Raw genomic sequence first — 134,260 nt, 5'->3', positions numbered from 1 at the left:
TTGTCTAAGCTCAGAGGTGATCCCAGCTCTCTGTGTAGGTATCCCTCCAGTGCACAGAGCAGGAAACCTGGCAGTGAAGGGAAGATTTCCAGATTTCTGGGGCAAAGAAGTGAAATATTCCACTTACGGCTACAGTGACATTTGTACTGGCCGTAGAGGAAGGTGGTGGGGAGCCACCTTCTACCCAGGGGGAATTTGCTTCCTCAGTGTCTGCTCTGTCCACTGGAAAATCTCATTTCCAGAAATTGAAGCAACAAGTTTTTCCTAGAGCGGTTTTCTCTCTGCAAAGAAGCTGTAACCAAATAAGATATGGTTTTATATGCCTGCTCCCCTGGGCAGGGGCCAGCCCGGCAGCAAGGCCTGGGGTGAGGCAGGGAGAAGTCCATGGCAGTCAGCGTGAAACCTCCGTGTCTTTTCCAAACGACATTTGAAGCCAGATGAGCAAGTGGTTCATTTCCTGGCCTCTGGCCTTGCCCAGCGAGCTGGATGCTGCATGGAGCTCTCCTATACCAACCCCCGGGCACTTCTCCAGCACTTGCTTCTTCAGAGACAGCCTAATTTTTCATGTGTTGGGGGTAGAAATACCTTTTATTAGTCACCTTTCGGTTGCTGCTGAGTCTGTGGAACTCGGGGCAGAATTTCCCTCTCCAGTTGAAGTACTCGGCATCTTCGTGGCTGCCAGTTATGGGACAGTGACCCTACCTGAGTCTTGGTAGCATCTCATGTGTCTTGCTGCTGCTTCTTTGGGCTGATTCCTATTTGTCTCCTCGGCAGGAGTGACTAACGGCTTCGCGAAGCACGCAGAAAGTGGCTCTGACTCCGAGCGCAGCTCTGGCCTGGGTGGTGGACTGGTGTTTGAAGCCTGCAGGTAAGTGCCCTGTGCAAAACTGTTCCCCAGAGAACCTGCTCTCTGGATTAATCTGCCTGGTTTTATCATTCAACTTCTTTGTTTAAAACCCAGCCCAAATTGTTACTTATTTTGTGTGTTGACCCCAAAGTCAAAAAGCTTCTCAGGTTCCATCCTGTCCTCTTAATCTCTAGGTCCCAAAAGCAATGCGTATCTGTTACACTTCTGCTTCTCAATACATACATGTCCTCTCTGCTGATGCATACCTTCTTGCAATTCTTGAGCGCCAAAGCTAGAAAAACCTTGAACTCAAATGTCCAGCCCAGCACTGCAGGTGAATCTGAACTTCTACCACCTACTAAATTGCTGCTTTCTTCCTTTCAGAGGCTTAAAAGCAGATCTGGGCTCTTCAGACAGGACTGATCAGACTTAAAGCAAACATCTGTCATCGTTTGGTCAGATGCAGTAGGCACACATGGGTACCCTATCCATTTTCTGGTCTTATCTACCTATCCAGCCCTCCTAACACTGACTCAAGTCATTTCACAGCCCTTTCACTGCATGGTAAAACCAGTGTTATGCCAGAATCATGTTTGTGTGTGTTGTGAGTGGCAGGCTGAGAACATTTGATCTTGAGTTGTAAGATCATCCAGGAGAGGCAGAAGCAAGTCTTTCTTAGTTGATATTCTTAGTGATATTTTCAGTGCTATGAACATGTCATTGCCCTCTGCTTGTCTTTGATGACCGTGAGGGTGACAACCCATCACTAGAGAAATATGTTCCAACGTTTTATGCTTCCTCCCAATGCGTGTGCTCAGTTAGCCCTGTAAGACCTCAAGCTTGCAATGTCAGTTGGGCACTTAAAATCGTAAAGCTCCCCATGCAAACCCATCCTCAGGACCGAAGCTACAGTTTAAAACTGTTAGCTGCGTAACAAATTATTCAGCAGCAGGGTTGAATCCCAGGAGCATTTTTCAAATGAAAACATCACTCCGCTATGCAGAGTGATCCTAAATGTTAGCTGTCAAAAGAGGTGTATAATTCTGCAGTTGCAGCTAAGGTTTGATTGGTGTTTCCGTTATAAATCTGTTTGCAAAGGCTTTCATGCCCATGACAAGGGGCAAGGCCCTGGGTTCAGGGGACCAGTTTTGGCTTTTCCCTGCGGCAGAGTGATCCCACCTCCACAGTCAGGTTCTGGGCAGCCCGAGGGAAGCATGTGGCGCTCCAGTAAATTATCTCTCTTAGCACATGCCGAGTCCCTTGGAGGCCTAGGTCCTCCAGCTCTTCTCTGAGATGGGGCACGCATCCACCTCTTCATCTTTCTCCTCTTCTCTGGGCTGTGGGCCCAGATTTTCAGCTCAGCCATTGCCTCTTCTGTAAGCTGGATACTACCATGACCCCCGTGCAGATCTCAAGGAGAGACCTGGATTCATGCATAGTTGTAGTGTCATTTAAATGAGGTCCCTTGAGTCATGCAGAAATTCTTCCTGGGGTGAGGATGCTGTCAGAACAGGATGAGGAGCCAGAAACTCGCCTTCGAACTCTGTCTTGGCCTTATGGCTGCACCATATTTGCCTCTGTTTCTCCATCTGTAAGTGAGGGAGACAAATCTGAATTCAGAGGGGAGCGTGGGGACTGCTTAGTTGATGTTTGTATAGTACTTTGAAGATGAAAAGTGTGATGTAAGTGCTTATTACAATAATTGCAAGCAATTCACATAGCAAAAATTGCATTAGAGCTATGTGACACCCACAAAACAAGGAATTAAAAACAAGCTGATGTCTCATGGATAACTTGTACAATTATTCTATTTAGGAACAGCTCTGTTTACTGCTTTTTCTCCACTCTTTCTTTTTAAGCACCAAATTCACTCAGAATGGGTTGGTTATTAGAAAATTGTAAAAGAAAAAACAAGAATTACAATAAGTGAAAAAATATGATTGCTTGATGGGGAGATAGTTCATTTTCTGAAATGTTTGTAGTAATGAAGTGGAAGGATGTTCAGGACATGGGCTGATAAGAGTCCAACTGCATATATATCGGAGTCGTATCAGAGTGCTGCTCTGTTGTCTCTGAAGTCTACGCACAACTGGGTGAGCTCATGCAAGCTCTAAGCATCACTGCATCAGCTCTCCAGCATTAAGACTTTTCTGGGTTTCTTCCTCATGTTCATAGCTTGGTTTCTATTAGGCCTCTTTCATTGCTCATGGCAAAGCTGGGATGATGTCCAGCATACTTGCACCAGAAGAGATGTATTGATGACATTTTGTTGAAGTATTCAGTGTTCTTTTCATGTCGATGATGCAGTAATTTTCCAATACTTTAAACAGAGCTGAGGAATCCATTTACTTGGCTTTGTTTCAAGGATAATCTGTTTCCTCCTAATGCCCTGCTTTTCCATATCTTTCTAACAGCGGTTTGATGCCTCCCAAGCGAAGTCGAGGGAAGCCAGCTCTTTCTCGGGTGCCCTTCTTGGAAGGCGTGAATGGAGACTCCGATTACAGCAGCTCAGGTGAGAACGGCTGCAGAGCAGCCCCGCTTTGGGGAATGCCCCGCTTTGGGGAACGCCCCGCTCCGGTCCCACCGTACTGTAGGGCTGACATCCATCTGAAGCAGGGGGAGCAGGTCTCAGTGCCGCCAGGAACCAGTCCTGCATGAACTATCCGGATTGTAAAATCAGACTGCTGACCTGCCTATGCATTATCACCTGCTTTGTTACGAATTTAGGTTATTGTATAAGAGGATTTCCTCCTTGCCTGTGCCCTGTGTTCTCCTCGGATGGGTGCTTTCTGTAGGTCTGGTGTGTGTAATGTCCCTGGCACTGTCTTCTCCTGATTTGGGACTAGTTCTCTTTAATGATGCTGAAGTACAAACGGTAAATCATAATTATAAGAGGGGTCTCTCTGGAGATGACTTCATAGCTGTTCCCTGTTGTATTGGTATCATTGCTTTCAAGGTCTTTGTTACAAAGTCGTCTTTGTCAGACTGTGCCATACATTAGTAAAATTAAGTCACACTCCTCTAATACTACCCAAGGCATTACCCCAATCTTCCAGCACTCACACGACCAGATTCTTGTCTTTCTTACTGTGTCAGTGCTAAGAGTTATTGCAGGTTTATGCTGAAATCAGAATTCAGCTTTGACTCCCTGGTACGCCTGTGCCCTTCTGCTCCTGTCTCCCTGGGAACTGTTATCCTGGACTCCGCACGCTCAGCAATCTGCTCCGGAGATAAGCTTAGAGAGCGGGGCTGGTACTGGGAGAATTAGAATCAGTGGGACAATTCTGTGTTTTAGAACATCATTTCATTAATTGAAGAACACATCTGGAATGCAATAGTGGAGAAGGACATCAGATCCGTCTTGGCAGGGTGCTCATTTGGGTTGTATTCAGCCTTTTCTAGATTCAGTTTGACTTCTGGTAAAGCCAGTGTTTGACTGTTCCCCCCTCCAGAGCAATCACTACTTGCCGTAAAATTCACATTAATGAAGATTACTCCTTTTCCAGGGCCAGGAGCTGGCAGATTAGTTATTCATGTCTTGAATGGATCTTTTGCAAGGCTTCTAACTTAAGTTTGAAAAAAATTGATGGCTAATAGACTTACGTCAACTAGAACCAGGCATTTCCTGCAGAGATCAAATAGCCCCAAAGTATATGGCATCAGAATAGTCTAGATATTTGTATTTAGAAGGAATAAAAAGGAGGTCTCTGAACAGGGGTCCAAATTAGTCTCAGATACAGCTTCATTAGTTCCACTGAGGATGCGTTTGGCTTGGTGGAGCCTAATGGACCAAATTCATCTCTTGTATACCCGTTTGATTTCAGTGATATAGCAGTTATTCACTCCAGAACTGAATTTGATGAATATTTCCATATTAAAGAGTTCATCTGAAGCTACATGCATGCATAGACTGAAACTCATGATTTAGGAGACTGTGGTTTTATTTTAATGTGGAACATGACTGCACTGATGGAGCATAAAGAAGGCTGGACATTGACCGTGGCCAGGCTAGATCTCATTGCACATTACATTTTATCATAAACTTACTGCAGATGAGATGTGTGTCTTACCACCTCTGGTTTGGATACCCAGTGCATATAGGTACAAACAGTAAGTGACTTTCCATTTTGCTCTAGATCCTGTTTAAGAGAAATGGTCTGGAATTATGCACATGTGTGCACAGTAATGATTGAATGTATGGTCTTGTGTAACGAATAGCTGGACGATAGGTTTGTTCTGAAAAAAGGTGAAATTCCAGCTTTCTGCTTGCTGCAGAAGCAAATAGGTTAAAAAATTAAACGAGAAATGTTGTCAGTATGTTTTAAGTACAACAGTAGTTCATCTGTTTTAGCTGATTGCTACTGAGACAATGCAGGCCATCGTGCCTGGGTTAGATGACGGTGTGGTTTCTTGTGTTATCATAACCCCCTTGCTAGGACTCGCCCTCCTAAGCCTTGTCTCCTTCTGTCCCTTAGGCAGGACTCTCCTGATGTCCTTTGAGAGTCAGGCTGAGCTGGAGCCCTTGGAGCTTGTGTGGGCCAAGTGCCGTGGCTATCCCTCCTACCCTGCCTTGGTGAGTACCCCGTCGCTCTCTCGCAGCCTGTACCCGCAGCGCAGGTAGCCCAGAACACAGTGCTAGTGTGCAGTGTAACCAGACAGAAAAGGAAGACTTCCCAAAATCATGCAGTATGTGCTTCCCCCGCCCCTCCTTTGCACAGTTAATTTTCCCTGTGCTCATTGTTTCAGAGCACTGCAGAGGATTCATAAAACATTGTTCTCTTGGTGCCAGGGATAGGAGGAGACCTTTCCTCTCCTCTCCTGTTCACTCGGCAGGTATGGGGAAAGTAACCAGTACTGTTGGCATGACAAGACCTAAATTTTATAAAGGCAGGCACCAGGTTCCACTGGTGTTTAACTGCTTGCACATTTTCCTATACAGTGAGTACAACTCCATATGTAGGTGCCCAACTGGCCTTGTGATGTATATATCCTCTTGCAATAACCATATGTTTGATTTAAATATGAGAATATATCCATTGAGACGTGACTCTTCCTGCCATCTCTGCTCCGTGTAATTTCTGCATGGCTGCAGCCATCCCCTTAAGTACCTTTGTGGTTGGGATCGCTACAGCAGACGGCGCTTGTGACTGCGGAGAAATTGTAGGGGGTGAACGCAAGTGTAGTCATCACGGAAATTACACAGGTCTCTACATCCAAGCAGCAGAGCTGTGAAACCATCCGTAAGCTGACACAGCGTGTATGCCTGGCTGTGGCTGAGCACAGTTCTGGGGCCGTCAAAAAGGGCAGATTCTGCTAAAAGACTGACCCTCATCCATGCTCCTAATCTAAGTGGGAGCCCAGAGGAGAGAACAGCTACGGATCTGCTAGCCATGTTGGCTAGCCAAAGCCTTTTTAGATATTCATGTGGCTACAGCCAAAGTTAAATTGTGCTTTAGTGTGGCTTTAAATGGTGAGATTATCCCCAGAAAAGGCGTTTTTTTTATAGCAGTCTGTTGCAGTGGTAAAGTGTCTTAATAAATTCCTACAACTGGCCATTGTCAAAGTCAAACTGCTTTTTCAAGCTCTTAAGAGGCGAGATGAGGAGGCAGAGAGGAGTAGACCGAGTATTACATCCACCCTTTGCCATTTTGTTCTCCTCCTGTGATTACATAGCACATGTTGGACACTGACATTTCTGCTTTGTATGGGGACAATCGATGCATCTGTTGTTATTTCTCTCCAAAATGACTACAGTCTGTGTTCCTCTAGCCTGACAAAGCTGGCACTGCTTGTCGACTCTCTCCAAATATTGGGCCTGATTCTGGTCTAATAACAGTATAAATGTGAGCAATGCTGCTGAAGTCAATTGAATTGCACCAGAATGGAGCTGTTGTGAAATCACATTATGCCTGCTGATACAGCAATGGTGTTACATTTATTGTACGAGTTGGGAGCGAAGGAGGGAAATCCTTTGCTGAACACAACAATACTGAGTTCGTACTAAATTACCAATTAGTGTAAATGCATCTACAGCCACACAGAACCACATATTTGTGTCCTTTCCCTTTTTTAAGATCAGGTGCTTGGCCTTTGGACTGACTGGCTTCCATTCCACAGGGGAAGCCTTGAGGACAGGAAAAGACTTCAAAAAGAGCCACTGAGACAGAACAAGCAATTTTGCTTACCCATCCTAAGTAGATTTTAATTGTCTAGCTTGGATAGACTGAAAGAACAGAAAAAAAAAAAATGCATTCTCTGCAGTACCTGAAGGGTTTTGTGCTTAAATATCCTTTCCCTGTGTCACTAGATAATCGATCCCAAGATGCCGCGTGAGGGTTTGCTCCACAATGGAGTCCCCATCCCAGTCCCACCCATGGATGTGTTGAAGTTGGGGGAGCAGAGGCAGACAGAGGCAGGAGAAAAGCTCTTCCTTGTCCTTTTCTTTGACAACAAGAGAACCTGGTGAGTGTGTGCAGACAGGCGGGGGCCTGTGATGTGTGCTATGGCAGAGAGGGAAGATTTAACAATCTTTGGTATATGGGAGCATACAGGGATGATGATGATTTTACATGTAAATTGGAGAATTTAAACATGCTGCAGTCAAGAAGAGTCTAAATGAGGAGGCCTGCTTTTCCCTGGCCCAAAAGCTCGACATCTGACTGCTCCACTTCCATGGTGAACAGCACAGCATCCTTCACCCAGGGGTCACATCACCACAAAAATACTGAGGTACATGAAGAGCCAGTTTAGTAGTCAAAATCTGCAGCGAATTAGAGAAAGCATTTGACTTCAAAACACCAGCAGACTGAGCAGCCGGTTCCACTTCTGCACAAAAGATTCACCAAAAATCTCCAGGGTAACATTTTCAAAATGCTGAGTTTATTCCATATTTAGACTTGCCTGATTTTTCAGAGGTGCTGAGTACCTGCAGTTTTCAAATCAAGATACTTGTTTAAGATGGAAAATGTAGGTGTAAGTACCTGGTTCAGGGCAAGTGAAATATCTCAAGTCGTTTTACCATTCTGTCTCAGACAGACTGAATCTGATTTTAATATCAGTGGCTGACCAGGCTCACATGTTAACAATAACCCAGCCAGATATAATAAGCCACAAACCAGTTAAGTGCCTTAAAAATGAGCAATAAGGCTTTGAAATCCGTGTGTGAAAAAATGGGAAACTTGTAAAATTGGAGCATTATGCTGGAAGAGGTGAGTGCCTGTAATAAGGCAGGCAGCCGCACGCTGAACCCACTGGATTATTTAACCAGCAAATGCCATGTGGGAACAAGCAAATAAATTGTGACCCTGTGTGCAGCTGGGATCACAGATCCAGAGAGTTTATACTGCGGAAAAAGCGGGTGCTGGGCAGTTGGGGTGCACTTGGGAACAGAGGAGAGAACGGGCTTGCCTCTTCTGCTGCTGCCTCTATAAAATAAGATACCAAGAGCTTAAAAAGGAGCTTCGTGGTACCTTGAGAGCCCTTCTTCTCCTTATTGTCCTGGGGAAGGTCTTTGCCGGTGTCCCTGGAAGGGGCGTGAGTGAGGTTGCAGCCAGGCAGCCCTGGCAGAGGGAGCATCTCCCATAAGAGCGGGGAAGGGCGAGGGGCTGGAGGAAGGGGACAAACGTTGCCCGAAGGCTGTGTCGTGGCTGGAGGGAAGGTACCTCATGGGGAGAGAGCAGAGCCAAACACACAGTGGGCTAAAGCAGCAAGGGGGAGTGTTTCCCCCTACATTTTGGAGCTGCTGCAGTGTTTTACGCAGTTTAAAGAGATGGGGGCAAGGTGCAACACAGGCACAGGAAAAGCATGTGCCATCTTCTTGGGAAGCTGAGAAGGGGGCCACATTTGCATCACTCGATGAGTATGTTTGTGTCCTCTGGGGAAAGGAGGTGCCAAGAGACACACTCCCGAGTTTTTTTCACTAGTATACCGCATTGTTTCACTGTCCCTGATTACCAGAACCACTTGATACAGGGCATGGTCTTCAAAGAGGTAGTAATGATTTTTAGCTGAAAATCAATGGCAATGCCATGCTTCCTGCTGCTGTAGTCGTCAGTTTTGAAAAATCTAAATCCAAACTTGTCACTGAAACTAACTTTCCAATAAACATCAGCATTTCCTTGGCTTTGCCCTGCTCTTGTTGAAGACAAGCTCTGGTGGATGTTTACACTTTTAAGTGGCCACTTAGATCCTTGTTTGCAATTTGTGAGAAGACAGGGAGGTCCTAAAAACGCCTCTTAGTGCCAGATCCAACTTCTGCTCACTTCAGTGATGCTGCAGGAGGGTCACAAAGACTGAGATTGGTCCCTCGTCTTCGTGGTGAAGATAAACTGAGCTGCCCTGGGTTGTCTGTGTTGGCTGGCTGGGAGATGCATTGAACTGTGGCTAGCAGTGGCTGAGGTTTAACTCCTAGGGGCTGGACTTCGTTAGGAAGGATGACGTGTTTCTGAGTGTGCTAGTTAACCTGGGCTAACGACTGCGCAACAAAACCTTGCTATAGAAAGGGCACTTGCAATTTAAGTCATCAGTTGGTTGGGGTCAGCTTGGGCTTGGACCGTGTCTACTGGAAGCTGCCTGTTTCTGGATGATACTCAGATAGTTGTAGTCACCCAAACCCTGATGCTTACAGCCTCTTGGAACAAGGCAGAACTTTCTCGGGGATAAAAACTTAATTTCCACCATGGAAGTCCCTGTATTTGCTCCTCTGTGGAACACAGGAGCTTCCAAGTTTCCCCTGGAGCTCCGACGAGTATCGAAAGCCTTGAGTAAGGGCTCCAAGGAGAGAGAAATCTGTGCTCATGCAGGAAGGCATTTCATCTACATGTCATTATTCCACGTCAAATGCAGGCATTTAAACATTTGTAGCATCATTGTGGGGTGTTAATTACAAACAAATAGATCACACAAACGTAGCAGTCCCTGGGGAGATGACACTACTGAGTAATCACTGCTGAGACATGCGGGGAATGCTTGAGGAGCTGGATTACTTGGCCATGTCTTGGAAACTCTTGGGACAAACTCGTCAGCCTGTTGCAGCAGGGATGAGAGCCAGGCACATCGGAGCAGTCAGCCTCCTGCAGAGAGCTCAGGCATAGTGTTGCAAGGGCAAGAGGCCTCCAGGCGTTTGCTCTTCTTTCCCCGTTTCCCTTCTTGATGCCCTGGGTGATTGGGCTTTGCGCTCTCCTTTCTATTGCAGGCAGTGGCTTCCGCGTGACAAAGTCTATCCCCTCGGCGTGGATGACACAGTGGACAAGTTAAAGATGATGGAAGGACGGAAAACCAGCATCCGCAAGTCTGTGCAGGTGGCATACGACCGAGCCATGATTCACATGAGCCGCGTGCAGGGAGATCATCCCTTCGTTACGTCTAATTATCTGTAAGGGGTCAGGGTGGCCGGTCCTCCTTTTCCTCCAGACCCTGCGCTCGCTGCATCGGCAGAGTGGACCGCCTCGTGCACTGACCGGCCGGGGGACGCCGTTCCTGGCAGCTGTCAGTACTCCTCGAAGTACCCTGAAATGTGCCAAAAAGCCTGTCCAGCTTCTTTCTGAATGTGTCTCGCTGAAGAGCTGGCAGGAGATGAAATGTATAGTCTACAGGGCCAGGAGTGAGGTAGTTAGGAAAAGCTGCTGGGTGACAGGAGCCAAGGTGAGCTGATGCAGTGAGCAGAGCACAGCACTCGGACGTTTGGACCTCGTGCACCCTCCCTCGCCCCTGCCTCCCCCGAGCTGCCGGGGTTTTAAAGTTGTCAGCCAGGCCCGAGTAATTCCCGGGAACCCGTCACCACTGTAACCGAACCAGGATCCTTTATGGAAATCCCAACTGGACTTTCTTGTGCCAAATTTACCCTAACCATCATTGGCCTTTTCATTTTTTTAAATGACATTGATTGTCCCATCACATTAAAAAAAATCATAGCTAGGAGTTCACGTTACGATTTTCCTGCCTACGTACATAGTGTTTTCATGTCAGATTTCTCTCATTGCATTTAGAAAAGCTTGAGATATTTTGGTAACCTTCCCCTCTGTTGCACACACTTACATGCACAGATGCACAGAGCTTTAAATACGCAAAGCAAATCACCTGGGTTTTTTGTGTGTGTGTGTGTATTTCCTAGAAATTTATTTGGTAGTTTCACATTTAAATTCTGACTTCTGTGACTGTGCTTGTTCCAGTAACATTTCATATCATGGTTTAGTGCAGTGCTGAGTCTAAGCAAAGATGACTTCCTTTTTTTTAAGAAGCAAAACTAATTTTGGAGGTGTCTGATGAGCTGGAGCAGCTTTGCAGGCACTGAGGTTGATCAGGGTTGGAGGGAGATACATCTTTTGTGTTGGTTTATGCACATTTGGTGTAAGGCTCCTCTTCCTTTCTTCCCTTTTTTCTGTCTCTCTAACGTTTTCCTCTGGCTCGGTTTGGGTTGAAACCAAACGCTAACTAGAGCACATGACCATTTTGCCTTTCGCCTTTTCCCACACACGCGTATCCTTTCCCTGGTGTGTGGGTCTCCAGCGTTGTCATCCATTAAAACCTGAGTAAACCCAGCTCTGCAGACAATCCCTGGTTTTTGGGTTTGCATTGCAAAAACGGGGACAACTGATGTTTGGCAACTTGACGACAAAACCTTTTCTATTAGCCAAGGACTTTATGATTTCTCTGATCTCTTCTGTTGTGTATCCCTTTTTGCTTTCTCATTTTAAGAACCAAAGGTGCAGAGCAAGATTGTAGATTGAATATCATCATTTCACTTTTTAACTCAATATTTTTTTATTATTTTAACTTTTTCATACTGAAGAGAATGTGGGGTCAAAATAATAATAATTGATAATAATAATAATAATAATGAATAGTGGGGAGTAATCACTGCCATTTCTACTTGGTCTACTTTTTTAAAATACCACTTCTTATACATTGGGACATGGAACCACACTTTAAGGAAGATTCCTGTAACATATAGAGATGGGGCATAGGATTTTGTAAAAATAATAATAATAATGATGCCTATGGAGTGTGGCTAGGGAAGGGTGTTGTGTATATAGTTGTAAAGTATTGTTCTAAATTATTTAGACCTATTGTCACCATTCTTGAAGTCCTCAGTTGTGTTGCTGGGTCTTTTATATGCACAGTGTAATTTATTTAAAGGAACATACACTTTTCCAGGTGGTAGCTCAGCTGTGGACTTGTGACCTGTGTATATGTTTTAAGATCTTGGGATTTGGGTTTTTTTGGTTTTGTTTTTGGTTTGGTTTTTTAAATGACATTCTAGAATTTGAAATGGCTAATATCCTGCTGTTGCTACGGGACCTAAACGTTACTGTCAGTCTGCTGTAAAGCACAGATCGCTCTATTTATTGTAGAAAGTGAGTTTATTTGCTTTCTAGAATTGTTTATATCAGATGGTATAAGAGAGGTAATAAGAAAATCTATGCTTGTAAAGAAAAAAAAAAAAAGCTAATTTTACCTACTATAATCTGACTGTCTGAGACTATATTTTCTCTCTGAGAAATAAATGTTCTAATGTATAAAAAAAATAAGAGTCCTTCCTTGCTAGTGTTGTCCTCAGGTCCAGGACAACACTTACTGTGATGGTTTTTTATTCATCCCAGTCGTCCCAGATGCGGGCGTAAAGCGGTTGCAAAGGGCAGTGATAGGGAAGGGACACGCGAAGGGATTTCTTGTCCTGCCTTGAACATCTCCCGGAGGTGAGTTTGTTCCCTGTGCAATGGGTAACAGGGTTGGGTGCTGCAGGATGGGATCCCACCTGGCACCATGCACGGCAGCCCTCTGGCCAGGGGGTAGCTGAGAACCCCAAAGGGTTGGGAATTGGGAATTTGGGGCTTGAATCCCATCTAGTGATGCTCATGGCGGGCCGGGGGCTCCTGCAGTGCCGGGCCATGGGCAGTGGGATTTCCCAGCAGACGGAGACGGCAGTCGAGCCGTGTGGATGCGGCAGGGCTGGACTCTGCACCCGGGCTGGTCCCTGGCTCCTGGCTGGGAGGGTTTCTCACCTTAGCAGGGCTCTTGTGTTGTCTCTCTTCCCTAAGAGGCATTTTCCCTCCCTGCACAGGTTCGTCTTGCTGCAGGCGGTGGTGCAGCGTCAGGACCCCTTTGCTGCCCGGCCCCTCTCCGCAGACCCCGGGTTTCGCTGGAGGCTGATGCTCTCTGAGGATGCAGGTATCGTTCCCATGCACCACAAGCACAAAGCCTTTCCAGGGCCAGAGCCACAGACCCACCACCGTGATACAAAACCCAGCAGGAGCCAGGGGACACTTTTCCCTTCCTTTCTCCCATCCCGTTGTCAGCCTGAGTGCCCCAAATTCTGCAGGGGACAGATCCAGTCACCTGCTTCGAAGCCTCATCCTGGCTCTCACCTTCCTGCCGAGCCTCTCTGCCTGCTTTGCCGGCACATCCTCTGCCTCCTGGGCTCAGACAACTGTCAGCCTGATCCACAAAAAGCCCCAGTTTCCGATAATCTCCCATCCTCAGTGGCCGCCGTGCTGTCACGGTCCCTGACCCTCATCTCCAACTGATACTGAAATACCGAGTAATTAAATTCCTGTTTTCTCCCTAATAGGTTTGTCCTTTTGGATCCTTCTGCCTTTAATGTGAAGGCAAGGCTGCGGGTCTCTCCAGCACCAGTTTGCCGCGCTGGGTTTGCCCTGCCTTGATCCAGCCCCGGCAGCAGCATCTACGGGAGCTACTGGGGATCTGCCGTCCCTCCGGAGCTGGTGCAACAGCATCTCCTGGGGCTGCTGCCGACGGCACCTTTGCCTGACACCACTAATTAATTTGCAGCGTTGGGAGCAAAACTTTTTGACAGAGAAGTTTAATTTCCCCTTGATTACATGGGGCATGTTGTTTGGTGTTGTCAAGTGCTTCAGGTGCAGCCACCAGCCTTGCCCCGTCCATTTCTCCCTGTTTCTTTTCGGAGTCGCAAAAAAAGAAGAAACAAAATCAAAGAAAACAAGAAGGTCCCCTGGCTCAGCACGCTGGCTGGGTAAGGACACGGCTCTTTATCTGGTGTTGGGGCGATGCTGAAGATTTTAATCAAGGGGAGGGGAAGTTTGTTGGATTTCTGCAACCACTCCTAATTTTCTGAATTTTGTTTTTCTGTCGAGGTGCCGGATGCGGGGATGGTGCTGCCCCACCGTAATGGCCGAGGACGAGTCACGTCCCAGACCCAGAGAAGGGTCTTGTTTGTGGACATGCCCTTCAAAAACCTCCCGGAGACCGAAGTGCAGGAGCAGGGTGGTCCGTGCCCCTCCGGCCGCTGCAGCGCTGGCTCGGGGGGTGCCGCGGGGGTGCAGGGGCCATGCCCAGCGCTGGGCACCCACACGTTGGTGCTCACATGTGTGCATTTATTTGTGGGACAGGTCTGCTTAGGGCACGTGCTGCTTCCATGCCCACAGAGGATGAGTTTTTCTGATCACAAATACTGACTACGCACCCACAGCCACATGTACATCCAGGGGACGGTGCTCCCTGCGTGCTCATTGTAATTGTCCCTAAGTATAATTAGCACTTTCTGTATAGAGACATAGCATAAATACGCAATGCAAATATGCTCCAGGAGAAAAAGAGGGCAGCTTTCTCCTCTGTGGGTGAGTCAGCCAGACCCTCGGGGAGGGGTCCAAGCCCCCTTCGGTGAGGACAGGGGAGTTTATGGGTGCTGTGCGTGGGTTTGGCCTCAGACTTTTCTGCCTGAGAAAAAGCGAAGGGAGAGAAGGAGCAGTGCGGAGCCGGCTCCTTAGAGGCAGATGGATAGCAGGTGACAAAACGCCGTGCTGAGGATTAATCTTCTCCTGCTCCAGCTTCCCAAAATAGCCCTGGCTCGCTGGGCTGTGCGTTGCAGGATGTGTCCGGGATCGGCAGCCCCTGGAGCCGGGGTCCCCACGCTGCCCCGGGCGAGGGCCACCGTGGTGGGGAGCGGGGACTTGGGGCGGCGATGGGGAGGAGAGGGAGGGTAGCGGGTGGGTAATACATTTAACGTGCTTCAGTGCTCAGAGGGCTGGAGCTTGGGCAGCAGCTGGGAGGAAAACCATGAACCATGTATTCTTATTTTTCTTCCTTGCAGCAGCAGATGTGGGCAGCCCGTGTCCTCGGAGCAAGCCAGGGCCGCTTTGAGGCTCAGGATGGGAGTCCGATCCTGGGAAGGATGGAGATGGGGAAGAAAGGCAGCCTGGATGGACGGGATGGGCAGATAAAGGTGAGGATGAGGAGGGAGGGGCAGGCGAGGGAGACCAGGCTCTCCTTCCAGCGTGTGATTAGCTTTTCTTTAGTGTTGCTCAGCGTTTGATGGATGATGCTCCGCTGTGAAACGCGCTGTAATTACTCAGCGGGACAGCAGGGATTCATCAGCCGGTGATCAATATTCACAGCATCCATCACGGGCAGCCTGACCCACTGCGCACACAGGGTCTGGCACAGACCCACAACCCGAAATGCCGTGTGTCCCTCCGCACACCCCCAAGCCCATCCTGACCCTTGGGTGCTATTTGGGGCAAAGCCGTGCAGACCCACTGCAGTCCGGGACCGTGCACAGGGCGTGCAAAAAAGCACCTAATGACGGTGCAAATACTTCTGGCACGCGTTGTCGTGCGGGCAGGCGCACACAGGTACATGAAAAAGGGAAACATTAAAACTTCCAGCACTCTCCTCTTTCACAGCTCGGATCCCTTTTTCTCCCAACACTTCACAGCTCCTCTCCGGAGCTTGCTCCCAAGCCCAGGGGCTGGGAATGGGCATCTCTTGGCACTTCCCTTGGGAAAAGCGCCCTGCAACAGCTGCGTCGGCAGCTCCCGAACGGCATGGGCTGTGTGGGAAGTCGGCACAGAGCCAGCTCCAAAACGCAGTTACTTGCTTTTCCCAAGTGTAGTTTTAGTGCCCTCGAGGCCGCAGTCCCCCTGAGTGAGGGATGCGCTGATGTAATGCTGATGTTAAACTGACACTGTCCGGTAATTAAAGTCCTGCATTTATTGCAGCCTGGTTTAGGAAAGAGAAAAGGGATTTTTGTTCTGCGCACGCCTGGAATTTTTATTCACCCTTATTTATTTACTACCTTCTCTGGAAATGGTTGTAAGTAATTTTTTTTTTTTTTAGTGTAGATATTTTGCAGCATTTGCAGATCGGGAGCACTTCAGTGATGCCGAGTGGGAGGTGAAGCTGATGGCAAACATGGAGCTTGGGCCTCGCTCCCTGCCGAGGGAAATGCAAAAGGAGCGCGTGGCTGGGCCGGGGCCGGGATTTGGGAACAAACTCCGCAACCAGCAGGTGTTTTCTTTAAAGAAAAGCCCAGATTTTGCTCCTCTCAGAGCCCTTTTGATAATGGAGATAACTGTACTGTTTGGCATCCTTGCTGCAAGGTAATGCCGGGATGAGCCGGGGCGATGCTGGGGTGAATCCGTTGGGATTTGGCTGCGTCTCAGTTCTGCTCCCAGCAGGAAACCTCCCTTCGACTGCAGTCCTGACCCAGCGAGGAAAAGCCGAGGCTGTAAAAGGTGTATTGGAGTTCAGTGGGGTTTTCAGCGACGCACCAGAGGTACGGGGGTAACCAAACTGGGGGGATGGACAGACAGACAAAGGGAGGAAGGATGGACGGGCAGTGCTAGAAAGCGATGCCTCTCGCAGCGCTCGCATGGACGGGGAAACTGGATTTTCTCTCCAGTTTATTGACTTCGTTCCTGGCACCGTCCTGATCGACTCCTCTCTTCCCACCCATAGGCATTTTTTTAAAAGAATTCCTCCTGTAAAAAAAATACAGAAAATAAAAAAACCCACCCAGCTCATTCTAAAAAGCACAATATTAAATTTTAGATCCTATTTTTCAGCTAATCGTGTCTCTGGCTGGCTGGAGCAATCAACCAGCCTGTTGTACAAGACAACAAAAAGCGGCACTTCAATAACAGAGCAGCGAGCAGCTGCGGTTCTCCCCCCGCTGCCATCCATCAGCGAGTGCTTGGTGGAAAAGAAATAAAGGAACCAGAATAAGACATCGTCGATGGATCGATAGCACTGGAAATAAATATTGGAGCTTTGCCTGGGGATTTATGGAGACCGTTGGCCAGAGACGTGGTCTGAGTCCATTGGGGCAGGCGGCGATGCATCCTGGGAGCGGTGCACGGCAAATCTTTTGCTCCGGTTCTTATTTCCGCTGAGCTTTCCTGCCCATCAGCCAGCTTTGATCAACCCCTGTTAGAGCAGAGTTAATATCCCTGCACACGGTACGGGTCGAATGAAGTCGGGCTCTGCTTTGCAAGGCGATGGAGCCGCCGGAGCCCCACGAGCTGCAGCGCTGTGACCCCGGTGCTGAGCCGTGGAGCCCTGCAAGCCGGGGAAACCCGGCTCACCGCACACCCCTGCGGCTACAGCACCCACTGGGCACTTCCACGGGCACCGAGAGCTCCCGACGTCAGGGAAACGCCGGGATGGCTGCAAGCAACACCGAGCTGTCCCGGGAGCTTTTGTGGGGATGCCGGTGGAGAATTTCCATCGTAGCTCATGTGTTTTAACTCTGCCTGTTTACTTTGACACTGATCAGAAAAGAAATGAAATTGTCATGCTAATATATTTTAATTAGTCCATTAGTGTTGCTAAATAAAATAAGTTTTGCAGGCAGATGCACTTGCTGAAGCATGAATTTTCATTTCTCATTCTTGGCTGGGGCCGCGCAAAATGATTTCTTCTGCCTTCCGAGGAAATTTTAAGCTGTTTCTCATCGCCCGACCCCGGCTCCTTCTGCAGGACCCGCTCCCTCGGCCGCGGGGGGCTGCGCCTGGGCTGGGGGTGCGGCACGGAGCGAGGGCGACGGTTTGGGAAGAGGCTCTGCGGAGACCCGGTTAGGGGAGCCGGCAGGTAATTAATGGAGCGGAGTGGATGGTGGGGTGGTGGGTGGTAGGAAAAGGATATTCAGACTTCGGTGGGGATCAGCTGATTTAAAAGCAAGCCTTGTCTCTGTCTCCAGGTGAATTTAAATTTAAGGGAACAGTGTGAGGAGCTGGAATATGAACCTGGGCAGACCTGGAAGTCTGATCCCAGCCATTAGCTGCGGCCGAGGCTTGGGGAGCCGGCGGAGCTGCAGGAGCAGCGGGCACAGGCAGGGAGGAGGCCGGGGAGCATCATCCTGACCCTCAGGCTGCAAAAAAAAGAGAAAGAGCACAGGTCTGTCCCGTGTGTGACCGCTCCGGGCACCCGTCCCGCTGCTCCGCCGGTGCTGCCCAGCTCTGGGCCACCACCCCGGGGTGCTCCAGCCGTCCCCTCGCTGCCTTCCTGGCAGTCTTGCTGGAGCTGTCGCACTGCAATTTTAATGCCTTAGTGATTTAAAGCAAAAATAAGGTCCCCGTCACCATTCCTGCCCTCTCCCCAAGGGCAGCTGGTTTGACGGGCCAAAAAAACCCCTGATTTCCCAAGACCCTGCACCCTTGGCTGTCACCCGCTGTGGCATCCCCAGGGACTCGGGTCCTTCCTCCTGTTGCTGTAATCCGCCCTGACCCTCCGCTGTACGATGCCGTGTGCTGTAATTTTGTGAGTAATTTTGGGGACTGAAAAAATTAAAAGAAAAAAAATCAGGTAAGTCTTACTGTCGGTATTTCAAGCCTTTGTACCTTGGAGTCCTAGAACGAGGAAGGTTTTACGCTGCGCAGTGTTCCCTGGCTCAGGGAGGGCTGCGGATGTAGGTGAAGGTATTAAAGGGGGAGTTTCTCACTTCTTTTTTTTTTTTCCCTACAATTTCCACCTGTTGCAAGGAATGGGGGAGAAGGAGGATTTAGCAATAAGAAGGGATGGCGGGATGCTGCTGCTCTGGAGGAAAGCACCGAAAACCAGCAGCCAGGGATCTACCTCAGCCCTGCCGCTGCCATTAGCTTCCTCGCTGACATTTTGGGATGAAATTATTACCTATTAATAAAATAGCTTCCCTCTCCCGCCCCAGCTTTTCCTCTTTTAACAAATGAAATTATGACTGACTGAATTACTCTGCGGCTAAAAGGTTTCCATGACAATGGCATCCCCCAGGCACAGCAGCCGCAGCACCACCGGCCCCGGCACTCGTCCCCCCCCGGCCCCGGCTTCACCCCCCCGGCCCAAAATAGGGGAGATGAGCGAGTGCGAGGGGGTACGCCAAGAAACTCAAAGCGGCGTGGGGCGAAGAGGATGCCTTGGTGCTGGGGGGGTAGCCCAAAGGGGCATGAAGTGAGTTGTGTGGGGTCTCAGCACAGGTTAGGGGTTTTTTTGGGTGGTCCCTCTGTGGTGGGGGGGTCCCCACTGGCATCGCCCCCAGCCCCTCGCTGAGTGGCACCAGGAAACCAGGTCCCCAAAATCCCCTCGAGGTAATTAGGCTGAGCCACGAATTAGCGGCTTGGAGACCGATTGCAGCGGATGGGACAGGGATTCGGGGGCTTGGGGCGTTGGAGCTCTTGGAGGGGGCCAATTTCTGCCCCCCTGCATAAAGCAGCGCTTTTCATAGCTGTGGAATAAATCAGGCTTTTATTTCTTCGCACCACAGACCCTCGAGGCCGCTGGCTTTGCCGCTCTCCTCGCTGGCCCCTTGCGGGGGGCACCCAGCCGGGTCCGCGGGGGAGAGACACCCTGCAAAGCCCTGTGCCCCCCACCCTGCAGCAGGGCTGTTCCCCCCCACTGCTCCCCGGGGACCTGCAGCGGCCCCGTCCCCGGGACCCCCACCCAGCGCCTGCAGCTCCCTGCACCCTCCTGCACCCCGACAGGCGGCCGAATTTGGGTCAGGCACTGATGCTGCTCAACTGCTGCAAAATTCAGGCTGTGCCGCCGGGTGCGGAGGGTGAGGTGGGGGTGTCGGAGCTGGAAACTGGGACCCCACTGGCCTCTCCCTCCTCCTCCTCTGCACAGTGGCCCTGCGGGACCCTCCACAGGCAAAGGGAGCTCACGGGGTGAAGGGGACCCCGGCGACCCTTCCAGCCACCCTGCCCACATTGCAACTCCCCTGCAAGTCCCCAGCGCCCGCCCGGTGACCATCCCCGTGGCGTCTGGTCCCTCGGTTGGCCCGGGGCACCCCAGGGTGGGGGTCAAGGCCATTGCACGGTGGCACCGAGCAAACCCCGCTGCCTGCCCGGGCTCATCCCGCTGGCTCCGGAGAGAGTCCCCTCGTCCTCATGCACCAACTGCTGTCAGGACACCTGCGGGAAAAACATCGGGAGAAGATTTCATGGGGCTGTGGGCCTGGGGGAGCCGGGGCTGCGCTGGGGTGGGGGGTCCCAGCGCTCACAACTGGGGGTGCGTCACCCCATCAGCCCCTCCCTGCTGCTAATAAACCACCCCTGGCATTGATAGGTACCCCCCCAAAAAAAGCTCCCCTCTCAGCGCCCCAGAATCCCGACCCCTTCCCCGCTCCCCCCTGCCTTGCACCCAGCCCTGCCTCAGTTTCCCCACCACAAGAAGTGGGAGCAGGGACAGAGGGGACGGGGGACTGACCGTGATGGTTTTTATTCGTCCCAGTCGTCTCGTGCAGCTCCAGCCCGAGTGGTTTCGGAGCAGAGCGCACTGCTCCCCCTCCTCACAGGGCTCCATCCCGCACCACTGCCGGCTGGCGATGAGCCGGGCTGCCGGGGGAGACCGGGATGTTTGGGAGGTGGAGGGGGAAGGCGAAATGGAGGGAGGGATGGGTGGATGGAGGGAGGGAGGGGTGAAGGGGTGGGTGGATGGACAGGGGGATGGAGGGAAGGATGGAGGGGTGATGGATGGGTGGGTGCAGGGAGGGAGGGATGTGGAGATGAATGGAGGGATATGGGTGTGGATGGCAAGAGGGAGGAGTGCATGGAGGGATGGACGGGGAATGGGTGGAGGGACAGAGGGATGGATGAAGAGATCACAGAATCATAGAGAACCACAGAACCATTTAGGCTGGAAAAGACCTTTAAGATCATCGAGTCCAACCATTAATGGAGCAGTGCCAAGTCCACTGCTGAACCGCATCCCTAAGTGCCACATCCACGTCTTTTAAACCCCTCCAGGGACGGTGACTCCACCATGTCCCTGGGCAGCCTCTTCCAAAGCCTGACAACCCTTTTGGTGAAGAAATTTTTTCCTACTATCCCACCTAAACCTCCCCTGGTGCATCTTGAGGCCGTTCCCTCTCATCCTGTCACTTGTCACTTGGGAGAAGAGACCAACACCCACCAGATGGAGGGATGGAGGGAAGAAGCACGTGAGCTCAGCCGGCACGGGACCAATTTGGGGACCACAAAAAGAGAGGTGCGCGGGGAACCATGGTCAAATTATGGGCAGAAAGTGGGGGAGGGAGATGGAGCGGCCAGGGAGGGGGCAGCAAAGGGACAGAGAAGGGGCTGTGGGGGACGGACAGCCACCGACGCCTGACCAGAGCATCCACCAGCCCCATGGCACCAGCCAGGACCCACATCTCCAGCCATGGGCCCTTGCATCGCCCCTCCCGCGGGTCCCCACTGAGCAGCACCCCCCACCACCACCACCCACCCACCCACAGCCCCCCGGTGCTGCCGTTACCATCCACGCAGGCCGGCTTCGCCCGGGCGGTGCCGGCGGCTTGGCCGCGGCGGCAGGCGCAGCGTGCCGTCTGCCGGGCGATGGTCCGCCGTGGGTGGCTCAGGTCCCGATCCAGCGCCGTGATCTCGCACGTTCCCATCTCCAGCTCCCGCCCTGCAAGGGGACCGGTACGAGGGGACACCCCACAGCGCTGAGCCCACCGCGGGGGTGCCAGAAGGACCACCCGCCCAGGGCCAGGGCTCCCCCATCCCCTGCACCGCGGTGCTTTACCCAGGGCTGGAAAACCCTTCTCCCCTTCCAGCCCGGCTGGGAGGGTTTGCAATTTAATGGCAAATCCCAGAAATCAGGAGGGACAACCCCATATGCACCCGGTTTGGGCAACATTTTCCGGCAAAATCAATATCTCGGTTATTTTTGGGCTACGGGCGACGGACAGCGCAATGCAAAAGATATGCCATGTGTCATCCCTGGGTTGGTTGACCCCCCACCTCAGCTAACTTTTGGATTATTCTTTTCTGCTTTAAAACTGATTTTTATGCACAATCGCTGCTCTCAAACCTTGGCCCCAAAACCAGCCCTGGCCTCGTGGGGAGACGGGAGCAAGGCTGGGAGCAGGGTGGGATGGGAGCTGCTGGGGCAGAAATGGTCGCGACCCCCCCACCATCGCCCACCTTTTGGGGCTGGGGCAATCCTGCCCACTGCCCAGCACCCTCCCAGCCACGTGGAAGCGGATTTAACCCTCTTTTCTCCCAGTTTCCAGGTCCCACTGGATCACTGGGATCCGTGGCCGCACGTGGGACAGTTCAGCAGGGTTGGGGGGGGGGGGGGGGGGGGGGGGGGGCGTTTTCTGGGGCTTGGGGTGCTTTTCTTGGGGTTTTCCCCTCTGTCCGGGGCGTGGGGTCAGCACCCTCCCGCAGGGCCCATGGCTGCCCCGGGCCCGAGGGTCCCACGGCTCAGGGTGGGTGCAATGGTTGGGGTCTCTGCCCTGTGCCCCCCCCCCATATGTCCCATCCCCCCAGCCCATCTTGGGGTGCATCCCTCCCCCCAAAGCGACACCCCGGGGGTCCCCACAGCCTCGACAGCAGCTCGGGGGGGGGAGGACCTTGCAGGGAGTGGGGGGGTGCATTGCCCAGAGCCCCCCCCAGCCCAGCTCAGCCTCCCCGGGGAGTTCCCCTGCGCATCCCCCCGCCCGCTCCCCCCCTGCAAAGGGCTGAATATCTGTCCCCCTCCTCAGCGCCCCCCCCCAATATCCCAGCAGCGGGGGGGGTGCTCGGCCCCCGGGGAAGTTTGTGCCCCGCTCCGCACGCTGCTAACGGGGTGCGACACCCCCCACCCCCCCCCGGAGGGGCCCCTCGGGCGGGGGGGGGGGGGGGGGGGGCGGCGTTACCTGCTCGGGGGGGGGCGGAGGAGAGGAGCCGGAGGAGGAGGAGGCAGCAAAGGGTCGCGGCGGCGGAGCGCTCCGTCCAGGCGGCCGCCATCCCGCACCGCCCCCCGCACCGCCCCCCGCACCGGCCCCGCACCGGCCCCGGGGCCGCGCCGCCGCCGGGGGGGATGCGGCAGCCGGGAGGGAGGAGAGGGAGGAGCCCCCCCCGGGCACCCCCACCGCAGGGGAGAGGGTGCAGCCCCCCCCGCCGGTGCAGGTCCCGCTCCCCCCCCCTCCCCCGGTGCAGGTCCCGGTCCTCCCCCCCCCCCGCGGTGCACGTCCCGGTTCGGGGCAGGTCCCGGTCCCCCCCCCCCGGTGCAGGTCCTGCCCCCCGCCTCCCCTTGCAGGTCCCAGTCCCCCCCCGGTGCACATCCCGGTCCGGTGCAGGTGGTCCCGCTCCCCCTCCCCCCTCCCCGCCCCCCCGGTGCAGGTCCCGGTCCTCCACCCCCCGGTGCAGGTCCCCCCCCATCCCGGGCAGGCATCCCCCCCATCCTGCAGTGCAGGTCTCAGCCCCTCGGTGTGGGTCCTGCCTTGTCTTGAGCCCCCCCCCCCCCCAGCCCAGTCCCCAGCCCTTCTCTACCCCCCAGTGCCCCCCCATCCCATCCCATCCCATCCCATCCCATCCCATCCCATCCCATCCCATCCCATCCCAGTCCTCACCCCCATCCCTGTCCCCAGCCCCTCTCTCTGTCCCCAGCCCAGTCCTCATCCCCATCCCTGTCCCCAGCCCCTCTCTCTGTCCCCATCCCAGTCCTCATCCCCATCCCTGTCCCCAGTCCCTCTCTCTGTCCCCATCCCAGTCCTCATCCCCATCCCTGTCCCCAGCTTCCTCCATCCCCAATCCCCATTTCTATCCCCAGTTGCCCCCCGACCCCCCAGTTGCTCCCCCTTGGTGGGAGCTGCCCCCTCCCGCCCCGGCCCCGGGGGTGCGGAGGCTGCTCCAGTGGGGCTGGGGGGGGGAGAGGCAGTGCAGCCCCCCCGGAGCCATTGGAAAGAGAAGAGGGGAAGAAAACAGCCAGTGTCCCCTTGTCCTCGAGCGATGGGTGGCACGGCCGTCCCCAGGAACCGAGGTCGCTGCTCGACCTCTCCCCTCTCCACATCCCCGGGGAGAAGGGGATCGGACCCATTCCGGGTGCTTGGTTTGGCCTTTTCCACCTCCTGGGAAGAAACCCTCACAATCCTGAGCTGTTGGAAAGCTTTTCCCCCCCTCCCAAAAAGGCTCCAGAAAAAAACTGGCCGGCACAGACAGCGTGTGCCCGGCGGAGCGAGGCAGGGATGGCTTTTGGGGACGAGGCTGTGGCAGGGCCAGTGCATGCCACCCTTGCCAGGGAACCTCTCAGCCAGCCGACCCTCCCTGCCTGGGGTCTGCTCCCAGGAATGGGCCGGGAGGAGAGGCAGCAGCGCTCCTCGGATTTTAAGCCACTTGGAAATCCCTCTCCGGCTCTGGTCTGGCTGCAGCCCCGCTGCCAGTGGGATCGTTCCGCTCGGCCAGTTTGAAACCATGGGTCTGCAAGCGGGAGGGACACGAGCCGCTGTCCTGTGTCCCCGGCACCACTCGGAACCAGGCATGGGGTTGGGATTGGGGACCCCTTCCTCCTCCTCCTCTTCCTCCTCCTCCAGCCCATCAGCTTCTCTTCAAGGCTCTTTCCCATCTCTCATCCCATATGGCCCATATTTTAAAGCAGCCCCGGTCTCACCGCGAGGGCTTCCTCTCTCCTCCACCCACCTCTTGATTATATTTTGTCCTCAGGACGTATCGCAGCCCACTTGCCTGCAAGGGCAGGAATCGCTCAGGGCTCCGGTACTGCAGCACCTCAGGCTCCACGCTTCAATAAAACCCCGGTCGCATCCGACAGAAAAAGGCTTGCAGACACGGTTGCCATTTATTGTCATGAATGAGGTGGCATGGGAATGTAGTGCGATTTTTTTTTTTCCCAGTCAATACCATAAAGGCTTTGTTCAGGAGAGGAAAAAAATGCCAAAAATTTGCTCTTGGGTTAGTGGGCTCCGCGAAACCCTCCCCAGGTTTTTACAGCTCTCGAACATCCCGGCTTTGCTGCAGAGAAAAGCCGCTGCCATCAGCCCCGGGACTGGAGAATTTGCTCCCGTTAACTCCTGGAAGTGTTTTATTTCAGGAGGCTGTGCTGGAAGCGGGTGACGGGAGAGGGGCTGCACCGTGCCCCGACACAGGTGAGCCGGGGAGGTCCCCGCTGGTGGGGACAAGCCAGGACGTGGGCGCTCGACCTTGTCACCGTGGCGGTGGCTGGCTGTGGTGACGTTGGGGACCTGCTCCCTCCCAGCCGGCAGCGCTGCTGTCTGCTCATCCGTATTTCCATCCCTGGACCACAAATGGATGCAACATCGCGGTGCAAGCCCACAGTGCCACGTTAATGGTGATAATTAAAGGAGCAATAACGAGCCCTGCGGTTAATAAACTCCCTGCAGTGGCTCCCTGCCTCTTTTGCTCCATCCCAGGCAGGACCCGCAGCTTCTAAAACCCGGGCGAAACCCCATCCTTCGCTGCTGGTGGGTGCCCGGTCCCCCGGGCTGGCAGGGCTGGAGGCGATGCAGAGGTCAGCGGGGTGGTCCCCGCTGCGGCAGCGCAGCCTGGCCACCCTCCAATGCCACCGGCCGCAGGGACCCCACCTTTCATCCGGAGCCAGGCTGATGTTGCCAGGCTGGGAGGAGAAATCCCGCTCGGGTGGGATGGGGCCTCCTCCTGGGTTGCTGTGGGAGAGGGATGCTCAGCACCACGCAGGATCAGGGGTACGCTCATCCCCTGCCTGTAACAACCTCAGTTTCTGAAGGACAACAGGGCACTCACTCTGGAAAGGGCGCTGAGCCTGCAGCAGGATCCGGCCCGGTGAGGAAAGGCAGTCCAAAACCCGGACCAGCTCCCACCAGTGTTGAGGTCAGAAACAACCCTGATGGGCTCTCCTGCCCCGGCGTAAAGCCTCCCCGATTTAACCTCTCTGCAAAGCCGGGGGCGCAGGCGGCAGAGCCCAGGAGAGGTGTCTGGGGGCCCGGCTGGGTGCTGGGGACACGGCTGTGACGGGACACAAGCCCTGGGTGGGGGACAGGGGCTGCGCGACCCCGGTGGGACCCAGGGGAAGGAGCTGGAGAAGCCAGCCCTTCGCAATCAGTTATAACAAAGCCTGGGCAACAAACGCAGGTAATTAGATTCACCCAGCAGTAATTGTATTTGTTCCACTCCATTGAACTTTAAAAAGTAATTAATAGGGGATAGAAAGCAACTGGGGGGGTTAAAGATTTGTTCTCAGCAGCACGGAGGGAGGTTTGTCCTCCCATAAGCTGCTCTGACCAACAGCAAACTCAGACACCACCACCCAGTCCCCCAGCAAGATACAAAGAGGAGAACCTCCCCCTCATTTTACAGGTGGGGAAACTGAGGCACGGGGGGGGCGGGGGGTAGGTGACATGCCCGAAGCCCCTCATGAGGCCAAACAAGGACTCGCTGCCCCCAAGCCCACCGCAAACACTTGCCAGACCACACAGTTCAGTCGTTGGTTTGGGGTTTTGTTGCTTTTGTTTCTTTTTTTAATTTGTCACATTAAACTAAGGACCACCGGGTCTGTCTCTCGGAGAAAACAACAAAAGGCACACACAAAAATAAAGTAGAAGTCCAAATGCCTGAGAAAAACAACTCCAGGTTAGGAAAGCGATTTCTTGAGACACTGTTTGGAGTTTTATTGGCAACAAGGCTCTGCCTTTCACATGCTTGGCCCCAGCCTCGTGGCCCGCTGCGTTTTCCCACCGGGAACAGCAACGGAAAGCAGAGGCACTGGGAACCTCTGCGCCTTGCCGAGATAGCCGACATCACCCCGTGGGAGCGCCGGGAGAAGCCCGGGGTGGCCCGGATCTGTCCCCTCACACACACCTGCATCCAGCCCTTGGCACGACACGGACGGCGCCTGCCCGCGGGAAGAAAACGGCCCATTAAAACATTCACGATTGGTTTGATTTAAAAGCAGATGGCGGTGAGGCCAGCCCGGGCTTTGCCGGCCCCGCGGGAGAAGCCCCGGGAGGATGCGTCCGCATGGCTGGGGAGCGCTGGGGGCAGCCAGTGCTGGATCTGGGATCCTTCCTCCCTGGAGCGTCCCGCCGGCAGCACCAGCACAGCTCTGCCCTGCAGCGCTCAGAGGGGCATATGCCAACAGCCAACGAGCCCGGATACCCTGTTTCCTCAACACGGCTCTCTCCTATTTCCCACTGGGAGCACCCATGTCCTTTAAACGCCCAAATCTTCTTTGCAGGGGATGCCTTGCGATACGTATTTCTATCGCACCTCTTCCTGGCAGATCCAACACTGTAAAAACATGGGGCAGAAATACCTGCGGCTCCGAAATGCGCTCCCACCCCTGGAGGGGTCCACACTGCTGTAGCCAGGCATCCTTCTCAGGCGTGGAGAGGATGGGGAGAACAAGGGGTGCACGTTATAAATATAAAATCATTATCTGCTACAAACAGAAGACGTATATTGTACATCTTTGACCCATATACACAAGAACACAATATACACAGAACGCCTCGGAGGAGTGGGGGCTTTGCAAGGGGATTTCGGGAGAGGCTGTTCCCCTGCCAGCCCCCCCACCCCACGCCTCCCCCCCACGCTGGAGGGGGCTGTACCGACAGCACATCAGTCACCGAAAGTCCCGTCAAGCTGGCGCACATCATTTGAACCGCGCGCAGATGGAGTGGTCCCCCCCGCCGTGCCCACTCCGCTGCGCTGGTGGGAGAGGGAGGCGAAGAGGATGGAGAGAAGGAGAGAGGGCAGGCGCGAGGGGCTCTCTCGCGAATCCACAAAGTGCTTGGGGTCTCCGGACCCTCGGAGCGAAGCTAGGCCCTGAGAGAAACTTCTTGCCCTGCCACCCTTGGGGGGGGGGAGGATTTTCCAGCCAGGTGGGTCTCTGATAAGGCATTTTCATCTGGGAGTTGGAGCGAACAGTGTCGGAAGAGAGAACGAAGCAGATGGGGCAGCGTGCGTGGTGGCAGGTTAGCATGAGGCAGTGAAGCCAAGGTGGTCCCAGCCGGACAAGCCCAGGGCAGGGGGTGGAGAGGAGAGGAGGGCTTCATCCTCGACTCAGTTTATCTGGAAAGCTGCTCCCCATGTCCTCCCCCAGCCCCTTCATGCCTCTCTCCCTGGCTCGAGCCACCGGCACGGCGTGAAATACTGACGGTGGTTGGAGTGGCACATCCAGGCGCATGGAGTGGCAGACAGGCACACGTTAAGAGTTAAGACAAGAGTCGATGTGAGCTTTGTACAGCGAGGAGCAGCTCCCGGCCGGAGTGTCCGAGGACTTGGGATGACAAAAATGCCACAGTGATCAGATTGGGCCAGGACGAGGGGGTGGGCGCAGGGGAGAGGAGGGAGTCGAGTCCTGGCACCTATCGGCGGTAATGATTGGGAGCATCTGCAAACATGTACTTGAGTCTGTACGCTTCAGCGAGCAGGAGTCCAATCTCTTCGTTACCCCAGTGTATCGTGGGCAGGTTTTGTAACAACATCAGAAGGCCCTGAAAGAGGGGAAGGTTCTTAGTTTGGGGCGGCTGAAGGTAGAGTACAGATGCAGAGCAGGCTGGGGACCGGCACGACCAGAGGCAGCAGCACTCAGTAACTTTAGCTCACCACGCTCGCAGGTCCGAAACGCTCAGAGACAGCATTAAGATGTGCTCGTGTCTAGATCCGAATCAGTGAAGCACCTCAGATGCCCCCAAACCTCTTGAGATAAGGGTGCTACCTCAGCGTTACAGCTGGACACCAGAAGGCAAACATGAAGGAACTTACCGTGATCAAAGCTCAAGCCCAGGGAAGAGCTGGTGTTTGATGTTTGAACCCTCCAACAGCTCAGTTCTCTGTCCTAAGCGCTGAGGCTCCGAAGTTACTTCTAGGCAAAGACCCTGAGACTGGATGATCTTGGAGCCAGCTTTGAGATGACAGTTGACTGTGTCCATGCTGGGCTCCCAACCAGAGCAATTCCCTCCCCTCTACCCCCAGGGAATTACCCCCAGCCCCAGGGACTTACTTGGAAGTCTTCCTCATCTAGGATCTCCTTCCGCCACTTGATCAAGAAGGCGGCACAGACGTACAGGTGGAAATGTGAGAATCCTTCCGGCTCCGACTGCAGACGGCAAAACTCTGGGTCAGCTCCTGCAGCTCAGCTGGAGCATGACTTCCCCAGACACAGATGTCCTTCTGGGCCACCCAACTGGCTATAAATGTCCCAGGACCACACTGCTTTGCTTCCCTCATCTCCCCAGCTGCACGGTGCGGCCAGAAGACCTCTGTCCCCTCGTGTAGAGGGAATTGGCCCCACAGTGACCAGCCAGGCAGGGAAGACAGTGGGAGCCTGTGTACCTGGTAGGTGTCCCAGAGGCGGATGGTGCAGCGAAGAGGCAGCTCCCTCATAAGCAGATTGTTCATCCAGCGAAAGGCAAATTGCAGGTATTCGACCTCGTACTTCCTAAAGTGATTATGTACCTGCTCTGAAACAGCACATTTCACTTACATACCTGGGGACCATGGTGCCCCAGCTCCCGCACACGGCACTGTCCCCAACATACCGGCTTTCATGCACTTTCAAGCTGAGACCTTGTTCTCCCAAACACCTCCATTCCTCACCCTGTGCTACCTGACCAGAAAAACCCTGTCCCCAGGGGGTTTCTGGCTGACCCTCCCCTCCCCTGCTTTCCATACGCTTTGTAGGCAAGTGTCCACCCCTGCCCTGAGGGTGCTACTCACAAAGGAGTCCTCCCATTGTTGTGACAAAAGAGCCTCCAACCTGCTCAGATCCCCCTGTCACCTACCATCAATCCGGCTGACTAGCTCCTCCAGGGCTTTGACTTTCTTCTGGATCCCCGGCTGTGCAAAGGTGTAGTTATCCTGTGGGGAGAGGCCATGAGTCAGAAGCAGCAGTTCTAACAACAGCTAGAAACAACCAAAACCAGATCCCCAGCTCCACAGGGAGCCGAGATCACCATGAGCCAAGGAGACATGGCACTTGAGCACCAGGATCATCTGCCTGCTGTGAAGCCCTTAGTCAGGACAGCGCCAGCTGGACAGCTGCAGCATCTTATTTATCCAGGATTTTACCCACAGATTTAGCTCAGTGAAGTAGCAAAACCTCCCTAATGCTAGGACATGCAGAGCGCTCACCCAAACACAGAGAGAAGATGACTGCACTGCTACCCCAGCAAGGGGAGAGAAACCTCCGCGGCCCCAGTGGCTCACCTGTATCCCGTCCAGCAGCTTGCTCATGCACCAGAAGCTATCGGCTTCGATGCTCCGTAAAACATCCTGCGACAGGTTCGTCACGTCAAAGTTCTCCACGTCCTCCTCTGCAAAAGAGAGAGGGAAGAGCATCAGGAGGGTGGGGGACACCAGGGTGCTCATGGGACACACCAAGGGACTTTATCAAGCCAAGGCAGGGCAAGAGGCACTACAAAGCTCCCTGCACAATGTGAGTGGCCTGCCTGGCACAGAGCACAGCACCCATGCGCTGACCTACTTCTCCAACCCAGGCGAAGGGCTGAAGGACCCCAAAAGACTCAGTGGCCACAATCTGAACCCAGCCCAGCTCCCCAGGGGACTGCGGGAGGGATCCCACAGCACTGCCACTGTTGTCCCCCGCTCTGGGGCGAGGGCTGTGTATGAACAAAGCTCCCGGCATATGGGACCCCTCTTGCTGGAGCACATCCTGCCCTGGGTGACAGCAGATCTCTGCCAGCTGGCAGCACCACAGGGAGAACCAGGAGAGGTGAATCCCTCACTGCAGCCAGAAACCAGGGAAACAAACGCTGCCCTTGGCCTGGGGCAGCACAAGGGAGCTCAGTTCTCACTCCCAGTCGGATTCATCAGCATCATTCCAGGACTGAAGCACAACAGAGGCACCCAAAAAGTGGCTGCCAACTCTGAAGACCCATGAGGAAGAACTGCCAAAGCCTCAGAAACCTCTACAAGAGAGCAGGACCCTCGGGCACAGTTGCAAGGACCCAGAAGCGCACAAACAGCTTCCTGAAGAGCAAAAAGGCTCAGAGTTAAATCCAGCATGGAGCCTGACAGCAGGGCCACGCAGCAGAGAGATTGCTCAGCTTCATAGAGCTTCTCCTCCTCCTCGAGCCCAGCTGACAGGAGAGTTCCAGCGAACAGAAGCAGCCCCATGCACAGAGGAACCTTGCTGCAGGCAAAGCAGATTTATGCAAGCTTGTTTTTCAAACCCAGCGAACTGGGGGCCTGAGAGCACAAGGGTTGGTGACAGTTTTGTTCTCAAAGGGTACTCATGGAGTACAAAAGGCTGCCCTTGCTTTTAAATGGGCTTATGAACCCCCAGGAAGGGCAAGGGAGAGATCAGATGCCTTGAGGGTGGGACGGCGGTGATGCTGGCTGAGTTTGGAGCAGAGATCACCTGCTCCAGGCCAGGCTCACCTTAACATGGAGGCTGTAGAGGGCAACAGGCACGGGAAGGCAGTGGAAGCTAGGGAGGAGATGGTCAGGAGACACGGGTCTGGCCCTCCTGGCTTGGCTGACCCAGCAGCTCTCTCCCTTTCCTCCTTGGGAGCAGAGCACCCGGCACTCTGCTGTCATGATGCTAAATCAGATCAACAGATGCCAGGGCTAAACTGGCCCATTTCCAAACCCAGAGGCTCAGAAATCCTAACAAGCGTCTTTGATCTTCCTTGGAAAAGAACAAGAGAGGGAGAGTACGGGGCTTGGGGCTGGGCCACCCTCTTGGCTCAGATATGTCACAGGGCAGCTGTCGCAGGTTGGCAGCGCTATGAAAACTGACGCTAACAGATCCTGCCCACAGGAGGATGGGAAGTGCAGCGCCAGTGACTCCAACGCTGCTCCCACCTCTGGGGCAGAGCTCAGCTCCAGAGCAAACTGCCACTAGGAGCTTTAGGGACAAGCAAGGGCTTAACCCTGCATTAATCTGGCAATCTTGTACTGCAGAAAGAGCAGCAAAGCTGTTTTCCAGCTGCAGGTCATCATCCAAAACTATCACTCTTCTGCTGGCTTCTCTGCAGCCACTCTCAAATATTCCAGGTAATGAGAAAGGCAGGCAAAATCTGTTTAATACACATCTCCTTCCCTAGATAACTTCCCCCACAGAGGATAGGCAGGCAAAGGAGGGGGACAAGGCCACATGTGTATGGCCAGGACTGGTGGGAGAGGCAGGCTCAGCCACACAGGAATGAGCCTCGTGCAGAAGACCTCCCAGTGCAGCTCCAGGCGTGAGGACTGTGATGGAAAAGGGGATATGGTGACCTGCCCAGGCGATGGGGAACACCCTTGCTGCTTGTCCCCCAGTTTTGGGGACAAGAGGAGCAACGCTGCCAGCATCCCAGTGTCAAAGCAAAACAGTGGTAGGAGATCCCCAGCATGAGCCAACATAGATTGCAAGAAGTTTTGAAATAAAACCCAGGTCTCTGGAGTGTGTGGCTCAGCACAAACATCTGCTCAGTGGCATCATTAAAGAGGCCCCGTGCAAAGGAGTGAGATACTCAACATATGGCTCTGACAGGGACTGAAAGGGAGCCAGTGGCACGGTGACAGCTGCCTGCAGCTGGGCTGGGGGCAGCTGGGACACCGCTGCCAGTGTCACGGGGTGCCCAAGGGCAGGTGGGGCTTGGGGAAAGCAAAGTTTCTGTGAGTGACATTTCGACAGGACTCAGGGCTGACACAGGAGAAGAGGCATCACAATCCCACTTAAACCCCTGCCTCAAATGCCAGGCAGGGCATAGCTTGGAGGAGATTAGAGGAGCCAAGGGCTCCAGCTTCCCATATCCCTGCTTTCCGCAGGGGAGCTTTAATGACTCCCCATATTCTGGCAGCTGGGGCTCAGTACAGGACTAGACACCTGGAGAACAGTTAAAGCCAGTCTCAGCTCACACCTCTGCACAGTACTGGGCAAGTCTGCACCATGTGCAGCGACCGACAGGTCCAGGGCAAAACCGGAGTTCAGAACAAGCTGGGTCAGTCCCAGTGTGACTAGTAACACCCAGGTACAAGGCTTCCCTTCCCTTCATCCAAGCTCCACTTCTGCTCCTGCTTACAGGGAAACCGAGTCTTAATTTAATCACGATTAGGATTTAGTAACAAAGCCAGTCAGAAGCGAGCAAGATCAATACTTTCCCTGGCACTGCTCCCCTCTACAGACTTGATGAAATGCCAAACAGATCCCAAAGCCGGGACAATCCCTTATGCAATGCCTTGAATTGGGGATGGAAGTGGTGTCATATGTTGACATGGACAGAGAGCACTGGGAGAGGGTGCAGGGGCCACCACTGACACTACCTGGGGATGCTGAACTGAATTCTGAGCTCTGTCACTGCCATTTTAAATGCAAACACAAGCCAGGAGAGCTGGGAGTGACTCATTGCAGGAAGGGCTGCAGGACCTGAGCTGGGAGGCAGTTTTAGCAGGACTGCCAGCTCAGCATCCCTGTACTTGCTGGGCCCTCTCTGGTCACCTGGGAAGAGGGGCATATGGTTTCCTCCAGCAGGTGCTGAGGTGTCATCCCTGCCCCAATTTGTCAGATGCCAGACTGCCTCTCCATCCTCACCATTCAGCTCTGCCGCCCCAGCAGCACCGGCAGCCTGTGCCCATCCCATCCGGAGGGCAGCAACAGCAGGCTCAGCTGCTCCTGCAGCCTCAACACCTCCTTCGAGCTATTCCTCACAGTGGCACCAGCTGAAAATAAGCAGTGCTCAGCAATCTGCGGCAGAAGCCATCGATCAGCCGGGAGGAGGAATCACTCCAGCTATGGAGCTGGCAGTGGCAGGGGCCCAAAGTGCCCAGGCTTGCTGCCAAGTAGCCGAGGTGGCCATGGTCGGACAGGAGGCAGGTAGAGCATCACAGAAGGTGAGCCAGCTTGTCACGCTGGGGGAAAAGGTGAAAACACAAGTAAAATCCATCCCATCTGCCAAGGGCTCACAGCAGTCTGTACAGCACCTGGAAGGAGCACAAGTTTTGCATCCAGACTGGGTGCAAGTACAGGAAAAGCAACTGGGCCCAACTGGCACTGGAGAAGGGGGCAGGGGAGTTCAGACACAGGGACTGGAAGCTCCGAGGAAGAGCTGCTTCTCCCTGCTTCAGCCTAGGTGGTATTTTCTAAAGCTTGTCAAAGGGGCACACACACTGGATGCAAGGGACTGCTCAGAAAGAAGAGGGAAGCGATATCAACAGGACCCTTTCAGTCAGGCAAGGGAGATGCAGGTCAATAATGGGGTAATCCAGTTCCCAAAGCATCCCAGGGCAGGTAGAAGAAATAGCTTCCTGTGAATGTTTTTCACTTACTGGTCTGTTTACCTCCTTCAGGACCCAGACAGCCATACAACCTTCCTCCCCGCACCTTCTACAGTGAGGATGGAAAGCCGTCAAGTCAAAGACACAGCAGCATGGCCCTGCTCCCAAATCCAGCCAAACTGCTCTAACTACTACCCTGAGCAAGCTGTGTTTAATCCCTCGGCACACACAGGCCTGGGAGTTCGCTGGGTTACTGCTGACTGTTGGTTCACTGCTTGTGTCAACTTCAATGAAAGGAAGCTGCCAAATTGTTCCCTGAATGTGCTTGATAAGCTACAGACCATCCCCTACCCAAACCACCCACCTTTTCCACATGGACACGTTCTAGCCTTTGGTGGGAAGCCAGACAAGCCCTCTCAAGGCCCTGGTCTAGTAACTGATATATAATGGAGACACTGTCAACCAGACACATTAATCAGCTGATGAGCACCAAGAAGAGATTTTAATTGATGTGTAGAAAAGTTGTTTTGTTGTCTGCAAATGCTATGACGGCCCAAAGCATGGGATGATGGGTTAGAAGTCTACAGTGAACTTGGAGATGGGGATCAGCCCGTTACTAGAGGTGAGACTGCGATGTGAGAAGCCACTAGATTGAAGAGTAGAAGACCAGGGTGTGAGCCTGGCCTTGTGCTGAACAGTTAACCAAAGTCAACAGCTTGTGAACTCCCACCTCCGCCTGTCAGCTCTGAATCACACACTCACACCACAGCCCGCGGAGAGCCGCGAGGGTCCTGCTGAGTCAGCTGCTGCAGGAGACAGCCCTTCAAAAGCTCTAACACAAACATCCCAGGGAAGACGGTGGGCAGCTAAGCAGAGGAGCCAGCTGGCAGCACAGTGGGTCCCTTCTAGCATCCTGCAGGCAACAAAACACCCGCTCTGAAAGGAGAGTAGGAGCAGCAAACCCAAGAGGTTTGAGGATGGAGCCAGTGCTGGTGATGACTTCCCAGAGCCAGCTTTCAAGGAAAGGCAAGGGAAACTTTTCCAGGCCAATTGTACACACACCTTTGAATGTGGAAATACTCTCAGGTGACACACAGGTATATGAGCCCTCAGTGGCTCTGTAGGCAGGGGCTGCCCGAGCCATACAGATTGTCCCCTTGCCCAAGGGGGATTCTGCTTGTTTTCTTCAAGCTGTATTTCCTTTGAACAAGAGAATTCCCACAGAAAGGTGAGTTATCCCTTGGCACGTGCTGCACAAGGATTACCAAACTGGGCAAGGCCTCTTTTGGCTCTCCTGCTGCATAGACTCGGGTGCAGCACAGACTTGGCTGATCCAGGGATCCTGAGAATTAGTGATCTGGCACAGAGAGCCTCTAGACCTGCCCTGCCCAGCACCAGCGCTTCAGGGGCCTGTCAGCAAAGGCAGCTGTAGAGAAGAGCCAACTCTCCAAACCAGCAACTTAAATCCTGTTGCAAAAGGGTTTACGTAACGCTGAGCGCTGCCAGTTCTTTCCCACGTACATTCAAGGCAATTACTGATCTTGTCCTTAAACTCTGACTGCTATACAGCCAGACCAGGGAGCAGGTAGCCACCGAGACAGCTTGTGACCTAAAGGCTGGCTTTGAATCCCAGGCTCTGGGGACAGAAGGGGATGCATGGTGTTGCTTGGCCAAATTCAGCTCAGTGGGTCTCATGCAGAGGTTTGGTTTTTTTTTTTCCTCCAACACAAGTTTGAGAAATAGCTGGAAACAGGATGGCCACATTCAGAGAGAAAGCTTCAGTTGGAGGAGAAAACAGCCCTGGAAGATGGTGAGAAGCATGGCTCCAGTGAGAGACAGACAGGTCCGATGCAGCATGAACTCTGCAGCCACGTGCAGAGAGTTGAGCCCTGACACCCAACATGGTACGGGACTGCAAGAAGTCACACCAGGTACCTGCAGGCAGCTCTGATGCTTCAGACCAGCTCCATTCTTGCACAGATAACTCATGGTGTGCACAGCTCCACTTCTAACCCAATAAATCAATCCTGAGCAACCACCCTCTGCCAAGACTAAGTGCCATCAACGCCGCTCAAGCAATAAGGCACAGGAGAAGCCACTCAAAGGGAACCTGCTCAGACCCGACAGGCTCTTCACCTCCCAGGAAAGGGAATTCACTCCAGCTGGTAGCAAAGCCACATTTTGTGCCTTCTCCTTCAGGCTGTGAGGAGCAACAGCACTTCCTAGGGATCAATCCCAACCACACTGGCTACCACAGTGGAAATCGAGGTGGCTTACCTCTTCGCAACATCCTCAGAAGAGGCAGATCAGTACTAGTTTACAAAGCCTTAGCTATATAGAGGAAAGCTTCCAGTGACTTCAACAAGCTTTGGATCAGACCTTAAAAAAAATATTTGTTCAACAGGATTTCTCTATCACTAATACAGTCTTATAAATTCCTTTTCCCTTCTATTTATAGTGAAAACTAAGAGCCGTTAGGCATAGGGATTACAGCATCCCAGCATTAATGTCAACCCCAAAACACGGCTAGAGCTGGAGAAAGAATAAAAATACTATGGGTGGAAATGACCTGATCTCTGGGTAAAAGCAACCGGCTGACAAAAAAGCCAAAAGCAGCAGGGAGAAGTCAATTTGCTTTCTGAAACTCTCAGCTTGAGAAACACACCTGTACTACCAGCACGGGACAGGAATCTTTATTTAAATAGTTTATTTTACATTCTCAGCAGGGTCTCTATACTTCACTGATTCCTCCTAGAACAAGAACTAGCTCCAAGCCCAGCTTTGAGAGCAAGGCCTGTATATCAGGGCTTTGCCTAAACTCCCTAGTGCCTAAAACACCCCATTCTCCTCCAAGCTGTAACGATGTTAAGTACATTCAAATGCAAATCCACCCTTAGCACTTCAACTTCTGTGGAGCTCAAGGTTATGAAACTGAAGTCAATTCAACCAGGCGGCAAAGATACAGTAAGAGGTCAAGATGCATCTCCAGCCTGGCACAGGCGCTGAAGGAAGAACACATCATCTCCTCCAGGCAGGCAAGCTTTTCTGATGCCAGCACTTCACACCATTTCAAACACCGTGGTTGAGAGGCAGCACCGTGCTTCAAGCAGCAAAAGTCACTTACCGACATACTCAGAGAGGAACACAACAAAGAACGGAGTGACCAGGTCATTGATTCCCTGTACATAGCCGCTGGCTGGGTGTCGAATGGCCCAGATAAACAGGATTCTTTCAAAGATCTAGGGAAGAATGAGGGAAAGCAGGTACCTGCATTAGCCGTGCACAAAGGAAAGGCAGAAAAGCTTAACTGCTAAGCTCAGGGAGCGGAGATCATGCGCTGACAGGTTTTTCTGCAGCAATACAGGTAAGATAAGCATACAAGTCCTAGGAGAAACTCCTGTATGATCCACAGATCCCACACACAGGCCAGCCCACACTTCAAAGAACAAGGCAGCCCAGGCTCCTCATCAAAGCCTCCACTTGAAGAAATGCAGACCCAACTTTTCAAGATCCAGGTGGCTTAAGACCCTTCCACCCATAGGACAGAGCTGCCTATTAGCAGAGCAGCACGCCTTGCTGAACATCACCTGGAAAGCTAAGGCTGTTATCTGTTATCAGCACAGTACTCCCAGATCTGCATACATCACAGATCGGGATAGTTCCCAACAGAGCAGCCTCCCCGCAACAACTGGTGTGTTATTTCCAGACTGCTCCAGCCCCAGGACACCATGCTCTGACGTACCACATACACACGCTGAGCTTTTTTCCAAAGAGGACAGATGCCCACACCTCCTGGCCACCTCTCAAACCCATCCCTGCCCAGGTTTCTCACATACTGCTTTGCACAAAAGAGGTTTCATAGCAAAACAGAAACGATCTCCTGTTCTGTTTCAAATACCCTGAATTTGTCTTCAGGTCTTTTACCAACTCTTGGCTACATCTTGCCACAAAAGAGCTGATCTCAGAGCCCCTGAGCTCCAAATCTGATGTCTTTCAGAAACATGGGACAAGACCAAACAGTTTCAGCAGGTATTTGCATCAGGAGCTGTCAGCCAGGGAAGTTTCCCCACAAAGCTAACTCACTAGTGGCAGTGCTGGTCTAACTCCACACACACACTCATGGCAAATGTGGGGCAGGAGCTTCACTTCCCCTTACCTCCTGGACAAGCGGCTGCTGGAAGAGGGGGATGAGTGGGTTGGTCCTTGGAATGTCGATGTGGATCTGGAAGACAGGGTAGGTTACACATACCAGCCGTGCTTTCCAGGGGCACAATAACTCATCACAGGCTAACAGAGGGGAATCCACCCCTCGGTGTCCCGCCAGGCGAGAGCTGCACTTGCTGACAAGCACAGCGAGGGCTACAGATGACAGCTGCATTGAGAAAATCATCTTCAGTTTTATCTTCAGTCTTCTCTGCCCAGGTGTGGGCAGTTGGCCAGAGTTGGGAAAGAGCTGGGGTCTGAAATCTAGTTATTAGATCAGTTTAGGGAAGGCTTAAACTAATAACTGTAAGAAGATAGACAGAAACAAGGAGAAGACTCCTAATAGCTACAGCTAGAGGAAGTCCATGACCCCATCTGCATGGACAAGTAGCAGCAAGAGGGAGGAAAGAGATATAACCAACACAGAAAGCCAGGCAACAGGCAGAGGGTCATACCTGTCGGTAGGTGTCTTGATGGTGCTCCTCGTTCCGGGAATCGTAATACTGCTGGATGAAGCCAAAGTACTCCTCCCGCTTGCGCTGCAAAGTCAGCTTTCGCCGCTCCATGTTTGCGGGGAGATAACCCTGCGGCAGGAAAAGCCATGTCAGGTCAGACCCTCTTCCCTCACCGCAAACCATCCCTTGAAATCCTGCCAGTCAGCTGTGCACCTGGAAGTATCAGGCACAGATACTCAGGAGCTGAGGAAAGGGCTTTCATGGGATTTGGCCTTCCCAGCTCCTGATGCCTTTACTGATCTTGGAGCAACCCAACTTCATGGGATTCATTTTCCCAAAACAGAGCGAACCATGTATTCCCAGCACCAGTCTGGGCTTTGTGCTCAAAGAGTATGTAGCAATTACGCTCCCCAACCAAAAAAAAAACCCCTCAGCTCACCCGTAGGCTGGGCACAGATACAACACAAGGAAACCTGGGGGACACATGAAGGTCTAGGATTGCATGTCCCTGGCTCGGCACATTCCCCCTAGACTCCTGCATCGCAGCTCCAAGTACTCACTGAGAGGAGACGCCACGTCACGGGCCGGACCTCTCTGGGCACACCAGGCCAGCTGCATTTCCTCAGCTCATCTGCAAACGGACAGTGGTGGCAATGGATTAGATCCTAGGCACGTCCAGGCACCACTACACCTAGAAGGAGAGGAAAGCCCAGTCTGCTCCTGCAGGCTCTGGAGACACTGAGCCTCCAGGAAGGCTCCACATTCGCAATGACTGGGGATGCGGGTCTGCAGCAAGGGGAGCAGAGATGCTTTCAGTTCAGCCTGGGCACAGAACTGGTGGCTGCAGTGGCTCCAACCCTCCAGAGCCTCAGTTCTCATGCAGAGCCCAACAGCCCCCGGTGATCGCAACCATCATTTGTGAGATGGACAAATACTGGGAACAGACAGGGAGCTGGTAGAGGACGTTACCATCTGCCAACAGAGCAGTTCATGCAACCATCCCACTTGGTGCAACTGCAGAAAGTAATTTTTTCCACCCTGAAGCAGACCCGATCACAACCTGAAGCAGGCAGCATGGTCCCTCTGCCTTCCCCTTCCCACCCGCCGGCACCCCCATTTTGTCACACTCACCCAGGTCCGTGTTGTGGCTGGAAAGGAGCTGCCGAAACTTCTCCAGGCGGGTTTTCTCCCTCACCGTCATGGGGGGAGCACCCGAAGCATTTTGGTCAGAGATTCGGGCGACGAGTGGAATGACGGGCCGAAGGGGAAGGGACTGCTGCTTCTGAAGGGGGGTCCGCACACAGGCCTCCTCTGCAAGGAACAGACGCTGCAGTGAAGCGGGGAAGGAGACCGCACCTCTCCAACCCCACTTCGCTCCTCTGACCACTGCCAGAGACCTGCCACTGCAGATTTCACCCCTGTCTGCCCCAGCCCCAGCAAACAGGGCATCACTGGCCCACTCCGATGGATCAGCTGGTTCACAGGCACCTGTTGTGGCTCTTCCATCATTTCCCCCCCATTTCTCCTTCCCTCCCTTCCTCCTGCATCCAGGCACCTGGCTGCCAGTGGATCAGACTTCCCTCTTCACATGGGAAGCCATGGGCAGAAAGACACAGGAGACGAGGCAGAAGGAGCTGTGGGAATCCCAGAAGAACTGACCTTCAGATCTGCTCTGCTTGCCACTGATCTAAATAGTGATCAAGCTAATTGCTAGCGCAGAGAGAGGAGGCGACAGGCTGTCAATGCCACCTGCTGGCAGCAGGGACCTGCTGGGTTACTTCCACAGCACAGGCAGCCGTCTGCCTGCGACGGGGCAGAGTGGGCAGGGGCTGATGCTGCCCAGTTCCCTACCCAAGCTGTACCGACCTGGGCTCTACAGGGTCTCATCCAGACCTTTACTAAGAGCAGCACACTGGGCCACAAAGGAAGCAGACGGTGAGTAACCCTGAGCAAGAACTTAATAGATCTCCAAAATCCCTTAGCACCCAGAACACGGGATCCTCTGGGACAGATGTGCCTGTATGCAGGATACTGAGCAGCAGAGGAGACTGAAGCATTAAGGCCAGGACTCCAAAAATGGCTCCTTGGAGTACAGTATACTACAAGGAGGCAAAAGCCTCTGTTGAGCTTATGGGCTGTGCCACAGCCTCTTGCCCATAATGTGCTAGTAGCAGCAAGCGGCTGAGTTCAGCGGTCAACCAGGAGAGCACTGGAGCAGGAGGCTGCTCCTGAAGGCAGCTCTTACCAGATGTCCTGGAGAGCTGGGCTTCGCTGCTGGACTTGATGACCTTGCAGTTGGTGGGCATGTCGCTGAGAGTGGACTGGGCCCGCTCGGGTTTTGCCCGCAGCTTGCTGTGGTTCTCCAGAACCTGGACTGCCGTGGCTTTGGCCACTTTAGAGTTCAGAGTTTGCAAAGAGGAAGAGGAGGAAGAGAAGTCCTCATCTTCGTCATCACCGATGTCCCAGGCATCACTGGTGTTGCGGGCAAACTCATGAAAGCTGGAGGCCTTCTTGCTTTTCATAGGCAGCGCGTTGGCCTTGGAGCGGTCCTTGATGAAGCTGGGAGCCAAAGAGAAACAGTATCAGAGCAATGCTGTCAGATGAGTCCATTTTCTTTCCTTCCCTACGTCCAAACTCCAATCAGCCAGGCCCTTTTTCCAGTTTCCCTGTCCCTCCTTCCAAACCCAAAGAATGTGTTAAGTCTCTCTAGGCTGCCTACTGCTGGGAGGCAGAGCCCGAGCTGATATGACAGCAGAGCATGGAGGCCACAGTGCCAGCAGACAGCTGGACAGGTGCCAGGCCTCCCAGCTCAGAAGGGCAAAGGAGAGAGACGGATAATTCCTCCAGCTCTGCCTCCCTCCACCCTAGAGAAAACTGGTACATGAACACCCAAAAAAAGTCTTGCGACCTGGGAAGAGGCATGGCAGAGGTTAGACGGAGCCGCTCTGAGCTCCTGGACGCTCCCGCTACAGCTGCGATGGCTCCCAGCAGACAGACCAGCCTGGTTCTTTTCTCAGGCTCAGCAGGAGCCTCTGCATTGACCCGTAAGCTACAGGAGTCAAAGTCCACCACCTGAAGCCTCACAGAAAAGGGGCAACCTTCACTGCTACACAGCACGAGACAGAGACAAGGAGGCAGTTCAGATCAGCTCTGCCTTTTTCTGCCAGGAAGGGGGCTGCCATTCTGCAGCCTCGCAGCTGCCAGGCAGCTTTACCTCCCCTTCCTTTCATTCTTCCGCCTCCGAAGGGGAGCAGAGGGCTCAGTCACCATTGCTAAGAAATACACCTGTCTCCTTTGCTGTGGCTGGTACAATACGGATTTCTGGCCACGAAGGGCACCAGCAGATAAGCTTTCCCTGAAAGCTTTCGCAGAGCTCAAGACAGCACTGCGCACCACTTCTGCCCTTCTCCGCTGGAACATCACGGTGCCAGAGGATGCTGGAGACTTCCACCTACTGCAGGACTGAGCCAAACACCTGCAAAGCCGCGTGGCCTGTGTCTCCGGGAGATAAACACTCACTTTTTGGTGAGCCGGGGATCCAGCGGAGGATGCTGTGCTCCATAGACAGGTTGAATGCTGCAGGAAGAGGATAAAACAAAAAAGAAGACAATGCAAAAAGCCACAGAGCACCCACGAATCACCTCCTCAGCCTAGACCGGGGTCACACTTCTTGCCTGCTCTCAGGAGCTGAATACAGACCAAAAGCAACTTCAATAACCTTCTGCCTTCAAAGCCTTAGATCCAAAGTGCCACATTCAGCTGAAGATTGGTTCTTTGCAGGAGCAAAGAGAAGCCTTGTTTAAACTCTCAAGCTCTCTCCAGCCTGAGCTGGGATTTGAGGTCTGCTCTTTTCTACACCACCGATTCACCCTGAGTGACCACGTGTCTCAGTCCCCCTGCCTCGTACACTGACATTCATTCTCTTCTCCATCAAGGGGCATTTCCAGGTTTGGGAATTCACACTTCCGAGCCCTGCGGGACAGGGAAAGACTCTAGCCAGCAACACTGGGGCTCCTCCACAACACACCTGAGGGTTTGAACCCCACACTCTCTCTCAGGCTTGTAGCCAACGCTACGGCGAAGCAGCCTCTGGTACGGTACACGGTTTGACTCGGGGCCAAATCCCAGCTTAACCAACTACTTCCTACGTGGCCTGACAGGAGTCACCACATGTCAGTCCCTCGGCTCCGCTCCCTGTGGAATGGGACAGGGAGCCCAAGGGCTGCAGGCACTACATGGGGAGCATCACCTCCGAGAGGAGCTACTAGCTGAATGCTCATCGCTAATTTGACAAGCTCTGGACGCGAGACAGGGATCCTGAGTTACTACCTCCATTCGGGTAACTCTTCACAGCCACCCCACCCTGAAAAACCATCTCTGGAAAACAAGTCCTCGCCATCCCCCGGTACACAGCACGGCCCCGCATCCCACGGCGGAGACAAGGGCCCATTCAGAGCTGGCACACAAGGGACAGGCTCCTCTTGGGTCAACAGAGCTGGCCTGCTTTCCAGGAGCCGCAGATGGTGCCCGGCAGTAAAACGAGCAGAGCCCAGCCGTGTAGGAGGGGGACAGCAGCCTGACGCAGCTGGAAAGCGTGCTGGGAAGCAGTTGATGCTCAGGAGGCAGCAGCAACAGGCCCAGCTGCCAGGGGAGAGATGCAGAGATCCAGGAGAGAGGCTGGAAACAACCACAGCACAGAGAGATCCTGGTGGTGAAGCCCAGCGAGGGGTGGGCTCGCTGCTGCAGCGCCCGTCCCTCGTGGCTGGAAACGCTGAAAAGGCTCACTGTGTTTACCCACCAGCGATCAAGCCTAGGAAAGAGTTTGCTGACTAATTAGCATCTAGGAGTCAGGACAGCTATTAAGCAGAGGCACCCCCGTGGGTGGGCATAGCAAGCAGATTATCAGGAGTAAGAAAAACAACCCCTCCAGATCAGCGCTGCTTCCCAATGACTCACGGCAGCTCCTTGCAGAAGAGGAGCTGGCAGAGCCTCTCCCATACCCAGCACCAAGCTCGCACCGTCTCCTGACAGCTGTCACAACGCTGCTCCTCTCCGCGCAGGGATCCACGCGCTGCCAACGGTGACTGCTTTGATTCACGTGCAAAGGCCTGAAGGTCACAAGCCAAATGAACGACGTGTGTCGGACACAGAGGAGGGGATGTGGCAGCCAGCTCTGGGTGAACAAACCCTTTCCTGGGGCTCTGAAGCAATCGGCCGATGCCTTCACCGGCTAACGGCTGATACAACTGCAGAGGGTCCCACCTCCCAAGTAGTTCTTTTTGAAGAATGTGAACCCAGGCGCCCTGAAACAAAGCATCCCAAGCTGATCTAATTGCACAGCTCATCAGCCTGTGCTCCCACACGAGCAGCTGAAGAGGACAGTCCCATCTCCAGCAGGTTACAGAGGCAGAGCTGAACACCACCGTCCTGCAGTGGTGAGCTCCGACCGCTGCACGAAGCGGGTTCGCCCCGTGTTTGTCCCATCTTTGCCGACTCTCTGCCCTATCCACCTGTGCAGAGGGTGTCACAGGCTGGACAGGAGGAGCGCAAATGGTGACTTGAAGATACACAAGCACACGCACAGCTGCCAGACAGCAAGTTCGTGCCGCAGTGTCTGATCCCGCTCCCTTAGCTCACGTCCCTGTAGCTCACTCCCAGCAGATCCTACAGCTCCACACAAAGGTGCATTACCACATCCTACTTTGACAGCTGAGAAAATTGAGGCAGGGCAGTGGTACCACCAAGTGATGCTCAGTAACTTTATTTACTCACTCTTGTCTGGTTTTCCCTGATGCAGCTCGGCTAGATGAATCTGCTCTCTCCGAGCTTAACTCCCTGTCTGAAGCTGTCTTCACCTCACTTTTGCATGCTCAGGGCAGGCACTAACTCTCAGCAACTCAGCAAACACACCACTGAGTCAGGAGCCGAGACCTAAGCTGATGCTGCGCTCCCAAGCTGACTGGACGAGTCCCCTGTCCTGTCTCAGTTTAAGCTCTTTGGGACAGGTATTTCTTGTTACCCGTATGTTCTGTGTCTGGTACAACAGCTGTGGTATCTGCGTTACACCGCTCACAAGGAGATCATCGCAGGGTGTGGGTTATTGACACTGCAGCAGAAAGCATAGCCAGGAAACCTCGGTGCCACTTCGGACACAGAACATATTTATTCCTAGCAGACTGTTTCTTCCCTTTTAAAACCGCATTTAAATACACACACACCACACCACCCCGGAGCCTGACTGCCCATCTCTCTAAAGAGCGGGAAATAAACAACCCATCGTGCAGGGGAACACGCTAGACCAACCTGCCAATGCATCCCTAGAAAATTACTGGGGAGAAAATGCCCAATGCAAAAACCACGGGGGAGTATTGGAAACATGAAACAACATTTACGAGTTCTGCCACCTTAAATCTACAGGGAAAAAGCACCGACTCAAAGCTAATACAACTAAGTAACCAAATGCACAAAGTCTCATGGAAAAGGAAGCTAACACCGTCTCCAAAGCTTCACAAAGCCTCCCTCTGCCAGCTTGTCAGGGCAAAGAAAGGAGAGAGCCAAGAATCTGTACGGGAAGATCTCTCAAAACTCAGACAAAAAAGAAAGAAGGGAGCTTCACGTCTACTGACCATGGACGCAGCACATCCCACCTCCACCTTTCGTGGCTGCGTTGCCCAAGACCTGTCAGGAACTGTCCCTGGACAGGACCGGCATGCAGGGTATTTAGAGGTGCTAACAAGGCTCCTGGACAGCAGGATAGTTGCCAAGCAGCCAGTTAGGAGCAGGGAAGAACTTGGCCAAAACCTTGACGTTGGAGTGTAATGTCTAGGCAGGACCGGCTGCCTCCCAGACCGCTTCACCTGGTTTGAGCTTTCCAAGCTGCAGCTCGAAGTCACCCACTGCACAAGAGAGATGCTGTCTAAGACCACGGGCTGGAAGCACGGCTGTGACCTCCGGGTAAGAGATGGGAGCCATCGGGAGACAAAAGGACCCAGGGACAGCACAGCATTTGCTTCCCCCATGAGCAGAAGAGGAAGAACACGTAGTGCTCATTGCTTTCCCTTTGCTCGCCACACACCTGGATTGTCACACCAACCTGAGGGAGCCGGCGCAACGACAAAGACTGAGTGAAAGCACATTAGGAAGGGAGATTTAACTGGCCTAGCAGGATTTAAAGCCAACTAAGCATTGCAGACTGCGTCCACACACCAGGAAGGGAAGGGCAGGGTTCAGAGAAGGCAAATGAGAGCAAACGGGAGGAGCACCAGATGGGAACAACACTTCTGAAAGCCTCCCCAGAGAGGTGGGCACCCTCTCCCCATGCAAGCCTTGCTCCCAGGGCCTTGTAGGGAGCATCTCCTTCATCACCACCAGCTGCTTCTTCCTAAACACGGCTCCAATCAGACATTGCACTTGTTTCTCCCATCCCCGGGTGAGCGTGGGTGCCTCGACAGGAACCGGGACAGCCCAGCCAGAGGAACCAAAGCAGGGGAGGGGCACACCGAGAGCCCAAGGCAACACCTCGAAAGGCTTCGGGAAGGGAAGAGCTTTTTCAAGAGCTGTGGAAAGGAGGACAGTACAGCCCTGGCTCCGAGGCCACCCCGGGGGGGCCTCCAAGGCCCTCACCCCCTCCACCCTGCTGCCCCTGGGGCGCAGGATGCACACAGGGGGCCCCGCAGCCCCCACACGGCCTGCCCTGCCCTACAGATGAGGGGCCAAGCCTGCAGCTACCCTTGTCCCTTCCACAGGGGGACTGCCGCCAGCAAAATTCCCCGGCCCCACAGCCTGGGGGGCCCCTGGCAGCCCCCCTATTGCAGGGGGGAACCCCGGGCTCCCCGGCCAGCTCCCCTGCCCCACAGCCGAGGTAGAGACCCCTGGTATCCCCCACCCTTGCAGGGGGGTACCCCGCAGCCCCCAGCCCCACAGCCGGGGGGAGGCCCCGACAGCCCCTGCCCAAGGCACAGGGGCTGCTCCAGCCCCCCTACCCAACAGCCCCCAGCTGAGGAGGGGGACTGCGGCCCGTGCACCCCTTGCCCGGGGGGCAGGGGGGGCCGCTACCGGCCGGGCCCGCGCTCACCTGCCCGGTAGCTTGGCGCTCCGCTTCCAGAACTGCCTGCCGCTCTCGGCCGCCATGGCGGAGGGGAGGGGAGGGGAGGGGAGCGGAGTGGCGGGCCCGGCCGGCCAGCCAGCGAGCGAGCGAGCCCACCGGCCGGCCGGCCCCGCGGCGCAGCGGCGGAGCGCGGAGGAAGGCGGCGGCCCCCCGCAGGCCGCCTCACCGCCGCCCGCCCGCAGCCCCCGCCGGCGCCATCTTGCCTCCGGCCGCAGAGACAGCCGCCATTGGCCGCTCCGGGCAAGGCGGGGCAGATCGGCCAATCGCGAGGGGGAGGGGGAGGGACGTCCCATGAGGAGGCGGGGGCTGCAGGGCTGGAGGCGGGGCCGTGGGAGGCGGGAGAGACCATCTGCCGCGGGGAGGAGGGGATAAACCATCCCGCCCGGGCGGGGGGATGGTGGAGGAAACCACTCGCACTGACGGCCACGGAGCGGGGCGGGAAAGCGGCGCTGAGGTGGCGGTCCCCGCGTGGGCCGGGGGGGACCCTGCAGAGGGGAGGGAGGGGAGGGTTAAACGCCGCCCTGGGGAAGGGGAGAGACCATTCACGCTGCGGGGACACGCACACAGATACGCGCCCAGCGAGCACCTGGGCGAAACCATCGGGAGAGGCTGGGGGGGAAGCGGGTTAAACCACCCGCGGGGCCGCGGGGGGCAGCCAGTGGACAGGGCGGGGGACACACAGTGAGTGGTGACAGGGCCCAGCTGGGTCCCTGTGGCACCCCGGGGTGGCTCCGCTGGCACCCGCGGCTGTCACGGTCCCCTCAAGGATTCAAGGCCATTGGGGGCTATTTCCAGCCCCCAGCTGAGCCCCGGTGCCGGGGGGTCCCCTCATAAGGACAACTGGGGTGAGGGAGGAGCCGCCATTACGGGGCAAGCCGTGAGGCGCAGTCGGTCACCCCCTGAGTAAATGGGGATAAACTGGAAAAAAAACGCACAGATGTCCAAACCCACAAACTTCCCAGGCAACACGGGGCCCTGCCAGCCCCCGGTGCGCTGCCATCCCTCTCACGCCCTGAGGAGAAACCCCGCCACTGGCATGGCCGGCAGCCGCCGGGCCTCAATGGCGCCGGGTGAGGGAAGAGCGGGACGGGTCCTGCTGTTAGCGGCTTCCCTGGGCTGTGGGGACGTGGCGACCTCCCGCTCCTGGGGGAAACGTGCGATGGCCCCTGGTGAAGCAGCAGCCGCCTCTCACGGCCAGGCCGCCGGCACGGCCGTGCCTCACCTGAGTCAGTTCCTCAGGAGGCGCCTCAGTTTCCCCTGTTTGCAAAGGGCGACGGCAGGAGGGGAGCTGAGCGTCCCTCGGGGTGTCTCGGGCCTTGGGGACATGGGAAAAGGGATCATTATCCCCCCCAGCTCAGCCTCCTGGCTTGGCTGGACACACAGGTCCCGGCTCGGCGGGATCATGGCTCCTGTCAAGTACTTGGGGAGAGCCTTTCAGGAGGCGGGAGGGTCGGGAGCACTCAAAAAAGGGCAGGAGAATTAAAAAGCAGGCGTATTTCTGCAAAACCGGCCTGTTTGGGGAGGACAGGGCTGACGGCAGAGGGCGGCACAGGCTTGTCGCTGGCGCCTCGCCACAGGGCCTGGCCTGGCACCCGGGTGCTTTGCCCTGAGCCAACCTGCTCTTGCTCTTTCCCTCCCCATCAGCTGCTCTCGAGGGACAGGGAGACATTTCAGGGGGCAGAGCGAGCCCAAGGCCATGGCAGCGAGCCCAGGATCTGCGGCAGCGAGCCCAGGATCTGCAGCAGCGAGCCCAGGATCTGCGGCAGCTTTTGATTCTGAATGAGAACGAAAGCCAAGAGAGAAGAGTCCGTTCCTCTTCCCATCCCAAAGCTGAAGCGGAGAAAGGAGACTTAAGAGCTGGCACAAATAGAGCATTCTGAGGTACCCAGCTGCAGGGAGAGCACTACCCTCCTGGTCAGGCGGTGCTGTGTTGGACTAGCAAAGTTTCCAGAAAGGAGCTCGTCCATCCAGGGTGGCAACGCCGCTCCTTCCACCCAGAGGTCAAAAAACCTGTGGGCTACAGGGTGCGACAAGCAGGGTTTGTTCCCTCTCAACCGTGAGGGATAGAACCTCCTTGGAGGAGCTTTCCCTCCCGCTTTTCCACGGCAATTCACACATCATCTTCTCGGGCTTCGTGTATTGGCTTTATCAAAGACTTGGTTTGAAAACACACAGCCAGAAAAACAGGAGAGTGACCCCTCCGCCCTGGCAAGGGAAGATGGCTCCTTGCCTCTGCTCTGCCCACATCCTGCTCCTCTCCCCAAAAAGAGAGAAAACCCACCGGAAGGTGGGGGAAAGGACTGAAATCCAACTGCCATCCCCAGCACATGCTCCGCACCAGCCTGGGGAGGAATGGAAAGGAAAAGGGCTCCACACCCCTTTGATCTCTCCCAGGGGACCTGCCAGGAGCAGTCAGCACTGGAAACAGCCCGCCAAGGGCCAGATCCAGCCTTCCCCGCGGTGCTTGCAGCAGGCTGGTCCTGGTTAACACCGCTCGGCAAGCCTCTGGGTGGGACCTTTGGACTTCGTCTCGGGTGGAGACAAACTGGCGGTCCCCAAGGGAGCCATGGGGTGGTCACCAGCACCCAGCGCGCTCGCAGCATCCCTCCTCCCGCCCCGCAATGAAGGGATGTCTCCATCACATCAAGTGGTTTGGTTTTATTGACAACAGCATAAAAAAAAAACCATTTCTGTACCTGCCCTCCCCCCACAGTCACTTTTCCCCCCCGTTGAAGCTCTTCTCGTGGTGAGGTCTCCGATCCTCTCGTCGTCCCGAAATCAGAAGCTCAGGAAGATGGTTGGGTGCCACCAAAGGAGAACCAAAACAAAAACAAACAAACAAAATAATTAATTACACACACACACACCCCCGCCCAGCAAACGGGGGAACAGCCGGTGCCCAGCCAGGCTGGGCCGTGCAATGCCCAGTACCGGGAGCACCCCCCCAGGTGTGGGCTCACCGTCAAACTGGGTGTAGACCGTGTCCTTGAGGAAGGTGCCGCAGCTGAAGTCGAAGAGCTTGAGCTCACCGGTGGCGAGGTCGAGGATGATGTTCTCATCCTTGATGTCACGGTGCAGGACCCCGCAGCTGTGGCAGTGCCAGCACGAGGCTGTCTGGCAGCTCAAACCATTCCAGCAGCTGGATGACGTTGCTGCAGCCGGAGCCCACCGTGGTCAGCAGCATGATCTCCATCGGCACACGGGTGCCACAGGGCTGCGGGGGGACCATGAGACTGTCAGTGCAGCTCACACTGCGCCGGGGGTCCGGTATCCCCTGCCTGGGATGCTCCAGTGCACCCTTGCCCAACCCTACAGGTGCCTGGGCATCCCCCCGCCCAAGGGGAAGCTCCGCGTCCCCCGGTGCCCCAGTTTCCGCCCTCCCGGGCCTCGCCTTATCCCCGCCCGGGATGCCCCGGTTTCTCCCGGTGCCCCCACGTCACTCACCAGCTCGCCCCACTCGGAGATGCGCTCCCGTGCCACGTGCTTGATGGCCACCTGCAAGCCAAGGGGAGCGGCGGGCTGAGCACGCCGCCCGCACTGCCGCCTCCCCCTCCTCCGCCGCCCCGCCGCCGTCCCCGCCACTTACCCGTGTGCTGTCGGAGAGGCGGATACCGGAGTAAACCGAGCCGAAGCCGCCGCTCCCCAGCAGCAGGCCCACCTCGTACAGCTGCTCCAGCGGCTCCTTCTCCTTCGCTGCGGGCAAGACGCGGCCGTCAGCGCTCCGCCCGGGGCCCCAACCATCCCCCAACCGAACCGGACCATGCGAAAGCGGACCGCGTCTCCCTTACCTGGTTGTAGTTTTGCGGTGTGCAGTTCCCCGCCGGTCCCAGAACGTAGATGGGCCAGCGAGTTAATTTTTGCGGTCCCGAAATCAGCAGGTCAGGAAGATGGTTGGGAGCCCCCAAAACAGAACCAACCAAAAAAGTCTACTGGCAAAGCAGCAGATGAGACAGGGTCGTTCAGATGGGAGTCCAGGACAGGCGGGTTAGGTGGTGGCCACCAGCGCCTGGAAGATGGGGGCTCCAGGCCAGCTCCAGGAGAAGATGAAGGTGTTCCCATCTCATGATCCCCGCTCAGCGCTCCGGTCACGAGGAAGAAGCCTGGTGGTCTTTGCTTCTTACAGCCAGGAGACGCATGGAGCTTTTATTTGCCAGGCTCCTGGATCCATCTGGGCAGGTGGATCTCTGCACTCTCCTAGGGCAGGTGGATGCCCTGCAGCCACGGGTGGTTGAAAAGGTCTTCCAGCGAAGGCCTGTCTGCAGGGCGCATGGTCAGGCACCACCTGATGAGGTGTTGGCACTCTGGGGAGAGAAACCAGAAACCGCCGGTCAGTCGGAGAAGGCTCTTGGCCACCTCGTACCAGCGTCCGCAGTGCCCCGGCCATGCTGGGTGTGCTCAGAGCTTACACCCAAACCTCCTAATCATCGACTATCCGTTTTGGAGGAGAGCAGGACATGTGCCACCTCCTCCAGCTAACCGTGGGAGATCAACCTCCTCCATAGCCGTCAGAGTGGGATGGTCGTGTGCCCGGTGCCATCTCCCAAAAGCCGTCATCCCCCCCCCGTCACGAAGCCGGGTACCCACCCAGAGAGACCCGCCGCCGGAAGAAGAGCTGGCCCCGGATGATGTCCTCGTCCTGCTTGAAGGGGATGTCCCCGCAGACCATGTCATAGAGCAGGACGCCCAGGGACCAGATCGTCGCCGAACGGCCGTGGTAGCGGCGGTAGCGGACCCACTCCGGCGGACTGTACACCCGCGTTCCTACGGAATACAGGCGCAACTCGTCAGGCAGATGCTGCCCGCTCCCGGATCCTTGCCCGAGCATCCCTGGGGATGCGGGGGCTGCACCGATGGCGATGGCGGGGGGGACACACGGTGTGACCCGCCGCCCCCTCGCCGGCACGTGACTCTTGTTGACAAACTTTGGGGTGTAAAAAAAAGCCCCCGGTGCCGGAAGAGGGCAGCACGGGCCCGGGGAAGGCCCGACCCTTACATGCAAAGAAAACCCACGGGTGGGGAAAAACCACGCCTTTCCCCCCCCAGCCTTGGCCAAAACCAACAAGAAAGCCAAGGGAAACAAGGGCAGCGGAGCAGCCCAAGCCCTTCCATGCCTGCAAAGCAAACCGGCCGGCGCACGGGCTTTGCAACCCCCTCCTCTGCTACCCCCACGGGGGTTTGTTTTGGTCGGGCTGGCTCCCCCCAGCCCCAGCCCGGGGCAGGGTGGGTGGCGGAGGCTGTCGGCAGGGTCTGGAGCCAGCTCCCATTTCACAACGTCCGCCCCGCGCCAAAAAGCAACTTGGCAGCTGGCGGAATCAGTAATTCCACACACACACCCCCAGCAAACGGGGGAACCGCCGGTGCCCAGCCAGGCTGGGCCGTGCAATGCCCGGTACCGGGAGCATCCCCCCAGGTGTGGGCTCACCTTTAAACTGGGTGTACACCGTGTCCTTGAGGAAGGTGCCGCAGCCGAAGTCGATGAGCTTGAGCTCACCGGTGGCGAGATCAAGGATGGTGTTCTCAGCCTTGATGTCGCGGTGCAGGACCCCGCAGCTGTGGCAGTGCCGCACAGCCTCCAGCACCTGCCGGAAAAGGCCTCGCGCCAGCTCCTCCGACAAGGACCCCCTCTCCGAGATGAAATCGAAGAGGTCCTGCGACAGCTCCGGACGCTCCAGCACCAGCACGAAGCTGTCTGGCAGCTCAAACCAGTCCAGCAGCTGGATGATGTTGCTGCAGCCGGAGCCCACCGTGGCCATCAGCATGATCTCCATCGGCACACGGGTGCCGCAGGGCTGCGGGGGAACCATGAGACTGTCAGTGCAGCTCACGCTGCGCCGTGTGTCCGGTATCCCCTGCCTGGGATGCTCCAGCGCACCCCTGTCCGACCCCACCAGTGCCGGGGCATCCCCCCGCCCAAGGGGAAGCTCCGCGTCCCCCGGTGCCCCGGTTTCCGCCCTCCCGGGCCTCGCCTTATCCCCGCCCGGGATGCCCCGGTTTCTCCCGGTGCCCCCGGGTCACTCACCAGCTCGCCCCACTCGGAGATGTGCTCCCGTGCCACGTGCTTGATGGCCACCTGCAAGCCAAGGGGAGCGGCGGGCTGAGCACGCCGCCCGCACCGCCGCCTCCCCCTCCTCCGCCACTGTCCCCACCACTTACCGGTGTGCTGTCGGAGAGGCGGATACCGGAATAAACCGAGCCGAAGCCACCGCTCCCCAGCAGCGGGCCCACCTCGTACAGCTGCTCCAGCGGCTCCTTCTCCTTTGCTGTGGGTGAGACACAGCCGTCAGCGCTCCGCCCGGGGCCCCAACCGTCCCCCAACCGAACCGGGGCCCCAACCGAACCGGGGCCCCAACCGAACCGGGCCCCCAACCGTCCCCCAACCGAACCGGGGCCCCCAACCGTCCCCCAACCGAACCGGGGCCCCCAACCGTCCCCCAATGGTCCCACAGCCGAACCGGGGCCCCAACCGAACCGGGCCCCCAAATGTCTCCCAACCGGGCCCCGACCGAACCGGGCCCCGACCGTCTCCCAACCGGGCCCCGACCGAACCGGGCCCCCAACCGAACCGGGCCCCCAACCGAACCGGGCCCCGACCGTCTCCCAATCGTCCCCCGACCGAACCGGGCCCCAACCGTCTCCCAACCGTCCCCCGACCGAACCGGGCCCCAACCGAACCTCAACCGTCCCCCAACCGAACCGTCCCCCAACTTAACCGGGCCCCCAACCGAACCGGGCCCCCAACCGTCCCCCAACGGAACTGGGCCCCGACCGAACCGGGCCCCGACCGAACCGGGCCCCGACCGTCCCCCAACCGAACCGGGCCCCGACCGAACCGTCCCCCGACCCAACCGGGCCCCGTCTCCCTTACCGGGTCGGAGCTGAGCGCTGTGCAGCTCCCCGCCGCTCCCGGAACCTAGACGGGCCCGCGAGTCCCGTCGCGAGAGCAGCACCCCGGCTCCCTCGCCCGCTTTCGGGGCCGGGGCCCGTCCCGGCCCCTCCCTCGCCGGAGCGGGCACCGGTGGCTCGGTTCCGGCGGTCGGGCTGCCGAGCGGCGAAGCTCGGGCGGGGCAGCCCGGAGCCTGGCGGCAGCGGCGGCGGCAGCGGCGGCGGCAGCGGCAGCGGCAGCGGCAGCGGGGCGGGGAGGCAGCGGCGGCGGCGCGGCTGCTCCGCGCGCTGCCGGGCTCCCGTCTGGCGCGGCGGCCCCCAGCCGGCCCCGGGAGGAGCGGGGGCCGGGGGCGGGCCGGGGAGAGCCAAGGGGCGGCGCTGCCACGCCAGGCCCAACCGCGCCGGGCCGCCCAGCGCCGCCACAGCCAATAGGGGGAGAGCCGCGCAGAGGCGAGGCCGCGGCGGGCCACGCCGTGGCGGGCAGGAGAAGGCGCCCGAGGCGCCGGGGGGGCTGGGGGATCCGTCTCGGCGGCTTGGGGGGGCGTGGGGGGCGAGAAGAAGGGGGAGAGGGACGTGGAGAGCCGCTGCTAGCGTCCGCCGCTGCGCTCGGCCGTCCGCTCGCCTGGCCGTGCCCAGCGGGAGTCCCACCGCGTCCCCCGGTTGCCAGGGCTCGGACAGAACGCCCGGGTGGTCGTTAAGCGCGCGGAGGGGGGGAATAGAACCCACCCGCGCGGCGTCGCGGGGATACGGGACGCTCGGCCCGGCCCGGCCGCCAGCCCGGGATCGGGCCCTCGGGGCCGTCGCCGCCGCATCCCCGCGGCCGGGGCGGGGGGGAGTCCCGGAGCGCCTCTTCCTCCCCACAGCCACGCGAAAATCCCCCTTTTGCTGCTTTGCTGGAGCTCAGGGCTTGCGGCAGGCTGGTCCTGGTGACCGCCGCTCGGCAAGCCTTTGGGGGGGCCCTGTGGACTTCGTCTCGGGCGGAGACGAACCGGCGGTCCCCAAGGGAGCCACGGGGTGGGCACCAGCACCCAGCGCGCTCGCAGCATCCCTCCTCCCGCCCCGCAATGAAGGCATGTCTCCATCACATCAAGTGCTTCGCTTTTATTTAAAAACGCGTTAAAAATTAACACTTCTGAATTCCCCTGGACCATAGTAACAAAAACACCCCGCCGGCTACACACTTGGTTACGTGTAAAGACTCGGCAGCGCGGGCAGGTGCCAGGCCTCCCAGCTCAGAGACGGATAATTCCTCCAGCTCTGCCTCCCTCCACCCTAGAGAAAACTGGTACATGAACACCCAAAAAACCCACACTTGGTTACGTGTAAAGACTCGGCAGCGCGGACAGCCCGGGCCGGCTCCCCCCTCCCCAGCCCCAGCCAAGACACCCGTGAAGAAAACCAAAACTCAGCTGCAAACTGAGATTTGCACGTGGCAAGGAAACATGGAAAGACGCGGCAGCGCGGGCAGCTGCCAGGCCTCCCAGCTCAGAGACGGGTAATTCCTCCAGCTCTGCCTCCCTCCACCCTAGAGAAAACTGGTACATGAACACCCAAAAAAAGTCTTGCGACCTGGGAAGAGGCATGGCAGAGGTGAGACGGAGCCGCTCTGAGCTCCTGGACGCTCCCGCTACAGCTGCGATGGCTCCCAGCAGACAGACCAGCCTGGTTCTTTTCTCAGGCTCAGCAGGAGCCTCTGCATTGACCCGTAAGCTACAGGAGTCAAAGTCCACCACCTGAAGCCTCACAGAAAAGGGGCAACCTTCACTGCTACACAGCACGAGACAGAGACAAGGAGGCAGTTCAGATCAGCTCTGCCTTTTTCTGCCAGGAAGGGGGCTGCCATTCTGCAGCCTCGCAGTGCCGGGCAGCTTTACCTCCTCTTCCTTTCATTCTTCCGCCTCCAAAGGCGAGCAGAGGGCTCAGTCACCATTGCTAAGAAATACGCCTGTCTCCTTTGCTGTGGCTGGTACAATACGGATTTCTGGCCACGAAGGGCACCAGCAGATAAGCTTTCCCCGAAAGCTTTCGCAGAGCTCAAGACAGCACTGCGCACCACTTCTGCCCTTCTCCGCTGGAACATCACGGTGCCAGAGGATGCTGGAGACTTCCACCTACTGCAGGACTGAGCCAAACACCTGCAAAGCCGCGTGGCCTGTGTCTCCGGGAGATAAACACTTACTTCTTGGTGAGCCGGGGATCCAGCGGAGGATGCTGTGCTCCATAGACAGGTTGAATGCTGCAGGAAGAGGATAAAACAAAAAAGAAGACAATGCAAAAAGCCACAGAGCACCCACGAATCACCTCCTCAGCCTAGACCGGGGTCACACTTCTTGCCTGCTCTCAGGAGCTGAATACAGACCAAAAGCAACTTCAATAACCTTCTGCCTTCAAAGCCTTAGATCCAAAGTGCCACATTCAGCTGAAGATTGGTTCTTTGCAGGAGCAAAGAGAAGCCTTGTTTAAACTCTCAAGCTCTCTCCAGCCTGAGCTGGGATTTGAGGTCTGCTCTTTTCTACACCACCGATTCACCCTGAGTGACCACGTGTCTCAGTCCCCCTGCCTCGTACACTGACATTCATTCTCTTCTCCATCAAGGGGGATTTCCAGGTTTGGGAATTCACACTTCCGAGCCCTGCGGGACAGGGAAAGACTCTAGCCAGCAACGCTGGGACTCCTCCACAACACACCTGAGGGTTTGAACCCCACACTCTCTCTCAGGCTTGTAGCCAACGCTACGGCGAAGCAGCCTCTGGTACGGTACACGGTTTGACTCGGGGCCAAATCCCAGCTTAACCAACTACTTCCTACGTGGCCTGACAGGAGTCACCACATGTCAGTCCCTCGGCTCCGCTCCCTGTGGAATGGGACAGGGAGCCCAAGGGCTGCAGGCACTACATGGGGAGCATCACCTCGGAGAGGAGCTACTAGCTGAATGCTCATCGCTAATTTGACAAGCTCTGGACGTGAGACAGGGATCCTGAGTTACTACCTCCATTCGGGTAACTCTTCACAGCCACCCCACCCTGAAAAACCATCTCTGGAAAACAAGTCCTCGCCATCCCCCGGTACACAGCACGGCCCCGCATCCCACGGCATTAGACGTGGCTCAAGACTAATGTTTCTACAGCACTCAGCTGTATCCAAGCTCAATTATGCTTACAGACAATAGCAGCTGCAATCATTAGGGAAGGTGAAGACGGAATCCTACCAAAAGAAATCCGAAAGGTCATTTGGAATAACGCAACGGAATTTGAAAGGAGATTCCAAGCGTGGTGGCATTTGGTTAATTTTACCTTTGACCCTCCTAACAACACAGCTACAGCTTTTCTACTAACACTATACAAAGCTTTAGTGTATAACATATACCCGATTGTTGCACTAGGATTAAACTACCACGGAACTGTACTTTATCCCCTCGGACATAGGGTATGGGCTATGACAAACGGGAATAAGTGGCAAACTATTGATGTCGAGGCCTGTATCCTACGAGACCAGCAAGGATTTCTTTGTGAAGGAAACACCATCAAAGGGCAAGATATTTGTCTTGACACTGAACAAAATGTTTGTCACTTGGAGGTGCATCCCAACGAGACCCTAAGAACCATCATCATTTACAGGGGTATGGGATGTGTTTCTCTGAGATCTCAATGTGATTTTGTACAAGTAGATGATCAAATGGTGGACATGAGCAACCATTCCAATATTTGCATTTGCAACTTGGTTAGTCTTACAGGATGTGATTTTAACTACACGGCTCCTGTTACTACTTCTCAATTGCCACAGTTTAATTATACGTTGATTCAGGATATACAGCCCAGCCCTATTGGAATGAATCTCACTCTAGTAAGAAAACTATTGCATCAGGACAATTTAAAAAGGTTGTTAAAACAAAGTTCAAGAAAGTGGAAAAAAGACTTTCATTACTGTCCATCGTGATACAGAGGAAATACACCAAGGAGTGGAACGAGTGAAGTCAGAGGGAGAGCACAATGGGTGGGATGTGTTTAGGGGTTATTCCCCGTCAGCTACCAAAGTCTTAAACATAATGACCCACCCGATATTGGTGTTACTAATCGCCACGACAACATTAACAATAGTAAATCTTATCCTTTGGTGTAAACTAAAGGAAATTATTGGGCAAGTATGGACACTAAAAGTAATGATGAAACACAACGAACCACTTTTAAAAGCCAAAGAATTTGCTTAAGGGAAAGAAAAGGGGGGAACGTTACAGGGCATCGTGAGAAACAAGGGTTAAAAGTAAGAAAGACGACTGTGGAGAAGATACTTGGTAACAACTGCACGTGGTACTTAGACATATTAGAGATAAAGACTGTCTCCACTGACTCTCTGCTAACTAGCAAGAATGATGAGCACAAGGACGAGTCGTAGAAAGTAGAATAGACTGCCAAAATAGTGCCCTAGAGTTAACTTGTCTCATTATAATCTCATTTTAATACTAAAAAACACACCTCCTAGCTAGAACAGCCCCAACCCAATTAAGCCCCCTACTCTCTGAGCATGCCTAGTGAATTCAAAGAGAACTGTAACTTTCAGATGAAGAAAGAAAAGTATTAACCAAGAGTTAATTAAAGGGTAGAACCAGGAGGCGTAACTAACTGAGGGTGTAACAGGCTGGACAGGAGGAGCGCAAATGCTCCGAGGGGTGCAACAGCTGACTTGAAGATACACAAGCACACGCACAGCTGCCAGACAGCAAGTTCGTGCCGCAGTGTCTGATCCCGCTCCCTTAGCTCACATCCCTGTAGCTCACTCCCAGCAGATCCTACAGCTCCACACAAAGGTGCATTACCACATCCTACTTTGACAGCTGAGAAAATTGAGGCAGGGCAGTGGTACCACCAAGTGATGCTCAGTAACTTTATTTACTCACTCTTGTCTGGTTTTCCCTGATGCAGCTCGGCTAGATGAATCTGCTCTCTCCGAGCTTAACTCCCTGTCTGAAGCTGTCTTCACCTCACTTTTGCATGCTCAGGGCAGGCACTAACTCTCAGCAACTCAGCAAACACACCACTGAGTCAGGAGCCGAGACCTAAGCTGATGCTGCGCTCCCAAGCTGACTGGACGAGTCCCCTGTCCTGTCTCAGTTTACGCTCTTTGGGACAGGTATTTCTTGTTACCCGTATGTTCTGTGTCTGGTACAACAGCTGTGGTATCTGCGTTACACCGCTCACAAGGAGATCATCGCAGGGTGTGGGTTATTGACACTGCAGCAGAAAGCATAGCCAGGAAACCTCGGTGCCACTTCGGACACAGAACATATTTATTCCTAGCAGACTGTTTCTTCCCTTTTAAAACCGCATTTAAATACACACACACACCACACCACGCCGGAGCCTGACTGCCCATCTCTCTAAAGAGCGGGAAATAAACAACCCATCATGCAGGGGAACACGCTAGACCAACCTGCCAATGCATCCCTAGAAAATTACTGGGGAGAAAATGCCCAATGCAAAAACCACGGGGGAGTATTGGAAACATGAAACAACATTTACGAGTTCTGCCACCTTAAATCTACAGGGAAAAAGCACCGACTCAAAGCTAATACAACTAAGTGACCAAATGCACAAAGTCTCATGGAAAAGGAAGCTAACACCATCTCCAAAGCTTTACAAAGCCTCCCTCTGCCAGCTTGTCAGGGCAAAGAAAGGAGAGAGCCAAGAATCTGTACGGGAAGATCTCTCAAAACTCAGACAAAAAAGAAGGAAGGGAGCTTCACGTCTACTGACCATGGACGCAGCACATCCCACCTCCACCTTTCGTGGCTGCGTTGCCCAAGACCTGTCAGGAACCGTCCCTGGACAGGATCTGCATGCAGGGTATTTAGAGGTGCTAACAAGGCTCCTGGACAGCAGGATAGTTGCCAAGCAGCCAGTTAGGAGCAGGGGAGAACTTGGCCACAAACTTGACGTTGGAGTGTAATGTCTAGGCAGGACCGGCTGCCTCCCAGACCGCTTCACCTGGTTTGAGCTTTCCAAGCTGCAGCTCGAAGTCACCCACTGCACAAGAGAGATGCTGTCTAAGACCACGGGCTGGAAGCACGGCTGTGACCTCCGGGTAAGAGATGGGAGCCATCGGGAGACAAAAGGACCCAGGGACAGCACAGCATTTGCTTCCCCCATGAGCAGAAGAGGAAGAACACGTAGTGCTCATTGCTTTCCCTTTGCTCGCCACACACCTGGATTGTCACACCAACCTGAGGGAGCCGGCGCAACGACAAACAACTGAGTGAAAGCACATTAGGAAGGGAGATTTAACTGGCCTAGCAGGATTTAAAGCCAACTAAGCATTGCAGACTGCGTCCACACACCAGGAGGGGAAGGGCAGGGTTCAGAGAAGGCAAATGAGAGCAAACGGGAGGAGCACCAGATGGGAACAGCACTTGTGAAAGCCTCCCCAGAGAGGTGGGCACCCTCTCCCCATGCAAGCCTTGCTCCCAGGGCCTTGTAGGGAGCACCTCCTTCATCACCACCAGCTGCTTCTTCCTAAACACGGCTCCAATCAGACATTGCACTTGTTTCTCCCATCCCCGGGTGAGCGTGGGTGCCTCGACAGGAACCGGGACAGCCCAGCCAGAGGAACCAAAGCAGGGGAGGGGCACACCGAGAGCCCAAGGCAACACCTCGAAAGGCTTCGGGAAGGGAAGAGCTTTCTTCAAGAGCTGTGGAAAGGAGGACAGTACAGCCCTGGCTCCGAGGCCACCCCGGGGGGGCCTCCAAGGCCCTCACCCCCTCCACCCTGCTGCCCCTGGGGCGCAGGATGCACACAGGGGGCCCCGCAGCCCCCACACGGCCTGCCCTGCCCTACAGATGAGGGGCCAAGCCTGCAGCTACCCTTGTCCCTTCCACAGGGGGACTGCCGCCAGCAAAATTCCCCGGCCCCACAGCCTGGGGGGCCCCTGGCAGCCCCCCTATTGCAGGGGGGAACCCCGGGCTCCCCGGCCAGCTCCCCTGCCCCACAGCCGAGGCAGAGACCCCTGGTATCCCCCACCCTTGCAGGGGGGTACCCCGCAGCCCCCAGCCCCACAGCCGGGGGGAGGCCCCGACAGCCCCTGCCCAAGGCACAGGGGCTGCTCCAGCCCCCCTACCCAACAGCCCCCAGCTGAGGAGGGGGACTGCGGCCCGTGCACCCCTTGCCCGGGGGGCAGGGGGGGCCGCTACCGGCCGGGCCCGCGCTCACCTGCCCGGTAGCTTGGCGCTCCGCTTCCAGAACTGCCTGCCGCTCTCGGCCGCCATGGCGGAGGGGAGGGGAGGGGAGCGGAGTGGCGGGCCCGGCCGGCCAGCCAGCGAGCGAGCGAGCCCACCGGCCGGCCGGCCCCGCGGCGCAGCGGCGGAGCGCGGAGGAAGGCGGCGGCCCCCCGCAGGCCGCCTCACCGCCGCCCGCCCGCAGCCCCCGCCGGCGCCATCTTGCCTCCGGCCGCAGAGACAGCCGCCATTGGCCGCTCCGGGCAAGGCGGGGCAGATCGGCCAATCGCGAGGGGGAGGGGGAGGGACGTCCCATGAGGAGGCGGGGGCTGCAGGGCCGGAGGCGGGGCCGTGGGAGGCGGGAGAGACCATCTGCCGCGGGGAGGAGGGGATAAACCATCCCGCCCGGGCGGGGGGATGGTGGAGGAAACCACTCGCACTGACGGCCACGGAGCGGGGCGGGAAAGCGGCGCTGAGGTGGCGGTCCCCGCGTGGACCGGGGGGGACCCTGCAGAGGGGAGGGAGGGGAGGGAGGGGAGGGTTAAACGCCGCCCTGGGGAAGGGGAGAGACCATTCACGCTGCGGGGACACGCACACAAATACGCGCCCAGCGAGCACCTGGGCGAAACCATCGGGAGAGGCTGGGGGGGAAGCGGGTTAAACCACCCGCGGGGCCGCGGGGGGCAGCCAGTGGACAGGGCGGGGGACACACAGTGAGTGGTGACAGGGCCCAGCTGGGTCCCTGTGGCACCCCGGGGTGGCTCCGCTGGCACCCGCGGCTGTCACGGTCCCCTCAAGGATTCAAGGCCATTGGGGGCTATTTCCAGCCCCCAGCTGAGCCCCGGTGCCGGGGGGTCCCCTCATAAGGACAACTGGGGTGAGGGAGGAGCCGCCATTACGGGGCAAGCCGTGAGGCGCAGTCGGTCACCCCCTGAGTAAACGGGGATAAACTGGAAAAAAAACGCACAGATGTCCAAACCCACAAACTTCCCAGGCGACACGGGGCCCTGCCAGCCCCCGGTGCGCTGCCATCCCTCTCACGCCCTGAGGAGAAACCCCGCCACTGGCATGGCCGGCAGCCGCCGGGCCTCAATGGCGCCGGGTGAGGGAAGAGCGGGACGGGTCCTGCTGTTAGCGGCTTCCCTGGGCTGTGGGGACGTGGCGACCTCCCGCTCCTGGGGGAAACGTGCGATGGCCCCTGGTGAAGCAGCAGCCGCCTCTCACGGCCAGGCCGCCGGCACGGCCGTGCCTCACCTGAGTCAGTTCCTCAGGAGGCGCCTCAGTTTCCCCTGTTTGCAAAGGGCGACGGCAGGAGGGGAGCTGAGCGTCCCTCGGGGTGTCTCGGGCCTTGGGGACATGGGAAAAGGGATCATTATCCCCCCCAGCTCAGCCTCCTGGCTTGGCTGGACACACAGGTCCCGGCTCGGCGGGATCATGGCTCCTGTCAAGTACTTGGGGAGAGCCTTTCAGGAGGCGGGAGGGTCGGGAGCACTCAAAAAAGGGCAGGAGAATTAAAAAGCAGGCGTATTTCTGCAAAACCGGCCTGTTTGGGGAGGACAGGGCTGACGGCAGAGGGCGGCACAGGCTTGTCGCTGGCGCCTCGCCACAGGGCCTGGCCTGGCACCCGGGTGCTTTGCCCTGAGCCAACCTGCTCTTGCTCTTTCCCTCCCCATCAGCTGCTCTCGAGGGACAGGGAGACATTTCAGGGGGCAGAGCGAGCCCAAGGCCATGGCAGCGAGCCCAGGATCTGCGGCAGCGAGCCCAGGATCTGCGGCAGCGAGCCCAGGATCTGCGGCAGCTTTCGATTCTGAATGAGAACAAAAGCCGAGAGAGAAGAGTCCGTTCCTTTTCCCATCCCAAAGCTGAAGCGGAGAAAGGAGACTTAAGAGCTGGCACAAATAGAGCATTTTGAGGTACCCAGCTGCAGGGAGAGCACTACCCTCCTGGTCAGGCGGTGCTGTGTTGGACTAGCAAAGTCTCCAGAAAGGAGCTGGTCCATCCAGGGTGGCAACGCCGCTCCTTCCACCCAGAGATCAAAAAACCTGTGGGCTACAGGGTGCGACAAGCAGGGTTTGTTCCCTCTCAACCGTGAGGGATAGAACCTCCTTGGAGGAGCTTTCCCTCCCGCTTTTCCATGGCAATTCACACATCATCTTCTCGGGCTTCGTGTATTGGCTTTATCAAAGACTTGGTTTGAAAACACACAGCCAGAAAAACAGGAGAGTGACCCCTCTGCCCTGGCAAGGGAAGATGGCTCCTTGCCTCTGCTCTGCCCACATCCTGCTCCTCTCCCCAAAAAGAGAGAAAACCCACCCGGAGGGTGGGGGAAAGGACTGAAATCCAGCTGCCATCCCCAGCACATTCTCCGCACCAGCCTGGGGAGGAATGGAAAGGAAAAGGGCTCCACACCCCTTTGATCTCTCCCAGGGGACCTGCCAGGAGCAGTCAGCACTGGAAACACCCCGCCAAGGGCCGGATCCAGCCTTCCCCGCGGTGCTTGCGGCAGGCTGGTCCTGGTTAACACCGCTCGGCAAGCCTCTGGGTGGGACCTTTGGACTTAGTCTCGGGTGGAGACAAACCGGCGGTCCCCAAGGGAGCCATGGGGTGGTCACCAGCACCCAGCGCGCTCGCAGCATCCCTCCTCCCGCCCCGCAATGAAGGGATGTCTCCATCACATCAAGTGGTTTAGTTTTATTGACAACAGCATAAAAAAAAAACCATTTCTGTACCTGCCCTCCCCCCACAGTCACTTTTCCCCCCCGTTGAAGCTCTTCTAGTGGTGAGGTCTCCGATCCTCTCGTCGTCCCGAAATCAGAAGCTCAGGAAGATGGTTGGGTGCCACCAAAGGAGAACCAAAACAAAAACAAACAAACAAAATAATTAATTACACACACACACACCCCCGCCCAGCAAACGGGGGAACAGCCGGTGCCCAGCCAGGCTGGGCCGTGCAATGCCCGGTACCGGGAGCATCCCCCAAGGTGTGGGCTCACCGTCAAACTGGGTGTAGACCGTGTCCTTGAGGAAGGTGCCGCAGCTGAAGTCGAAGAGCTTGAGCTCACCGGTGGCGAGGTCGAGGATGATGTTCTCATCCTTGATGTCACGGTGCAGGACCCCGCAGCTGTGGCAGTGCCAGCACGAAGCTGTCTGGCAGCTCAAACCAGTCCAGCAGCTGGATGACGTTGCTGCAGCCAGAGCCCACCGTGGTCATCAGCACGATCTCCATCGGCACACGGGTGCCGCAGGGCTGCGGGGGGACCATGAGACTGTCAGTGCAGCTCACACTGCGCCGGGGGTCCGGTATCCCCTGCCTGGGATGCTCCAGCGCACCCCTGTCCGACCCCACTGGTGCCGGGGCATCCCCCCGCCCAAGGGGAAGCTCCGCGTCCCCCGGTGCCCCGGTTTCCGCCCTCCCGGGCCTCGTCTTATCCCTGCCCGGGATGCCCCGGTTTCTCCCGGTGCCCCCGCGTCACTCACCAGCTCGCCCCACTCGGAGATGCGCTCCCGTGCCACGTGCTTGATGGCCACCTGCAAGCCAAGGGGAGCGGCGGGCTGAGCACGCCGCCCGCACCGCCGCCTCCCCCTCCTCCGCCGCCCCGCCGCCGTCCCCGCCACTTACCCTTGTGCTGTCGGAGAGGCGGACACCGGAGTAAACCGAGCCGAAGCCGCCGCTCCCCAGCAGCGGGCCCACCTCGTACAGCTGCTCCAGCGGCTCCTTCTCCTTCGCTGCAGGCGAGACACAGCCGTCAGCGCTCCGCCCGGGGCCCCGACCGTTCCCCAACCGAACCGGGACACACAAAACCGGCGAAACGCGTCTCCCTTACCTGGTTGTAGTTTAGCGGTGTGCAGTTCCCCGCCGGTCCCAGAACGTAGATGGGCCAGCGAGTTAATTTTTGCGGTCCCGAAATCAGCAGGTCAGGAAGATGGTTGGGAGCCCCCAAAACAGAACCAACCAAACAAATCTACTGGCAAAGCAGCAGATGAGACAGGGTCGTTCAGATGGGAGTCCAGGACAGGCGGGTTAGGTGGTGGCCACCGGCGCCTGGAAGATGGGGGCTCCAGGCCAGCTCCAGGAGAAGATGAAGGTGTTCCCATCTCATGATCCCCGCTCAGCGCTCCGGTCACGAGGAAGAAGCCTGGTGGTCTTTGCTTCTTACAGCCAGGAGACGCATGGAGCTTTTATTTGCCAGGCTCCTGGATCCATCTGGGCAGGTGGATCTTCGCACTCTCCTGGGGCAGGTGGATGCCCTGCAGCCACGGGTGGTTGAAAAGGTCTTCCAGCGAAGGCCTGTCTGCAGGGCGCATGGTCAGGCACCACCTGATGAGGTGCTGGCACTCTGGGGAGAGAAACCAGAAACCGCCGGTCAGTCAGAGAAGGCTCTTGGCCACCTCGTACCAGCGTCCGCAGTGCCCCGGCCATGCTGGGTGTGCTCGGAGCTTGCACCCAAACCTCCCAATCATCGACTATCCGTTTTGGAGGAGAGCAGGACATGTGCCACCTCCTCCAGCTAACCGTGGGAGATCAACCTCCTCCATAGCCGTCAGAGTGGGATGGTCGTGTGCCCGGTGCCATCTCCCAAAAGCCGTCATCCCCCCCTGTCACGAAGCCGGGTACCCACCCAGAGAGACCCGCCGCCGGAAGAAGAGCTGGCCCCGGATGATGTCCTCGTCCTGCTTGAAGGGGATGTCCCCGCAGACCATGTCATAGAGCAGGACGCCCAGGGACCAGATCGTCGCCGAACGGCCGTGGTAGCGGCGGTAGCGGACCCACTCCGGCGGACTGTACACCCGCGTTCCTACGGAATACAGGCGCAACTCGTCAGGTGGATGCTGCCCGCTCCCAGATCCTTGCCCGAGCATCCCTGGGGATGCGGGGGCTGCACCGATGGCGATGGCGGGGGGGACACATGGTGTGACCCGCCGCCCCCTCGCCAGCACGTGACTCTTGTTGACAAACTTTGGGGTGTAAAAAAAAGCCCCCGGTGCCGGAAGAGGGCAGCACGGGCCCGGGGAAGGCCCAACTGTTACATGCAAAGAAAACCCACGGGTGGGGAAAAACCACGCCTTTCCCCCCCCAGCCTTGGCCAAAACCAACAAGAAAGCCAAGGGAAACAAGGGCAGCGGAGCAGCCCAAGCCCTTCCATGCCTGCAAAGCAAACCGGCCGGCGCACGGGCTTTGCAACCCCCTCCTCTGCTACCCCCACGGGGGTTTGTTTTGGTCGGGCTGGCTCCCCCCAGCCCCAGCCCGGGGCAGGGTGGGTGGCGGAGGCTGTTGGCAGGGTCTGGAGCTGGCTCCCGTTTCACAACATCCGCCCCGCGCCAAAAAGCAACTTGGCAGCTGGTGGAATCAGTAATTCCACACACACCCCCCCAGCAAACGGGGGAACCGCCGGTGCCCAGCCAGGCTGGGCCGTGCAATGCCCGGTACCGGGAGCATCCCCCCAGGTGTGGGCTCACCTTTAAACTGGGTGTACACCGTGTCCTTCAGGAAGGTGCCGCAGCCAAAGTCGATGAGCTTGAGCTCACCGGTGGCGAGGTCAAGGATGATGTTCTCAGCCTTGATGTCACGGTGCAGGACCCCGCAGCTGTGGCAGTGCCGCACAGCCTCCAGCACCTGCCGGAAAAGGCCTCGCGCCAGCTCCTCCGACAAGGACCCCCTCTCCGAGATGAAATCGAAGAGGTCCTGCGACAGCTCCGGACGCTCCAGCACCAGCACGAAGCTGTCTGGCAGCTCGAAACAGTCCAGCAGCTGGATGATGTTACTGCAGCCGGAGCCCACCGTGGTCATCAGCACGATCTCCATCGGCACACGGGTGCCGCAGGGCTGCGGGGGAACCATGAGACTGTCAGTGCAGCTCACGCTGCGCCGTGTGTCCGGTATCCCCTGCCTGGGATGCTCCAGTGCACCCCTGTCCGACCCCACCGGTGCCGGGGCATCCCCCCGCCCAAGGGGAAGCTCCGCGTCCCCCGGTGCCCCGGTTTCCGCCCTCCCGGGCCTCGCCTTATCCCCGCCCGGGATGCCCCGGTTTCTCCCGGTGCCCCCGCGTCACTCACCAGCTCGCCCCACTCGGAGATGTGCTCCCGTGCCACGTGCTTGATGGCCACCTGCAAGCCAAGGGGAGCGGCGGGCTGAGCACGCCGCCTGCACCGCCGCCTCCCCCTCCTCCGCCGCTGTCCCCACCACTTACCGGTGTGCTGTCGGAGAGGCGGACACCGGAGTAAACCGAGCCGAAGCCACCGCTCCCCAGCAGCGGGCCCACCTCGTACAGCTGCTCCAGCGGCTCCTTCTCCTTCGCTGTGGGCAAGACACAGCCGTCAGCACTCCGCCCGGGGCCCCAACCGTCCCCCAACCGAACCGGGCCCCAACCGTCCCCCAACTGAACCGGGCCCCAACCGAACCTGCCCCCAACCGTCCCGCAGCCGAACCGGGCCCCCAACCGAACCGGGCCCCCAAGCGTCCCGCAGCCGAACCGGGCCCCCAACCGAACCGTCCCGCAGCCGAACCGTCCCGCAGCCGAACCGGGCCCCCAACCGTCTCCCAACCGGGCCCCAACCGAACCGGGCCCCCAACCGTCCCCCAACCGATCCAGGGCCCCAACCGAACCGGGTTCCAACCGTCCCCCAACTGAACCTGCCCCCAACCGAACTGGGCCCCCAACCATCCCCCAACCGAACCGGGGCCCCAACCCAACCGGGGCCCCAACCGTCCCCCAACCGAACCAGGGCCCCAACTGAACCGGGCTCCAACCGTCCCCCAACCGAACCTGCCCCCAACCGAACCGGGCCCCAACCGTCCCCCAACCAAACCTGCCCCCAACCGAACCGGGCCCCCAACCGTCCCCCAACCGCACCGTCCCCCGACCGAACCGGGCCCCCGACCGAACCGGGCCCCCGACCGAACCGGACCCCAGCCGAACCGGGCCCCGTCTCCCTTACCGGGTCGGAGCTGAGCGCTGTGCAGCTCCCCGCCGCTCCCGGAACCTAGACGGGCCCGCGAGTCCCGTCGCGAGAGCAGCACCCCGGCTCCCTCGCCCGCTTTCGGGGCCGGGGCCCGTCCCGGCCCCTCCCTCGCCCGAGCGGGCACCGGTGGCTCGGTTCCGGCGGTCGGGCTGCCGAGCGGCGAAGCTCGGGCGGGGCAGCCCGGAGCCTGGCGGCAGCGGCAGCGGCAGCGGCAGCGGGGCGGGGAGGCAGCGGCGGCGGCGCGGCTGCTCCGCGCGCTGCCGGGCTCCCGTCTGGCGCGGCGGCCCCCAGCCGGCCCCGGGAGGAGCGGGGGCCGGGGGCGGGCCGGGGAGAGCCAAGGGGCGGCGCTGCCACGCCAGGCCCAACCGCGCCGGGCCGCCCAGCGCCGCCACAGCCAATAGGGGGAGAGCCGCGCAGAGGCGAGGCCGCGGCGGGCCACGCCGTGGCGGGCAGGAGAAGGCGCCCGAGGCGCCGGGGGGGCTGGGGGATCCGTCTCGGCGGCTTGGGGGGGCGTGGGGGGCGAGAAGAAGGGGGAGAGGGACGTGGAGAGCCGCTGCTAGCGTCCGCCGCTGCGCTCGGCCGTCCGCTCGCCTGGCCGTGCCCAGCGGGAGTCCCACCGCGTCCCCCGGTTGCCAGGGCTCGGACAGAACGCCCGGGTGGTCGTTAAGCGCGCGGAGGGGGGGAATAGAACCCACCCGCGCGGCGTCGCGGGGATACGGGACGCTCGGCCCGGCCCGGCCGCCAGCCCGGGATCGGGCCCTCGGGGCCGTCGCCGCCGCATCCCCGCGGCCGGGGCGGGGGGGAGTCCCGGAGCGCCTCTTCCTCCCCACAGCCACGCGAAAATCCCCCTTTTGCTGCTTTGCTGGAGCTCAGGGCTTGCGGCAGGCTGGTCCTGGTGACCGCCGCTCGGCAAGCCTTTGGGGGGGCCCTGTGGACTTCGTCTCGGGCGGAGACGAACCGGCGGTCCCCAAGGGAGCCACGGGGTGGGCACCAGCACCCAGCGCGCTCGCAGCATCCCTCCTCCCGCCCCGCAATGAAGGCATGTCTCCATCACATCAAGTGCTTCGCTTTTATTGAAAACCGCATTAAAAAAATAGGACTTCTGAATCCCCCTGGACCATAGTAACAAAAACACCCCGCCGGCTACACACTTGGTTACGTGTAAAGACTCGGCAGCGCAGGCAGGTGCCAGGCCTCCCAGCTCAGAGACGGATAATTCCTCCAGCTCTGCCTCCCTCCACCCTAGAGAAAACTGGTACATGAACACCCAAAAAACCCACACTTGGTTACGTGTAAAGACTCGGCAGCGCGGACAGCCCGGGCCGGCTCCCCCCTCCCCAGCCCCAGCCAAGACACCCGTGAAGAAAACCAAAACTCAGCTGCAAACTGAGATTTGCACGTGGCAAGGAAACATGGAAAGACGCGGCAGCGCGGGCAGCTGCCAGGCCTCCCAGCTCAGAGACGGGTAATTCCTCCAGCTCTGCCTCCCTCCACCCTAGAGAAAACTGGTACATGAACACCCAAAAAAAGTCTTGCGACCTGGGAAGAGGCATGGCAGAGGTGAGACGGAGCCGCTCTGAGCTCCTGGACGCTCCCGCTACAGCTGCGATGGCTCCCAGCAGACAGACAGCCTGGTTCTTTTCTCAGGCTCAGCAGGAGCCTTTGCTTTGACCCTTAAGCTACAGGAGTCAAAGTCCACCACCTGAAGCCTCACAGAAAAGGGGCAACCTTCACTGCTACACAGCACGAGACAGAGACAAGGAGGCAGTTCAGATCAGCTCTGCCTTTTTCTGCCAGGAAGGGGGCTGCCATTCTGCAGCCTCGCAGCTGCCGGGCAGCTTTACCTCCCCTTCCTTTCATTCTTCCGCCTCCAAAGGCGAGCAGAGGGCTCAGTCACCATTGCTAAGAAATACGCCTGTCTCCTTTGCTGTGGCTGGTACAATACGGATTTCTGGCCACGAAGGGCACCAGCAGATAAGCTTTCCCTGAAAGCTTTCGCAGAGCTCAAGACAGCACTGCGCACCACTTCTGCCCTTCTCCGCTGGAACATCACGGTGCCAGAGGATGCTGGAGACTTCCACCTACTGCAGGACTGAGCCAAACACCTGCAAAGCCGCGTGGCCTGTGTCTCCGGGAGATAAACACTTACTTCTTGGTGAGCCGGGGATCCAGCGGAGGATGCTGTGCTCCATAGACAGGTTGAATGCTGCAGGAAGAGGATAAAACAAAAAAGAAGACAATGCAAAAAGCCACAGAGCACCCACGAATCACCTCCTCAGCCTAGACCGGGGTCACACTTCTTGCCTGCTCTCAGGAGCTGAATACAGACCAAAAGCAACTTCAATAACCTTCTGCCTTCAAAGCCTTAGATCCAAAGTGCCACATTCAGCTGAAGATTGGTTCTTTGCAGGAGCAAAGAGAAGCCTTGTTTAAACTCTCAAGCTCTCTCCAGCCTGAGCTGGGATTTGAGGTCTGCTCTTTTCTACACCACCGATTCACCCTGAGTGACCACGTGTCTCAGTCCCCCTGCCTCGTACACTGACATTCATTCTCTTCTCCATCAAGGGGCATTTCCAGGTTTGGGAATTCACACTTCCGAGCCCTGCGGGACAGGGAAAGACTCCAGCCAGCAACACTGGGGCTCCTCCACAACACACCTGAGGGTTTGAACCCCACACTCTCTCTCAGGCTTGTAGCCAACGCTACGGCGAAGCAGCCTCTGGTACGGTACACGGTTTGACTCGGGGCCAAATCCCAGCTTAATCAACTACTTCCTACGTGGCCTGACAGGAGTCACCACATGTCAGTCCCTCGGCTCCGCTCCCTGTGGAATGGGACAGGGAGCCCAAGGGCTGCAGGCACTACATGGGGAGCATCACCTCGGAGAGGAGCTACTAGCTGAATGCTCATCGCTAATTTGACAAGCTCTGGACGTGAGACAGGGATCCTGAGTTACTACCTCCATTCGGGTAACTCTTCACAGCCACCCCACCCTGAAAAACCATCTCTGGAAAACAAGTCCTCGCCATCCCCCGGTACACAGCACGGCCCCGCATCCCACGGCATTAGACGTGGCTCAAGACTAATGTTTCTACAGCACTCAGTTGTATCCAAGCTCAATTATGCTTACAGACAATAGCAGCTGCAATCATTAGGGAAGGTGAAGACGGAATCCTACCAAAAGAAATCCGAAAGGTCATTTGGAATAACGCAACGGAATTTGAAAGGAGATTCCAAGCGTGGTGGCATTTGGTTAATTTTACCTTTGACCCTCCTAACAACACAGCTACAGCTTTTCTACTAACACTATACAAAGCTTTAGTGTATAACATATACCCGATTGTTGCACTAGGATTAAACTACCACGGAACTGTACTTTATCCCCTCGGACATAGGGTATGGGCTATGACAAACGGGAATAAGTGGCAAACTATTGATGTCGAGGCCTGTATCCTACGAGACCAGCAAGGATTTCTTTGTGAAGGAAACACCATCAAAGGGCAAGATATTTGTCTTGACACTGAACAAAATGTTTGTCACTTGGAGGTGCATCCCAACGAGACCCCAAGAACCATCATCATTTACAGGGGTATGGGATGCGTTTGTCTGAGATCTCAATGTGATTTTGTACAAGTAGATGATCAAATGGTGGACATGAGCAACCATTCCAATATTTGCATTTGCAACTTGGTTAGTCTTACAGGATGTGATTTTAACTACACGGCTCCTGTTACTACTTCTCAATTGCCACAGTTTAATTATACGTTGATTCAGGATATACAGCCCACCCCTATTGGAATGAATCTCACTCTAGTAAGAAAACTATTGCATCAGGACAATTTAAAAAGGTTGTTAAAACAAAGTTCAAGAAAGTGGAAAAAAGACTTTCATTACTGTCCATCGTGATACAGAGGAAATACACCAAGGAGTGGAACGAGTGAAGTCAGAGGGAGAGCACAATGGGTGGGATGTGTTTAGGGGTTATTCCCCGTCAGCTACCAAAGTCTTAAACATAATGACCCACCCGATATTGGTGTTACTAATCGCCACGACAACATTAACAATAGTAAATCTTATCCTTTGGTGTAAACTAAAGGAAATTATTGGGCAAGTATGGACACTAAAAGTAATGATGAAACACAACGAACCACTTTTAAAAGCCAAAGAATTTGCTTAAGGGAAAGAAAAGGGGGGAACGTTACAGGGCATCGTGAGAAACAAGGGTTAAAAGTAAGAAAGACGACTGTGGAGAAGATACTTGGTAACAACTGCACCTGGTACTTAGACATCTTAGAGATAAAGACTGTCTCCACTGACTCTCTGCTAACTAGCAAGAATGATGAGCACAAGGACGAGTCGTAGAAAGTAGAATAGACTGCCAAAATAGTGCCCTAGAGTTAACTTGTCTCATTATAATCTCATTTTAATACTAAAAAACACACCTCCTAGCTAGAACAGCCCCAACCCAATTAAGCCCCCTACTCTCTGAGCATGCCTAGTGAATTCAAAGAGAACTGTATCTTTCAGATGAAGAAAGAAAAGTATTAACCAAGAGTTAATTAAGGGGTAGAACCAGGAGGCGTAACTAACTGAGGGTGTAACAGGCTGGACAGGAGGAGCGCAAATGCTCCGAGGGGTGCAACAGCTGACTTGAAGATACACAAGCACACGCACAGCTGCCAGACAGCAAGTTCGTGCCGCAGTGTCTGATCCCGCTCCCTTAGCTCACGTCCCTGTAGCTCACTCCCAGCAGATCCTACAGCTCCACACAAAGGTGCATTACCACATCCTACTTTGACAGCTGAGAAAATTGAGGCAGGGCAGTGGTACCACCAAGTGATGCTCAGTAACTTTATTTACTCGCTCTTGTCTGGTTTTCCCTGATGCAGCTCGGCTAGATGAATCTGCTCTCTCCGAGCTTAACTCCCTGTCTGAAGCTGTCTTCACCTCACTTTTGCATGCTCAGGGCAGGCACTAACTCTCAGCAACTCAGCAAACACACCACTGAGTCAGGAGCCGAGACCTAAGCTGATGCTGCACTCCCAAGCTGACTGGACGAGTCCCCTGTCCTGTCTCAGTTTACGCTCTTTGGGACAGGTATTTCTTGTTACCCGTATGTTCTGTGTCTGGTACAACAGCTGTGGTATCTGCGTTACACCGCTCACAAGGAGATCATCGCAGGGTGTGGGTTATTGACACTGCAGCAGAAAGCATAGCCAGGAAACCTCAGTGCCACTTCGGACACAGAACATATTTATTCCTAGCAGACTGTTTCTTCCCTTTTAAAACCGCATTTAAATACACACACACCACACCACCCCGAAGCCTGACTGCCCATCTCTCTAAAGAGCAGGAAATAAACAACCCATCGTGCAGGGGAACACGCTAGACCAACCTCGAGACCAACCTCGAGACCTGTACTCTCGAGGTACAGGGAGACATTTCAGGGGGCAGAGCGAGCCCAAGACCATGGCAGCGAGCCCAGGATCTGCGGCAGCGAGCCCAGGATCTGCGGCAGCGAGCCCAGGATCTCCAACAGCTTTCGATTCTGAATGAGAACGAAAGCCGAGAGAGAAGAGTCCGTTCCTTTTCCCATCCCAAAGCTGAAGCGGAGGAAGGAGACTTAAGAGCTGGCACAAATAGAGCATTTTGAGGTACCCAGCTGCAGGGAGAGCACTACCCTCCTGGTCAGGCGGTGCTGTGTTGGACTAGCAAAGTCTCCAGAAAGGAGCTCGTCCATCCAGGGTGGCAACGCCGCTCCTTCCACCCAGAGATCAAAAAACCTGTGGGCTACAGGGTGCGACAAGCAGGGTTTGTTCCCTCTCAACCGTGAGGGATAGAACCTCCTTGGAGGAGCTTTCCCTCCCGCTTTTCCACGGCAATTCACACATCATCTTCTCGGGCTTCGTGTATTGGCTTTATCAAAGACTTGGTTTGAAAACACACAGCCAGAAAAACAGGAGAGTGACCCCTCCGCCCTGGCAAGGGAAGATGGCTCCTTGCCTCTGCTCTGCCCACATCCTGCTCCTCTCCCCAAAAAGAGAGAAAACCCACCGGAGGGTGGGGGAAAGGACTGAAATCCAACTGCCATCCCCAGCACATGCTCCGCACCAGCCTGGGGAGGAATGGAAAGGAAAAGGGCTCCACACCCCTTTGATCTCTCCCAGGGGACCTGCCAGGAGCAGTCAGCACTGGAAACAGCCCGCCAAGGGCCAGATCCAGCCTTCCCCGCGGTGCTTGCGGCAGGCTGGTCCTGGTTAACACCGCTCGGCAAGCCTCTGGGTGGGACCTTTGGACTTAGTCTCGGGTGGAGACAAACCGGCGGTCCCCAAGGGAGCCATGGGGTGGTCACCAGCACCCAGCGCGCTCGCAGCATCCCTCCTCCCGCCCCGCAATGAAGGGATGTCTCCATCACATCAAGTGGTTTGGTTTTATTGACAACAGCATAAAAAAAATAACATTTCTGTACCGCCCTCCCCCCACAGTCACTTTTCCCCCCCGTTGAAGCTCTTCTCGTGGTGAGGTCTCCGATCCTCTCGTCGTCCCGAAATCAGAAGGTCAGGAAGATGGTTGGGTGCCACCAAAGGAGAACCAAAACAAAAACAAACAAACAAAATAATTAATTACACACACCCCCACACACCCCCAGCAAACGGGGGAGCAGCTGGTGCCCAGCCAGGCTGGGCCGTGCAATGCCCGGTACCAGGAACATCCCCCCAGGTGTGGGCTCACCGTCAAACTGGGTGTAGACCGTGTCCTTGAGGAAGGTGCCGCAGCCGAAGTCGAAGAGCTTGAGATCAGCGGTGGTGAGTTCGAGGATCATGTTCTCATCCTTGATGTCACGGTGCAGGACCCCGCAGCTGTGGCAGTGCCAGCACGAAGCTGTCTGGCAGCTCAAACCATTCCAGCAGCTGGATGACGTTGCTGCAGCCAGAGCCCACCGTGGTCATCAGCACGATCTCCATCGGCACACGGGTGCCGCAGGGCTGCGGGGGGACCATGAGACTGTCAGTGCAGCTCACGCTGCGCCGTGTGTCCGGTATCCCCTGCCTGGGATGCTCCAGTGCACCCCTGTCCGACCCCACCGGTGCCGGGGCATCCCCCCGCCCAAGGGGAAGCTCCGCGTCCCCCAGTGCCCCGGTTTCCGCCCTCCCGGGCCTCGCCTTATCCCCGCCCGGGATGCCCCGGTTTCTCCCGGTGCCCCCGGGTCACTCACCAGCTCGCCCCACTCGGAGATGCGCTCCCGTGCCACGTGCTTGATGGCCACCTGCAAGCCAAGGGGAGCGGCGGGCTGAGCACGCCGCCCGCACCGCCGCCTCCCCCTCCTCCGCCGCCCCGCCGCCGTCCCCACCACTTACCGGTGTGCTGTCGGAGAGGCGGATACCGGAGTAAACCGAGCCGAAGCCGCCGCTCCCCAGCAGCGGGCCCACCTCGTACAGCTGCTCCAGCGGCTCCTTCTCCTTCGCTGCGGGCGAGACACAGCCGTCAGCGCTCCGCCCGGGGCCCCAACCATCCCCCAACCGAACCGGACCACGCGAAACCGGGCCGCGTCTCCCTTACCGGGTTGTAGTTTAGCGGTGTGCAGTTCCCCGCCGGTCCCAGAACGTAGATGGGCCAGCGAGTTAATTTTTGCGGTCCCGAAATCAGCAGGTCAGGAAGATGGTTGGGAGCCCCCAAAACAGAACCAACCAACCAAATCTACTGGCAAAGCAGCAGATGAGACAGGGTCGTTCAGATGGGAGTCCAGGACAGGCGGGTTAGGTGGTGGCCACCAGCGCCTGGAAGATGGGGGCTCCAGGCCAGCTCCAGGAGAAGATGAAGGTGTTCCCATCTGATGATCCCCGCTCAGCGCTCCGGTCACGAGGAAGAAGCCTGGTGGTCTTTGCTTCTTACAGCCAGGAGACGCATGGAGCTTTTATTTGCCAGGCTCCTGGATCAAACTGTGCAGCTGGATCTTCGCACTCTCCTGGGGCAGGTGGATGCCCTGCAGCCACGGGTGGTTGAAAAGGTCTTCCAGCGAAGGCCTGTCTGCAGGGCGCATGGTCAGGCACCACCTGATGAGGTGTTGGCACTCTGGGGAGAGAAACCAGAAACCGCCGGTCAGTTGGAGAAGGCTCTTGGCCACCTCGTACCAGCGTCCGCAGTGCCCCGGCCATGCTGGGTGTGTTCGGAGCTTGCACCCAAACCTCCTAATCATCGACTATCCGTTTTGGAGGAGAGCAGGACATGTGCCACCTCCTCCAGCTAACCGTGGGAGATCAACCTCCTCCATAACCATAAGAGTGGGATGGTCGTGTGCCCGGTGCCATCTCCCAAAAGCCGTCATCCCCCCCTGTCACGAAGCCGGGTACCCACCCAGAGAGACCCGCCGCCGGAAGAAGAGCTGGCCCCGGATGATGTCCTCGTCCTGCTTGAAGGGGATGTCCCCGCAGACCATGTCATAGAGCAGGACGCCCAGGGACCAGATCGTCGCCGAACGGCCGTGGTAGCGGCGGTAGCGGACCCACTCCGGCGGACTGTACACCCGCGTTCCTACGGAATACAGGCGCAACTCGTCAGGTGGATGCTGCCCGCTCCCAGATCCTTGCCCGAGCATCCCTGGGGATGCGGGGGCTGCACCGATGGCGATGGAGGGGGACACACACGGTGTGACCCGCCGCCCCCTTGCCAGCACGTGACTCTTGTTGACAAACTTTGGGGTGTAAAAAAAAGCCCCCGGTGCCGGAAGAGGGCAGCACGGGCCCGGGGAAGGCCCAACCCTTACATGCAAAGAAAACCCACGGGTGGGGAAAAACCACGCCTTTCCCCCCCCAGCCTTGGCCAAAACCAACAAGAAAGCCAAGGCAAACAAGGGCAGCGGAGCAGCCCAAGCCCTTCCATGCCTGCAAAGCAAACCGGCCGGCCCACGGGCTTTGCAACCCCCTCCTCTGCTACCCCCACGGGGGTTTGTTTTGGTCGGGCTGGCTCCCCCCAGCCCCAGCCCGGGGCAGGGTGGGTGGCGGAGGCTGTTGGCAGGGTCTGGAGCCGGCTCCCGTTTCACCACATCCGCCCCGCGCCAAAAAGCAACTTGGCAGCTGGCGGAATCAGTAATTCCACACACACCCCCCCAGCAAACGGGGGAACCGCCGGTGCCCAGCCAGGCTGGGCCGTGCAATGCCCGGTACCGGGAGCATCCCCCCAGGTGTGGGCTCACCTTTAAACTGGGTGTACACCGTGTCCTTGAGGAAGGTGCCGCAGCCAAAGTCGATGAGCTTGAGCTCACCGGTGGCGAGGTCAAGGATGATGTTCTCAGCCTTGATGTCGCGGTGCAGGACCCCGCAGCTGTGGCAGTGCCGCACAGCCTCCAGCACCTGCCGGAAAAGGCCTCGCGCCAGCTCCTCCGACAAGGACCCCCTCTCCGAGATGAAATCGAAGAGGTCCTGCGACAGCTCCGGACGCTCCAGCACCAGCACGAAGCTGTCTGGCAGCTCGAAACAGTCCAGCAGCTGGATGATGTTACTGCAGCCGGAGCCCACCGTGGTCATCAGCACGATCTCCATCGGCACACGGGTGCCGCAGGGCTGCGGGGGAACCATGAGACTGTCAGTGCAGCTCACACTGTGCTGGGGGTCCGGTATCCCCTGCCTGGGATGCTCCAGCGCACCCCTGTCCGACCCCACCAGTGCCGGGGCATCCCCCCGCCCAAGGGGAAGCTCCGCGTCCCCCGGTGCCCCGGTTTCCGCCCTCCCGGGCCTCGCCTCATCCCCGCCCGGGATGCCCCGGTTTCTCCCGGTGGCCCTGGGTCACTCACCAGCTCGCCCCACTCGGAGATGTGCTCCCGTGCCACGTGCTTGATGGCCACCTGCAAGCCAAGGGGAGCGGCGGGCTGAGCACGCCGCCCGCACCGCCGCCTCCCCCTCCTCCGCCGCTGTCCCCACCACTTACCGGTGTGCTGTCGGAGAGGCGGATACCGGAATAAACCGAGCCGAAGCCACCGCTCCCCAGCAGCGGGCCCACCTCGTACAGCTGCTCCAGCGGCTCCTTCTCCTTCGCTGTGGGCAAGACGTGGCCGTCAGCGCTCCGCCCGGGGCCCCGACCGTCCCCCAACCGAACCAGGGCCCCAACCGAACCGGGCTCCAACCGTCCCTCAACCGAACCTGCCCCCAACCAAACTGGGGCCCCAACCGAACCGGGGCCCCAACCGAACCGGGCCCCGACCGTCCCCCAGCCGAACCGGGCCCCCAGCCGTCTCCCAACCGTCCCCCGACCGTCTCCCAACCGGGCCCCGACCGTCTCCCAACCGGGCCCCGACCGAACCAGGCCCCAACCGAACCGGGCCCCCAACCGTCCCCCAACGGAACTGGGCCCCGACCGAACCGGGCCCCAACCGTCCCCCAACCGAACTGGGCCCCGACCGAACCGTCCCCCGACCCAACCGTCCCCCGTCTCCCTTACCGGGTCGGAGCTGAGCGCTGTGCAGCTCCCCGCCGCTCCCGGAACCTAGACGGGCCCGCGAGTCCCGTCGCGAGAGCAGCACCCCGGCTCCCTCGCCCGCTTTCGGGGCCGGGGCCGGGGCCGGCCCCTCCCTCGCCGGAGCGGGCACCGGTGGCTCGGTTCCGGCGGTCGGGCTGCCGAGCGGCGAAGCTCGGGCGGGGCAGCCCGGAGCCTGGCGGCAGCGGCAGCGGCAGCGGGGCGGGGAGGCAGCGGCGGCGGCGCGGCTGCTCCGCGCGCTGCCGGGCTCCCGTCTGGCGCGGCGGCCCCCAGCCGGCCCCGGGAGGAGCGGGGGCCGGGGGCGGGCCGGGGAGAGCCAAGGGGCGGCGCTGCCACGCCAGGCCCAACCGCGCCGGGCCGCCCAGCGCCGCCACAGCCAATAGGGGGAGAGCCGCGCAGAGGCGAGGCCGCGGCGGGCCACGCCGTGGCGGGCAGGAGAAGGCGCCCGAGGCGCCGGGGGGGCTGGGGGATCCGTCTCGGCGGCTTGGGGGGGCGTGGGGGGCGAGAAGAAGGGGGAGAGGGACGTGGAGAGCCGCTGCTAGCGTCCGCCGCTGCGCTCGGCCGTCCGCTCGCCTGGCCGTGCCCAGCGGGAGTCCCACCGCGTCCCCCGGTTGCCAGGGCTCGGACAGAACGCCCGGGTGGTCGTTAAGCGCGCGGAGGGGGGGAATAGAACCCACCCGCGCGGCGTCGCGGGGATACGGGACGCTCGGCCCGGCCCGGCCGCCAGCCCGGGATCGGGCCCTCGGGGCCGTCGCCGCCGCATCCCCGCGGCCGGGGCGGGGGGGAGTCCCGGAGCGCCTCTTCCTCCCCACAGCCACGCGAAAATCCCCCTTTTGCTGCTTTGCTGGAGCTCAGGGCTTGCGGCAGGCTGGTCCTGGTGACCGCCGCTCGGCAAGCCTTTGGGGGGGCCCTGTGGACTTCGTCTCAGGCGGAGACGAACCGGCGGTCCCCAAGGGAGCCACGGGGTGGGCACCAGCACCCAGCGCGCTCGCAGCATCCCTCCTCCCGCCCCGCAATGAAGGCATGTCTCCATCACATCAAGTGCTTCGCTTTTATTGAAAACCGCATTAAAAAAATAGGACTTCTGAATCCCCCTGGACCATAGTAACAAAAACACCCCGCCGGCTACACACTTGGTTACGTGTAAAGACGCGGCAGCGCGGGCAGGTGCCAGGCCTCCCAGCTCAGAGACGGATAATTCCTCCAGCTCTGCCTCCCTCCACCCTAGAGAAAACTGGTACATTAACACCCAAAAAAACCACACTTGGTTACGTGTAAAGACTCGGCAGCGCGGACAGGTGCCAGGCCTCCCAGCTCAGAAGGGCAAAGGGGAGAGACGGATAATTCCTCCAGCTCTGCCTCCCTCCACCCTAGAGAAAACTGGTACATGAACACCCAAAAAAACCACACTTGGTTACGTGTAAAGACTCGGCAGCGCGGACAGCCCGGGCCGGCTCCCCCCTCCCCAGCCCCAGCCAAGACACCCGTGAAGAAAACCAAAACTCAGCTGCAAACTGAGATTTGCACGTGGCAAGGAAACATGGAAAGACGCGGCAGCGCGGACAGCTGCCAGGCCTCCCAGCTCAGAAGGGCAAAGGGGAGAGACGGGTAAGCACACGGAGGCACGTGGCTGTCCAGGCCTCTGGCTGCCAGGAGTGCCTGAGCCTGTCGCTGGCGCCGGAGGACCGGAGAGACAACGCCTGTGTGCGGTGCGACCAGGTGAACGATCTGCTCAGCCTGGTGGCAGAGCTGAAGGAGGAGGTGGAGAGGCTGAGGAGTATCAGGGAGTGCGAGAGGGAGATAGACTGGTGGAGCCATGCCCTACCGTCCCTGAGGCAAAGGCAGAGGACGGAGGCTCCACGAGAAGCAGAGGACCCCTTACCCTCTTGCCGCCAGGCAGAAGGAGGGGACCTAGGAGGCGAAGGGGAATGGAAAAAGGTCCCTGCTCGGGGCAGCAGGCGAATCCCCTCCCGGCCTCCCTCACCCTCACCTTCTCAGCTGCCCCTACATAACAGATACGGGGCTCTGGAACTTGAGGGCCAGGCTAACGAGGACATGGACGAAAGTCCATCTGCGGGGCTGCCTAGGGCGAGACAGCCTGCCCCACGCATCACAACCACCTCTACCAAGACAAAAAGGAGGGTGGTTGTTGTAGGTGATTCCCTCCTGAGGGGAACAGAGGGCCCAATATGCCGGCCAGACCCAACCCACGGGGAAGTCTGCTGCCTCCCTGGGGCCCGGGTGAGAGAGGTCACGAGGAAACTCCCCAGTCTGGTACGGCCACCGATTACTACCCACTGGTAGTTTTGCAGGTTGGCAGCGAGGAGACAGAGCAAAGAAGCGTGAAAGGGATGAAGAAGGACTTTAAGGCGCGGGGGAGACTGATTGAGGGATCGGGTGCACAGGTGGTGTTTTCTGCAATCCCTTCAGTGGTGGGGAGGAACACTGAAAGGAATGCTCGCAGCATCCCTCCTCCCACCCCGCAATAAAGGCATATCTCCATCACATCAAGTGGATTGTTTTTCTTGAAAACCGCATTAAAAAAATAACACTTCTGAATTCCCCTGGACAATAGTAACAAAAAACCCCGCCGGCTACACACTTGGTTACGTGTAAAGACTCGGCAGCGCGGACAGGTGCCAGGCCTCCCAGCTCAGAAGGGCAAAGGGGAGAGACGGGTAATTCCTCCAGCTCTGCCTCCCTCCACCCTAGAGAAAACTGGTACATGAACACCCAAAAAAAGTCTTGCGACCTGGGAAGAGGCATGGCAGAGGTTAGACGGAGCCGCTCCGAGCTCCTGGACGCTCCCGCTACAGCTGCGATGGCTCCCAGCAGACAGACCAGCCTGGTTCTTTTCTCAGGCTCAGCAGCAGCCTCTGCATTGACCCGTAAGCTACAGGCGTCAAAGTCCACCACCTGAAGCCTCACAGAAAAGGGGCAACCTTCACTGCTACACAGCACGAGACAGAGACAAGGAGGCAGTTCAGATCAGCTCTGCCTTTTTCTGCCAGGAAGGGGGCTGCCATTCTGCAGCCTCGCAGCTGCCGGGCAGCTTTACCTCCCCTTCCTTTCATTCTTCCGCCTCCGAAGGGGAGCAGAGGGCTCAGTCACCATTGCTAAGAAATACGCCTGTCTCCTTTGCTGTGGCTGGTACAATACGGATTTCTGGCCACGAAGGGCACCAGCAGATAAGCTTTCCCCGAAAGCTTTCGCAGAGCTCAAGACAGCACTGCGCACCACTTCTGCCCTTCTCCGCTGGAACATCACGGTGCCAGAGGATGCTGGAGACTTCCACCTACTGCAGGACTGAGCCAAACACCTGCAAAGCCGCGTGGCCTGTGTCTCCGGGAGATAAACACTTACTTCTTGGTGAGCCAGGGATCCAGCGGAGGATGCTGTGCTCCATAGACAGGTTGAATGCTGCAGGAAGAGGATAAAACAAAAAAGAAGACAATGCAAAAAGCCACAGAGCACCCACGAATCACCTCCTCAGCCTAGACCGGGGTCACACTTCTTGCCTGCTCTCAGGAGCTGAATACAGACCAAAAGCAACTTCAATAACCTTCTGCCTTCAAAGCCTTAGATCCAAAGTGCCACATTCAGCTGAAGATTGGTTCTTTGCAGGAGCAAAGAGAAGCCTTGTTTAAACTCTCAAGCTCTCTCCAGCCTGAGCTGGGATTTGAGGTCTGCTCTTTTCTACACCACCGATTCACCCTGAGTGACCACGTGTCTCAGTCCCCCTGCCTCGTACACTGACATTCATTCTCTTCTCCATCAAGGGGCATTTCCAGGTTTGGGAATTCACACTTCCGAGCCCTGCGGGACAGGGAAAGACTCTAGCCAGCAACACTGGGGCTCCTCCACAACACACCTGAGGGTTTGAACCCCACACTCTCTCTCAGGCTTGTAGCCAACGCTACGGCGAAGCAGCCTCTGGTACGGTACACGGTTTGACTCGGGGCCAAATCCCAGCTTAATCAACTACTTCCTACGTGGCCTGACAGGAGTCACCACATGTCAGTCCCTCGGCTCCGCTCCCTGTGGAATGGGACAGGGAGCCCAAGGGCTGCAGGCACTACATGGGGAGCATCACCTCGGAGAGGAGCTACCAGCTGAATGCTCATCGCTAATTTGACAAGCTCTGGACGCGAGACAGGGATCCTGAGTTACTACCTCCATTCGGGTAACTCTTCACAGCCACCCCACCCTGAAAAACCATCTCTGGAAAACAAGTCCTCGCCATCCCACGGCGGAGACAAGGGCCCATTCGGAGCTGGCACACAAGGGACGGGCTCCTCTTGGGTCAATAGAGCTGGCCTGCTTTCCAGGAGCCGCAGATGGTGCCCGGCAGTAAAACGAGCAGAGCCCAGCCATGTAGGAGGGGGACAGCAGCCTGACGCAGCTGGAAAGCGTGCTGGGAAGCAGTTGATGCTCAGGAGGCAGCAGCAACAGGCCCAGCTGCCAGGGGAGAGATGCAGAGATCCAGGAGAGAGGCTGGAAACAACCACAGCACAGAGAGATCCTGGTGGTGAAGCCCAGCGAGGGGTGGGCTCGCTGCTGCAGCGCCCGTCCCTCGTGGCTGGAAACGCTGAAAAGGCTCACTGTGTTTACCCACCAGCGATCAAGCCTAGGAAAGAGTTTGCTGACTAATTAGCATCTAGGAGTCAGGACAGCTATTAAGCAGAGGCACCCCCGTGGGTGGGCATAGCAAGCAGATTATCAGGAGTAAGAAAAACAACCCCTCCAGATCAGCGCTGCTTCCCAATGACTCATGGCAGCTCCTTGCAGAAGAGGACCTGGCAGAGCCTCTGCCATACCCAGCACCAAGCTCGCACCGTCTCGTGACAGCAGTCACAACGCTGCTCCTCTCCGCGCAGGGATCCACGTGCTGCCAACGGTGACTGCTTTGATTCACGTGCAAAGGCCTGAAGGTCACAAGCCAAATGAACGACGTGTGTCGGACACAGAGGAGGGGATGTGGCAGCCAGCTCTGGGTGAAGAAACCCTTTCCTGGGGCTCTGAAGCAATCGGCCGATGCCTTCACCGGCTAACGGCTGATACAACTGCAGAGGGTCCCACCTCCCAAGTAGTTCTTTTTGAAGAATGTGAACCCAGGCGCCCTGAAACAAAGCATCCCAAGCTGATCTAATTGCACAGCTCATCAGCCTGTGCTCCCACACGAGCAGCTGAAGAGGACAGTCCCATCTCCAGCAGGTTACAGAGGCAGCGCTGAACACCACCATCCTGCAGTGGTGAGCTCCGACCGCTGCACGAAGCGGGTTCGCCCCGTGTTTGTCCCATCTTTGCCGACTCTCTGCCCTATCCACCTGTGCAGAGGGTGTCACAGGCTGGACAGGAGGAGCGCAAATGGTGACTTGAAGATACACAAGCACACGCACAGCTGCCAGACAGCAAGTTCGTGCCGTAGTGTCTGATCCCGCTCCCTTAGCTCACGTCCCTGTAGCTCACTCCCAGCAGATCCTACAGCTCCACACAAAGGTGCATTACCACATCCTACTTTGACAGCTGAGAAAATTGAGGCAGGGCAGTGGTACCACCAGGTGATGCTCAGTAACTTTATTTACTCACTCTTGTCTGGTTTTCCTTGATGCAGCTCGGCTAGATGAATCTGCTCTCTCCGAGCTTAACTCCCTGTCTGAAGCTGTCTTCACCTCACTTTTGCATGCTCAGGGCAGGCACTAACTCTCAGCAGCTCAGCAAACGCACCACTGAGTCAGGAGCCGAGACCTAAGCTGATGCTGCGCTCCCAAGCTGACTGGACGAGTCCCCTGTCCTGTCTCAGTTTAAGCTCTTTGGGACAGGTATTTCTTGTTACCCGTATGTTCTGTGTCTGGTACAACAGCTGTGGTATCTGCGTTACACCGCTCACAAGGAGATCATCGCAGGGTGTGGGTTATTGACACTGCAGCAGAAAGCATAGCCAGGAAACCTCGGTGCCACTTCGGACACAGAACATATTTATTCCTAGCAGACTATTTCTTCCCTTTTAAAACCGCATTTAAATACACACACACCACACCACCCCGGAGCCTGACTGCCCATCTCTCTAAAGAGCAGGAAATAAACAACCCATCGTGCAGGGGAACACGCTAGACCAACCTGCCAATGCATCCCTAGAAAATTACTGGGGCGAAAATGCCCAATGCAAAAACCACGGGGGAGTATTGGAAACATGAAACAACATTTACGAGTTCTGCCACCTTAAATCTACAGGGAAAAAGCACCGACTCAAAGCTAATACAACTAAGTGACCAAATGCACAAAGTCTCATGGAAAAGGAAGCTAACACCATCTCCAAATCTTCACAAAGCCTCCCTCTGCCAGCTTGTCAGGGCAAAGAAAGGAGAGAGCCAAGAATCTGTACGGGAAGATCTCTCAAAACTCAGACAAAAAAGAAGGAAGGGAGCTTCACGTCTACTGACCATGGACGCAGCACATCCCACCTCCACCTTTCGTGGCTGCGTTGCCCAAGACCTGTCAGGAACCGTCCCTGGACAGGACCGGCATGCAGGGTATTTAGAGGTGCTAACAAGGCTCCTGGACAGCAGGATAGTTGCCAAGCAGCCAGTTAGGAGCAGGGAAGAACTTGGCCAAAACCTTGACGTTGGAGTGTAATGTCTAGGCAGGACCGGCTGCCTCCCAGACCGCTTCACCTGGTTTGAGCTTTCCAAGCTGCAGCTTGAAGTCACCCACTGCACAAGAGAGATGCTGTCTAAGACCACGGGCTGGAAGCACGGCTGTGACCTCCGGGTAAGAGATGGGAGCCATCGGGAGACAAAAGGACCCAGGGACAGCACAGCATTTGCTTCCCCCATGAGCAGAAGAGGAAGAACACGTAGTGCTCATTGCTTTCCCTTTGCTCGCCACACACCTGGATTGTCACACCAACCTGAGGGAGCCGGCGCAACGACAAAGACTGAGTGAAAGCACATTAGGAAGGGAGATTTAACTGGCCTAGCAGGATTTAAAGCCAACTAAGCATTGCAGACTGCGTCCACACACCAGGAAGGGAAGGGCAGGGTTCAGAGAAGGCAAATGAGAGCAAACGGGAGGAGCACCAGATGGGAACAACACTTCTGAAAGCCTCCCCAGAGAGGTGGGCACCCTCTCCCCATGCAAGCCTTGCTCCCAGGGCCTTGTAGGGAGCATCTCCTTCATCACCACCAGCTGCTTCTTCCTAAACACGGCTCAAATCAGACATTGCACTTGTTTCTCCCATCCCCGGGTGAGCGTGGGTGCCTCGACAGGAACTGGGACAGCCCAGCCAGAGGAACCAAAGCAGGGGAGGGGCACACCGAGAGCCCTCACAGTCCCTCCGATTGAGCAGAGGTGGGCCAGGAGTGACGCCCCGCACAGCAGAGGATAACAGGGGGACACGTGCGTTGGCAGGGGCACCTGTTTGGGACAGAGCTGCTGCCACCCAAGGCAACACCTCGAAAGGCTTCGGGAAGGGAAGAGCTTTCTTCAAGACCTGTGGAAAGGAGGACAGTACAGCCCTGGCTCCGAGGCCACCCCGGGGGGGCCTCCAAGGCCCTCACCCCCTCCACCCTGCTGCCCCTGGGGCGCAGGATGCACACAGGGGGCCCCGCAGCCCCCACACGGCCTGCCCTGCCCTACAGATGAGGGGCCAAGCCTGCAGCTACCCTTGTCCCTTCCACAGGGGGACTGCCGCCAGCAAAATTCCCCGGCCCCACAGCCTGGGGGGCCCCTGGCAGCCCCCCTATTGCAGGGGGGAACCCCGGGCTCCCCGGCCAGCTCCCCTGCCCCACAGCCGAGGTAGAGACCCCTGGTATCCCCCACCCTTGCAGGGGGGTACCCCGCAGCCCCCAGCCCCACAGCCGGGGGGGGGGCCCCGACAGCCCCTTCCCAAGGCACAGGGGCTGCTCCAGCCCCCCTACCCAACAGCCCCCAGCTGAGGAGGGGGACTGCGGCCCGTGCACCCCTTGCCCGGGGGGCAGGGGGGGCCGCTACCGGCCGGGCCCGCGCTCACCTGCCCGGTAGCTTGGCGCTCCGCTTCCAGAACTGCCTGCCGCTCTCGGCCGCCATGGCGGAGGGGAGGGGAAGGGCGGGCCCGGCCGGCCAGCCAGCGAGCGAGCGAGCGAGCCCACCGGCCGGCCGGCCCCGCGGCGCAGCGGCGGAGCGCGGAGGAAGGCGGCGGCCCCCCGCAGGCCGCCTCACCGCCGCCCGCCCGCAGCCCCCGCCGGCGCCATCTTGCCTCCGGCCGCAGAGACAGCCGCCATTGGCCGCTCCGGGCAAGGCGGGGCAGATCGGCCAATCGCGAGGGGGAGGGGGAGGGACGTCCCATGAGGAGGCGGGGGCTGCAGGGCCGGAGGCGGGGCCGTGGGGGTCCCCTCATAAGGACAACTGGGGTGAGGGAGGAGCCGCCATTACGGGGCAAGCCGTGAGGCGCAGTCGGTCACCCCCTGAGTAAACGGGGATAAACTGGAAAAAAACCCCCACAGATGTCCAAAACCCACAAACTTCCCAGGCGACACGGGGCCCTGCCAGCCCCCGGTGCGCTGCCATCCCTCTCACGCCCTGAGGAGAAACCCCGCCACTGGCATGGCCGGCAGCCGCCGGGCCTCAATGGCGCCGGGTGAGGGAAGAGCGGGACGGGTCCTGCTGTTAGCGGCTTCCCTGGGCTGTGGGGACGTGGCGACCTCCCGCTCCTGGGGGAAACGTGCGATGGCCCCTGGTGAAGCAGCAGCCGCCTCTCACGGCCAGGCCGCCGGCACGGCCGTGCCTCACCTGAGTCAGTTCCTCAGGAGGCGCCTCAGTTTCCCCTGTTTGCAAAGGGCGACGGCAGGAGGGGAGCTGAGCGTCTCTCGGGGTGTCTCGGGCCTTGGGGACATGGGAAAAGGGATCATTATCCCCCCCAGCTCAGCCTCCTGGCTTGGCTGGACACACAGGTCCCGGCTCGGCGGGATCATGGCTCCTGTCAAGTACTTGGGGAGAGCCTTTCAGGAGGCGGGAGGGTCGGGAGCACTCAAAAAAGGGCAGGAGAATTAAAAAGCAGGCGTATTTCTGCAAAACCGGCCTGTTTGGGGAGGACAGGGCTGACGGCAGAGGGCGGCACAGGCTTGTCGCTGGCGCCTCGCCACAGGGCCTGGCCTGGCACCCGGGTGCTTTGCCCTGAGCCAACCTGCTCTTGCTCTTTCCCTCCCCATCAGCTGCTCTCGAGGGACAGGGAGACATTTCAGGGGGCAGAGCGAGCCCAAGGCCATGGCAGCGAGACCAGGATCTGCGGCAGCGAGCCCAGGATCTGCGGCAGCGAGCCCAGGATCTGCGGCAGCTTTCGATTCTGAATGAGAACGAAAGCCAAGAGAGAAGAGTCCGTTCCTTTTCCCATCCCAAAGCTGAAGCGGAGAAAGGAAACTTAAGAGCTGGCACAAAGAGAGCATTTTGAGGTACCCAGCTGCAGGGAGAGCACTACCCTCCTGGTCAGGCGGTGCTGTGTTGGACTAGCAAAGTCTCCAGAAAGGAGCTGGTCCATCCAGGGTGGCAACGCCGCTCCTTCCACCCAGAGGTCAAAAAACCTGTGGGCTACAGGGTGCGACAAGCAGGGTTTGTTCCCTCTCAACCGTGAGGGATAGAACCTCCTTGGAGGAGCTTTCCCTCCCGCTTTTCCACGGCAATTCACACATCATCTTCTCGGGCTTCGTGTATTGGCTTTATCAAAGACTTGGTTTGAAAACACACAGCCAGAAAAACAGGAGAGTGACCCCTCCGCCCTGGCAAGGGAAGATGGCTCCTTGCCTCTGCTCTGCCCACATCCTGCTCCTCTCCCCAAAAAGAGAGAAAACCCACCGGAGGGTGGGGGAAAGGACTGAAATCCAACTGCCATCCCCAGCACATGCTCCGCACCAGCCTGGGGAGGAATGGAAAGGAAAAGGGCTCCACACCCCTTTGATCTCTCCCAGGGGACCTGCCAGGAGCAGTCAGCACTGGAAACAGCCCGCCAAGGGCCAGATCCAGCCTTCCCCGCGGTGCTTGCAGCAGGCTGGTCCTGGTTAACACCGCTCGGCAAGCCTCTGGGAGGGACCTTTGGACTTCGTCTCGGGTGGAGACAAACCGGCGGTCCCCAAGGGAGCCATGGGGTGGTCACCAGCACCCAGCGCGCTCGCAGCATCCCTCCTCCCGCCCCGCAATGAAGGGATGTCTCCATCACATCAAGTGGTTTGGTTTTATTGACAACAGCATAAAAAAAAAAACCATTTCTGTACCTGCCCTCCCCCCACAGTCACTTTTCCCCCCCGTTGAAGCTCTTCTCGTGGTGAGGTCTCCGATCCTCTCGTCGTCCCGAAATCAGAAGCTCAGGAAGATGGTTGGGTGCCACCAAAGGAGAACCAAAACAAAAACAAACAAACAAAATAATTAATTACACACACACACACCCCCGCCCAGCAAACGGGGGAACAGCCGGTGCCCAGCCAGGCTGGGCCGTGCAATGCCCGGTACCGGGAGCATCCCCCCAGGTGTGGGCTCACCGTCAAACTGGGTGTAGACCGTGTCCTTGAGGAAGGTGCCGCAGCCGAAGTCGAAGAGCTTGAGCTCACCGGTGGCGAGGTCGAGGATGATGTTCTCATCCTTGATGTCACGGTGCAGGACCCCGCAGCTGTGGCAGTGCCAGCACGAGGCTGTCTGGCAGCTCAAACCATTCCAGCAGCTGGATGACGTTGCTGCAGCCGGAGCCCACCGTGGTCAGCAGCACGATCTCCATCGGCACACGGGTGCCACAGGGCTGCGGGGGGACCATGAGACTGTCAGTGCAGCTCACACTGCGCCGGGGGTCCGGTATCCCCTGCCTGGGATGCTCCAGTGCACCCTTGCCCAACCCTACCGGTGCCTGGGCATCCCCCCGCCCAAGGGGAAGCTCCGCGTCCCCCGGTGCCCCAGTTTCCGCCCTCCCGGGCCTCGCCTTATCCCCGCCCGGGATGCCCCGGTTTCTCCCGGTGCCCCCGCGTCACTCACCAGCTCGCCCCACTCGGAGATGCGCTCCCGTGCCACGTGCTTGATGGCCACCTGCAAGCCAAGGGGAGCGGCGGGCTGAGCACGCCGCCCGCACCGCCGCCTCCCCCTCCTCCGCCGCCCCGCCGCCGTCCCCGCCACTTACCCGTGTGCTGTCGGAGAGGCGGATACCGGAGTAAACCGAGCCGAAGCCGCCGCTCCCCAGCAGCGGGCCCACCTCGTACAGCTGCTCCAGCGGCTCCTTCTCCTTCGCTGCGGGCAAGACGCGGCCGTCAGCGCTCCGCCCGGGGCCCCAACCATCCCCCAACCGAACCGGACCACGCGAAACCGGACCGCATCTCCGTTACCTGGTTGTAGTTTAGCGGTGTGCAGTTCCCCGCCGGTCCCAGAACGTAGATGGGCCAGCGAGTTAATTTTCGTGGTCCCGAAATCAGCAGGTCAGGAAGATGGTTGGGAGCCCCCAAAACAGAACCAACCAAAAAAGTCTACTGGCAAAGCAGCAGATGAGACAGGGTCGTTCAGATGGGAGTCCAGGACAGGCGGGTTAGGTGGTGGCCACCAGCGCCTGGAAGATGGGGGCTCCAGGCCAGCTCCAGGAGAAGATGAAGGTGTTCCCATCTGATGATCCCCGCTCAGCGCTCCGGTCACGAGGAAGAAGCCTGGTGGTCTTTGCTTCTTACAGCCAGGAGACGCATGGAGCTTTTATTTGCCAGGCTCCTGGATCCATCTGGGCAGCTGGATCTCTGCACTCTCCTAGGGCAGGTGGATGCCCTGCAGCCACGGGTGGTTGAAAAGGTCTTCCAGCGAAGGCCTGTCTGCAGGGCGCATGGTCAGGCACCACCTGATGAGGTGTTGGCACTCTGGGGAGAGAAACCAGAAACCGCCGGTCAGTCGGAGAAGGCTCTTGGCCACCTCGTACCAGCGTCCGCAGTGCCCCGGCCATGCTGGGTGTGCTCGGAGCTTGCACCCAAACCTCCCAATCATCGACTATCCGTTTTGGAGGAGAGCAGGACATGTGCCACCTCCTCCAGCTAACCGTGGGAGATCAACCTCCTCCATAGCCGTCAGAGTGGGATGGTCGTGTGCCCGGTGCCATCTCCCAAAAGCCGTCATCCCCCCCTGTCACGAAGCCGGGTACCCACCCAGAGAGACCCGCCGCCGGAAGAAGAGCTGGCCCCGGATGATGTCCTCGTCCTGCTTGAAGGGGATGTCCCCGCAGACCATGTCATAGAGCAGGACGCCCAGGGACCAGATCGTCGCCGAACGGCCGTGGTAGCGGCGGTAGCGGACCCACTCCGGCGGACTGTACACCCGCGTTCCTACGGAATACAGGCGCAACTCGTCAGGCGGATGCTGCCCGCTCCCGGATCCTTGCCCGAGCATCCCTGGGGATGCGGGGGCTGCACCGATGGCGATGGCGGGGGGGACACACGGTGTGACCCGCCGCCCCCTCGCCGGCACGTGACTCTTGTTTACAAACTTTGGGGTGTAAAAAAAAGCCGCCGGTGCCGGAAGAGGGCAGCACGGGCCCGGGGAAGGCCCGACCCTTACATGCAAAGAAAACCCACGGGTGGGGAAAAACCACGCCTTTCCCCCCCCAGCCTTGGCCAAAACCAACAAGAAAGCCAAGGGAAACAAGGGCAGCGGAGCAGCCCAAGCCCTTCCATGCCTGCAAAGCAAACCGGCCGGCGCACGGGCTTTGCAACCCCCTCCTCTGCTACCCCCACGGGGGTTTGTTTTGGTCGGGCTGGCTCCCCCCAGCCCCAGCCCGGGGCAGGGTGGGTGGCGGAGGCTGTCGGCAGGGTCTGGAGCCAGCTCCCATTTCACAACGTCCGCCCCGCGCCAAAAAGCAACTTGGCAGCTGGCGGAATCAGTAATTCCACACACACCCCCCCAGCAAACGGGGGAACCGCCGGTGCCCAGCCAGGCTGGGCCGTGCAATGCCCGGTACCGGGAGCATCCCCCCAGGTGTGGGCTCACCTTTAAACTGGGTGTACACCGTGTCCTTGAGGAAGGTGCCGCAGCCGAAGTCGATGAGCTTGAGCTCACCGGTGGCGAGATCAAGGATGGTGTTCTCAGCCTTGATGTCGCGGTGCAGGACCCCGCAGCTGTGGCAGTGCCGCACAGCCTCCAGCACCTGCCGGAAAAGGCCTCGCGCCAGCTCCTCCGACAAGGACCCCCTCTCCGAGATGAAATCGAAGAGGTCCTGCGACAGCTCCGGACGCTCCAGCACCAGCACGAAGCTGTCTGGCAGCTCAAACCAGTCCAGCAGCTGGATGATGTTGCTGCAGCCGGAGCCCACCGTGGCCATCAGCATGATCTCCATCGGCACACGGGTGCCGCAGGGCTGCGGGGGAACCATGAGACTGTCAGTGCAGCTCACGCTGCGCCGTGTGTCCGGTATCCCCTGCCTGGGATGCTCCAGCACACCCCTGTCCGACCCCACCAGTGCCGGGGCATCTCCCCCGCCCAAGGGGAAGCTCCGCGTCCCCCGGTGCCCCGGTTTCCGCCCTCCCGGGCCTCGCCTCATCCCCGCCCGGGATGCCCCGGTTTCTCCCGGTGCCCCCGGGTCACTCACCAGCTCGCCCCACTCGGAGATGTGCTCCCGTGCCACGTGCTTGATGGCCACCTGCAAGCCAAGGGGAGCGGCGGGCTGAGCACGCCGCCCGCACCGCCGCCTCCCCCTCCTCCGCCACTGTCCCCACCACTTACCGGTGTGCTGTCGGAGAGGCGGATACCGGAATAAACCGAGCCGAAGCCACCGCTCCCCAGCAGCGGGCCCACCTCGTACAGCTGCTCCAGCGGCTCCTTCTCCTTTGCTGTGGGTGAGACACAGCCGTCAGCGCTCCGCCCGGGGCCCCAACCGTCCCCCAACCGAACCGGGGCCCCAACCGAACCGGGGCCCCAACCGAACCGGGGCCCCCAACCGAACCGGGGCCCCCAACCGAACCGGGGCCCCCAACCGAACCGGGGCCCCCAATGGTCCCGCAGCCGAACCGGGCCCCCAACCGAACCGGGCCCCAACCGTCTCCCAACCGGCCCCCAACCGAACCGGGCCCCCAACCGTCTCCCAACCGTCCCCCGACCGAACCGGGCCCCAACCGAACCCCAACCGTCCCCCAACCGAACCGGGCCCCCAACCGAACCGGGCCCCCAACCGTCCCCCAACGGAACTGGGCCCCGACCGAACCGGGCCCCGACCGAACCGGGCCCCGACCGTCCCCCAACCGAACCGGGCCCCGACCGAACCGGGCCCCGACCGAACCGTCCCCCGACCGAACCGGGCCCCGTCTCCCTTACCGGGTCGGAGCTGAGCGCTGTGCAGCTCCCCGCCGCTCCCGGAACCTAGACGGGCCCGCGAGTCCCGTCGCGAGAGCAGCACCCCGGCTCCCTCGCCCGCTTTCGGGGCCGGGGCCGGGGCCGGGGCCGGCCCCTCCCTCGCCGGAGCGGGCACCGGTGGCTCGGTTCCGGCGGTCGGGCTGCCGAGCGGCGAAGCTCGGGCGGGGCAGCCCGGAGCCTGGCGGCGGCGGCAGCGGCAGCGGCAGCGGGGCGGGGAGGCAGCGGCGGCGGCGCGGCTGCTCCGCGCGCTGCCGGGCTCCCGTCTGGCGCGGCGGCCCCCAGCCGGCCCCGGGAGGAGCGGGGGCCGGGGGCGGGCCGGGGAGAGCCAAGGGGCGGCGCTGCCACGCCAGGCCCAACCGCGCCGGGCCGCCCAGCGCCGCCACAGCCAATAGGGGGAGAGCCGCGCAGAGGCGAGGCCGCGGCGGGCCACGCCGTGGCGGGCAGGAGAAGGCGCCCGAGGCGCCGGGGGGGCTGGGGGATCCGTCTCGGCGGCTTGGGGGGGCGTGGGGGGCGAGAAGAAGGGGGAGAGGGACGTGGAGAGCCGCTGCTAGCGTCCGCCGCTGCGCTCGGCCGTCCGCTCGCCTGGCCGTGCCCAGCGGGAGTCCCACCGCGTCCCCCGGTTGCCAGGGCTCGGACAGAACGCCCGGGTGGTCGTTAAGCGCGCGGAGGGGGGGAATAGAACCCACCCGCGCGGCGTCGCGGGGATACGGGACGCTCGGCCCGGCCCGGCCGCCAGCCCGGGATCGGGCCCTCGGGGCCGTCGCCGCCGCATCCCCGCGGCCGGGGCGGGGGGGAGTCCCGGAGCGCCTCTTCCTCCCCACAGCCACGCGAAAATCCCCCTTTTGCTGCTTTGCTGGAGCTCAGGGCTTGCGGCAGGCTGGTCCTGGTGACCGCCGCTCGGCAAGCCTTTGGGGGGGCCCTGTGGACTTCGTCTCGGGCGGAGACGAACCGGCGGTCCCCAAGGGAGCCACGGGGTGGGCACCAGCACCCAGCGCGCTCGCAGCATCCCTCCTCCCGCCCCGCAATGAAGGCATGTCTCCATCACATCAAGTGCTTCGCTTTTATTGAAAACCGCATTAAAAAAATAGGACTTCTGAATCCCCCTGGACCATAGTAACAAAAACACCCCGCCGGCTACACACTTGGTTACGTGTAAAGACTCGGCAGCGCAGGCAGGTGCCAGGCCTCCCAGCTCAGAGACGGATAATTCCTCCAGCTCTGCCTCCCTCCACCCTAGAGAAAACTGGTACATGAACACCCAAAAAACCCACACTTGGTTACGTGTAAAGACTCGGCAGCGCGGACAGCCCGGGCCGGCTCCCCCCTCCCCAGCCCCAGCCAAGACACCCGTGAAGAAAACCAAAACTCAGCTGCAAACTGAGATTTGCACGTGGCAAGGAAACATGGAAAGACGCGGCAGCGGGGGCAGCTGCCAGGCCTCCCAGCTCAGAGACGGGTAATTCCTCCAGCTCTGCCTCCCTCCACCCTAGAGAAAACTGGTACATGAACACCCAAAAAAAGTCTTGCGACCTGGGAAGAGGCATGGCAGAGGTGAGACGGAGCCGCTCTGAGCTCCTGGACGCTCCCGCTACAGCTGCGATGGCTCCCAGCAGACAGACCAGCCTGGTTCTTTTCTCAGGCTCAGCAGGAGCCTTTGCTTTGACCCTTAAGCTACAGGAGTCAAAGTCCACCACCTGAAGCCTCACAGAAAAGGGGCAACCTTCACTGCTACACAGCACGAGACAGAGACAAGGAGGCAGTTCAGATCAGCTCTGCCTTTTTCTGCCAGGAAGGGGGCTGCCATTCTGCAGCCTCGCAGCTGCCGGGCAGCTTTACCTCCCCTTCCTTTCATTCTTCCGCCTCCGAAGGGGAGCAGAGGGCTCAGTCACCATTGCTAAGAAATACGCCTGTCTCCTTTGCTGTGGCTGGTACAATACGGATTTCTGGCCACGAAGGGCACCAGCAGATAAGCTTTCCCCGAAAGCTTTCGCAGAGCTCAAGACAGCACTGCGCACCACTTCTGCCCTTCTCCGCTGGAACATCACGGTGCCAGAGGATGCTGGAGACTTCCACCTACTGCAGGACTGAGCCAAACACCTGCAAAGCCGCGTGGCCTGTGTCTCCGGGAGATAAACACTTACTTCTTGGTGAGCCGGGGATCCAGCGGAGGATGCTGTGCTCCATAGACAGGTTGAATGCTGCAGGAAGAGGATAAAACAAAAAAGAAGACAATGCAAAAAGCCCCAGAGCACCCACGAATCACCTCCTCAGCCTAGACCGGGGTCACACTTCTTGCCTGCTGTCAGGAGCTGAATACAGACCAAAAGCAACTTCAATAACCTTCTGCCTTCAAAGCCTTAGATCCAAAGTGCCACATTCAGCTGAAGATTGGTTCTTTGCAGGAGCAAAGAGAAGCCTTGTTTAAACTCTCAAGCTCTCTCCAGCCTGAGCTGGGATTTGAGGTCTGCTCTTTTCTACACCACCGATTCACCCTGAGTGACCACGTGTCTCAGTCCCCCTGCCTCGTACACTGACATTCATTCTCTTCTCCATCAAGGGGCATTTCCAGGTTTGGGAATTCACACTTCCGAGCCCTGTGGGACAGGGAAAGACTCTAGCCAGCAATGCTGGGACTCCTCCACAACACACCTGAGGGTTTGAACCCCACACTCTCTCTCAGGCTTGTAGCCAACGCTACGGCGAAGCAGCCTCTGGTACGGTACACGGTTTGACTCGGGGCCAAATCCCAGCTTAATCAACTACTTCCTACGTGGCCTGACAGGAGTCACCACATGTCAGTCCCTCGGCTCCGCTCCCTGTGGAATGGGACAGGGAGCCCAAGGGCTGCAGGCACTACATGGGGAGCATCACCTCGGAGAGGAGCTACCAGCTGAATGCTCATCGCTAATTTGACAAGCTCTGGACGTGAGACAGGGATCCTGAGTTACTACCTCCATTCGGGTAACTCTTCACAGCCACCCCACCCTGAAAAACCATCTCTGGAAAACAAGTCCTCGCCATCCCCCGGTACACAGCACGGCCCCGCATCCCACGGCATTAGACGTGGCTCAAGACTAATGTTTCTACAGCACTCAGCTGTATCCAAGCTCAATTATGCTTACAGACAATAGCAGCTGCAATCATTAGGGAAGGTGAAGACGGAATCCTACCAAAAGAAATCCGAAAGGTCATTTGGAATAACGCAACGGAATTTGAAAGGAGATTCCAAGCGTGGTGGCATTTGGTTAATTTTACCTTTGACCCTCCTAACAACACAGCTACAGCTTTTCTACTAACACTATACAAAGCTTTAGTGTATAACATATACCCGATTGTTGCACTAGGATTAAACTACCACGGAACTGTACTTTATCCCCTCGGACACAGGGTATGGGCTATGACAAACGGGAATAAGTGGCAAACTATTGATGTCGAGGCCTGTATCCTACGAGACCAGCAAGGATTTCTTTGTGAAGGAAACACCATCAAAGGGCAAGATATTTGTCTTGACACTGAACAAAATGTTTGTCACTTGGAGGTGCATCCCAACGAGACCCTAAGAACCATCATCATTTACAGGGGTATGGGATGTGTTTGTCTGAGATCTCAATGTGATTTTGTACAAGTAGATGATCAAATGGTGGACATGAGCAACCATTCCAATATTTGCATTTGCAACTTGGTTAGTCTTACAGGATGTGATTTTAACTACACGGCTCCTGTTACTACTTCTCAATTGCCACAGTTTAATTATACGTTGATTCAGGATATACAGCCCACCCCTATTGGAATGAATCTCACTCTAGTAAGAAAACTATTGCATCAGGACAATTTTAAAAGGTTGTTAAAACAAAGTTCAAGAAAGTGGAAAAAAGACTTTCATTACTGTCCATCGTGATACAGAGGAAATACACCAAGGAGTGGAACGAGTGAAGTCAGAGGGAGAGCACAATGGGTGGGATGTGTTTAGGGGTTATTCCCCGTCAGCTACCAAAGTCTTAAACATAATGACCCACCCGATATTGGTGTTACTAATCGCCATGACAACATTAACAATAGTAAATCTTATCCTTTGGTGTAAACTAAAGGAAATTATTGGGCAAGTATGGACACTAAAAGTAATGATGAAACACAACGAACCACTTTTAAAAGCCAAAGAATTTGCTTAAGGGAAAGAAAAGGGGGGAACGTTACAGGGCATCGTGAGAAACAAGGGTTAAAAGTAAGAAAGACGACTGTGGAGAAGATACTTGGTAACAACTGCACCTGGTACTTAGACATATTAGAGATAAAGACTGTCTCCACTGACTCTCTGCTAACTAGCAAGAATGATGAGCACAAGGACGAGTCGTAGAAAGTAGAATAGACTGCCAAAATAGTGCCCTAGAGTTAACTTGTCTCATTATAATCTCATTTTAATACTAAAAAACACACCTCCTAGCTAGAACAGCCCCAACCCAATTAAGCCCCCTACTCTCTGAGCATGCCTAGTGAATTCAAAGAGAACTGTAACTTTCAGATGAAGAAAGAAAAGTATTAACCAAGAGTTAATTAAGGGGTAGAACCAGGAGGCGTAACTAACTGAGGGTGTAACAGGCTGGACAGGAGGAGCGCAAATGCTCCGAGGGGTGCAACAGCTGACTTGAAGATACACAAGCACACGCACAGCTGCCAGACAGCAAGTTCGTGCCGCAGTGTCTGATCCCGCTCCCTTAGCTCACGTCCCTGTAGCTCACTCCCAGCAGATCCTACAGCTCCACACAAAGGTGCATTACCACATCCTACTTTGACAGCTGAGAAAATTGAGGCAGGGCAGTGGTACCACCAAGTGATGCTCAGTAACTTTATTTACTCACTCTTGTCTGGTTTTCCCTGATGCAGCTCGGCTAGATGAATCTGCTCTCTCCGAGCTTAACTCCCTGTCTGAAGCTGTCTTCACCTCACTTTTGCATGCTCAGGGCAGGCACTAACTCTCAGCAACTCAGCAAACACACCACTGAGTCAGGAGCCGAGACCTAAGCTGATGCTGCACTCCCAAGCTGACTGGACGAGTCCCCTGTCCTGTCTCAGTTTAAGCTCTTTGGGACAGGTATTTCTTGTTACCCGTATGTTCTGTGTCTGGTACAACAGCTGTGGTATCTGCGTTACACCGCTCACAAGGAGATCATCGCAGGGTGTGGGTTATTGACACTGCAGCAGAAAGCATAGCCAGGAAACCTCAGTGCCACTTCGGACACAGAACATATTTATTCCTAGCAGACTGTTTCTTCCCTGTTAAAACCGCATTTAAATACACACACACCACACCACCCCGAAGCCTGACTGCCCATCTCTCTAAAGAGCAGGAAATAAACAACCCATCGTGCAGGGGAACACGCTAGACCAACCTCGAGACCAACCTCGAGACCTGTACTCTCGAGGTACAGGGAGACATTTCAGGGGGCAGAGCGAGCCCAAGACCATGGCAGCGAGCCCAGGATCTCCGACAGCTTTCGATTCTGAATGAGAACGAAAGCCGAGAGAGAAGAGTCCGTTCCTTTTCCCATCCCAAAGCTGAAGCGGAGGAAGGAGACTTAAGAGCTGGCACAAATAGAGCATTTTGAGGTACCCAGCTGCAGGGAGAGCACTACCCTCCTGGTCAGGCGGTGCTGTGTTGGACTAGCAAAGTCTCCAGAAAGGAGCTGGTCCATCCAGGGTGGCAACACCGCTCCTTCCACCCAGAGATCAAAAAACCTGTGGGCTACAGGGTGCGACAAGCAGGGTTTGTTCCCTCTCAACCGTGAGGGATAGAACCTCCTTGGAGGAGCTTTCCCTCCCGCTTTTCCACGGCAATTCACACATCATCTTCTCGGGCTTCGTGTATTGGCTTTATCAAAGACTTGGTTTGAAAACACACAGCCAGAAAAACAGGAGAGTGACCCCTCCGCCCTGGCAAGGGAAGATGGCTCCTTGCCTCTGCTCTGCCCACATCCTGCTCCTCTCCCCAAAAAGAGAGAAAACCCACCGGAGGGTGGGGGAAAGGACTGAAATCCAACTGCCATCCCCAGCACATGCTCCGCACCAGCCTGGGGAGGAATGGAAAGGAAAAGGGCTCCACACCCCTTTGATCTCTCCCAGGGGACCTGCCAGGAGCAGTCAGCACTGGAAACAGCCCGCCAAGGGCCAGATCCAGCCTTCCCCGCGGTGCTTGCGGCAGGCTGGTCCTGGTTAACACCGCTCGGCAAGCCTCTGGGTGGGACCTTTGGACTTCGTCTCGGGTGGAGACAAACCGGCGGTCCCCAAGGGAGCCATGGGGTGGTCACCAGCACCCAGCGCGCTCGCAGCATCCCTCCTCCCGCCCCGCAATGAAGGGATGTCTCCATCACATCAAGTGGTTTGGTTTTATTGACAACAGCATAAAAAAAAATAACATTTCTGTACCGCCCTCCCCCCACAGTCACTTTTCCCCCCCGTTGAAGCTCTTCTCGTGGTGAGGTCTCCGATCCTCTCGTCGTCCCGAAATCAGAAGCTCAGGAAGATGGTTGGGTGCCACCAAAGGAGAACCAAAACAAAAACAAACAAACAAAATAATTAATTACACACACCCCCACACACCCCCAGCAAACGGGGGAACAGCTGGTGCCCAGCCAGGCTGGGCCGTGCAATGCCCGGTACCGGGAGCATCCCCCCAGGTGTGGGCTCACCGTCAAACTGGGTGTAGACCGTGTCCTTGAGGAAGGTGCCGCAGCCGAAGTCGAAGAGCTTGAGATCAGCGGTGGCGAGGTCGAGGATCATGTTCTCATCCTTGATGTCACGGTGCAGGACCCCGCAGCTGTGGCAGTGCCAGCACGAAGCTGTCTGGCAGCTCAAACCATTCCAGCAGCTGGATGACGTTGCTGCAGCCGGAGCCCACCGTGGTCAGCAGCACGATCTCCATCGGCACACGGGTGCCGCAGGGCTGCGGGGGGACCATGAGACTGTCAGTGCAGCTCACGCTGCGCCGTGTGTCCGGTATCCCCTGCCTGGGATGCTCCAGTGCACCCCTGTCCGACCCCACCGGTGCCGGGGCATCCCCCCGCCCAAGGGGAAGCTCCGCGTCCCCCGGTGCCCCGGTTTCCGCCCTCCCGGGCCTCGCCTTATCCCCGCCCGGGATGCCCCGGTTTCTCCCGGTGCCCCCGCGTCACTCACCAGCTCGCCCCACTCGGAGATGCGCTCCCGTGCCACGTGCTTGATGGCCACCTGCAAGCCAAGAGGAGCGGCGGGCTGAGCACGCGGCCCGCACCGCCGCCTCCCCCTCCTCCGCCGCTCCGCCGCCGTCCCCACCACTTACCGGTGTGCTGTCGTAGAGGCGGATACCGGAGTAAACCGAGCCGAAGCCGCCGCTCCCCAGCAGCGGGCCCACCTCGTACAGCTGCTCCAGCGGCTCCTTCTCCTTCGCTGCGGGCGAGACACAGCCGTCAGTGATCCGCCCAGGGCCCCAACCATCCCCCAACCGAACCGGACCACGCGAAACCGGGCCGCGTCTCCCTTACCTGCTTGTAGTTTAGCGGTGTGCAGTTCCCCGCCGGTCCCAGAACGTAGATGGGCCAGCGAGTTAATTTTTGCGGTCCCGAAATCAGCAGGTCAGGAAGATGGTTGGGAGCCCCCAAAACAGAACCAACCAACCAAATCTACTGGCAAAGCAGCAGATGAGACAGGGTCGTTCAGATGGGAGTCCAGGACAGGCGGGTTAGGTGGTGGCCACCAGCGCCTGGAAGATGGGGGCTCCAGGCCAGCTCCAGGAGAAGATGAAGGTGTTCCCATCTCATGATCCCCGCTCAGCGCTCCGGTCACGAGGAAGAAGCCTGGTGGTCTTTGCTTCTTACAGCCAGGAGACGCATGGAGCTTTTATTTGCCAGGCTCCTGGATCCATCTGGGCAGCTGGATCTCTGCACTCTCCTAGGGCAGGTGGATGCCCTGCAGCCACGGGTGGTTGAAAAGGTCTTCCAGCGAAGGCCTGTCTGCAGGGCGCATGGTCAGGCACCACCTGATGAGGTGCTGGCACTCTGGGGAGAGAAACCAGAAACCGCCGGTCAGTCGGAGAAGGCTCTTGGCCACCTCGTACCAGCGTCCGCAGTGCCCCGGCCATGCTGGGTGTGCTCGGAGCTTGCACCCAAACCTCCCAATCATCGACTATCCGTTTTGGAGGAGAGCAGGACATGTGCCACCTCCTCCAGCTAACCGTGGGAGATCAACCTCCTCCATAGCCGTCAGAGTGGGATGGTCGTGTGCCCGGTGCCATCTCCCAAAAGCCGTCATCCCCCCCCGTCACGAAGCCGGGTACCCACCCAGAGAGACCCGCCGCCGGAAGAAGAGCTGGCCCCGGATGATGTCCTCGTCCTGCTTGAAGGGGATGTCCCCGCAGACCATGTCATAGAGCAGGACGCCCAGGGACCAGATCGTCGCCGAACGGCCGTGGTAGCGGCGGTAGCGGACCCACTCCGGCGGACTGTACACCCGCGTTCCTACGGAATACAGGCGCAACTCGTCAGGCGGATGCTGCCCGCTCCCGGATCCTTGCCCGAGCATCCCTGGGGATGCGGGGGCTGCACCGATGGCGATGGCGGGGGGGACACACGGTGTGACCCGCCGCCCCCTCGCCAGCACGTGACTCTTGTTGACAAACTTTGGGGTGTAAAAAAAAGCCGCCGGTGCCGGAAGAGGGCAGCACGGGCCCGGGGAAGGCCCGACCCTTACATGCAAAGAAAACCCACGGGTGGGGAAAAACCACGCCTTTCCCCCCCCAGCCTTGGCCAAAACCAACAAGAAAGCCAAGGGAAACAAGGGCAGCGGAGCAGCCCAAGCCCTTCCATGCCTGCAAAGCAAACCGGCCGGCGCACGGGCTTTGCAACCCCCTCCTCTGCTACCCCCACGGGGGTTTGTTTTGGTCGGGCTGGCTCCCCCCAGCCCCAGCCCGGGGCAGGGTGGGTGGCGGAGGCTGTTGGCAGGGTCTGGAGCCAGCTCCCGTTTCACAACATCCGCCCCGCGCCAAAAAGCAACTTGGCAGCTGGCGGAATCAGTAATTCCACACACACCCCCCCAGCAAACGGGGGAACCGCCGGTGCCCAGCCAGGCTGGGCCATGCAATGCCCGGTACCGGGAGCATCCCCCCAGGTGTGGGCTCACCTTTAAACTGGGTGTACACCGTGTCCTTCAGGAAGGTGCCGCAGCCGAAGTCGATGAGCTTGAGCTCACCGGTGGCGAGGTCAAGGATGATGTTCTCAGCCTTGATGTCGCGGTGCAGGACCCCGCAGCTGTGGCAGTGCCGCACAGCCTCCAGCACCTGCCGGAAAAGGCCTCGCGCCAGCTCCTCCGACAAGGACCCCCTCTCCGAGATGAAATCGAAGAGGTCCTGCGACAGCTCCGGACGCTCCAGCACCAGCACGAAGCTGTCTGGCAGCTCGAAACAGTCCAGCAGCTGGATGACGTTGCTGCAGCCGGAGCCCACCGTGGTCATCAGCACGATCTCCATCGGCACACGGGTGCCGCAGGGCTGCGGGGGAACCATGAGACTGTCAGTGCAGCTCACGCTGCGCCGTGTGTCCGGTATCCCCTGCCTGGGATGCTCCAGTGCACCTTTGTCCGACCCCACTGGTGCCGGGGCATCCCCCCGCCCAAGGGGAAGCTCCGCGTCCCCCGGTGCCCCGTTTTCCGCCCTCCCGGGCCTCGCCTTATCCCCGCCCGGGATGCCCCGGTTTCTCCCGGTGCCCCCGGGTCACTCACCAGCTCGCCCCACTCGGAGATGTGCTCCCGTGCCACGTGCTTGATGGCCACCTGCAAGCCAAGGGGAGCGGCGGGCTGAGCACGCCGCCCGCACCGCCGCCTCCCCCTCCTCCGCCACTGTCCCCACCACTTACCGGTGTGCTGTCGGAGAGGCGGACACCGGAGTAAACCGAGCCGAAGCCACCGCTCCCCAGCAGCGGGCCCACCTCGTACAGCTGCTCCAGCGGCTCCTTCTCCTTCGCTGTGGGCAAGACGTGGCCGTCAGCACTCCGCCCGGGGCCCCAACCGTCCCCCAACTGAACCAGGGCCCCAACCGAACCGGGCTCCAACCGTCCCTCAACCGAACCTGCCCCCAACCGAACCGGGGCCCCAACCGGGCCCCCAACCGTCCCCCAGCCGAACCGGGCCCCAACCGTCCCCCAGCCGAACCGGGCCCCGTCTGCCTTACCGGGTCGGAGCTGAGCGCTGTGCAGCTCCCCGCCGCTCCCGCAACCTAGACGGGCCCGCGAGTCCCGTCGCGAGAGCAGCACCCCGGCTCCCTCGCCCGCTTTCGGGGCCGGGGCCGGGGCCGGGGCCGGGGCCGGCCCCTCCCTCGCCGGAGCGGGCACCGGTGGCTCGGTTCCGGCGGTCGGGCTGCCGAGCGGCGAAGCTCGGGCGGGGCAGCCCGGAGCCTGGCGGCAGCGGCAGCGGCAGCGGGGCGGGGAGGCAGCGGCGGCGGCGCGGCTGCTCCGCGCGCTGCCGGGCTCCCGTCTGGCGCGGCGGCCCCCAGCCGGCCCCGGGAGGAGCGGGGGCCGGGGGCGGGCCGGGGAGAGCCAAGGGGCGGCGCTGCCACGCCAGGCCCAACCGCGCCGGGCCGCCCAGCGCCGCCACAGCCAATAGGGGGAGAGCCGCGCAGAGGCGAGGCCGCGGCGGGCCACGCCGTGGCGGGCAGGAGAAGGCGCCCGAGGCGCCGGGGGGGCTGGGGGATCCGTCTCGGCGGCTTGGGGGGGCGTGGGGGGCGAGAAGAAGGGGGAGAGGGACGTGGAGAGCCGCTGCTAGCGTCCGCCGCTGCGCTCGGCCGTCCGCTCGCCTGGCCGTGCCCAGCGGGAGTCCCACCGCGTCCCCCGGTTGCCAGGGCTCGGACAGAACGCCCGGGTGGTCGTTAAGCGCGCGGAGGGGGGGAATAGAACCCACCCGCGCGGCGTCGCGGGGATACGGGACGCTCGGCCCGGCCCGGCCGCCAGCCCGGGATCGGGCCCTCGGGGCCGTCGCCGCCGCATCCCCGCGGCCGGGGCGGGGGGGAGTCCCGGAGCGCCTCTTCCTCCCCACAGCCACGCGAAAATCCCCCTTTTGCTGCTTTGCTGGAGCTCAGGGCTTGCGGCAGGCTGGTCCTGGTGACCGCCGCTCGGCAAGCCTTTGGGGGGGCCCTGTGGACTTCGTCTCGGGCGGAGACGAACCGGCGGTCCCCAAGGGAGCCACGGGGTGGGCACCAGCACCCAGCGCGCTCGCAGCATCCCTCCTCCCGCCCCGCAATGAAGGCATGTCTCCATCACATCAAGTGCTTCGCTTTTATTGAAAACCGCGTTAAAAAAATAGGAATTCTGAATCCCCCTGGACCATAGTAACAAAAACACCTCGCCGGCTACACACTTGGTTACGTGTAAAGACGCGGCAGCACGGGCAGGTGCCAGGCCTCCCAGCTCAGAAGGGCAAAGGGGAGAGACGGGTAATTCCTCCAGCTCTGCCTCCCTCCACCCTAGAGAAAACTGGTACATGAACACCCAAAAAAAGTCTTGCGACCTGGGAAGAGGCATGGCAGAGGTGAGACGGAGCCGCTCCGAGCTCCTGGACGCTCCCGCTACAGCTGCGATGGCTCCCAGCAGACAGACCAGCCTGGTTCTTTTCTCAGGCTCAGCAGCAGCCTCTGCATTGACCCGTAAGCTACAGGAGTCAAAGTCCACCACCTGAAGCCTCACAGAAAAGGGGCAACCTTCACTGCTACACAGCACGAGACAGAGACAAGGAGGCAGTTCAGATCAGCTCTGCCTTTTTCTGCCAGGAAGGGGGCTGCCATTCTGCAGCCTCGCAGCTGCCAGGCAGCTTTACCTCCCCTTCCTTTCATTCTTCCGCCTCCGAAGGGGAGCAGAGGGCTCAGTCACCATTGCTAAGAAATACGCCTGTCTCCTTTGCTGTGGCTGGTACAATACGGATTTCTGGCCACGAAGGGCACCAGCAGATAAGCTTTCCCCGAAAGCTTTCGCAGAGCTCAAGACAGCACTGCGCACCACTTCTGCCCTTCTCCGCTGGAACATCACGGTGCCAGAGGATGCTGGAGACTTCCACCTACTGCAGGACTGAGCCAAACACCTGCAAAGCCGCGTGGCCTGTGTCTCCGGGAGATAAACACTTACTTCTTGGTGAGCCGGGGATCCAGTGGAGGATGCTGTGCTCCATAGACAGGTTGAATGCTGCAGGAAGAGGATAAAACAAAAAAGAAGACAATGCAAAAAGCCCCAGAGCACCCACGAATCACCTCCTCAGCCTAGACCGGGGTCACACTTCTTGCCTGCTCTCAGGAGCTGAATACAGACCAAAAGCAACTTCAATAACCTTCTGCCTTCAAAGCCTTAGATCCAAAGTGCCACATTCAGCTGAAGATTGGTTCTTTGCAGGAGCAAAGAGAAGCCTTGTTTAAACTCTCAAGCTCTCTCCAGCCTGAGCTGGGATTTGAGGTCTGCTCTTTTCTACACCACCGATTCACCCTGAGTGACCACGTGTCTCAGTCCCCCTGCCTCGTACACTGACATTCATTCTCTTCTCCATCAAGGGGCATTTCCAGGTTTGGGAATTCACACTTCCGAGCCCTGCGGGACAGGGAAAGACTCCAGCCAGCAACACTGGGGCTCCTCCACAACACACCTGAGGGTTTGAACCCCACACTCTCTCTCAGGCTTGTAGCCAACGCTACGGCGAAGCAGCCTCTGGTACGGTACACGGTTTGACTCGGGGCCAAATCCCAGCTTAATCAACTACTTCCTACGTGGCCTGACAGGAGTCACCACATGTCAGTCCCTCGGCTCCGCTCCCTGTGGAATGGGACAGGGAGCCCAAGGGCTGCAGGCACTACATGGGGAGCATCACCTCGGAGAGGAGCTACTAGCTGAATGCTCATCACTAATTTGACAAGCCCTGGACGCGAGACAGGGATCCTGAGTTACTACCTCCGTTCGGGTAACTCTTCACAGCCACCCCACCCTGAAAAACCATCTCTGGAAAACAAGTCCTCGCCATCCCCCGGTACACAGCACGGCCCCGCATCCCACGGCATTAGACGTGGCTCAAGACTAATGTTTCTACAGCACTCAGCTGTATCCAAGCTCAATTATGCTTACAGACAATAGCAGCTACAATCATTAGGGAAGGTGAAGACGGAATCCTACCAAAAGAAATCCGAAAGGTCATTTGGAATAACGCAACGGAATTTGAAAGGAGATTCCAAGCGTGGTGGCATTTGGTTAATTTTACCTTTGACCCTCCTAACAACACAGCTACAGCTTTTCTACTAACACTATACAAAGCTTTAGTGTATAACATATACCCGATTGTTGCACTAGGATTAAACTACCACGGAACTGTACTTTATCCCCTCGGACACAGGGTATGGGCTATGACAAACAGGAATAAGTGGCAAACTATTGATGTCGAGGCCTGTATCCTACGAGACCAGCAAGGATTTATTTGTGAAGGAAACACCATCAAAGGGCAAGATATTTGTCTTGACACTGAACAAAATGTTTGTCACTTGGAGGTGCATCCCAACGAGACCCTAAGAACCATCATCATTTACAGGGGTATGGGATGTGTTTGCCTGAGATCTCAATGTGATTTTGTACAAGTAGATGATCAAATGGTGGACATGAGCAACCATTCCAATATTTGCATTTGCAACTTGGTTAGTCTTACAGGATGTGATTTTAACTACACGGCTCCTGTTACTACTTCTCAATTGCCACAGTTTAATTATACGTTGATTCAGGATATACAGCCCACCCCTATTGGAATGAATCTCACTCTAGTAAGAAAACTATTGCATCAGGACAATTTAAAAAGGTTGTTAAAACAAAGTTCAAGAAAGTGGAAAAAAGACTTTCATTACTGTCCATCGTGATACAGAGGAAATACACCAAGGAGTGGAACGAGTGAAGTCAGAGGGAGAGCACAACGGGTGGGATGTGTTTAGGGGTTATTCCCCGTCAGCTACCAAAGTCTTAAACATAATGACCCACCCGATATTGGTGTTACTAATCGCCACGACAACATTAACAATAGTAAATCTTATCCTTTGGTGTAAACTAAAGGAAATTATTGGGCAAGTATGGACACTAAAAGTAATGATGAAACATAACGAACCACTTTTAAAAGCCAAAGAATTTGCTTAAGGGAAAGAAAAGGGGGGAATGTTACAGGACATCATGAGAAACAAGGGTTAAAAGTAAGAAAGAAGACTGTGGAGAAGATACTTGGTAACAACTGCACCTGGTACTTAGACATATTAGAGATAAAGACTGTCTCCACTGACTCTCTGCTAACTAGCAAGAATGATGAGCACAAGGACGAGTCGTAGAAAGTAGAACAGACTGCCAAAATAGTACCCTAGAGTTAACTTGTCTCATTATAATCTCATTTTAATACTAAAAAACACACCTCCTAGCTAGAACAGCCCCAACCCAATTAAGCCCCCTACTCTCTGAGCATGCCTAGTGAATTCAAAGAGAACTGTAACTTTCAGATGAAGAAAGAAAAGTATTAACCAAGAGTTAATTAAGGGGTAGAACCAGGAGGCGTAACTAACTGAGGGTGTAACAGGCTGGACAGGAGGAGCGCAAATGCTCCGAGGGGTGCAACAGCTGACTTGAAGATACACAAGCACACGCACAGCTGCCAGACAGCAAGTTCGTGCCGCAGTGTCTGATCCCGCTCCCTTAGCTCACATCCCTGTAGCTCACTCCCAGCAGATCCTACAGCTCCACACAAAGGTGCATTACCACATCCTACTTTGACAGCTGAGAAAATTGAGGCAGGGCAGTGGTACCACCAAGTGATGCTCAGTAACTTTATTTACTCACTCTTGTCTGGTTTTCCCTGATGCAGCTCGGCTAGATGAATCTGCTCTCTCCGAGCTTAACTCCCTGTCTGAAGCTGTCTTCACCTCACTTTTGCATGCTCAGGGCAGGCACTAACTCTCAGCAACTCAGCAAACACACCACTGAGTCAGGAGCCGAGACCTAAGCTGATGCTGCGCTCCCAAGCTGACTGGACGAGTCCCCTGTCCTGTCTCAGTTTAAGCTCTTTGGGACAGGTATTTCTTGTTGCCCGTATGTTCTGTGTCTGGTACAACAGCTGTGGTATCTGCGTTACACCGCTCACAAGGAGATCATCGCAGGGTGTGGGTTATTGACACTGCAGCAGAAAGCATAGCCAGGAAACCTCGGTGCCACTTCGGACACAGAACATATTTATTCCTAGCAGACTATTTCTTCCCTTTTAAAACCGCATTTAAATACACACACACCACACCACCCCGGAGCCTGACTGCCCATCTCTCTAAAGAGCGGGAAATAAACAACCCATCATGCAGGGGAACACGCTAGACCAACCTGCCAATGCATCCCTAGAAAATTACTGGGGAGAAAATGCCCAATGCAAAAACCACGGGGGAGTATTGGAAACATGAAACAACATTTACGAGTTCTGCCACCTTAAATCTACAGGGAAAAAGCACCGACTCAAAGCTAATACAACTAAGTGACCAAATGCACAAAGTCTCATGGAAAAGGAAGCTAACACCATCTCCAAAGCTTTACAAAGCCTCCCTCTGCCAGCTTGTCAGGGCAAAGAAAGGAGAGAGCCAAGAATCTGTACGGGAAGATCTCTCAAAACTCAGACAAAAAAGAAAGAAGGGAGCTTCACGTCTACTGACCATGGACGCAGCACATCCCACCTCCACCTTTCGTGGCTGCGTTGCCCAAGACCTGTCAGGAACCGTCCCTGGACAGGATCTGCATGCAGGGTATTTAGAGGTGCTAACAAGGCTCCTGGACAGCAGGATAGTTGCCAAGCAGCCAGTTAGGAGCAGGGGAGAACTTGGCCACAAACTTGACGTTGGAGTGTAATGTCTAGGCAGGACCGGCTGCCTCCCAGACCGCTTCACCTGGTTTGAGCTTTCCAAGCTGCAGCTCGAAGTCACCCACTGCACAAGAGAGATGCTGTCTAAGACCACGGGCTGGAAGCACGGCTGTGACCTCCGAGTAAGAGATGGGAGCCATCGGGAGACAAAAGGACCCAGGGACAGCACAGCATTTGCTTCCCCCATGAGCAGAAGAGGAAGAACACGTAGTGCTCATTGCTTTCCCTTTGCTCGCCACACACCTGGATTGTCACACCAACCTGAGGGAGCCGGCGCAACGACAAACAACTGAGTGAAAGCACATTAGGAAGGGAGATTTAACTGGCCTAGCAGGATTTAAAGCCAACTAAGCATTGCAGACTGCGTCCACACACCAGGAGGGGAAGGGCAGGGTTCAGAGAAGGCAAATGAGAGCAAACGGGAGGAGCACCAGATGGGAACAGCACTTGTGAAAGCCTCCCCAGAGAGGTGGGCACCCTCTCCCCATGCAAGCCTTGCTCCCAGGGCCTTGTAGGGAGCACCTCCTTCATCACCACCAGCTGCTTCTTCCTAAACACGGCTCCAATCAGACATTGCACTTGTTTCTCCCATCCCCGGGTGAGCGTGGGTGCCTCGACAGGAACCGGGACAGCCCAGCCAGAGGAACCAAAGCAGGGGAGGGGCACACCGAGAGCCCAAGGCAACACCTCGAAAGGCTTCGGGAAGGGAAGAGCTTTCTTAAGAGCTGTGGAAAGGAGGACAGTACAGCCCTGGCTCCGAGGCCACCCCGGGGGGGCCTCCAAGGCCCTCACCCCCTCCACCCTGCTGCCCCTGGGGCGCAGGATGCACACAGGGGGCCCCGCAGCCCCCACACGGCCTGCCCTGCCCTACAGATGAGGGGCCAAGCCTGCAGCTACCCTTGTCCCTTCCACAGGGGGACTGCCGCCAGCAAAATTCCCCGGCCCCACAGCCTGGGGGGCCCCTGGCAGCCCCCCTATTGCAGGGGGGAACCCCGGGCTCCCCGGCCAGCTCCCCTGCCCCACAGCCGAGGTAGAGACCCCTGGTATCCCCCACCCTTGCAGGGGGGTACCCCGCAGCCCCCAGCCCCACAGCCGGGGGGAGGCCCCGACAGCCCCTTCCCAAGGCACAGGGGCTGCTCCAGCCCCCCTACCCAACAGCCCCCAGCTGAGGAGGGGGACTGCGGCCCGTGCACCCCTTGCCCGGGGGGCAGGGGGGGCCGCTACCGGCCGGGCCCGCGCTCACCTGCCCGGTAGCTTGGCGCTCCGCTTCCAGAACTGCCTGCCGCTCTCGGCCGCCATGGCGGAGGGGAGGGGAGGGGAGCGGAGTGGCGGGCCCGGCCGGCCAGCCAGCGAGCGAGCGAGCGAGCCCACCGGCCGGCCGGCCCCGCGGCGCAGCGGCGGAGCGCGGAGGAAGGCGGCGGCCCCCCGCAGGCCGCCTCACCGCCGCCCGCCCGCAGCCCCCGCCGGCGCCATCTTGCCTCCGGCCGCAGAGACAGCCGCCATTGGCCGCTCCGGGCAAGGCGGGGCAGATCGGCCAATCGCGAGGGGGAGGGGGAGGGACGTCCCATGAGGAGGCGGGGGCTGCAGGGCCGGAGGCGGGGCCGTGGGGGTCCCCTCATAAGGACAACTGGGGTGAGGGAGGAGCCGCCATTACGGGGCAAGCCGTGAGGCGCAGTCGGTCACCCCCTGAGTAAACGGGGATAAACTGGAAAAAAACCGCACAGATGTCCAAACCCACAAACTTCCCAGGCGACACGGGGCCCTGCCAGCCCCCGGTGCGCTGCCATCCCTCTCACGCCCTGAGGAGAAACCCCGCCACTGGCATGGCCGGCAGCCGCCGGGCCTCAATGGCGCCGGGTGAGGGAAGAGCGGGACGGGTCCTGCTGTTAGCGGCTTCCCTGGGCTGTGGGGACGTGGCGACCTCCCGCTCCTGGGAGAAACGTGCGATGGCCCCTGGTGAAGCAGCAGCCGCCTCTCACGGCCAGGCCGCCGGCACGGCCGTGCCTCACCTGAGTCAGTTCCTCAGGAGGCGCCTCAGTTTCCCCTGTTTGCAAAGGGCGACGGCAGGAGGGGAGCTGAGCGTCCCTCGGGGTGTCTCGGGCCTTGGGGACATGGGAAAAGGGATCATTATCCCCCCCAGCTCAGCCTCCTGGCTTGGCTGGACACACAGGTCCCGGCTCGGCGGGATCATGGCTCCTGTCAAGTACTTGGGGAGAGCCTTTCAGGAGGCGGGAGGGTCGGGAGCACTCAAAAAAGGGCAGGAGAATTAAAAAGCAGGCGTATTTCTGCAAAACCGGCCTGTTTGGGGAGGACAGGGCTGACGGCAGAGGGCGGCACAGGCTTGTCGCTGGCGCCTCGCCACAGGGCCTGGCCTGGCACCCGGGTGCTTTGCCCTGAGCCAACCTGCTCTTGCTCTTTCCCTCCCCATCAGCTGCTCTCGAGGGACAGGGAGACATTTCAGGGGGCAGAGCGAGCCCAAGACCATGGCAGCGAGCCCAGGATCTGCGGCAGCGAGCCCAGGATCTCCGACAGCTTTCGATTCTGAATGAGAACGAAAGCCAAGAGAGAAGAGTCCGTTCCTTTTCCCATCCCAAAGCTGAAGCGGAGAAAGGAAACTTAAGAGCTGGCACAAAGAGAGCATTTTGAGGTACCCAGCTGCAGGGAGAGCACTACCCTCCTGGTCAGGCGGTGCTGTGTTGGACTAGCAAAGTCTCCAGAAAGGAGCTGGTCCATCCAGGGTGGCAACACCGCTCCTTCCACCCAGAGGTCAAAAAACCTGTGGGCTACAGGGTGCGACAAGCAGGGTTTGTTCCCTCTCAACCGTGAGGGATAGAACCTCCTTGGAGGAGCTTTCCCTCCCGCTTTTCCACGGCAATTCACACATCATCTTCTCGGGCTTCGTGTATTGGCTTTATCAAAGACTTGGTTTGAAAACACACAGCCAGAAAAACAGGAGAGTGACCCCTCCGCCCTGGCAAGGGAAGATGGCTCCTTGCCTCTGCTCTGCCCACATCCTGCTCCTCTCCCCAAAAAGAGAGAAAACCCACCGGAGGGTGGGGGAAAGGACTGAAATCCAACTGCCATCCCCAGCACATGCTCCGCACCAGCCTGGGGAGGAATGGAAAGGAAAAGGGCTCCACACCCCTTTGATCTCTCCCAGGGGACCTGCCAGGAGCAGTCAGCACTGGAAACAGCCCGCCAAGGGCCAGATCCAGCCTTCCCCGCGGTGCTTGCAGCAGGCTGGTCCTGGTTAACACCGCTCGGCAAGCCTCTGGGAGGGACCTTTGGACTTCGTCTCGGGTGGAGACAAACCGGCGGTCCCCAAGGGAGCCATGGGGTGGTCACCAGCACCCAGCGCGCTCGCAGCATCCCTCCTCCCGCCCCGCAATGAAGGGATGTCTCCATCACATCAAGTGGTTTGGTTTTATTGACAACAGCATAAAAAAAAAAAACATTTCTGTACCTGCCCTCCCCCCACAGTCACTTTTCCCCCCCGTTGAAGCTCTTCTCGTGGTGAGGTCTCCGATCCTCTCGTCGTCCCGAAATCAGAAGCTCAGGAAGATGGTTGGGTGCCACCAAAGGAGAACCAAAACAAAAACAAACAAACAAAATAATTAATTACACACACCCCCACACACCCCCAGCAAACGGGGGAACAGCCGGTGCCCAGCCAGGCTGGGCCGTGCAATGCCCGGTACCGGGAGCATCCCCCAAGGTGTGGGCTCACCGTCAAACTGGGTGTAGACCGTGTCCTTGAGGAAGGTGCCGCAGCTGAAGTCGAAGAGCTTGAGCTCACCGGTGGCGAGGTCGAGGATGATGTTCTCATCCTTGATGTCACGGTGCAGGACCCCGCAGCTGTGGCAGTGCCAGCACGAGGCTGTCTGGCAGCTCAAACCATTCCAGCAGCTGGATGACGTTGCTGCAGCCGGAGCCCACCGTGGTCATCAGCACGATCTCCATCGGCACACGGGTGCCGCAGGGCTGCGGGGGGACCATGAGACTGTCAGTGCAGCTCACACTGCGCCGGGGGTCCGGTATCCCCTGCCTGGGATGCTCCAGCGCACCCTTGCCCAACCCTACCGGTGCCTGGGCATCCCCCCGCCCAAGGGGAAGCTCTGCGTCCCCCGGTGCCCCGGTTTCTGCCCTCCCGGGCCTCGCCTTATCCCCGCCCGGGATGCCCCGGTTTCTCCCGGTGCCCCGGGTCACTCACCAGCTCGCCCCACTCGGAGATGCGCTCCCGTGCCACGTGCTTGATGGCCACCTGCAAGCCAAGGGGAGCAGCGGGCTGAGCACGCCGCCCGCACCGCCGCCTCCCCCTCCTCCGCCGCCCCGCCACCGTCCCCGCCACTTACCGGTGTGCTGTCGGAGAGGCGGATACCGGAGTAAACCGAGCCGAAGCCGCCGCTCCCCAGCAGCAGGCCCACCTCGTACAGCTGCTCCAGCGGCTCCTTCTCCTTCGCTGCGGGCAAGACGCGGCCGTCAGCGCTCCGCCCGGGGCCCCAACCATCCCCCAACCGAACCGGACCATGCGAAACCGGACCGCGTCTCCGTTACCTGGTTGTAGTTTAGCGGTGTGCAGTTCCCCGCCGGTCCCAGAACGTAGATGGGCCAGCGAGTTAATTTTCGTGGTCCCGAAATCAGCAGGTCAGGAAGATGGTTGGGAGCCCCCAAAACAGAACCAACCAAAAAAGTCTACTGGCAAAGCAGCAGATGAGACAGGGTCGTTCAGATGGGAGTCCAGGACAGGCGGGTTAGGTGGTGGCCACCAGCGCCTGGAAGATGGGGGCTCCAGGCCAGCTCCAGGAGAAGATGAAGGTGTTCCCATCTGATGATCCCCGCTCAGCGCTCCGGTCACGAGGAAGAAGCCTGGTGGTCTTTGCTTCTTACAGCCAGGAGACGCATGGAGCTTTTATTTGCCAGGCTCCTGGATCCATCTGGGCAGCTGGATCTCTGCACTCTCCTAGGGCAGGTGGATGCCCTGCAGCCACGGGTGGTTGAAAAGGTCTTCCAGCGAAGGCCTGTCTGCAGGGCGCATGGTCAGGCACCACCTGATGAGGTGCTGGCACTCTGGGGAGAGAAACCAGAAACCGCCGGTCAGTCGGAGAAGGCTCTTGGCCACCTCGTACCAGCGTCCGCAGTGCCCCGGCCATGCTGGGTGTGCTCGGAGCTTGCACCCAAACCTCCCAATCATCGACTATCCGTTTTGGAGGAGAGCAGGACATGTGCCACCTCCTCCAGCTCACCGTGGGAGATCAACCTCCTCCATAGCCGTCAGAGTGGGATGGTCGTGTGCCCGGTGCCATCTCCCAAAAGCCGTCATCCCCCCCCGTCACGAAGCCGGGTACCCACCCAGAGAGACCCGCCGCCGGAAGAAGAGCTGGCCCCGGATGATGTCCTCGTCCTGCTTGAAGGGGATGTCCCCGCAGACCATGTCATAGAGCAGGACGCCCAGGGACCAGATCGTCGCCGAACGGCCGTGGTAGCGGCGGTAGCGGACCCACTCCGGCGGACTGTACACCCGCGTTCCTACGGAATACAGGCGCAACTCGTCAGGCGGATGCTGCCCGCTCCCGGATCCTTGCCCGAGCATCCCTGGGGATGCGGGGGCTGCACCGATGGCGATGGCGGGGGGGACACACGGTGTGACCCGCCGCCCCCTCGCCAGCACGTGACTCTTGTTTACAAACTTTGGGGTGTAAAAAAAAGCCGCCGGTGCCGGAAGAGGGCAGCACGGGCCCGGGGAAGGCCCGACCCTTACATGCAAAGAAAACCCACGGGTGGGGAAAAACCACGCCTTTCCCCCCCCAGCCTTGGCCAAAACCAACAAGAAAGCCAAGGGAAACAAGGGCAGCGGAGCAGCCCAAGCCCTTCCGCGCCTGCAAAGCAAACCGGCCGGCGCACGGGCTTTGCAACCCCCTCCTCTGCTACCCCCACGGGGGTTTGTTTTGGTCGGGCTGGCTCCCCCCAGCCCCAGCCCGGGGCAGGGTGGGTGGCGGAGGCTGTCGGCAGGTTCTGGAGCCAGCTCCCATTTCACAACGTCCGCCCTGCGCCAAAAAGCAACTTGGCAGCTGGCGGAATCAGTAATTCCACACACACACCCCCAGCAAATGGGGGAACCGCCGGTGCCCAGCCAGGCTGGGCCGTGCAATGCCCGGTACCGGGAGCATCCCCCCAGGTGTGGGCTCACCTTTAAACTGGGTGTACACCGTGTCCTTGAGGAAGGTGCCGCAGCCGAAGTCGATGAGCTTGAGCTCACCGGTGGCGAGGTCAAGGATGATGTTCTCAGCCTTGATGTCACGGTGCAGGACCCCGCAGCTGTGGCAGTGCCGCACAGCCTCCAGCACCTGCCGGAAAAGGCCTCGCGCCAGCTCCTCCGACAAGGACCCCCTCTCCGAGATGAAATCGAAGAGGTCCTGCGACAGCTCCGGACGCTCCAGCACCAGCACGAAGCTGTCTGGCAGCTCAAACCAGTCCAGCAGCTGGATGATGTTGCTGCAGCCGGAGCCCACCGTGGCCATCAGCATGATCTCCATCGGCACACGGGTGCCGCAGGGCTGCGGGGGAACCATGAGACTGTCAGTGCAGCTCACGCTGCGCCGTGTGTCCGGTATCCCCTGCCTGGGATGCTCCAGCGCACCCCTGTCCGACCCCACCAGTGCCGGGGCATCCCCCCGCCCAAGGGGAAGCTCCGCGTCCCCCGGTGCCCCGGTTTCCGCCCTCCCGGGCCTCGCCTTATCCCCGCCCGGGATGCCCCGGTTTCTCCCGGTGCCCCCGGGTCACTCACCAGCTCGCCCCACTCGGAGATGTGCTCCCGTGCCACGTGCTTGATGGCCACCTGCAAGCCAAGGGGAGCGGCGGGCTGAGCACGCCGCCCGCACCGCCGCCTCCCCCTCCTCCGCCGCTGTCCCCGCCACTTACCGGTGTGCTGTCGGAGAGGCGGATACCGGAATAAACCGAGCCGAAGCCACCGCTCCCCAGCAGCGGGCCCACCTCGTACAGCTGCTCCAGCGGCTCCTTCTCCTTTGCTGTGGGTGAGACACAGCCGTCAGCGCTCCGCCCGGGGCCCCAACCGTCCCCCAACCGAACCGGGGCCCCAACCGAACCGGGGCCCCAACCGAACCGGGGCCCCAACCGTCCCCCAATGGTCCCGCAGCCGAACCGGGCCCCCAACCGAACCGGGCCCCCAAATGTCTCCCAACCGGGCCCCGACCGAACCGGGCCCCAACCGTCTCCCAACCGGGCCCCAACCGAACCGGGCCCCCAACCGAACCGGGCCCCGACCGTCTCCCAATCGTCCCCCGACCGAACCGGGCCCCAACCGTCTCCCAACCGTCCCCCGACCGAACCGGGCCCCAACCGAACCCCAACCATCCCCCAACGGAACCGTCCCCCAACCGAACCGGGCCCCCAACCGAACCGGGCCCCCAACCGTCCCCCAACGGAACTGGGCCCCGACCGAACCGGGCCCCGACCGAACCGGGCCCCGACCGTCCCCCAACCGAACCGGGCCCCTACCGAACCGGGCCCCAACCGTCCCCCAACGGAACTGGGCCCCGACCGAACCGTCCCCCGACCCAACCGGGCCGCGTCTCCCTTACCGGGTCGGAGCTGAGCGCTGTGCAGCTCCCCGCCGCTCCCGGAACCTAGACGGGCCCGCGAGTCCCGTCGCGAGAGCAGCACCCCGGCTCCCTCGCCCGCTTTCGGGGCCGGGGCCGGGGCCGGGGCCGGGGCCGGCCCCTCCCTCGCCGGAGCGGGCACCGGTGGCTCGGTTCCGGCGGTCGGGCTGCCGAGCGGCGAAGCTCGGGCGGGGCAGCCCGGAGCCTGGCGGCAGCGGCAGCGGCAGCGGGGCGGGGAGGCAGCGGCGGCGGCGCGGCTGCTCCGCGCGCTGCCGGGCTCCCGTCTGGCGCGGCGGCCCCCAGCCGGCCCCGGGAGGAGCGGGGGCCGGGGGCGGGCCGGGGAGAGCCAAGGGGCGGCGCTGCCACGCCAGGCCCAACCGCGCCGGGCCGCCCAGCGCCGCCACAGCCAATAGGGGGAGAGCCGCGCAGAGGCGAGGCCGCGGCGGGCCACGCCGTGGCGGGCAGGAGAAGGCGCCCGAGGCGCCGGGGGGGCTGGGGGATCCGTCTCGGCGGCTTGGGGGGGCGTGGGGGGCGAGAAGAAGGGGGAGAGGGACGTGGAGAGCCGCTGCTAGCGTCCGCCGCTGCGCTCGGCCGTCCGCTCGCCTGGCCGTGCCCAGCGGGAGTCCCACCGCGTCCCCCGGTTGCCAGGGCTCGGACAGAACGCCCGGGTGGTCGTTAAGCGCGCGGAGGGGGGGAATAGAACCCACCCGCGCGGCGTCGCGGGGATACGGGACGCTCGGCCCGGCCCGGCCGCCAGCCCGGGATCGGGCCCTCGGGGCCGTCGCCGCCGCATCCCCGCGGCCGGGGCGGGGGGGAGTCCCGGAGCGCCTCTTCCTCCCCACAGCCACGCGAAAATCCCCCTTTTGCTGCTTTGCTGGAGCTCAGGGCTTGCGGCAGGCTGGTCCTGGTGACCGCCGCTCGGCAAGCCTTTGGGGGGGCCCTGTGGACTTCGTCTCGGGCGGAGACGAACCGGCGGTCCCCAAGGGAGCCACGGGGTGGGCACCAGCACCCAGCGCGCTCGCAGCATCCCTCCTCCCGCCCCGCAATGAAGGCATGTCTCCATCGCATCAAGTGCTTCGCTTTTATTGAAAAACGCGTTAAAAAAATAGGACTTCTGAATCCCCCTGGACCATAGTAACAAAAACACCCCGCCGGCTACACACTTGGTTACGTGTAAAGACGCGGCAGCGCAGACAGCCCGGGCCGGCTCCCCCCTCCCCAGCCCCAGCCAAGACACCCGTGAAGAAAACCAAAACTCAGCTGCAAACTGAGATTTGCACGTGGCAAGGAAACATGGAAAGACGCGGCAGCGCGGACAGCTGCCAGACCTCCCAGCTCAGAAGGGCAAAGGGGAGAGACGGGTAAGCACACGGAGGCACGTGGCTGTCCAGGCCTCTGGCTGCCAGGAGTGCCTGAGCCTGTCGCTGGCGCCGGAGGACCGGAGAGACAACGCCTGTGTGCGGTGCGACCAGGTGAACGATCTGCTCAGCCTGGTGGCAGAGCTGAAGGAGGAGGTGGAGAGGCTGAGGAGTATCAGGGAGTGCGAGAGGGAGATAGACTGGTGGAGCCATGCCCTACCGTCCCTGAGGCAAAGGCAGAGGACGGAGGCTCCACGAGAAGCCGACGACCCCTTACCCTCTTGCCGCCAGGCAGAAGGAGGGGACCTAGGAGGCGAAGGGGAATGGAAAAAGGTCCCTGCTCGGGGCAGCAGGCGAATCCCCTCCCGGCCTCCCTCACCCTCACCTTCTCAGCTGCCCCTACATAACAGATACGGGGCTCTGGAACTTGAGGGCCAGGCTAACGAGGACATGGACGAAAGTCCATCTGCGGGGCTGCCTAGGGCGAGACAGCCTGCCCCACGCATCACAACCACCTCTACCAAGACAAAAAGGAGGGTGGTTGTTGTAGGTGATTCCCTCCTGAGGGGAACAGAGGGCCCAATATGCCGGCCAGACCCAACCCACGGGGAAGTCTGCTGCCTCCCTGGGGCCCGGGTGAGAGAGGTCACGAGGAAACTCCCCAGTCTGGTACGGCCACCGATTACTACCCACTGGTAGTTTTGCAGGTTGGCAGCGAGGAGACAGAGCAAAGAAGCGTGAAAGGGATGAAGGAGGACTTTAAGGCGCTGGGGAGACTGATTGAGGGATCGGGTGCACAGGTGGTGTTTTCTGCAATCCCTTCAGTGGTGGGGAGGAACACTGAAAGGAATGCTCGCAGCATCCCTCCTCCCACCCCGCAATGAAGGCATATCTCCATCACATCAAGTGGATTGTTTTTCTTGAAAACCGCATTAAAAAAATAACACTTCTGAATTCCCCTGGACAATAGTAACAAAAAACCCCGCCGGCTACACACTTGGTTACGTGTAAAGACTCGGCAGCGCGGACAGGTGCCAGGCCTCCCAGCTCAGAAGGGCAAAGGGGAGAGACGGATAATTCCTCCAGCTCTGCCTCCCTCCACCCTAGAGAAAACTGGTACATTAACACCCAAAAAAAGTCTTGCGACCTGGGAAGAGGCATGGCAGAGGTGAGACGGAGCCGCTCTGAGCTCCTGGACGCTCCCGCTACAGCTGCGATGGCTCCCAGCAGACAGACCAGCCTGGTTCTTTTCTCAGGCTCAGCAGCAGCCTCTGCATTGACCCTTAAGCTACAGGCGTCAAAGTCCACCACCTGAAGCCTCACAGAAAAGGGGCAACCTTCACTGCTACACAGCACGAGACAGAGACAAGGAGGCAGTTCAGATCAGCTCTGCCTTTTTCTGCCAGGAAGGGGGCTGCCATTCTGCAGCCTCGCAGCTGCCGGGCAGCTTTACCTCCCCTTCCTTTAGTTCTTCCGTCTCCGAAGGGGAGCAGAGGGCTCAGTCACCATTGCTAAGAAATACGCCTGTCTCCTTTGCTGTGGCTGGTACAATACGGATTTCTGGCCACGAAGGGCACCAGCAGATAAGCTTTCCCCGAAAGCTTTCGCAGAGCTCAAGACAGCCCTGCGCACCACTTCTGCCCTTCTCCGCTGGAACATCACGGTGCCAGAGGATGCTGGAGACTTCCACCTACTGCAGGACTGAGCCAAACACCTGCAAAGCCGCGTGGCCTGTGTCTCCGGGAGATAAACACTTACTTCTTGGTGGGCCGGGGATCCAGCGGAGGATGCTGTGCTCCATAGACAGGTTGAATGCTGCAGGAAGAGGATAAAACAAAAAAGAAGACAATGCAAAAAGCCCCAGAGCACCCACGAATCACCTCCTCAGCCTAGACCGGGGTCACACTTCTTGCCTGCTCTCAGGAGCTGAATACAGACCAAAAGCAACTTCAATAACCTTCTGCCTTCAAAGCCTTAGATCCAAAGTGCCACATTCAGCTGAAGATTGGTTCTTTGCAGGAGCAAAGAGAAGCCTTGTTTAAACTCTCAAGCTCTCTCCAGCCTGAGCTGGGATTTGAGGTCTGCTCTTTTCTACACCACCGATTCACCCTGAGTGACCACGTGTCTCAGTCCCCCTGCCTCGTACACTGACATTCATTCTCTTCTCCATCAAGGGGGATTTCCAGGTTTGGGAATTCACACTTCCGAGCCCTGCGGGACAGGGAAAGACTCCAGCCAGCAACACTGGGGCTCCTCCACAACACACCTGAGGGTTTGAACCCCACACTCTCTCTCAGGCTTGTAGCCAACGCTACGGCGAAGCAGCCTCTGGTACGGTACACGGTTTGACTCGGGGCCAAATCCCAGCTTAATCAACTACTTCCTACGTGGCCTGACAGGAGTCACCACATGTCAGTCCCTCGGCTCCGCTCCCTGTGGAATGGGACAGGGAGCCCAAGGGCTGCAGGCACTACACGAGTCCCCTGTCCTGTCTCAGTTTAAGCTCTTTGGGACAGGTATTTCTTGTTACCCGTATGTTCTGTGTCTGGTACAACAGCTGTGGTATCTGCGTTACACCGCTCACAAGGAGATCATCGCAGGGTGTGGGTTATTGACACTGCAGCAGAAAGCATAGCCAGGAAACCTCGGTGCCACTTCGGACACAGAACATATTTATCCCTAGTAGACTGTTTCTTCCCTTTTAAAACCGCATTTAAATACACACACACCACACCACCCCGGAGCCTGACTGCTCATCTCTCTAAAGAGCGGGAAATAAACAACCCATCGTGCAGGGGAACACGCTAGACCAACCTGCCAATGCATCCCTAGAAAATTACTGGGGAGAAAATGCCCAATGCAAAAACCACGGGGGAGTATTGGAAACATGAAACAACATTTACGAGTTCTGCCACCTTAAATCTACAGGGAAAAAGCACCGACTCAAAGCTAATACAACTAAGTGACCAAATGCACAAAGTGTCATGGAAAAGGAAGCTAACACCGTCTCCAAAGCTTCACAAAGCCTCCCTCTGCCAGCTTGTCAGGGCAAAGAAAGGAGAGAGCCAAGAATCTGTACGGGAAGATCTCTCAAAACTCAGACAAAAAAGAAAGAAGGGAGCTTCACGTCTACTGACCATGGACGCAGCACATCCCACCTCCACCTTTCGTGGCTGCGTTGCCCAAGACCTGTCAGGAACCGTCCCTGGACAGGACCGGCATGCAGGGTATTTAGAGGTGCTAACAAGGCTCCTGGACAGCAGGATAGTTGCCAAGCAGCCAGTTAGGAGCAGGGAAGAACTTGGCCAAAACCTTGACGTTGGAGTGTAATGTCTAGGCAGGACCGGCTGCCTCCCAGACCGCTTCACCTGGTTTGAGCTTTCCAAGCTGCAGCTTGAAGTCACCCACTGCACAAGAGAGATGCTGTCTAAGACCACGGGCTGGAAGCACGGCTGTGACCTCCGGGTAAGAGATGGGAGCCATCGGGAGACAAAAGGACCCAGGGACAGCACAGCATTTGCTTCCCCCATGAGCAGAAGAGGAAGAACACGTAGTGCTCATTGCTTTCCCTTTGCTCGCCACACACCTGGATTGTCACACCAACCTGAGGGAGCCGGCGCAACGACAAACAACTGAGTGAAAGCACATTAGGAAGGGAGATTTAACTGGCCTAGCAGGATTTAAAGCCAACTAAGCATTGCAGACTGCGTCCACACACCAGGAAGGGAAGGGCAGGGTTCAGAGAAGGCAAATGAGAGCAAACGGGAGGAGCACCAGATGGGAACAACACTTCTGAAAGCCTCCCCAGAGAGGTGGGCATCCTCTCCCCATGCAAGCCTTGCTCCCAAGGCCTTGTAGGGAGCACCTCCTTCATCACCACCAGCGGCTTCTTCCTAAACACGGCTCCAATCAGACATTGCACTTGTTTCTCCCATCCCCGGGTGAGCGTGGGTGCCTCGACAGGAACCGGGACAGCCCAGCCAGAGGAACCAAAGCAGGGGAGGGGCACACCGAGAGCCCAAGGCAACACCTCGAAAGGCTTCGGGAAGGGAAGAGCTTTCTTAAGAGCTGTGGAAAGGAGGACAGTACAGCCCTGGCTCCGAGGCCACCCCGGGGGGGCCTCCAAGGCCCTCACCCCCTCCACCCTGCTGCCCCTGGGGCGCAGGATGCACACAGGGGGCCCCGCAGCCCCCACACGGCCTGCCCTGCCCTACAGATGAGGGGCCAAGCCTGCAGCTACCCTTGTCCCTTCCACAGGGGGACTGCCGCCAGCAAAATTCCCCGGCCCCACAGCCTGGGGGGCCCCTGGCAGCCCCCCTATTGCAGGGGGGAACCCCGGGCTCCCCGGCCAGCTCCCCTGCCCCACAGCCGAGGTAGAGACCCCTGGTATCCCCCACCCTTGCAGGGGGGTACCCCGCAGCCCCCAGCCCCACAGCCGGGGGGAGGCCCCGACAGCCCCTTCCCAAGGCACAGGGGCTGCTCCAGCCCCCCTACCCAACAGCCCCCAGCTGAGGAGGGGGACTGCGGCCCGTGCACCCCTTGCCCGGGGGGCAGGGGGGGCCGCTACCGGCCGGGCCCGCGCTCACCTGCCCGGTAGCTTGGCGCTCCGCTTCCAGAACTGCCTGCCGCTCTCGGCCGCCATGGCGGAGGGGAGGGGAAGGGCGGGCCCGGCCGGCCAGCCAGCGAGCGAGCGAGCGAGCCCACCGGCCGGCCGGCCCCGCGGCGCAGCGGCGGAGCGCGGAGGAAGGCGGCGGCCCCCCGCAGGCCGCCTCACCGCCGCCCGCCCGCAGCCCCCGCCGGCGCCATCTTGCCTCCGGCCGCAGAGACAGCCGCCATTGGCCGCTCCGGGCAAGGCGGGGCAGATCGGCCAATCGCGAGGGGGAGGGGGAGGGACGTCCCATGAGGAGGCGGGGGCTGCAGGGCCGGAGGCGGGGCCGTGGGGGTCCCCTCATAAGGACAACTGGGGTGAGGGAGGAACCGCCATTACGGGGCAAGCCGTGAGGCGCAGTCGGTCACCCCCTGAGTAAACGGGGATAAACTGGAAAAAAACCGCACAGATGTCCAAACCCACAAACTTCCCAGGCGACACGGGGCCCTGCCAGCCCCCGGTGCGCTGCCATCCCTCTCACGCCCTGAGGAGAAACCCCGCCACTGGCATGGCCGGCAGCCGCCGGGCCTCAATGGCGCCGGGTGAGGGAAGAGCGGGACGGGTCCTGCTGTTAGCGGCTTCCCTGGGCTGTGGGGACGTGGCGACCTCCCGCTCCTGGGGAAAACGTGCGATGGCCCCTGGTGAAGCAGCAGCCGCCTCTCACGGCCAGGCCGCCGGCACGGCCGTGCCTCACCTGAGTCAGTTCCTCAGGAGGCGCCTCAGTTTCCCCTGTTTGCAAAGGGCGACGGCAGGAGGGGAGCTGAGCGTCCCTCGGGGTGTCTCGGGCCTTGGGGACATGGGAAAAGGGATCATTATCCCCCCCAGCTCAGCCTCCTGGCTTGGCTGGACACACAGGTCCCGGCTCGGCGGGATCATGGCTCCTGTCAAGTACTTGGGGAGAGCCTTTCAGGAGGCGGGAGGGTCGGGAGCACTCAAAAAAGGGCAGGAGAATTAAAAAGCAGGCGTATTTCTGCAAAACCGGCCTGTTTGGGGAGGACAGGGCTGACGGCAGAGGGCGGCACAGGCTTGTCGCTGGCGCCTCGCCACAGGGCCTGGCCTGGCACCCGGGTGCTTTGCCCTGAGCCAACCTGCTCTTGCTCTTTCCCTCCCCATCAGCTGCTCTCGAGGGACAGGGGGACATTTCAGGGGGCAGAGCGAGCCCAAGGCCATGGCAGCGAGACCAGGATCTGCGGCAGCGAGCCCAGGATCTCCGACAGCTTTCGATTCTGAATGAGAATGAAAGCCAAGAGAGAAGAGTCCGTTCCTTTTCCCATTCCAAAGCTGAAGCGGAGAAAGGAGACTTAAGAGCTGGCACAAATAGAGCATTTTGAGGTACCCAGCTGCAGGGAGAGCACTACCCTCCTGGTCAGGCGGTGCTGTGTTGGACTAGCAAAGTTTCCAGAAAGGAGCTGGTCCATCCAGGGTGGCAACGCCGCTCCTTCCACCCAGAGGTCAAAAAACCTGTGGGCTACAGGGTGCGACAAACAGGGTTTTTTCCCTCTCAACCGTGAGGGATAGAACCTCCTTGGAGGAGCTTTCCCTCCCGCTTTTCCATGGCAATTCACACATCATCTTCTCGGGCTTCGTGTATTGGCTTTATCAAAGACTTGGTTTGAAAACACACAGCCAGAAAAACAGGAGAGTGACCCCTCCGCCCTGGCAAGGGAAGATGGCTCCTTGCCTCTGCTCTGCCCACATCCTGCTCCTCTCCCCAAAAAGAGAGAAAACCCACCCGGAGGGTGGGGGAAAGGACTGAAATCCAAGTCCTCGGTATCCACAGCTGCGCTTCGATTGCCGTCATGTCTCAGCCAGCGACGGCAGGAGCCAACCTGGGCCAAACTGAGCCAAATCTATGTGCTTGGGGGGGATCTACACACAATCACACGTCTGCGCAAGCCATACACACACACAGGGATGCTACAGCAATCAACCTACTACGAGTAGTAGCCGGGCACGGAGATTACGGCTGCTGTGGCACATCTGTGCTGTGCGGTTGGCAGCGCGGGGGCGGTTTCCGTTGGGGTCGGTACCGAAGGCTTACAAGGCTGCACGTGTGTGCCGGGAGGCCCAGGCCTGCCTTTCCATTTCGGAGAGGGGAAGATGAAGAATTTCGGCAGTGGTTGACCTGAAATGATATTTTGCCGCTTCTGTTTTTCTCACAGCTTTCAAGGCAGGGTGAGATCTCCGTCCCTGCAACCCGCTCGCCCTTCACATGCACATGCGTGCGCCTCTGTGTCATTTCAGGTTAACTGAAGTGGCTGCTTCAATTTGAAACAGGAGCTGCTGTTTCATTTTTTGGGTCGCTTAACCCCCTCCTAACTAATAAACACGGTGATTAAGGACACAGAAATATTACTCTGGAGGAAGGGGACCATAAGCTTGGAAAAGGATGAAAGAAACACCCTGATTACCCCTTTTAAAAACATGTTTCTTTAGCTGAAGCTGCTAAACTTGACTCAACTTTACACACTGGAAAGGTTTTGCGGTTGGTTTTGGTTGGTTTTTTTTTTTACAGCAAATAAAGTGGTTTTTCCTCATAAAAACCCCCACCAACTCTCAGGCCGAGCGATGCAGTTTCGATGTGTCACAAAGGCAGGGTTAATGCAGATCCTGCTTTCGGGAAGGTCGGTGTAAACCCCAAAACACAAGACTTTGGTCTCGAGCAGGGCTCCAGGTGCCTGAAACCAGCACCTGGCCCCCTTTGCTGTCACAGCGTGGGGGGTTTCAGAGGGGGTCTGGGAAGGGACTTGTTTCACCCCAGGTTTATGAGAGGGCTGCAGGGCTTTGGTCTCAGCTCCTGGAAGACTAAATCCCCTGCCTGGGAAACGTGGGGACGTTGGGGGTCTGAAGCTGGGAGCTCCTCCGCGGCCTGTCCCAGCCCGAGGAGGGATAGGGCAGGGAAAAGCAGGCAAGCCCAAGCTCCACCGCAAAAGATCTCCAGCGAGTTGGGTCACCGTGCCTCAGTTTCCCCACATGCCCCGTGGAGATAATGCTATTGCCACACAGGCCATCTGGCAAAAAGCAGCATTCGGAGACTGACTTCCACAAGGATTCATTACTGGGGAGCTGGAGCTGTGGGACACCTCGTTTGCTGATAATTCACCTCGTCCTAAGGCGAGGTGTTTAAAATAGCTCCTGTGACTCACTGTGCTGAGAAGGGCCAAAGGGTTTCAGACGCCGCCTCGGGGGCAGCTGGATGTTTTCCTTGCGATGGATATGAGGCCAGATGCCACCTCCCAGCCTCCTGCTCTTCAGGTCCCTGTGGCAAGCCTGGTCCCCACTCCCCAGGAGTCTTTTCTTCTCGGTGCTCAACTGCATTTTTCCAGCCGTGTCAGATGTTTGGCTGTGGCTCATTTCCCATTCCCAGAAAGAGACATGAAAAATAGAAACGTCCCTTTTGCTGTGGCTCCAGGCTCCCCTGGCCAGTCCCTTCTGCATCACCAAGCACCTTAGCCAGGGAGGGATGTGTACAGGAAGCCATAGGTGTGCTGAGTGCTGGCCCTTTGCAATTCCCCAGTCATCCATGGGACTCTCCAGTGCTCCCAGAATGGGAGGTCCAATGGCCTGAAATCTCCCTCTGGTCCTGCTTCATCCCTTTTCCCCCCACTTTCTGAACTGCAGATACTTCCCTTGCTGACACTTGGGAGTAATAAAAAGTTGTGAAAGGGAGGTGGGAGAGCAATGCCGGCTCCGAATCGCTTCCCACTGGGTAACTCCTGCAACTTCGTCCTCTCCTGTCACAGCTGACAGCCCTGAAGGGCGGTGAACATCCCCTCACCAAGCAGAAATGAGGGGTGAAAAGGCTTTTTCCTTTCCTCCAGCCCCTGTGTGCAGTCCCCATGCCACGATGCGATGGTGATGGGCATCGTGGAGGGCAGCAACGGGCAGCTGATGCTGCAGCTGCCCATCTTCGGGTCTCCCATCACATCTCTCATGGTCCTTTCCCTGTGGCAGAGGTCTGGGACACGAATCTGGTGTCTCTGGGCCTCGTGAAGGTAATACTGCACAGGAAGGCTGGTGCATAGGGGATCAAACATGCACCGATCGTTTTCCAACACCCAAACCTTGGCTGCACTCAGTCACCCTGGCAGGACAAGATGGCACGCGGGCAGTGGGATCTTGCTGGGGGACATGATGACACCGTTCCCCTCCTGCAGCACAAGCCCAGCAGGGACAAAATTATCGGCAACAGGCGGAAACGAAGTGACTATCAGTACCCCAGCTTCGTGCCGGACCTGCTCGGCCTTTCTGCGGCGAGTTTTCTAAGAAACACCGCAGCAGTTAGCAAGCGTTTACGGGAAGGGTGGGCCGAGCTCAGCCTGCAGCCGGGACGGACGCGATAGTGTTTCGGTGGTGCCAGGGGGGACGGTGGCCGTCTGAGGGGCTCCTCGCGGTAGCAGGCGCCATGGAGGAGAGGTTTGCTTTCGTGTAAGAGCAGCTTCCCGGATGGGCCGGGGGAAAAGCAAGAGAGGAGGTTAAATACAAACCACATCTCAAAATAGGCCTAAACTTTGAAGGCGTTTGGAGCTGTGCTTCCTGCTTCTAGCAGCCTCCAGGAGATGAAAGACACAGCTGAAGAAAAAAAAGAAAAAAAAGAAAAAGGCAAAACAAACAAACCGAGTTAACACTTTCTGTTTAAGGCAGAGGCACAGCAGTGACACAGCACACCAGGTCACCCCACGAGGCTGGGATGTGGCTCCAGGAGCCCTGGTTCCCTCTGATAACAGCCCCACGGCTCAGAGCGGTGCTGGCAAGCCCGGGGTGAGCTACGGAAAGGGGGGACTCCCTGGGCAAGTGGGTTTTAAGCAAGAAAGCCATGGGCAGGCCAAGGAAGGGACGGTCCTGTTGTGTCAGATCTGGCCAAGGGACTTGCAAAGTAACCTGCAGAATGGGAAATGTGCCCCTTCCTTGGAGCACACGCACACAGCAGCAGGGGCTCCAGGAGGTCAAGCAAGAACAGAGCTTCAAAACTGAGCACCTTAAATGAATTTAAAAAAAAATCCCAAGCAAAAAAACACCTAACACCCCTGAAGCGAAAGCGCCGTGGAGCTGGGAAGTGGGGTTTGACAGTTTAGAGGGTAAAAGCTCAAGCGAAGCGTTACCGCTGCTGACTGATAGCGACCGACTTCTCGTAATCCGAAGATCAACTTCCTCTCGCTCCGCGTTCACCGCAGCCGAGCTGGAGGTGGGGACAGCCCGCCAGCGGCTTTCTTCACCCACCGGCACCCGGCATGCAACACCCGCACCGCGCCAACAGAGCCGGAGCAACAGGATCTGCCTTACCAAAATTTAATTGGGCTGACAACATCCGGCATTTCGTAAAGTTGCTTTGATGTTTGTTTACCTGCCATCCCCAGCACATGCTCTGCACCAGCCTGGGGAGGAATGGAAAGGAAAAAGGCTCCACAACCCTTCGATCTCTCCCAGGGGACCTGCCAGGAGCAGTCAGCACTGGAAACACCCCGCCAAGGGCCAGATCCAGCCTTCCCCGCGGTGCTTTCGGCAGGCTGGTCCTGGTTAACACCGCTCGGCAAGCCTCTGGGAGGGACCTTTGGACTTAGTCTCGGGTGGAGACAAACCGGCGGTCCCCAAGGGAGCCATGGGGTGGTCACCAGCACCCAGCGCGCTCGCAGCATCCCAGCTCCCGCCCGGCAATGAAGGGATGTCTCCATCACATCAAGTGGTTTGGTTTTATTGAAAACCTCAAAAAAACCCCAACATTTCTGTACCTGCCCTCCTCCCACAGTCACTTTTCCCCCCCGTTGAAGCTTTTCTGGCGGTGAGGTCTCCGATCCTCTCGTGGTCCCGAAATCAGGTCAGGAAGATGGTTGGGTGCCCCCAAAGGAGAACCAAAACAAAAACAAACAGAAAAAATAATTAATTACACACCCCCCCAGCAAACGGGGGAACCGCCAGTGCCCAGCCAGGCTGGGCCGTGCAATGCCCGGTACCGGGAGCATCCCCCCAGGTGTGGGCTCACCTTTAAACTGGGTGTACACTGTGTCCTTGAGGAAGGTGCCGCAGCCAAAGTCGATGAGCTTGAGCTCACCGGTGGCGAGGTCAAGGATGATGTTCTCATCCTTGATGTCGCGGTGCAGGACCCCGCAGCTGTGGCAGTGCCGCACAGCCTCCAGCACCTGCTGGAAAAGGCCCCGCGCCAGCTCCTCCAACAAGGACCCCCTCTCCGAGATGAAATCGAAGAGGTCCTGCGACAGCTCCGGACGCACCAGCACGAAGCTGTCTGGCAGCTCGAACCAGTCCAGCAGCTGGATGATGTTGCTGCAGCCGGAGCCCACCGTGGTCATCAGCACGATCTCCATCGGCACACGGGTGCCGCAGGGCTGCGGGGGGACCATGAGACTGTCAGTGCAGCTCACGCTGCGCCGGGGGTCCGGTATCCCCTGCCTCGGATGCTCCAGTGCACCCCTGTCCGACCCCACCGGTGCCTGGGCATCTCCCCCGCCCAAGGGGAAGCTCCGCGTCCCCCGGTGCCCCGGTTTCCACCCTCCCGGGCCTCACCTTATCCCCGCCCGGGATGTCCCGGTTTCTCCCAGTGCCCCCGGGTCACTCACCAGCTCGCCCCACTCAGAGATGCGCTCCCGTGCCACGTGCTTGATGGCCACCTGCAAGCCAAGGGGAGCGGCGGGCTGAGCACGCCGCCCGCACCGCCGCCTCCCCCTCCTCCGCCGCCCCGCCGCCGTCCCCGCCACTTACCGGTGTGCTGTCGGAGAGGCGGATACCGGAATAAACCGAGCCGAAGCTGCCGCTCCCCAGCAGCGGGCCCACATGGTACAGCTTCTCCAGCGGCTCCTTCTCCTTCGCTGCGGGCGAGACACAGCCGTCAGCGCTCCACCCAGGGCCCCAAACGTCCCCCAACCGAACCGGGACACACAAAACCGGCGAAACGCGTCTCCCTTACCTGGTTGTAGTTTAGCGGTGTGCAGTTCCCCGCCGGTCCCAGAACGTAGATGGGCCAGCGAGTTAATTTTCGCGGTCCCGAAATCAGCAGGTCAGGAAGATGGTTGGGAGCCCCCAAAACAGAACCAACCAAACAAATCTACTGGCAAAGCAGCAGATGAGACAGGGTCGTTCAGATGGGAGTCCAGGACAGGCGGGTTAGGTGGTGGCCACCAGCGCCTGGAAGATGGGGGCTCCAGGCCAGCTCCAGGAGAAGATGAAGGTGTTCCCATCTGATGATCCCCGCTCAGCGCTCCGGTCACGAGGAAGAAGCCTGGTGGTCTTTGCTTCTTACAGCCAGGAGACGCATGGACCTTTTACTTGCCAGGCTCCTGGATCAAACTGTGCAGCTGGATCTCCGCACTCTCCTGGGGCAGGTGGATGCCCTGCAGCCACGGGTGGTTGAAAAGGTCTTCCAGCGAAGGCCTGTCTGCAGGGCGCATGGTCAGGCACCACCTGATGAGGTGTTGGCACTCTGGGGAGAGAAACCAGAAACCGCCGGTCAGTCGGAGAAGGCTCTTGGCCACCTCGTACCAGCGTCCGCAGTGCCCCGGCCATGCTGGGTGTGCTCGGAGCTTGCACCCAAACCTCCCAATCATCGACTATCCGTTTTGGAGGAGAGCAGGACATGTGCCACCTCCTCCAGCTAACCGTGGGAGATCAACCTCCTCCATAGCCGTCAGAGTGGGATGGTCGTGTGCCCGGTGCCATCTCCCAAAAGCCGTCATCCCGCCATGTCGCGAAGCCGGGTACCCACCCAGAGAGACCCGCCGCCGGAAGAAGAGCTGGCCCCGGATGATGTCCTCGTCCTGCTTGAAGGGGACGTCCCCGCAGACCATGTCATAGAGCAGGACGCCCAGGGACCAGATCGTCGCCGAACGGCCGTGGTAGCAGCGGTAGCGGACCCACTCCGGCGGACTGTACACCCGCGTTCCTACGGAATACAGGCGCAACTCGTCAGGCGGATGCTGCCCGCTCCCGGATCCTTGCCCGAGCATCCCTGGGGATGCGGGGGCTGCACCGATGGCGATGGGGACACATGGTGTGACCCGCCGCCCCCTCGCCAGCACGTGACTCTTGTTTACAAACTTTGGGGTGTAAAAAAAAGCCGCCGGTGCCGGAAGAGGGCAGCACGGGCCCGGGGAAGGCCCGACCCTTACATGCAAAGAAAACCCACGGGTGGGGAAAAACCACGCCTTTCCCCCCCCAGCCTTGGCCAAAACCAACAAGAAAGCCAAGGGAAACAAGGGCAGCGGAGCAGCCCAAGCCCTTCCATGCCTGCAAAGCAAACCGGCCGGCGCACGGGCTTTGCAACCCCCTCCTCTGCTACCCCCACGGGGGTTTGTTTTGGTCGGGCTGGCTCCCCCCGCCCCAGCCCGGGGCAGGGTGGGTGGCGGAGGCTGTTGGCAGGGCCGGGAGCCGGCTCCCGTTTCACAACATCCGCCCCGCGCCAAAAAGCAACTTGGCAGCTGGCGGAATCAGTAATTCCACACACACCCCCCCAGCAAACGGGGGAACCGCCGGTGCCCAGCCAGGCTGGGCCGTGCAATGCCCGGTACCGGGAGCATCCCCCCAGGTGTGGGCTCACCGTCAAACTGGGTGTACACCGTGTCCCTGAGGAAGGTGCCGCAGCCAAAGTCGATGAGCTTGAGCTCACCGGTGGCGAGGTCAAGGATGATGTTCTCATCCTTGATGTCGCGGTGCAGGACCCCGCAGCTGTGGCAGTGCCGCACAGCCTCCAGCACCTGCCGGAAAAGGCCTCGCGCCAGCTCCTCCGACAAGGAACCCCTCTCCGTGATGAAATCGAAGAGGTCCTGCGACAGCTCCGGACGCTCCAGCACCAGCACGAAGCTGTCTGGCAGCTCAAACCATTCCAGCAGCTGGATGACGTTGCTGCAGCCGGAGCCCACCGTGGTCATCAGCACGATCTCCATCGGCACACGGGTGCCGCAGGGCTGCGGGGGGACCATGAGACTGTCAGTGCAGCTCACGCTGCGCCGGGGGTCCGGTATCCCCTGCCTGGGATGCTCCAGTGCACCTTTGTCGGACCCCACCGGTGCCGGGGCATCCCCCCGCCCAAGGGGAAGCTCCGCGTCCCCCGGTGACCCCCGCCCGGGATGCTCCGGTTTCTCCCGGTGCCCCCGGGTCACTCACCAGCTCGCCCCACTCGGAGATGCGCTCCCGTGCCACGTGCTTGATGGCCACCTGCAAGCCAAGGGGAGCGGCGGGCTGAGCACGCCGCCCGCACCGCCGCCTCCCCCTCCTCCGCCGCTGTCCCCACCACTTACCGGTGTGCTGTCGGAGAGGCGGATACCGGAATAAACCGAGCCGAAGCCACCGCTCCCCAGCAGCGGGCCCACCTCGTACAGCTGCTCCAGCGGCTCCTTCTCCTTCGCTGTGGGCAAGACGTGGCCGTCAGCACTCCGCCCAGGGCCCCAACCGTCCCCCAACTGAACCAGGGCCCCAACCGAACCGGGCTCCAACCGTCCCTCAACCGAACCTGCCCCCAACCGAACCGGGGCCCCAACCGAACCGGGGCCCCAACCGAACCGGGGCCCCAACCGCCTCCCAACCGGGCCCCAACCGTCTCCCAACCGGGCCCCAACCGAACCGGGCCCCAACCGTCCCCCAACCGAACCGGGCCCCGACCGAACCGTCCTCCGACCCAACCGGGCCCCGTCTCCCTTACCGGGTCGGAGCTGAGCGCTGTGCAGCTCCCCGCCGCTCCCGGAACCTAGACGGGCCAGCGAGTCCCGTCGCGAGAGCAGCACCCCGGCTCCCTCGCCCGCTTTCGGGGCCGGGGCCCGTCCCGGCCCCTCCCTCGCCCGAGCGGGCACCGGTGGCTCGGTTCCGGCGGTCGGGCTGCCGAGCGGCGAAGCTCGGGCGGGGCAGCCCGGAGCCTGGCGGCAGCGGCAGCGGCAGCGGCAGCGGGGCGGGGAGGCAGCGGCGGCGGCGCGGCTGCTCCGCGCGCTGCCGGGCTCCCGTCTGGCGCGGCGGCCCCCAGCCGGCCCCGGGAGGAGCGGGGGCCGGGGGCGGGCCGGGGAGAGCCAAGGGGCGGCGCTGCCACGCCAGGCCCAACCGCGCCGGGCCGCCCAGCGCCGCCACAGCCAATAGGGGGAGAGCCGCGCAGAGGCGAGGCCGCGGCGGGCCACGCCGTGGCGGGCAGGAGAAGGCGCCCGAGGCGCCGGGGGGGCTGGGGGATCCGTCTCGGCGGCTTGGGGGGGCGTGGGGGGCGAGAAGAAGGGGGAGAGGGACGTGGAGAGCCGCTGCTAGCGTCCGCCGCTGCGCTCGGCCGTCCGCTCGCCTGGCCGTGCCCAGCGGGAGTCCCACCGCGTCCCCCGGTTGCCAGGGCTCGGACAGAACGCCCGGGTGGTCGTTAAGCGCGCGGAGGGGGGGAATAGAACCCACCCGCGCGGCGTCGCGGGGATACGGGACGCTCGGCCCGGCCCGGCCGCCAGCCCGGGATCGGGCCCTCGGGGCCGTCGCCGCCGCATCCCCGCGGCCGGGGCGGGGGGGAGTCCCGGAGCGCCTCTTCCTCCCCACAGCCACGCGAAAATCCCCCTTTTGCTGCTTTGCTGGAGCTCAGGGCTTGCGGCAGGCTGGTCCTGGTGACCGCCGCTCGGCAAGCCTTTGGGGGGGCCCTGTGGACTTCGTCTCGGGCGGAGACGAACCGGCGGTCCCCAAGGGAGCCACGGGGTGGGCACCAGCACCCAGCGCGCTCGCAGCATCCCTCCTCCCGCCCCGCAATGAAGGCATGTCTCCATCACATCAAGTGCTTCGCTTTTATTGAAAACCGCATTAAAAAAATAGGACTTCTGAATCCCCCTGGACCATAGTAACAAAAACACCCCGCCGGCTACACACTTGGTTACGTGTAAAGACTCGGCAGCGCGGACAGCCCGGGCCGGCTCCCCCCTCCCCAGCCCCAGCCAAGACACCCGTGAAGAAAACCAAAACTCAGCTGCAAACTGAGATTTACACGTGGCAAGGAAACAACAGCAACCAAAACTATGTACACAGACAGCTGGGGAGCAGGCAGCCACTCCACACCTCCGCCAGACATCCAACAGAAACGCTACGGGCCCAGGGATGAACATAGGACAGACACGGAGGGAAGACCCGAATGGAAAACCGGGGGATCAGCAGCTGTAGAAGCAAGGCATGGGTCAGAAACCCACGTGAATTATAAATAAATAAATAAGTTAGCCTACCGGCTAGAACTCTTCCTTTAAAAAACAAAAACAAATTCATGAAAATAAATTAAAACCAAAAACTGGAAGAAAAAAGGTAAAATCTTATCACTATTAACAACTGTACAAGAAGCTTCGCTCCTGTAGAACTTTGTACACATTTACAGCTCTGTTGGTTTGCATTGTTTGTGCATTCGTGAGGGCACAGAGAAGCAAAGAACCCCAGAAAAATCCACGTGAGACGGAGACACAGGAGGCGAGGCATCGCCCATTTGCCTCCCAAGCATCTTCTGACCTGTTTTCTTTTTGAAAAGGGAAAAGGGACCCAGGAGAAGCTTGGAAAAGCAGCTGGGTAGGAAAATTCAAGTATTTCCTCTAGCACAGCCCAGATTGCAACTGAAGGCCCTCGAGCATGGTGACAGCGGACAAGAGACAGCCATTCAGTCACGGTACCTGCCCTCCTCCCACAGTCACTTTTCCCCCATGTTGATGCTTTTCTCGCAGTGAGGTCTCCGATCCTCTCGCAGTCCCGAAATCAGCAGGTCAGGAAGATGGTTGGGAGCCCCCAAAACAGAACCAACCAAAAAAGTCTACTGGCAAAGCAGCAGATGAGACAGGGTCGTTCAGATGGGAGTCCAGGACAGGCGGGTTAGGTGGTGGCCACCAGCGCTTGGAAGATGGGGGCTCCAGGCCAGCTCCAGGAGAAGATGAAGGTGTTCCCATCTGATGATCCCCGCTCAGCGCTCCGGTCACGAGGAAGAAGCCTGGTGGTCTTTGCTTCTTACAGCCAGGAGACCCATGGAGCTTTTATTTGCCAGGCTCCTGGATCAAACTGTGCAGCTGGATCTCCGCACTCTCCTGGGGCAGGTGGATGCCCTGCAGCCACGGGTGGTTGAAAAGGTCTTCCAGCGAAGGCCTGTCTGCAGGGCGCATGGTCAGGCACCACCTGATGAGGTGC

At 58.4% G+C, this 134,260-nt stretch overlaps 17 protein-coding genes across 20 annotated transcripts in view; 1 reads left to right on the top strand and 16 right to left on the bottom strand.

Annotated features, from left to right (window-relative positions):
• BRPF3 (bromodomain and PHD finger containing 3) overlaps nt 1–12,267 on the top strand; it is a 22,933-nt gene extending 10,666 nt beyond the window's left edge. For 2 of the 4 annotated variants that reach the window (XM_059830985.1, XM_059830983.1), the window contains exons 8-12: nt 775–868; nt 3,262–3,359; nt 5,323–5,420; nt 7,155–7,309; nt 10,041–12,267. In XM_059830985.1, the coding sequence (XP_059686968.1) occupies nt 775–868; nt 3,262–3,359; nt 5,323–5,420; nt 7,155–7,309; nt 10,041–10,224 (629 nt within the window). In that variant the 3' untranslated portion in view covers nt 10,225–12,267. The remainder of the gene's footprint in view (nt 1–774; nt 869–3,261; nt 3,360–5,322; nt 5,421–7,154; nt 7,310–10,040) is intronic. The other 2 variants (XM_059830987.1, XM_059830986.1) reach the window with 2 other exon arrangements.
• A 15,112-nt stretch (nt 12,268–27,379) lies between these two features.
• TBC1D22B (TBC1 domain family member 22B) lies at nt 27,380–46,852 on the bottom strand. Its single transcript, XM_059831225.1, has 13 exons — nt 46,750–46,852; nt 42,195–42,251; nt 40,921–41,234; nt 39,807–39,986; nt 39,236–39,306; nt 38,676–38,804; nt 38,174–38,239; nt 37,142–37,256; nt 30,004–30,110; nt 29,580–29,655; nt 29,131–29,258; nt 28,799–28,894; nt 27,380–28,289 (listed from the first exon to the last, which is right to left on the bottom strand). The coding sequence occupies exons 1-13, from the start codon at nt 46,803–46,805 to the stop codon at nt 28,161–28,163; spliced, it is 1,524 nt and encodes a 507-aa protein (XP_059687208.1). The 5' UTR covers nt 46,806–46,852; the 3' UTR covers nt 27,380–28,160.
• Nucleotides 46,853–48,452: 1,600 nt separating this feature from the next.
• LOC132319707 (serine/threonine-protein kinase pim-1-like) lies at nt 48,453–50,658 on the bottom strand (the record flags this gene model as incomplete). Its single annotated transcript, XM_059831024.1, is given in 6 exon segments — nt 48,453–48,557; nt 49,714–49,882; nt 49,884–49,996; nt 50,227–50,277; nt 50,369–50,475; nt 50,571–50,658. Coding segments are annotated over 6 exon segments (633 nt in total), but the record flags the coding sequence as incomplete, so codon positions are not given.
• LOC132319728 (serine/threonine-protein kinase pim-1-like) lies at nt 50,615–60,899 on the bottom strand. Its single transcript, XM_059831227.1, has 7 exons — nt 60,865–60,899; nt 55,844–55,900; nt 52,936–53,042; nt 52,802–52,852; nt 52,205–52,571; nt 51,367–51,543; nt 50,615–51,083 (listed from the first exon to the last, which is right to left on the bottom strand). The coding sequence occupies exons 2-7, from the start codon at nt 55,884–55,886 to the stop codon at nt 50,977–50,979; spliced, it is 852 nt and encodes a 283-aa protein (XP_059687210.1). The 5' UTR covers nt 55,887–55,900; nt 60,865–60,899; the 3' UTR covers nt 50,615–50,976.
• Nucleotides 60,900–63,658: 2,759 nt separating this feature from the next.
• LOC132319706 (serine/threonine-protein kinase pim-1-like) lies at nt 63,659–64,781 on the bottom strand (the record flags this gene model as incomplete). The annotated part of the gene is given in 5 exon segments (XM_059831022.1): nt 63,659–64,002; nt 64,004–64,116; nt 64,347–64,397; nt 64,489–64,595; nt 64,694–64,781. Coding segments are annotated over 5 exon segments (612 nt in total), but the record flags the coding sequence as incomplete, so codon positions are not given.
• A 187-nt stretch (nt 64,782–64,968) lies between these two features.
• On the bottom strand, nt 64,969–73,569 carry LOC132319705 (serine/threonine-protein kinase pim-1-like). Its single transcript, XM_059831021.1, has 9 exons — nt 73,510–73,569; nt 73,298–73,377; nt 69,979–70,035; nt 67,806–67,978; nt 67,058–67,164; nt 66,924–66,974; nt 66,327–66,693; nt 65,489–65,665; nt 64,969–65,206 (listed from the first exon to the last, which is right to left on the bottom strand). The coding sequence occupies exons 1-9, from the start codon at nt 73,567–73,569 to the stop codon at nt 65,049–65,051; spliced, it is 1,230 nt and encodes a 409-aa protein (XP_059687004.1). The 3' UTR covers nt 64,969–65,048.
• A 671-nt stretch (nt 73,570–74,240) lies between these two features.
• On the bottom strand, nt 74,241–75,477 carry LOC132319704 (serine/threonine-protein kinase pim-1-like; the record flags this gene model as incomplete). Its single annotated transcript, XM_059831020.1, is given in 5 exon segments — nt 74,241–74,701; nt 74,703–74,815; nt 75,046–75,096; nt 75,188–75,294; nt 75,390–75,477. Coding segments are annotated over 5 exon segments (612 nt in total), but the record flags the coding sequence as incomplete, so codon positions are not given.
• LOC132319703 (serine/threonine-protein kinase pim-1-like) lies at nt 75,434–86,366 on the bottom strand. The gene is made up of 8 exons (XM_059831019.1): nt 86,311–86,366; nt 81,663–81,719; nt 78,264–78,394; nt 77,754–77,860; nt 77,620–77,670; nt 77,023–77,389; nt 76,185–76,361; nt 75,434–75,902 (listed from the first exon to the last, which is right to left on the bottom strand). The coding sequence occupies exons 1-8, from the start codon at nt 86,364–86,366 to the stop codon at nt 75,745–75,747; spliced, it is 1,104 nt and encodes a 367-aa protein (XP_059687002.1). The 3' UTR covers nt 75,434–75,744.
• A 2,118-nt stretch (nt 86,367–88,484) lies between these two features.
• LOC132319702 (serine/threonine-protein kinase pim-1-like) lies at nt 88,485–89,726 on the bottom strand (the record flags this gene model as incomplete). Its single annotated transcript, XM_059831018.1, is given in 5 exon segments — nt 88,485–88,947; nt 88,949–89,061; nt 89,292–89,342; nt 89,434–89,540; nt 89,636–89,726. Coding segments are annotated over 5 exon segments (615 nt in total), but the record flags the coding sequence as incomplete, so codon positions are not given.
• On the bottom strand, nt 89,693–96,520 carry LOC132319701 (serine/threonine-protein kinase pim-1-like). Its single transcript, XM_059831017.1, has 7 exons — nt 96,514–96,520; nt 94,769–94,825; nt 92,001–92,146; nt 91,867–91,917; nt 91,269–91,635; nt 90,431–90,607; nt 89,693–90,148 (listed from the first exon to the last, which is right to left on the bottom strand). The coding sequence occupies exons 1-7, from the start codon at nt 96,518–96,520 to the stop codon at nt 90,042–90,044; spliced, it is 912 nt and encodes a 303-aa protein (XP_059687000.1). The 3' UTR covers nt 89,693–90,041.
• Nucleotides 96,521–98,988: 2,468 nt separating this feature from the next.
• LOC132319700 (serine/threonine-protein kinase pim-1-like) lies at nt 98,989–100,229 on the bottom strand (the record flags this gene model as incomplete). The annotated part of the gene is given in 5 exon segments (XM_059831016.1): nt 98,989–99,450; nt 99,452–99,564; nt 99,795–99,845; nt 99,937–100,043; nt 100,139–100,229. Coding segments are annotated over 5 exon segments (615 nt in total), but the record flags the coding sequence as incomplete, so codon positions are not given.
• A 184-nt stretch (nt 100,230–100,413) lies between these two features.
• Nucleotides 100,414–103,627, bottom strand: LOC132319699 (serine/threonine-protein kinase pim-1-like). The gene is made up of 7 exons (XM_059831014.1): nt 103,542–103,627; nt 102,817–102,959; nt 102,503–102,609; nt 102,369–102,419; nt 101,772–102,138; nt 100,934–101,110; nt 100,414–100,651 (listed from the first exon to the last, which is right to left on the bottom strand). Exons 1-7 carry the CDS (start codon nt 103,625–103,627, stop codon nt 100,545–100,547), a joined length of 1,038 nt encoding a protein of 345 aa, XP_059686997.1. The 3' UTR covers nt 100,414–100,544.
• Nucleotides 103,628–111,937: 8,310 nt separating this feature from the next.
• LOC132319698 (serine/threonine-protein kinase pim-1-like) lies at nt 111,938–113,175 on the bottom strand (the record flags this gene model as incomplete). Its single annotated transcript, XM_059831013.1, is given in 5 exon segments — nt 111,938–112,400; nt 112,402–112,514; nt 112,744–112,794; nt 112,886–112,992; nt 113,088–113,175. Coding segments are annotated over 5 exon segments (612 nt in total), but the record flags the coding sequence as incomplete, so codon positions are not given.
• Nucleotides 113,123–115,904, bottom strand: LOC104261540 (serine/threonine-protein kinase pim-1). The gene is made up of 5 exons (XM_059831012.1): nt 115,452–115,904; nt 115,318–115,368; nt 114,721–115,087; nt 113,883–114,059; nt 113,123–113,600 (listed from the first exon to the last, which is right to left on the bottom strand). Exons 1-5 carry the CDS (start codon nt 115,902–115,904, stop codon nt 113,494–113,496), a joined length of 1,155 nt encoding a protein of 384 aa, XP_059686995.1. The 3' UTR covers nt 113,123–113,493.
• Nucleotides 115,905–127,506: 11,602 nt separating this feature from the next.
• On the bottom strand, nt 127,507–129,162 carry LOC132319697 (serine/threonine-protein kinase pim-1-like; the record flags this gene model as incomplete). The annotated part of the gene is made up of 5 exons (XM_059831011.1): nt 127,507–127,530; nt 127,885–128,496; nt 128,728–128,778; nt 128,870–128,976; nt 129,075–129,162. Coding segments are annotated over 4 exons (771 nt in total), but the record flags the coding sequence as incomplete, so codon positions are not given.
• On the bottom strand, nt 129,119–132,606 carry LOC132319696 (serine/threonine-protein kinase pim-1-like). The gene is made up of 7 exons (XM_059831010.1): nt 132,521–132,606; nt 131,802–131,974; nt 131,401–131,507; nt 131,267–131,317; nt 130,701–131,067; nt 129,870–130,046; nt 129,119–129,587 (listed from the first exon to the last, which is right to left on the bottom strand). Exons 1-7 carry the CDS (start codon nt 132,604–132,606, stop codon nt 129,430–129,432), a joined length of 1,119 nt encoding a protein of 372 aa, XP_059686993.1. The 3' UTR covers nt 129,119–129,429.
• A 308-nt stretch (nt 132,607–132,914) lies between these two features.
• Nucleotides 132,915–134,260, bottom strand: part of PIM1 (Pim-1 proto-oncogene, serine/threonine kinase) — a 3,489-nt gene continuing 2,143 nt past the window's right edge. Inside the window, exon 6 of the mRNA XM_059831226.1 lies at nt 132,915–134,260. This exon is cut by the window's right edge and continues 7 nt beyond it. Coding sequence (XP_059687209.1) covers nt 134,110–134,260 — 151 coding nt within the window. The 3' untranslated portion in view covers nt 132,915–134,109.

Source organism: Gavia stellata, chromosome 30, assembly GCF_030936135.1.
Source record: "Gavia stellata isolate bGavSte3 chromosome 30, bGavSte3.hap2, whole genome shotgun sequence".
Taxonomy (NCBI): Eukaryota; Metazoa; Chordata; class Aves; order Gaviiformes; family Gaviidae; genus Gavia; species Gavia stellata.
The sequence above is the reverse complement of the archived record's forward strand: the minus strand, read 5'-3'. Positions and strand labels throughout refer to the sequence as shown.

Bases quoted from the DNA above. Each gene is read 5' to 3' on its own strand.
- LOC132319696 (XM_059831010.1), bottom strand. From the start codon at position 132,606: ATGCGGCGGCGACGGCCCCGAGGGCCCGATCCCGGGCTGGCGGCCGGG. The intron at 131,068-131,266 runs GTGAGTGACCCG...GTCCCCCCGCAG, and splicing joins TCTCCGAGTGGGGCGAGCTG to CCCTGCGGCACCCGTGTGCC. The intron at 130,047-130,700 runs GTGAGCCCACAC...TGTATTCCGTAG, and splicing joins GGTGTACACCCAGTTTGACG to GAACGCGGGTGTACAGTCCG.
- LOC132319699 (XM_059831014.1), bottom strand. From the start codon at position 103,627: ATGCGGCGGCGACGGCCCCGAGGGCCCGATCCCGGGCTGGCGGCCGGG. The intron at 102,139-102,368 runs GTGAGTGACCCG...GTTCCCCCGCAG, and splicing joins TCTCCGAGTGGGGCGAGCTG to CCCTGCGGCACCCGTGTGCC. The intron at 100,652-100,933 runs GTGGGTACCCGG...TTCTCTCCCCAG, and splicing joins CCGGCGGCGGGTCTCTCTGG to AGTGCCAGCACCTCATCAGG.
- LOC132319701 (XM_059831017.1), bottom strand. The intron at 91,636-91,866 runs GTGAGTGACCCG...GTTCCCCCGCAG, and splicing joins TCTCCGAGTGGGGCGAGCTG to CCCTGCGGCACCCGTGTGCC. The intron at 90,149-90,430 runs GTGGGTACCCGG...TTCTCTCCCCAG, and splicing joins CCGGCGGCGGGTCTCTCTGG to AGTGCCAACACCTCATCAGG.
- LOC104261540 (XM_059831012.1), bottom strand. From the start codon at position 115,904: ATGGTTGGGGTTCGGTTGGGGCCCGGTTCGGTCGGGGGACGGTTGGGA. The intron at 115,369-115,451 runs GTAAGTGGCGGG...CTTGGCTTGCAG, and splicing joins GCCTCTCCGACAGCACACCG to GTGGCCATCAAGCACGTGGC. The intron at 115,088-115,317 runs GTGAGTGACCCG...GTTCCCCCGCAG, and splicing joins TCTCCGAGTGGGGCGAGCTG to CCCTGCGGCACCCGTGTGCC.
- LOC132319728 (XM_059831227.1), bottom strand. From the start codon at position 55,886: ATGGAGCACAGCATCCTCCGCTGGATCCCCGGCTCACCAAGAA. The intron at 53,043-55,843 runs GTAAGTGTTTAT...TCTCACCCACAG, and splicing joins GATCCCCGGCTCACCAAGAA to CAAAGGAGAAGGAGCCGCTG. The intron at 51,544-52,204 runs GTGAGCCCACAC...TGTATTCCGTAG, and splicing joins GGTGTACACCCAGTTTAAAG to GAACGCGGGTGTACAGTCCG.
- TBC1D22B (XM_059831225.1), bottom strand. From the start codon at position 46,805: ATGGCGGCCGAGAGCGGCAGGCAGTTCTGGAAGCGGAGCGCCAAGCTA. The intron at 42,252-46,749 runs GTGAGCGCGGGC...CTCTTCCTGCAG, and splicing joins AGCGCCAAGCTACCGGGCAG to CATTCAACCTGTCTATGGAG. The intron at 37,257-38,173 runs GTAAGGGGAAGT...ATTCTTCCCTAG, and splicing joins AGCAGCCGCTTGTCCAGGAG to ATCTTTGAAAGAATCCTGTT.
- LOC132319703 (XM_059831019.1), bottom strand. From the start codon at position 86,366: ATGGCGGCCGAGAGCGGCAGGCAGTTCTGGAAGCGGAGCGCCAAGCTA. The intron at 81,720-86,310 runs GTGAGCGCGGGC...CTCTTCCTGCAG, and splicing joins AGCGCCAAGCTACCGGGCAG to CATTCAACCTGTCTATGGAG. The intron at 77,861-78,263 runs GTAAGGGAGACG...TCTTGCCCACAG, and splicing joins CAGCGCTCAGCTCCGACCCG to CGAAGGAGAAGGAGCCGCTG.
- LOC132319705 (XM_059831021.1), bottom strand. From the start codon at position 73,569: ATGGACGAGCTCCTTTCTGGAGACTTTGCTAGTCCAACACAGCACCGC. The intron at 66,694-66,923 runs GTGAGTGACGCG...GTTCCCCCGCAG, and splicing joins TCTCCGAGTGGGGCGAGCTG to CCCTGCGGCACCCGTGTGCC. The intron at 65,207-65,488 runs GTGGGTACCCGG...TTCTCTCCCCAG, and splicing joins CCGGCGGCGGGTCTCTCTGG to AGTGCCAGCACCTCATCAGG.